This window comes from Hypanus sabinus, chromosome 9, assembly GCF_030144855.1.
Source record: "Hypanus sabinus isolate sHypSab1 chromosome 9, sHypSab1.hap1, whole genome shotgun sequence".
Classification (NCBI taxonomy): domain Eukaryota; kingdom Metazoa; phylum Chordata; class Chondrichthyes; order Myliobatiformes; family Dasyatidae; genus Hypanus; species Hypanus sabinus.
The window spans coordinates 39948978-40093156 of record NC_082714.1 but is presented as its reverse complement, the minus strand read 5'-3'; the positions used below and the strand labels follow the sequence as shown (position 1 = coordinate 40093156).

General features: G+C 41.5%; 1 long non-coding RNA gene across 4 annotated transcripts; it reads right to left on the bottom strand.

The window, feature by feature from the left end:
- Nucleotides 1-88517: 88517 nt before the first annotated feature.
- LOC132399289 (uncharacterized) lies at nucleotides 88518-140833 on the bottom strand. 4 transcript variants are annotated; one of them, XR_009513942.1, is made up of 8 exons: nucleotides 140727-140833; nucleotides 122041-122148; nucleotides 120156-120254; nucleotides 94910-94997; nucleotides 92689-93999; nucleotides 90338-91751; nucleotides 89837-89937; nucleotides 88518-89311 (listed from the first exon to the last, which is right to left on the bottom strand). It is a non-coding gene; the product is annotated as an uncharacterized LOC132399289 (long non-coding RNA). The 4 variants fall into 4 exon arrangements; XR_009513940.1 differs by having other exon boundaries at nucleotides 89837-91751; XR_009513941.1 differs by having other exon boundaries at nucleotides 88518-89937.
- Between the last annotated feature and the right edge of the window lie 3346 nt (nucleotides 140834-144179).

Below are 144179 nucleotides of genomic sequence, written 5' to 3'. Positions count from 1 at the left end.
TAATAGTTACAGGAATGTACAGCATAAAAGTAAAATTACTGAAATCATGAAAACTAGATGTATGAAGAGAAAAAAACATTAGTGAGACAAATGCATGTTCTGTAAGTCAGAAACAGAAGTTTAATTGGGAACAAAGAAATGTAGATCAATGAAATACATACTTTAGTTTACTTTTCATAAAGCACTATACAAATAATGTTCAAGTCACAGAGCAGTACAGCATGGATATAGGTCCTTCGGACCAATGAGTCCATGCTGGCCTTGATATAAGGTCTTGTCCCGTAAAGTCAACTGTTTATTCCACTCCTTAGATGCTGCCTGCCTTAGTTTCTTAAAGTTGTCATAGCTGGGGTGTGGGGAGGGTGGTGGTTGGTGGGGGTAAGCTCCCACTATCTATTAAATACTCCCAATGACAAGTCTGAAATAGCCTCTGACAACCATCCATTTCCTGGCCTTCACATGTGGCTTAGTAAGCCCAGCAGAACCATTTCTACTGACAGGAGAATGGGCAAAGGCAGGTTACTGGCCTTAAAATCAGTTGCATTGGGCACGTGGGGCTCGTCAGTCATGGCTGGCAGGTCACCTAGGAGAAGGGAAAATCTGATCTGCCTTGCGGCTATACCCACTCATGAAGGAGGCTTCAAGAGTAAACCCCAAGGGGAAAAATCCTAAGCTGGAGTCCCTAATCCAGTTGTATGTTGAATTCAATGCTCACTGGCAACTCCTGTGATGCCACTGGTGCCAAACTGTATCGATTTCTGCTATTCATTGGGATTCCAACCCCTGCCCAAAGGGGTCTCAGAAGTTGCTGCCTGAACTTCTGAGTTCCTCTAGCATTTTATGTGTGTTAATCTGGATTTGCAACATCTGAAGAACTTGTGTTTGTGACCTTGATGCCCACCTGTCTGGTACCAATTTTTCATGTATAGCCTAAATCCCTCCAAGCCCAGCCCCTCTACCCAATCCAAGTGCTTCTTAAATATACTATTACACTTGCCTCAACCACTTCTTGTTTCATACATTCAATATCTTCTGCATGAAGAAGTTGCACCTTGGGTTCCTCCTAAACTTTTTGCTTCTCATGTTAAATCTATGGCCCTAGTTTTGATCTCCCTCACCCCAAGGGAAGAACTGATACCATCCACCTTACCTAGCTGACATACTAAACACCTTTTTCACTGGCCTTTCTATCTGTGACATTGCTTTCAATAAACGTTGTACTTTTACACCTCGGTCCTTTTGTTCCATTACACTCCTTAGTGTCCTGCCATTTGTAGTATATCCTAAGCGGGTTTGACTTTCCAAAATGCATCACTTCACACTTAATCTGTATTGAAATCCATTTGCTATTCCTCAGCCTATTTCCCTAACTGATCAACATTAATGTTGGGGAATACAGAGTCATGTGAGAAATAAACTAAGAGAAATCACAATTAGAAGGGGAATTATGCTAGAGATATTAAAGGGATTAAAGATCAATAAATCCCCTAAGTCTAATAGTCTACATCTGAGAGTATTTGAGAAAGTGTCTCTGTAAATAGTGGATGTTTTGTGGTCATTTTCCAAAATTCTTTCAGTCTGGAGTAGTTCCACTGATTGGGTGGTAGCTAGTGTAAGCCCAATAATAAAAAAAAAAGAAATTAAGAGAAAACAGTTAATTATAGTCATCAGTGGTGGGGAAAATGCTAGAGTCCTTTTATAATAAGATATAATAGTAGAGCACTTGGAGAAGAGTAGCAGGATTAGACAAATCCTGGAAGACGAATCTCAGGGTTGTATACTACGTACATAGTTTGATATTAAATGTACTTTGAACCTTTGAAAACTGACATGGATATGCAAAATTTGGGATTTTCTGAAGATGTAACCCGAATAGAAGAGGGAGAACTGGTAGATGTAGTGTATTTGAACACTCTGAAGGCTTTTGAAAAGAGTCCTTGTGCAGATTAGCATGCCAAATTAAAGCAAATGGGATTAGGCACTTTTGTAGAGAACTGGGTGGCTAACAGGAAGGACACAATAGGAATAAACATTTTTTATAAAATTTTGGAGTGGCAGGCAGTGGCTAATGGGGTATTACAGTGATTAGTACTGGGAGTCAAGCTACTTACAATATGCAGATGAGGGAATTAAATGTAATAACTCCAGGTTTGTGAAGGGCACAATGTTGGAGGGAGAGCGATCCTTGAGGTTGATGCAGAGAAGTTCCAGATTGATTTGGACAGATTAAGTGAATGGGCAGATATATGGCAGATGCAGAAGAACATGGATAAATGAGAGGTTAACCACTTCAGTGTCAATAATAGGGAGGCAGATTATCATATGCATGGTAATAGATTGGGAAAGGGTATATTGCAACAAGACCTCGGTGTCCCTGTGCACCAGTCACTGAAGTTAAATGTACAATGAAGAGGGCAAATAATATGTTGGTCTTCATAGCATTAGATTTCAAGTACAAGAATGGAGTTGTCTTACTGTAATTGTACAGGGCCTTAGTGAGATTGCACCTTAAGTTTTGTGTGTAGTTTTGGTCTTACATAAAGAAGGATATTCTTGCTATGAAGGAAGTTCAGTCAATGCACACGTGGCTATTTCTTGGGATAATATGATTGATGTATGCAGAAAGATGGGAGAATTAGGCTTATAGTCAATGGAGTTTTCAAGAATGAGAACAAATCACATAAATTCGTACAAAATTCTAACAGGACTGGATACAGGAAGGATGGTCCCAATATTGGGGAATTCCAGTAGCATTCTCTGCAGACTTAAGGATAGAGAGTACGTTATATAAGACTGAGATTAAGGGAAGTATCTTCTTCCAGAAAAAAAAAAGTTTTGGAATTCTCCATAGCATTTGAAATAATTAGGGGAAGTTTTACAGAAAGAACAAATGAGGCACCATTCTTTTAGATACCATAAATGCTTCAGTAAGAATGTAGGTTAGGATAAGAGACCAAAATACATCTGCAAGAGACATAAGATGGCTAAATTTACAATAAAAGTTAAGAGCTAAATTTTAGATTTTGAATAAAAAATACTGAGTTTCAGAGTTGAGGAGAGAGTGACTAAACCTAACTTCAAGACAGTATTTACCATGCAGCTTCAAGAAGCCCTAGCAAAACAGAATTTGAGAATCAAAAGTTTGCACTTGGTGACGTCCTTCTTTTGCATAAATTAAGATAGTTCGTGGTTTTTGGAGGTCATTAAAGAGATGGTGCAGTGTTCCACTCCACATGCCTTGTTAATAAAGTAGGAAGTAGCAATGTTTACTGATTTCAATTCCATTCACAACTTATCGTATAGTGAAGCAATCCATGCCTACAAGCAGCAAGAATTGGACGATATTTTCATCGTGGTCTGATAAGTGACAAAAAACTTTTACACCACACGTGTGCTATAATAATGATCACCTTCAATTGAATAAAAAAGAAACCCCTTAGTTTGATATTCAAGGGCCTCATCTTTGTCACATTTCCACTATCAATATCCTGGGGGTTGAGGGAAGGATGGGGGTTGCAGAATGGGAGGATGATGCAGGTACGGAGGGATTAGCATTGACAGAAACTGAAATGGAATACCCATAGCTGTAAAATAATATCACAGGCTGTCTAGTTAATTTATATCCTGATTCCCATGTCCTTCCTCCATCTACAAAGAGCAATTCTTTGTAGATGGAATATCCTGAATTCACCTGGTTGAATGTAACTCCAACAATTCCAAAGTAGTTGGACATCACCTAAGCCAAACAGTATCTTTAATTGGCACCCAATCCAGCAACATACAGCAAACATTTCCTCCACTATAGGCATCTAAGGTCTTGTAAAGTCAGTTGCCTAGTTTCCTGGCATTTTTGGGGTGGATGCACATAATTCTACAAGATGGTGATAAGTGGAACTTTGAATCAAAATATTTGGGCACCAACTATCCTCGATAAATGGAGAAAAAGTAGAACAGCATAATCTCAACAGCACTACAATTGTCTACAAGGACAGGAACAAGAAGTCTGCAAAAACGTTACTTGCACATTCTCCTTTCCAATTACTACCGCTGCTATTTGGCTGACATTGAAATATATTGACATTCTCTTGATGTTCCTTGATCTAATTCCTAAATCCTAGAATCCTTCCAACCAGAATAGTTGGAGTACATGTATCTTCAACAGATGAATTGCAAACATTCAGGAAGTTAACTCAGTACCACCTTCTCAAGGCCACGTGGATCAGTAATAAATATTGTCCTCAATATAAAAGCTCGTCATTCCAACCCAGTAATGTGCTAGCCCCACAAAGAGGACAGCAAAGATTACAAGGGGCTTTAATAATATTGAGATAATTTAAACACAAAGTTCACAATAAATGTTAAAATAAATACCTGCCCTGTTAATCGTACTAATTTTAGAGTTGCCATCTTACCCTGGGAATTCCAGGGCAGTTCCAGGTTTTTTTAAAGGAACAGCCCACAATGTCATCTGATATTTGTACACTGGTGTGCTGTGTCGCTGCTCTCGGAGAGACCTCTGGTTCAAGTCGTTACCCTTGGAGTGGCCGTAGGGTCCCAATGCTGTCAGGGATGTTATCGAAATACTAAGATTTATGGATTGGACTGTTGTTCATTTTGGCCTCTTTCAGTTCTATGTTTTTTTTCATGTTCTCACCCATTCTTTCTTGTTGCGGATCGGGTGGGAGGTTTGGGTGATCTGTTAGTTTTTGTACAAGGGAATGGTTGCGGGGGGGGGGGGCATTGAGGTTTGCGAGTTTTTGTTTCTTTTCATGCAGGAGTGGATTGAGGTTTTTCTTTCACTACTATGGTTTTCTGTATTTTATGGCTATCTGGAGAAGACAAATCTCAATAGTTGTATTCTGCATGCATATTTTGATAATAAAATGAACCTTTGAAATATTTGGGAACCAGTGCACTAAATGAATGGAAAAAAATGTCTTTGGGAACTGCATTAAAATAAAACATGGATTATTTAGATATATTTCCTTATGTAGAGCAGCAATTCTTGAAAATAATAGACCAATGGAATAGATACACTCTGTGCCTATTTTAGTAAGTACAAGAGGTAGCTAATAAAGTGGCCACTGAATGTATTTCTATATTTTCGTGGTCTCCTGCTGTTGCAGGCTACCCCCTTCAAGGCTTGACATGTGGTGCATTTCAGATGCTCTTCTGCACATCACTGTTATAGCACACAGTTATTTGAGATACTGCCGCCTTCCTGTCAGCTTGTACCCAGTCTAGCCATATGAACAAGGTGTTTTTGCCATAGAACTGCCATTTACTGGATGTTTTTTGATGTTCGCACTATTCTCTGTAGACTCTAGAGATTGTTGTGCATGAAAATCCCAGGAGATTAGCAGTTTCTGAGATACGAAACCACCTCATCTGGCCCCAACAATCATTCCATGGTCAAAGTCCCTTAGATCACACTTTCTCCCTGTTCTGGTCTGAAAAACAACTGTCCATTCCTGAGTTACTGCCACATTTTGAGCTAATTAGATATATGCAGTACTGAGCAGGTGTACAGATCTACTTAATAAAGTGGCCACTGAGTGTACGCCAAATTTTGGAAGATGTTCGGAAAGGAGACATTAAATTCCTGTGCACATCATGGTATATGAAGATAATGTAAAAAAATATAAAGTGTATCCGCAGACAATGTAAAGGGATTCAAACATAAACGGTTCAGGTGAACTAGAGGATTGGGGTGTGCATAAATTTTAGAAGAATTGCAGAAAAGTGCTTAATTAAAAATGGCTAGGGCACACTGTATTTGGGTATTATAAATGTAATAGAATTTTGGTGAGAATAGAAGACAGTAAGCATGATGTTGTTGTAGCTTGGTGCATTCCAGAGTTCCTAATTTAATTGTGGCACCACTTGTACATTCTCCCCCTGACCATGTGGATTTCCTACGGGTTCTCTAGTTTCCTCCCGCGGTCCAAAGACATATCGGTTAGTAGGTTAATCGGTCATTGTAAATTGTCCTGTGATTAGGCTAGTTAAATAGGTGGGTTGCTGGGCAGTGCAGCTTCTTAGGCCTGAAGAGCCTGTTCGCATTTTATCTCTAAGTTAATATAGAAAAGCATTGATATGGGTAAATTGCATTTAATATGAGAATTAGTTCAGGAAGGGTAAAGCATTACACAGGAGAAACTGAGGGCCTGAGATTTCTGATGTTTGGAAAGAGCTATTAGTACTCAGCAGTCGGAACATTGGGGTTCAGGACTTGGCAGATCAAAAGTTTTGACTTAGACCCGGCTAAGTCAGCAGGGTCTGTGCTTGGGCTGATCAACGACTGACTTCTGAGGGGATGGGAGGATGGGAAAGCTAAAAGGACAATCAGTGAGTATGACACTAAGAACTAGACCTGTGCTGCACCAGTAAAACACAGTTGTCTCAAAAGTAACTGATGATGGCCACTCCCAAGATAATGTGAAATAATAATACGCTTCAAATAGAATTTTGCATGATGATATACTGTCTATCAGACTTTAAAATCACCTAAATTCACTGTAAAAGTAATCAGTCCAATAATCCAGATTGCTGGGAAATTAGTCAGATATTGTTATCATGTTTCTCATTTCATTCAATCATTTCCATTCACATTGCATTTAATTAAGCAGTATTGCTCAAATCCAAAGATTGTATTTCTCTAGGTTCCAGGTACAAGAAGTCAGTTATTTTGTGCTGGTTGGAGGGCTACAGAACATTGGCAAGAAAAATAAAATAATTCTTGATTTAAAAACTTTTATTACATGAGGCATGTACATATGGAAAATTACAATGGACTCCTATTTGTTTTTATTCAAGATGGTGTTTTATTTGTGATGTCAAGGGACTGTCATTATTTCCACAGATCTACACCTTCAGAACTGTCATAAGTATTTGTTCAGTCCCTTGGCTCCTGTTGTGGTGATGACGCTGCAATAACAAAGTGAACAGACAAATGACATTTTGCTCTTTAGTTTCCTTGTTAAACACTTCCCATTACATTTAGAGAGCAGGAAAATCTAATCCCACTAAACAAGAGATTAATTAGATCAATGTTATTGTGTTTCTAGGAGGTAGAAGGGCACCATTTAGTGCATAGCACTGTGTCTTCATGAATCTGAATGTATGACAAATAATATATCTTATACTGTACTCCAAAATAGTTGATTTGGCAATCCAGTGGCTGACAAATGTGGGAACTTAATTACTGTGTCTGAGGGTTTTCATATCAATGCACACAAGCAGATCTGAGGTCAATCATAATTTTTTGTTGCTTGAATGTACAGAGATCACGTAATTGGGCACTAGGCAGCAATTGAGCCATACTCTCATGGACCAAAGCATGCTGCATAAAATATTTAATAAATAATTCCCCTTTGGACAATCCATCATCTGACAATCATGGAAATAACAAGATGCATGAAAATTTACATTCCAAACTGGTGAGCAGTTAGCACAGAGGGATTAACAAAACAAATAATTGGACTGCAATTTAAGCAAATGGCAATTTAAAGTATGAGATGAAAGTTTTTAAAAAATCTGCAGATGCTGCAAATCTGAAAATTAAAAAAGAAAATAAAATGCTGAAATCACTCTGCTGGTCAAATCGAATTTGTGGAAGGAGGAACAGAGTTAATAACATTGAAGGGTTTTGACCTGAAAAGACTGTTTACTCTTTTCCATAGATGCTGCCTGGCCTGCTGAGTTCCTCCAGCATTGTGTATGTGTTGGTTGAACAGAGTTAATGTTTCAGGTCGATAACCCTTCATTAGACTGCACTGACAAAGGATCATTTACTTGAAACATTAATGGTTTCTCTTTCAACAGATGTTGTCTATCCTAAATGTTTCCCGATTTTCCTGACTTTAAGTATGAAGTGTCCTGGCTTCATAAATTCATTTTATTTTAATGGCTTGGTGTGTGAAGAAGAAAATAAGTAGCTGCTACAGTCCTGAAAGATAACTTAAGGTGTAATGTTGTCGAAAGCATTAGCCAAAATGCCTTCAATATCTGATTTAAGATTAGGGAATCATTCTCTTGAGTCTTGACTGTCCAGATCAGTAATTGGAGAGGAACCAAGTGTGGGGTCTTAGGCTCTCTGGATAGATAACTTTCAAAATGTGTGTTTTGTTCATAGCAGCCCAGAAAAGTGCAGAGGTAGTTGGAACCCTCTTTCCTGCCTCAGTATTCAATTCACCTTGCCCTTTGTGGAGTCTCCAGAAATTACAGGGCATTGAAAAGGATTGGATCCTTGACTTTCTGTTCCTCGCAAGATACATTCCCTATGCCTGAATGGAATAGTCAGATAGGAGTTGCCCATGAATGAGACTCATTAGCATCAAACTGGTAGGCCATGTGAAGAACCTGTCAGTAAAGAACAAACAGAAATCACGCTGATGATGTGGTTAAGAACAATAAAGAAGCCAAAGGTGGGGAGGAGGTGCAGTGGAGGACAGATGATTTCTGACAGTGGGAAGAGATAAGACATAAACATGGGATATAGTGGACGTTGAGGGTTGGGGTAATCAAAAATCCAGTCAGGAAGGTCCAGGGACCTACTTTCTTCAAATACGGTGTCAGGAAGATTGCTGCTGCTTCTCCCGGTTCCACATACAGATATGCATATTTTGAAACATATTATTATATCGATGAGGTTCTAAAAACATCTTTAAGATAATCCACCTCAAGTAAGTGCTAATGCTCTTTGTTACATATTTGAAAAACGGACATTGTATATTGATTGATTTTCCCTTTTCTGACATAGTGTGTAGCACACTTCTGACCATCATGGCTTGCAAACATTCCCTGCAATGCAAGCTGTGGACTTAAATCTACCTGATTGTTGCAATGGAGCCTTAACTGCTCATGGTGCCTGATACTAAACTCTGCTTCTTCCTATGATGGGAAAATATATACTGAGAAGGAGTCCATATGTTAATAGGAATGAACTGACAACAAACTCTTGACTATGCATCTAGTTCAGGGATTGTTTGTGCCTTGTTTTATGGCATCATAGCTGTATCTAACCTTTCGGAAAATGTTCTTTTTTACCAAACTGTCATTAACTTGAGTCTTCACAGGCCTGTAAAAGATGAGGTTGAGAGAGTCTTAAAGTCATTACTCTGTCAAGATCCAAGATGATAACCATAAAAGGAAGAAAAGTACAGGTAAGCTCCTGAAGCTTGGTGATCAAAGGGTCTACCCTTAACTACTTCCTCAGCTGAGAATTCTGAAATAGCTAAACTGAACTGACTTATCAGCATTCCACAAAATGGAGTGGGTTTGCAATTCAACAAAGCTGGCATTTTTTTTTCTATTTTCTCCCATTTCCTGTTTTTTTTTGCTAAGTATTGTTTCTAAACTGAACTTATTTACATTGTTCAACTGGTCAGGCTTCATGCTTGGGCCTTAAAGAGTAAAGGATTATTACAAGAACATACTATAGTACTAAATGGGATGTAATATTTCTAATTGAAACATGGCCTCTTCAGCCTTGTCAGACAGAGGGAGAAGATCCTGCTGCATTACCTCAATGAAGAGTTAGGCAGCTATTCCCATTGTCATTCCCACTGTTTAGCTATCCATAAATCATTGTCACTTTTCATTTTATATGATCACAATCTGAAATTTCTGACATTAGAAGAATGACTTAATGTTTGAAGTATTTAATTGGCTGAAAAGTGCTTTGGGATGTTCTGAGATTGTAAAATGCGTTCTGGAAAGGACAGTCTATTTTCATTTATCATGGCCAACATGTTTTAGACTAATTGTAGCACTCACTGCCTCTTCTCAGTTACGATCAATATCAGTGGAGCCTAATGTTTGAGAGTGCTAGCTTGGAAAAAGCTTAAAAATTTGCAGCAGTGTGAGGGAGATTAGAATTCCCACTGTTGCCTACTTGGTGATAAAATAACCTCTCTAAAATAAGCCTGATACTTAACTTTGATCTATTAGTTTCCCTCAGTCACTCATCACAAGCAGCACTCTTTTTAGTCCCACAAGGGCCAAACCACAATTCTTAGAGCTTCTAACACAACAATGGTGCTGTCCCATCAACTACGCTAGTAATAATTCCATTAAGGCTCAAACTCTTACTCCTTATGTTAAGACTCCCCTCCTTCATCCCTTCCCAGCTATGTACCTTCTTGCTGACCAAACCCACAGATCATAATCCTTGGACTGTAGCTAGCAGCCCTTACCCACATCAACCGCTTTATTCTCCCTTGTAGGCCACTAAATCTGGCCTCAGTCCTGGATACCTCATTTTCCACTAATACAAAATGCAACAGCTGTAGGCTGTGGGGCCATCATTAGGGTATATTAGAAGTTCTGGGCATAGGGCTCAATTTCAAACCATATTCCCTTAACATTTGCTTGAAGTTCTGCCTTGGGTAAGTGCCCCCTTTTAGCAAAATGAATTCAGGCTCCATGTAGATCAGAGGGAAAAAAAGAAGTCATATTTGTTACTCATATCTCAAACATTCACAGTGATTCATTAAACATGAAGTTGCAATTTTTATAGCTTGTTTCCAGTTGCTGCAGTGCATAATGACTATCCCTCTGTGTGAACTTCTGCTTTGTGTGTATCGATTATGTTCTACTCATTCTGAACCAGCAACAGACCATGAATATCTGAAGTTAGGATACTGTGTGTCTCAGAAGAAACTTGTTCCCATGATTTTGTTCTCAGTGGTAATTGTAGTTGAAATGGGAAGTGTATTGAAACCAACTTTCAGTGCATTTTGCAGCTACAGCAAGCTGATAGAGAGTAGAGTATCAAATCCACTGACAAGTATCATACTTTAGGTAGAGACCAATCGTTGCCTGGGACCTCTGCCTCAGTACAATGGCGGCATGCTCGATCACAGTGGCTTCTACAGGTCAACCAATGGTGTTATTGTCCTTTTTAAATGTATTTTTTTACAATTGCAAGACCCTGCTGGCCATTAAGACTTAAAGCACTGCAGGTCTACCCCATCAGTGAATTGCTTGTTGGCAGAGAAAGCCAAGAAGCTGGACTTGGTGCAGATCATGATGCTGCCTGCGTCAGAAAGACGCAGGAGAATTGGTGCGCAAAGGTGGCGTGCCATCTAGCAGCAAGTGATTGTCTTGGTTGCTTTTCTTGTGATCACAACACCCTGTTCAACATTGTTAATATGGAATGCTACAAGTCCAATTCACTGATTTATTTGTGGACATAGGAGCAGACAGCGGGGGAGCTGTGTGGCCCCGATTGTAGCGAGAACTGGACCTCATGTCTCAGTGTCGCCTCTTTACAGCCAATCGAGAGAGAGGCATCTAAGTCGGTGCGTTACTCCAAAGGAGATGTGGCACAACATCCAGCCTGGAGTCAGTGCTGCCCCCAGTGTTCACTGGGCAGAATACAAGCTATAATGTGTTCCACTGCAGACTGCTGCAACATTCATGGACTCAGGGTCTTAGGCTATATATTAGTTTTTGTGTGACTGTATTTTACTCCATTCTTATATGTGCTTGCTACTTTATATGTGCTATATGTGCCTTGTGCTGTGTATGACTGCTAGTAAAATGTTTCATACCTTGGCCCCAGAGTATTGCTGTTTGGTTTAACTGTATTCATGGGTATTCATGCATGGTTGAACTTCAATTTAAGTTACCTCTTAAATGTTAAAATAACTATAATTTCATTGAAATTATGCATATTTCATTGAAGTTTTAATGCACCGCAGAATGATAAGCAGACTGAGGGAGTCAGAAAGTGAGCTTCTTATTAGTCTTACATTAATGGAGAAACCGGCCCTTTAAGCCACTAAGTCCACTTTAACCATCAGCACGTATTTATTGTGCATCCCACTTTGTTTTCCCCACATTCCCATCAACTTCTCTTAGATTTGACTACTCATTCACACACTAGGGGCAACTGACAATGATCAATTAACCTATCAACCTTCACTTTTTTGAGATGTAGGAGGGAACTAGAGCACCCAGGGAAGCCCGTCTAATCACAAAGGGAAGAGCAAACTCCACGTGGATAGCATTAGACTCAAGCTTGAATTGGAATTGCTGGAGGTATCCTGTTATGTAGCAATGCATATTGATAATATTGGCTAACATAAACTTCATCGTGGTAATTCCCCAAAATTCCTACATTGAGAATTTGGTGATAGTGTTTTAAGGAGATAGCATGTTATTTTCTTTTTGGAGATAATCATTCCAGATACTTGTGCATTCTGACCTTTCCTGATACATGCTAACTTTATTTTGATGGTTCCATTACGTATTGCAAAGTTTATGAATTGTCTGGAGCATAGAACAGAATTGTCAACCAACCTCACAATATTAATCTTTTAGTGACTGATGTGTTTCAACTGCTTCAAACAACCAACACATTGTTTCAGTTCTATTTTGAGCCACCAGAGGCTTTTACCCTTTGAAACCCAGAGAGCTTGGTATTTCTAAGGTTCTTTGATGGCTACCATGCTGATGTTGAAGACAAGAAATTTCAATTCTGATGATTAGCCCTTGTGCTTATGTCTAAATAATTGCACTATAAGATTTGAAGCTGAGTGGTTTTGTGGAATCTGAACAGTGCCTTCATAAGAAGTAGGAAATAAGTGCTGTTCCATTATTGATGATCTTAATCATTGCTTTTCTGATGATGGGAAAAAGGTTAATGGGGAAAGTTATGTAGTCCTATTGCATTACAGGAGATTATTTTCAATTTAAGTCAAGGCCCTTCCTGTCTACACAAATGGACGTTATTCGAAGGAAAGCACTTATCTCTCCCAGTGTTTTGAGTCAATGTTCATATCTCTATTAATCGTAAAAGAATCTCAATTGATTGTCACAGACCTTTTATAGCATATGGTATTATGGGAACAACAACACACACAAAATGCTGGTGGAACACAGCAGCTCAGGCAGCATCAATAGGAGAAGCACTGTCGAAGTTTCGGGCCGAGACCCTTCGTTAGGACTGACGAAGGGTCTCAGCCCGAAACTTCGACAGTGCTTCTCCTATTGATGCTGCCTGGGCTGCTGTGTTCCACCAGCATTTTGTGTGTGTTGTTGTTTGAATTTCCAGCATCTGCAGATTTCCTCGTGTTTGGTATTATGGGATATTGCTGTGCAATAATGTGTCACATTTTGCTTGAAAGCATTGGTGTGACATAAATAGTGGACTTGCTTTAGAAGCCATTGAGATCCTCAATAGTTATAAAATGATACTAAAAAATACACTTTTGTTTTGGTAACACTAATGGTATAATCATCTGAGCCACTGGAGGATTAGTACACCACGGGTGCAACATGGGATGAATTTCCAATAATTTCTACTGCTCCTTTTCCATACTACTGATTCCGTGGCAACTCAGTTTGCATGTTTACACCACATTTCCACCGAAGTGACATGGAATGGAACTGCTTTAAGGTGCAATAAACATGCAAGTTCTTCCTGAATTTTATAGGAAAGCTTCCAGGAAACTTGTGAAAGCATACACCTTGACAACATTTTAACAGCATCCTTTGTGTACCTGACTTTAAGCCAGTGCCTATTGATTCAGAATCTATTCAGAAACTAAATGCATTCACTCCGTATGTTTGAATTTCTGCCATGTCTCTAATTCAAATAATCATTAATGAATTTTGATTTTTTTCTCCTTTCTCTCACTATTTGAACTTCAGTTAGAAGGTCTCTCCACAAGGACCACAAACTTGTTGTGGTTTGAAGGCCTGCATGCCTTAATGACTTAGAGGGCTATGTTGGCTGGAGTCAGGACTTTAAGCCTTGGTTCTTGGTAGGGTCACCATACCAAACAGGTCAAAGGGCAGAGGCTAGACTAAGAGTGGTCCATGATTCTCCAAGTTCAGGGGTTCAGCTCAGGGCTAACAATTCTAATTGGTCAAACAAAACTGTTACAGAAACAGCAATTAAGAACCCTTCTCCATCTCTGTGCGATAGTATTCCTGAGTCTCCACCTGGGACTTGCATAACTGACAGTAAATCAAGAGGAACCTACTGTCATGATGAAAGAAGCCGTGAAATCCGCCGGAGATGGACGATTTGTTGCCCTAAATTCCAGCGGTGTAACAGGCAAAAGAAATGAAAGTTTGAAGATCAGATCATGATACAAATGAATACCCACAATGAAGCCTGTACTCTGATATCTTTTCCATGCTTCATTCATTGATTATGTTTATTCAATATTGTGCCACACTGTCAAAACACACACAATTTATGACAGCAGTTGAGGAAGAGCCTTACAAACTCTAGAGGGATTTTGTATCAAATTCTGATAGCCATCAAATATGTAACAGATAGATTTAAGTTAATTGTTCTTCCTGGATTCTGGAAATAGCATCTAGAACAAGGAATCAGAGCAGTTATTGCCTTTGAGTGGTTCCATTATAACTTTGTGCTTTATCAATAACCATAGTATGAAAGAAGGACACTGCTATTGGTGGAAATAGGCACATGGCAAATTTTATATTGCTGAGGATCCTACAGATAATTCCACTCATTGGAACCATTTACATGAGAGCAGAATTCTAATTTGTCAATTTGGTTCAATCTGGTCAGCATTACAGGTGTAGCAGTTTAAGTCATTTGTAATCAATTTCAAGATTTATTGGAATATATGATTTCTAGAATCAGCCAGCATTTGGTGTGCAGGTAAAGTTTTTTTTAAAAACTTGCTAGTGTTCCAATAGAAACAGAATTGCCACAATTCTAGAGTTCATGCACACTGAAAATCTACAAAGTTGGTTTCTCAGTTATTGTCAAAGGATTTTGATATATTCTTCAGTGAGTTGTGATAACAACCTTCCAAGGCTTGTTTTGCATCACTTCAGAAATATATGGTACATAACTGGAGAAGTTAGACAACATCATTCTGAGAAGTGACCATTGCTGATCACCTGAATAACAACGAGCTTTCACTAACATGGCATTTCATTGAGTCCACTTATGATAACACTTCACTCTTCTACCCCATCCGTCCCCACCACCCTACCCCTCTGTATCAGGAATTGGTAATGCTGGTGATAAGATTGAGAGCATTGGTGATAGAGGAGAGGTCTACTGTTACAGATTGGTGGTGGAGGGCAGCAACCTCTGCACAGGAGTGAAAAATGTAACGTTAGAACTGGTATAATTATATCAATAATCTATCACGGTGGGAAAGCAATGTGTTAGTTGGCAATAGCTGGAGGTCAATTGATGTGATGGTAGATCTGATCTAGTTAGGATATCGGTGGATTGGTGGGGGGAGGGGATATTGTCAGGAGATCAAGTATGGTGGTACTGAAAACCCTGTAGTGTACAGTGATGTTCAATATGTGTTCTATATTAATGGTGACCACAGTTCATAACCAGAGCCATTATCCCTATTCATTACTTACCAAACACATGCAATTAAAAAAAACTGGGACTTTGAGCTTCATGCGGTAAGTCCCCAATTCTTTTGTTTTCCTTTATTACTTGACACACAAAACACTTTGGTGGCCTTGTGGAGTTTGAAGTACAGATGCCTCATCAGCCCACTCTGATACCATCCTCACAATAATATGATTAACTGAAAGAGTTTGATTATGTGTATCAGAGCAGGTGCTGAGAGAACCTTTAATTTTCCTACTATCTTTTTGTGTGTCCACTGGAATTGTTTTCACTGTAGTCTTGATATTAATAGTTGGGAATACAGTTGGTATTCTGCTCAAATACTAGTGCAGTAGCAGATTGGCTGAAGGTAATAGTAGAAATCAGATCTGCTGAAAGGTGCCTTTATCACAGCTGCTTTGGTTCAGAATAAGCACAATGCCACTGCTTTATAATTGCTATAGCACCACTAGGTGGCAGAATGATTTCTCTTCTTCTTTTGACCACACCGTGGCTTTCAAACCAAGAGAGACTTCCTTCGAAATGAAAACAAAATTCATCTTAGATGTGAAGATTCATAAGCAACACACAAAAGTACATTTGGAATCAAATCCTCAAGAAGATCACAGGGACAGGCCAGGTTCTGGAAGAGTGACCTGTAGCTAATGTTGTTTCAAATATTTAAGAAAGGAAATGGGGTTAATCCTGGAAATTATTGACCGGTGAATCTCATGTTGGTGGTAGAGAAGTTACTGGAGAGGATTCTGATGGATAGGTTTCATGAACAATTGGAAAACTATGGCCTAATTAAGACATTCAGCATAGCTTGGTGGAGGTGGAGGGGAAACAAGTTGTGTCTTACAGACTGCTGGCTACAGGAAGAAGAAGTCAATGGGTGAATGAAGGTGAGAAGTTCAGTAACTTTAAATTTCTTGGCATTAACATATCAGGATCTGTCCTGGGACAAGCATGTTAAGTGTCACTACAAAGAAGGGAGGACAGTGCCTCTTAGAAGTTGCAGTCAGCAAAAACTTTGACCACCTTCTATAAATGCACATTGGAGTGTATACTAACTAGTTGATTCATAGATTATGGCCTGGAATGGAAACACCAATATCCAGGAATGGAAAAGGCCCAGTCCACCACAGTAAAACCCCCCCCACCATTGAGTACATTTACATGGAGCGCTGCCACAAGAAAGCAACATCAATCATCAAAGTCATCATCACTATTACCATCAGGCAAGAGGCAGCCTTAGGTCCCACACCACCAGGTTCAGGGACATTTATCACCCTACAACCATCAGGCTCCTGAACTGTTGTGGATAACTTCAATTACTACTACTCTGAGCTGATTTTACAACCTACAGACTTTCAAAGACTCTTTGCAACTCACCTTCTCAGTATTTTATATTATTTACACTGTCTTCTTTTGCACAATGTCAGTCTTTGATTATATAGTTTTTCATAAATTCTATGGCATTTTTTTCCTTAAATATGTGCAAGAAAATGAATTGCAAAATAGTATATAGTGATGATGACTTTGATGATTGATGTTGCTTTCTTGTGGCAGCGCTCCATGTAAGTGTACTCAATGGTGGGAGGGTTTTAACAGTACATATAACTACTATAATAAATTTATTTTGTGATTTTGGTTGAGTTTTTTGAAGAGATGACAAAGCTGATTAATGAAAATAGAGATGTAGATAGTATCTACATGGATTTTAGTAAGATATTTGAAAAGGCCCACATGGAAGTCTCATCCAGAAGATTGAGATGTATGGGAATCATGGAGAATTCACAGTTTTGGTTGAGAATTGACTTGCCATCGAACAGAGGGCAGTGGTAAATGGGATTTATTCTGGCTGGAGTTTTTTAACTAGTGGCATGCCACAGGAATCCATATTGGGAGTTGATGCTGTTTGTGATATACAGTATATAAATGACCTGAATGAAAATGTACATGGGCGGGTTAGTAAATTTGCAGACAATATGAAGATTGGTGGTATTGTGGATAGCACAGTATACTGGCAAAGGGTGCAGCAGGATGTAGATCAATGATGTTTGAGTTTGAGAGCTTCAAATCCCTATGAGCAAACATCGTCAATAACCTCTCCTGGTCCAATTACTTAGAAGCCACCACCAAGAAAGCTCACCATCACCTTTACTTCCTACGGAGGCTAAAGCAATTTGGCATGTCCTTGTTGACCTTTACCAAATTTTATCACAGCACCAAGTCTGGATGCATAACAGCTTGGTATGGCAACTACTCTGCACAGGGCTGCAAGAAACTGCAGAAAGTTGTGGACGCAGCTCAGAACATCACAGAAACCAGCTTTCCCTCTGTGTTCTCTGTCTACAATTCTTACTGCCTCAGTAAAGCAGCCAACATAATTAAAAACCCCACCTACACTGAACATTTTCTCCTCTCCCCTATGCCATCAGGAAAAAGACACAAAAGCTTAAAAGCACGTACCACCAGGCCCCAAGGACATTTTTTCCCTGCTGTTATGAAGCAGTTCCTTACGATAAGATAAGATTCTTGACCTCACAAAAACTTATTTATGATCTTGCCCCTTGTTGTTTACCTGCACTACACTCTTTCCCTGTTGTGGCTACATTTCATTCTGTATTCTGTTACTGCTTTTACCTTGTTCTAGCTCAATGCACTGTACAATGTTTTGATCTGTATGCACAACATGGAACCCATTATACCTTGGTACATATGACAATAATGAACCAATTCCAGCCATCTCCAATTCAGATTGCAGATCTGGGTGGTGAAGTGGCAGATGGAGTTTAGCACAGAGATAGAGGTTCACAAAATCACAAGAGGCATAGATAGACAGCTGGTATATTTTCTCCAAGGTTGTAATACCTTATAGCAGAGGGCATATATTTCCGGTGTGAGGGAATAAGTTTAAAGGAGATATGCAGAGCATTTATTTTAAACAGAGGTGTGTGCTTGATAAGTGCCATGTGGGGACGTGGTGGAAGATCCACCTTGCCCTCAAATTTAATTGAACGTAAACCATAGAACAGTACAGTACAGGCCCTTGGGCATATAATGTGCCAACATTTTAAGCTACTCTAAGATCATAATCTAACCATTCCATTTTCTTTCATCCAGGTGCCTCTCTCTATGTCACTGATGTATTTACCTCGACTACCACCTCTGGCAGTGCATTCCACAAGCCAGCCACTCTCTATGTAAAAAAAAACCTACTCTGACTTCCCCTCTCTAATTCTTTAAATCACCTTAACATTATGCCTTCTCATGTTAGCCACTTCCATCCTGTGAAAATGCCCACTCTATTGATCTACACTATCTACAACTCTTAACAATTTTCATGTAATCTGCAAACTTATTAACCTGCCCTTCCATTTCCTTATCCAAGTCATTTATAAAAATCATAGAGCAGCGGTCCCAGAACAGACACCTGCGAAACACCACTGGTCACAGACCTCTAGGCGGTATACACTCCAACTACTGCCTTCTCTGTATCCCCACAGCCAAGTTTCTCTGAATCTCATGCATCCTGACTTCCTGAATGAGTCTACCACGGGGGAACCTTGTCTAATGCCTTCCTAAAATCCGTATGCACTACATTCACTGCTCTACCTTTGTCAATGTGCTTTTTCACAACCTTGAAGAAGCATGACCTACCCCTCCCAAAGCCATGCCGACTATCCCTAATCAGACTATGCTTCTCCTAGTGTTGTAAATCCTGTGTCTAAGAATCTTCTCAAATAATTTGCTCATCTCTGAAGTAGGACTCACCTATATAATTCCCAGGGTTATCCCTATTCCCCATCTTCAAAGGTTCAAAGGTCCAATTTAATGTCAGAGAGATGTATACAATTTACATCCTGAAATGCTTTTTCTTTGCAAACGTCCACAAAAACAGAAAAGTACCCCAAAGAATGAATGGCAGATTAACATAAGAACCTCAAAGTCCCCCCCCCCAGCTCCCCTCCCTCCCGCGCGTAAGTGGCAGCGAACAACAATCCCTTGAACAAAGGAATAACATCTACGACCCTTCAATCATCTGGTACTACCCCTGTCGTTAATGAGGACACAAAAGTGATTGCCAAAGGCACAACAATCTCTTCCCTCATTTCCTGTAGTAACCTGGAGTATATCATATCTAGCCTCAGAGATTTATCTGGTCTAATGTTTTTCAAAAGTTCCAGTACATTCTCTTTCTTTACGTCAACATGTTCTAGAATATCAGTCTATTTTATGCTGTCCTCACAACTGTCAAGGACCCTCTTGCTGGTGAATACTGAAGGAAAAGATTCATTAAGGACCTCCCTTACCTCCTCCAACTCCAACTACATGCTTTCGTCTCTATCCCTGATTGGTCCTATCCTCACTCTAGTCATTCTCCTGTTCTTCACATATTGTAGAACACATGTGGGGTTTTCCTTAAACCTACTTGCCAAGATGCTCCTTATGGCTCCCCTAAGTCTATTCTTCAGCTCTTTCCTGGCTACCTTGAAACTCTTCAGAACTCTGTCTGATCCTTGCTTTCTAAACCTTATGTAAGCTTTTTTCTTTAGACTGGATGCTCTGCATCTCTTGTCAACCATGGTTCCTATACCTTACCATCCTTTCTCTGCCTCTGTGGGACAAACCTATCCAATACTCCATACAAGTGCTCCCTAAACAATGTCCGCATTTTCATTGTGCAGTTCCCTGAGTATATCCATTCCCAATTTATGCTTCCAAGTTCCTGCCTAACAGTATCATAATTCCCTCTCCCCCATTTAAGTACTTTACTGTCTGCTTCTATTCCTGCCCAAGGCTATGGGGAAGGTCAGGAAGTAATGGTAACTTCTCAGAAATGCCCACCCACTGAGAGATCTGCCAGTTGACTTGGTTCATTGCTTGGCACCAGATTCGTGATGGCTTCTCAAGTTGGTCTGTCTACATACTGTGCCAGGAATCCTTCCTGGACACACCTAACAAATTCCACCCTGCTTAAACCTTTTGCACTAAGAAGGTGCCAATCCGTATTATGAAAGTTGAAGTCCCCCATGACAACAACCCTGTAAGTTTTGCAGCTTTCTGAAATCTTCCTCTCATTTGTTTCTCGACACCTCTGTTGCTATTGGGGGACTGATAGAATACTCCTAATAAAGTGTTTGTATCTGTATCTGACTCAGTAGAGAATCCCTTCATGAAGTCCTCCTTTTCTGCTGCTATGATACTAACCCTGACATGCAATGCCATTCCATACCACTTTTACCTCCCTCCCTGTCAGATTTGAAACATCTAAACCCCTGAACATTCAGTAATCATTCCTGCTCTTGGAACAGACAAGTTTCCATAATGGCCACAACATAGTAGTTCATTGTACTGACCCATGCTCAAAATTCATCACCTTTGTTCCTGATACTTGTTGTATTAAAATAAACATATTTCAACCCATCCCACTGACTGAAATTTTGTCCTGTCAAATGCCTATTCTTAGTCTCTCTACATGCTGCAAATATCTGCATAGCCCCATCCTCTGACCTATCACTCTGGTTGCCATGCCCCTGCCAAACTAGTTTAAGCCCTCCCCAATAGTTCTAGCAAATCTACTCACAAGGACATGGGTACCCCTCAAGTTCAGGTGTAACCCATTCTTTTTGTACAGGTGATACTTTCCCTAGAAAAGATCACAATGATCCACCCTGTCCCCTGTACCAAATCCTCAGCCACACATTCATCTGCCAAATCATCCTATTCTTACTCTCACTAGTGCGTGGCACAGTCAGAAGTCCAGAGATTACTATCCTTGAGGTCCTGCTATTCAGCTTCTTATCTACCTCCCTATGTTCGCTCTTCAAGACTTAGTCCATTTTCCTATCTGTGTCATTGGTGCCGATATGTATTTCTGGTTGCTCAGCCCCCCCACCTTCCCTTTTAGAATACCTTGGACCCAATCTGAAATGTCCCTGACCCTAGCACTTCAGAGACAACATACCATCTTGGTCTCCCTTAACTATTGATTCCCCTATCACAACTGCAGTTCTCTTCTCCCACCTTTTCTTCTGAGCGACAGAGCCAGATTCAGTGACCTAATCGCTGAGACTTTTCCCTGGTAGGTCATTCACCCTCTCCCCAACAGTATCCAAAATGGTATACCTGTTATTGAGAGGAACGGCCATGGGATACTGCACTGTCTGCCTATTCCCTTTCTCTCTCCTGACAATCACCCACTACCTGCTCCTGAAATTTATGGGTGACCACCTTCTTATAGCTCTTATTTACCATCTCCTCATGCTTCTGAATAAACCATAGGTCAACTAACATGGTCTGTAAGGGGCTGTGGCTAAATGCTCTTCATGCAGATTTAGTTATCAGGGAAATTGGTGGTGTTCCAGATCTCCCACATCTGGGAAGAAGAACACACCACTGACCTTGGAGCTGTTCTTACTACTCTATCTAGGTATGAATACACAAAGAAAAAAAACTTACCAGAAACTTCTCTTAGTCACTGCCTCTCCTTGCCAACACCTTGTCATCTACAGTTTTATTATTTTTTTACTTATATAGTTCAGTTGCACTAGATCAAATGTTGATCTTAAATCTAAGACTAATAGATCTTCCTTAACCAAAGACTACGAGGCAAAGGTAGGTATATTGGAATCATGTCGCATATTAACCATGATCTTGATGCTGGAAGAATTGTGAAGGGCTACCTGGCAACCTCTTTTCTTTATGTGGTGTCCACCATAAAAACTGAACAATTCACAACTGATTAAGTACATTTACCAGTTAGCAAAACATTGTAGAAAATTGCTCATCTTTGCAACCAGAGGTACGCTTGGATGGCATAGGATGTTAGTCAATTTTCTCAATCTGTAAGCAAGCTGACAAAATTCATCCTGGAAAAGCTGCCACTAAATCAGACATCTGTGCTGAAAATTATTCTTGACCTGGTATATATGTACAGTTATTCCTACTCCACTACTAGTGTATTGGAGTCTCTGTTATATAAGTAAAGCAGGATCCTACTGCTTCTCAGGAGATAAGACCTACTCCAAGCAGTTTCCTAGTTGCTTTGTATTGTTCCACTATAGGTCAGTCAAACAGATGAGTAAATAGGCCGCCAAGGTAGGTCTTGGTGCTGGTTAGGAAGAGCAAACTATGATTGCTGCTGTCAATCTCAACTGTTATTTAATGATTCCTGTTGGAGAATGACCTCCAAGAGGACCACAGCCTTGAGGCTTGCGTGCCTCAGTGACCCAGAGAGCTACAGTATGTTGGCTGGAGTCGGGGGTTTACACTTTGGCTCTTGGTAGGGTTACTCATGCCAAACAGGTCAAAGGGTTGAGGCCAGACTAAGAGTGGTCCGCTAGTTCTCCAGGTTCGAAGCTTCAACTCACGGCTAACAACTCTGACTGGCAAGACAAAATTGTTAAGAAAACAGCAATAAAGAATCTTTCTACTTCTGAATGCAGTGGTATTCCTGAGTCTCCACCCGGGACTAGCATGACTGACAGTAGTGAAAACTAAGAGGAGACATGATGAAGAAAGCCCTGAACGCCACTAGAGATGGAGGACCTTCATTACTGCCCGAAATGCAACGGCATAAAGGGCAGTAACACACACTGGAGAATAAACTTTACCAGAAAAAGGTGAGAAGAGAATCAAACACGAGGATATCTGCAGACGCTGGAAATTCAAACAACAACACACACAAAATGCTGGTGGAACACAGCAGGCCAGGCATCATCTATAGGGAGAAGCGCTCTCAACGTTTCGGGCTGAGACCCTTCGTCAGGACGAAGAGAATCATCAGAAGAGAATCAAGCTGTGTCAAGCTAATAACTTGGTATGCTTCAGTTGTCTGTCACAAATGACATTGATCACTTTGTTAATATCCAGAGAACTAGCTACAACTTTGCTATTTTTATATTAATTATTGTTATGGCCTTGGCTGGAATATTATGTTCAAATCTGAATCATACACTTAAGGAAAGTTGCTTGGGCAGAATGCCATAGTTACTTATCAGAATGGTGCATTCTTCTTAAGCTATCCCTTGGGATCAAAGATGATCTGCAATAATGGTACCAACAGTGAAGGGCTTCAGGGTTGTTCTCTGTAGAACGGAGAGGTAAAGTTAATAGTAATATTCTAAATTAAGATAGTGTCTTTACAAAGTGAACGTTTCTTTGATTTTCATTTTCCAAGTGAGAGACAAAGAGTTGATTGGTTTAGGTGCAGGCTTCCTGATCTCAGTTGACTTGGTGTAGGAAAAATGAAAAAATAAAAACACTGATACAGGAAATTTGAAATAAAATCAATAAATACTGCAAATGCTCTGCAGGCCAATCAGCATCTGCAAAACAGGAAATATATTTCACAATCAGAGTCAGGTTTATTATCACTGACATGTCATAAAATTTATTGTTTTGCAGTAGCAGTACAGTGTAAGACATAAAACTTGCTATATGTTACAAAAATAAATAAACTGTGCAAAAGAGGAATATCAAGGTAGTATTCAAGGGTTCTTGAACCATTCAGAAATCTGAATGCAGAAGGAAAGAAGCTATCCTAAAACACTGAGTGTGGGTTTTCGAGCTCATGTACCTCCTCAGTTGTAGTAATGAGAAAGAACATGCCCTAGATCGTGAGGGTCCTTAATAGTGGATGCTGCCTTCTTGAGGCAATGCTTTTTTAAGTTACAGAGCAACACACACAAAATGCTGAAGCAACTCAGCAGGCTAGGCACATATACGGAGGATAATAAACAATCGATGGTTCAGGCTGAGACCCTGCATCAGTGCTACTTGATGCACCATCAATAACTCTGAGACGTGAGTTGAGTTAAAGTAGGCTTTTATCGGCTGGAAGAAAGCACAAGCAGCAAGTGACCATCACACAACATCCTGGAGACTGAGGAAGGGTCTGTGGCTCCAATCGCCTTTATACCGGGGTCTGTGGGAGGAGCCACAGGAGCAGTCAGTGGGGTGGGGGGGGGGAAGGCGTGTCCAGACATGTGTATGTAGTTCACCACACTACTTTAAGATGTCTTTGATGGTGGGGAGGGTTATGACAGTGGTACAACCCTCTGCGGTCTCTGATGATCCTGTTTGGAGCCTCCATACTAGGCTGCCCTTCACTGTCCAACTATGAAATTATATGTCTTCATCCAAAAACAAAGTAACAGTGATTTTGAAAATCTGAAATAAAAACAATAATATTGGAAATAGTTCACAGGTCATGGTCTTTTATGCAAGGTCATTAGCCTAAAACATTAAGTTCATTCTTTCCAGATGCTACTTGGCTTTGTTTCAGATTTTGTGGACAGCTGGATTTTGCAGAATGGACAGTTAGCTTGTTCCTTGCTTTCTTTGTGGCTGGTGTAAAGAAAAACACTCAGCTTGCTGGAAAAAAAAGTCTTTGAAATTAAGCCAAAATGACAAGAGGGTATTTATTATAAGGCATTTGTTTTGGGAGGAAAATGATACACTTCCCAAGTCTAACTTTAGTTTTTGATCAATGGTCTGAAGTAACTAAGGAAAATTTTCACATCTGTCCTGTCAAGCTACTCAGAAAGAATGCTGAATATTTATCTGATTTTAAAAGACGCATATTTATTCAGATCATACAGTTGGGTTGAATTTTATTTTTGTGCGTTTTGATGTAATAGCAGCTTATTGCCTGTAGATGCCACAGTAGAGTTATTTCAGGAATGTAACCACTTCAATCAGTATCAGCAGTTTCATTTCATGCATGTTGCACTAGGTTATTACAATGCACAGAGATTTAAAATAAAAAATAGTGAGGTATAGTGTTCATTGTCCATTCAGAAATCTGGTGGCGGAGAGGAAGAACTGTTCCTAAACTGTTAACTGTGTATCTTCAGGCTCTTGTACCATCTACTTCATTGTAGCAATGCGAAGAGGGCATGTCCTGGGTGAAGGTGGTGCTTAAAGATGGATGCCGCCTTTTTGAACCATCGTCTTTTGAAGATGTTCCCAATGCATGGACTAGTGTCCATGATAGAGATGGCTAATCTGGCAGCTTTTTCTGATTCTCTGCAGTTGCCCCTCCATACCAGACAGTGACACAACCAGTCTGAATGCTCTCCACAATGCTCCTGTAGAGATTTGCTGGAGTCTTTGGTGACATACCAAGTCTGCTCAAACTCTGAATGAAATACAGCTGCGGTTGTGCCTTCTTTGTAATTGTGTCAATATGTTAGGCCCAGCATAGATCTTCAGATATGGTAACACCGAAGAACTGAAACTGTCCACTGTTTCCATTGCTAATCCCTCAGTGAGGATTGGTGTGTGTTCCTTCAACTTCAACTTCCCCTTCCTGAAGTCCACAATCAATTTCTTAGTTTTACTGACACTGAGAAAAGGTTGTTGTTGCCTCAACCAGTTAATCTATCTCACTCTTGTATGGCTCCTCATCACCATCTGAAATACTTGTGGCAGATTTGTAGATGGCGTTGAGCTGTGCCCAGCTACACAGTCATCGGTGTAGGGAGAATAGAATAGTGGGAAAAACACGCATCCTTCAGCTGCGTCTTTGTTGTTTGTCAGGTAGACTTTTTATTTCTGTTTTGCTTTAATTATGGTCTCCCAATGAGGAAGTCAAAAATCCAGTTGCAGAGGGAAGTACAGAGGCCCAGGTTTTGAAGCTTATTGAATAGTACTGAGGGTTTGATGGTGTTGAATGCTGATCTGAAATCAATAAACAGCAGCCTGATGTAGGTATTACTATTGTCCAGGTGATCCAAGACTGAATGGAGAGCCAGTGAGATTGCATCCACTGTAGGACTATTGTGACGACAGGCAAAATGCTGTCAGATACTTCTTACATTTGGAGTCTCAGTACCACTTTTGAAGTGATTGAACAGGGGATGAAACTGTCAATATTTCCTTCTGGACTGTTCATTTGCCAGGAATATCCAGAAAGAAAAGCTGTGATCTTTACAGAGGTCCAGACATACAGCTATGTAACTGATGCACCATCAATAACTCTCGGAGACGTGAGTCGAGATAGGCTTTTATTAGCTGGAAGAAAGCACGGTCAGCAGCATCAGCCCATCACACAACATCCTGGAGACTGAGGGAGGAGCCATGCCTCCAATCGCCTTTATACAGGGGTCTGTGGGAGGAGCCACAGGAGCAGTCAGCGGGGGGGCATGGCCAGACAGGTAAATGTAGTTCACCACAGTAACACATAACTTTATGTTCAATGCTATTCCTGGTGATGAATAGTAAGCACTGACAGCTGCTGTAAGGTCACCAAGTGGGCAGAAGGTGCCCTTCTATCTGACTGAAATTTGCTCGTCTTGTAATGTAAGGAGCTGTTCACGAATGAATGTTACATTCTGGCACTTTCCAAGAAATGAGGCCATATTGATGCCTGAGGCAGCTATTGCAGAAATGGGGAAAGGTCCTCCAGCTGTAGCATGCTGAAAAGATGGAACCAGAATAAACACCTCTTCTACTGTTTGGTCCTAGAACATATATAAAGGAAAAATCGATGTCATGCTGATTATGAGTGCAGTAATAGAAATTATACTATGAATTGTGGCTTATGAATGTACTATATGTTTGCAAACTCTAATAATGAAGCATAGATTTAGAAAAAACAGTCCTGCCAATGAAGTGAATGATTAGAACCTGAATGAAAAGGGGGATGGAAGCTAATTCTATAGAATTTTTGGAATGGGATTTAGAATTTAAAAGGTGTGATTAACAGAACTGTAGGGAAAGTAGGGAAGTGTGTGTGTGGTGAACTATGTGCCTGTCTGGACACGCCCCTGCTGACTGCTCCTGTGGCTCCTCCCACAGGCCCCTGTATAAAGGCGATCTGAGGCCTGACGCTCGGCCTCAGTCTCCAGGACATTGTATGATAGACACTCACTGCTTGTTCCTTCTTCCAGTCAATAAAAGCCGATATCTCGCCTTACGTCTCAGTGTGAGTTATTGATGGTGCATCAGTGTGTAAACATGAGATTCGGTGGGTGCTGGAAATCTAGGGCATACACGCAGGATACTGGAGGAACTCGGCAGCATCTGTGGAGAAGAGTAAGTAGGTGATGTTTTGGGCTGAGACCCCTCATCAGAAGTAGAAAGGATGAGGAAAGAAGCCAGAATAAGAAGATGGAGGGAGGTGAAGGAGTATAAATGGGCAGGTGATAGGTGAAACCAGATGAGGGGGAAATGGGTGGGGAGGGGAGATGAAGTGAGAAATTGGGAGGCATTAAATGAGATTTGATCTCTTTTTGTGCTGTATAATTTTGTACTGAATGAAGAAAAGATAGCCAAGTTGTTCTGTTATACCTTTCCCCTGAAGTTCCTACAACCAATTAAGTATATTTGCACTGCAATCCCGTTTCTAGTTTAGGAATTATAGCAGCTAATATGCATGCAGCACAAACCCATGAACAGCAAAATAATAATGACTAGAAAATCTGCTTTTTAAGGATGTCGTCTGAAGAACAAATAGGGTCAGGTTACTAGGGAGAGTACCCTGTTCTCTTTCAAAAGAGGGCCATGGGATTTTCCTTTACATCCATCTGAAAGAATAGATGCAATTTCTGTTTAACATCACATTCAAAAGAAAGATATGACCTATACCCAGTAGTGCTTAATGGTGGACAGACACAGGGTAGGTGTGAAGTGAAGTGGGAAGGTTCAGTTAAGATAACACTGGACAGCAGTTTTTTTTGGGAAAGTGTTACTTACTCAGATTTTTAAAAATTATAGACCGCTTGAAGCTGAACACAGATATTATTTCAGCCTACTTGTATCATGTAGGAATTTGGAGAAACAAGAAAATTACTTTTTATTAAATATAATGTGTTTAATTGCATAACAATACTGACGCTTTGCAATAGTTCAACAAAACTAAAATGTTTTGTTCATGACTTTTGTTTGTACTTGGTGTCTGATTCTCGGTTAAATATCCAACAATAATCAATCAGCATTGATGGATTCCAGTTGTCCTGATATTGTTTCTCTATGATCACAATGCCTGGGTGAAACCTTTCACCATGCTCGTCACTGACAGTGCCAAGATTTATAGGGAAGATGTCTAAATGGGAATGCAGAAAATGTATCTTTAGTGACATGTTGCACTTCATGGTTTTGTATGCTTGAAACATGTTGTCAACCAGCTGCACATAATCTGGTGCTCTGAGATTGCCAAGAAATTTTCTAGCAACATCCTTGAAGACGTCTATGTGATTTTCTTTGGTCCCTCTAGAAGTTCTTTGACTTGCCTGTCATTGATGACCTGTTTGATTTGTGGACCAACTAAAATGCCTTCCTTAATCTTGGCATCAGTTATTCTGGGAAACATCTGTCTCAAATATTGAAATCATTTACAGAAAAATGTTCTGCCTGGTGACAGCAGATTCCATCGTTGCAGTCTTGAACCCTGTAATTCTTCTTTTGCCTTTGACAAACCCAATTCTCTGAGCAGGTAACTTAACTCAGATTGAGCTATTAGATGAGGCTTATAGGACGTAAAGGGTTGAAAACCTGTACAGTGTTGTTTTCCATTCCTGACTTGTGCATCATGGTATCTTTGTCTCTTGTAAACTTCATGTCTCCAGTGGCATTGATACTGGAAGATGATCATCATGTGGCACAGGTTTCATGGCTGAAGAGAGACTGGGGTATTCAATGGATTTCTTGTTTTTAGCAGACAACCTAGACACACTGGTCAGACAGAAGTAGCAGTCTGACACGTCATCCTTCTGCTCTCATCATATCACTAGGACAGCAATGGCATTGACTTTTGAGTACCTCTGAGCCAAGCTGTAAGACTGACAGCGCATGTTGCACAACAAAAGTGAGAAGCCCAGGCTATGTCTTGGTCACCAATTTTACACCAAAAGTAGAGCTGATTGGCTTCTTAATAAGAGAAGTCGTGCTCTATCTTTGAGATTTAAGTGTATACTCACCACAAGTACAACAGAAAACATCATGGCTGTTGCAACACTGGTGAGGTGTTTTGCTATTACAAATACTCCTGAAAATACAATTGCTTTATTATAATGAGTACACACAGTATGCTGTGCAGGTGGAGCGTGCACATCAATGTGATCGCAAACCAATATATATGTAAATGCAATGCATAGAAGGGTGTGTGAGTGATGCTTTTATAGCCTTTCTAAAACCTTTCCTATCATGCAGCATCCACCCCACTTAAGCATGCCGAGGCATGCCTGAACAAGACAGAAGACTTTCCAGTTTACATTGTAGGCAATATTTTAATTGACTTGAATTATGAATAGAAATAACAAATAATAATTTAAATTAAAAACAAATATTTAATTAGATTTTTAAAAATGGTGTGTGATAGGGAAATTTCATGGTGATTTTCATAATCAGCAGTCCAAAATCCATAAGGTACACCCAAGAGTGAAATCTTTGTTGTCCAATGTAATTGAAGGAGGTGGATTATAGCTCAACTACGGCAGATGTTTCCCCTCCCCCTTGCATTGATTGTCACCGTTGCCAAAAAGTGTATTTGTATCAATTCCAGTGGGGAAGTAATGAGATGTTGAAATTTCCATTGATGAAGACCAGCTGCATCAACTGAGTGCCGGAGTAAACTACAGAAACCATTCTGCTGATTTACTTTTTGGCACAATGATTGCAATTCATTGTATTTTGGCACAACTTGCATGTAAAGGTTTTATCTATTATTTCTTAAATAATTTCTGAAAAGAATCCAGTGACTAGGGTGCATTGCAAAGAGGAAGCGTTGTGAATAACATACTAGGAAAGCTGTTCAACTTGCAAACCATTTTGACTCATTCAAGATCTACTTCCTCAGGATAGCATTTCTCCAGTTCGTATTTGCGTTTCTGCCAATATGTAGTTTGGTTGAAAATGAATCAGTTGTGCTCAGTTTGTATACAGTGCAATATCAGGCTGTGGAGAGCAGGATGTTCCTAGCTAGGATAGAGTAAATGGATTTAGCCACTGCTAATGCGCAAGGCGCAATTGATCCCAGCCATCCAAACATTTCTTCTGCAAAGACTAAGTGTTTGTTGACATCATGGTGGAGGGGGAAGGAGGAGAAATGAAGCTGCTGTGAGATGAAATACGAGGATACTACACTTTAAAAATCTAAATTTTTAAAGAATATAATAGGAAATTAACCTTGAAAGGTTTTACTGTGTTTTGATATTTTAAGTGAGAATTTATTTTGCTTTTCTGTTAATGTCATGAAGGCACCAGAATCAGCAGGAATAAAGGATACTGTTAGACATGCCTACTGAGAAATTGGCAAATTGGATCATTAAATTTTTGACAAGATAATAGTTCAGTGTGTTTTTGCGATACTGGGATGAAGGTTTAAAGTAACTCTCAAAAGGGAATTGATAGGAAAGTATTTACTATTATGGGATTTAATCAATAGTAAGTACCTTCAAAGAGTCACCACAAGCAAACTAAGCTGAATGGACGGTTGTACCAATCTGCAACTCTATGATTCAATTTTCTACTTGCAAGCATTGCTATTCTGGTCTGTAAGGGAGCATGGATCAGTGAATTAATGCCATGATGTTCTCTCCCTACTCGGATGGTCTCTCTTATAGCACTTCAATATGCTGGGAATACAAAATCAGTAAACTTCCTCCTGTACACAGCTCAAAACACAGAGTTCAGCAGCTGCCACTACTGCTGATTGGAAAGATGAATATTTAAATTTGAGCAATCAACATTTATTCAGATTTGGAAAAAAGTTAATTGCTTCATCCTCAGTCAATAGTAGGATTGGAAATAATTATTAGCATAAGCTACCACATCATTTCCATGTATCGATGAAAATTTCATCCAGTAGCAATTTTACGATTAATTACTTTGAAAGCATATAATAAGAGAGACCACAGTGATTAATTGAAGAGAATTATTTAGTACTTGTCATAGCTACAGAATGTTGAAAGGTTGGAGATGAAGTGGCAAATTACGCTCAGCAAGATCCTACAAAAAGAAATGTTGAATGAGGTAAGTATTGGCCATGACCCAGGGAGAATACTCGGCACTTTTAAAAATGCTTACTGTTTACCTAAGAGGTTGGACTCTTGGTTTAAAAAGGAGCGCCTTTGGAAATACATCACATACTTGGTTCTGGATTGTCTACCTGCCCATTAGCTGAATGATCTAAGAAACCCCAAGATACTGGTGGACACATATTCTTTATTATTTAAACATATTCATATACAAACATTCTTCTCTTCCTCCATTTTTAGCCTCATCTCTCATCAGCTCCTCTTTGTCAGCTTTTGTCAAAACAACCATGGGAAAGCTGAGACACCTAGGGTGCAGCTTCCTACAGAAATTGCTTCTCACCATGTTTGCAATCAATGAACAGGAATAGGAACCACGGCTAAGTTTTCCACTCCCTCGTCAAGGGCACTATGATCATTTGATCATCTTTCTGCAACCCATTTTAAATCAAGGAATATTAGGTTAGCCTAGTTTGTATGACTAAGTTGTTCCATGCTTTCATCACTGGGGCAACTTGACAACATTAGGTTTTGTCTTGCAAGGGCAAAACAAGTGAGTGCAAGACTGCGTTGGAGTATTCACATTCAACTAGAAGTATGAAGTGTCAAGTAGATGATCCATCATGTCCTCCTCTGACTTCTGTGCCATCAAAAATGCCTGACAGCTCAAGATACAGCAAAGGAAAGGAAAGGAAACAAGAAAACATCAAGATGCAGTACTGAACACCAGTGCTTGGAACCAGCAGCAACTTTATCCATGCTGTAGAATTACGACACTGGCATCTATCAGCGTTAAGGGAAATTGCTAAGGGTGCCCTGTTGGCAAAATGCAAGATAAATCCAGTCCAGCTAATTTGTCTCCCATCAATCTACTTCAAAGACAAAGTTGAGTTTATTGTAATATGCACAGGTGCAATTGAAAACTTGTTTGCAGCAGCATCGCAGGCAAATAGCATATAAGCAGCATAAGAAAAACTTAAATCATTCATAAATTACACAAAAATGTTTACAAGATTACACTATTAGAACCCAAAAAAAGTATTTCAGTGCAAGGTGGTCAAAGTGTTGCTAAACTGTAGTGATTAGGGCTTTGGCAGTTAGTTTGAGAACCAAATGGTCGCAGGAAAGTGGTAGCTGTGAAAAAGTAATTGATAACAGCATTTCTCACCAATAACCATAAGATATAGGAGCAGAGGCCGGCCATTCGGCCAACTGAGTCTGCTCCGCCATTCCAACATGGGCTGATCCAATTCTTCCAGTCATCCCCATTCCCCTGCCTTCTCCCCATACCCTTTGATGCCCAGGCTAATCAAGAATCTATCTATCTCTGCCTTAAATGCACCCAATGACTTGGCCCCCAAAGCCACTCGTGGAACTAAGTTCCACAAATTTACCACCCTCGGGCTAAAGTAATTTCTCTACATCTCTGTTCTAAATGGACGTCCTTCAATCTTGAAGTCGTGCCCTCTTGTCCTAGACTCCCTTACCATAGGAAATAACTTTGGCATATTTAATTTGTTCAGGCCTTTTGATATTCGGAATGTTTCTATGAGATTCCCCTTCATTCTCCTGAACTCCAGGGAATACAGCTCAAGAGCTGCCAGTGGTTCCTCATACAGTAACCCTTTCTTTCCTGGAATCATCCTTGTGAATCTTCTCTGAACCCTCTCCAATGTCAGTATATCGTTTCTAAAATAAGGAGCCTAAAACTGCACATAATACTCCAAGTGTGGTCTCACAAGTGCCTTGTAGAGCCTCAACATCACATCCCTGCTTATATTCAATACCTCTAGAAATGAGTGCCAACATTACATTCACCTCCTTCACCACCGATTCAAGCTGGAGGTTAACCTTTATGACTCCCAAGTCCCTTTGCATCTCTACATTTTGAATTCTCTCCCAATCTAAATAATTGTCTGCCTGTTTATTTCTTCCACCAAAATGCACGACCATACACTTTCCAACATTGTATTTCATTTGCCACTTCTTTGCCCATTCCCCTAAACTATCTAAGTCTCCCTACAGGCTCTCTGTTTCCTCAACACTACCCGCTCCTCCGCCTATCTTTGTATCATTAGCAAATTTAGCCACAAATCCATTAATCCCACAGTCCAAATCATTGAAATACATTGTAAAATGCAGCGGTCCCAACATCGACTCCTGTGGAACTCCACTGGTAATCGGCAGCCAGCCAGAATAGGATCCCTTTATTCCCACTCTCTGTTTTCTGCTGATCAGTCAATGCTCCACCCATGTTAGTAACTCACCTGTAATTCCATGGGCTCTTATCTTGCTAAGCAGCCTCACGTGCAGCACCTTGTCAAAGGCCTTCTGAAAATCCAAGTACACCACATCTACTACATCTCCTTTGTCTAACCTGCTTGGAATTTCCTCAAAAAATTGCAGAAGGTTAGCCAAGCAGGATTTTCCTTTCAAGAAACCATGTTGGCGTTGGCCATTCTTGTCATGTGCCTCCAGGTACTCCGTAATCTCATCCCTAACAATCGATTCCAACAACTTCCCAACCACTGATGTCAGGCTAACAGGTCTATAGTTCCCTTTTTGCTGCCTCCCACCCTTCTTAAATAGCGAAGTTACATTTGCAATTTTCCAGTCATCCAGTACAATGCCAGACTCTATCAATTTTTGAAAGATCATCGTTAATCCCTCTGCTATCTCTCCAGCTACTTCCTTCAGAACCTGTGGGTGCATTCCATCAGGTCCAGGAGAATTATCCACCCTCAGACCATTAAGTTTCCTGAGCACCTTCTCAGTCGTAATTTTCACTGCACATGCTTCACTTCCCTGACACTCTTGAATGTCTGCTATACTGCAAATGTCTTCCACTTGAAGACTGATGCAAAATACGCATTCAGTTCCTCTGCCATCTCTGTGTCTCTCATTACAATATCTCCAGCATCATTTTCTATTGGTCCTATATCTACGCTCAACTGTCTTTTACTCTTTATATACTTAAAAAAGCTTTTAGTATCTACTTTCATATCAGTCACCAGCTTCTTTCATAATTCATCTTTTCCTTCCTAATGACCTTCTTAATTTCCTTCTGAAAATTTTTAAAAAGCTTCCCAATCCTCTATCTTCCCATTAGTGTTGGCTTCTTTGTATGCCCTCTCTTTTGCTTTTACTTTGGCTCCGACTTCACTTGTCAGCCATGGTAGTGTCCTTTCATTTGAAAATTTCTTCTTATTTTGGAATATATCTGTCTTGCACTTCCCTCATTTCTCACAGGAACTCCAGCATTGCTGCTCTGCTGTCCCTCCTGCTAGTATCCCTTTCCAGTCAACCCTGGCCAGTTCCCCTAATGCCATTGTAATTTCCTTTATTCTACTGAAATACTGACACATTGTAATCTAGTTTCTCCTTCTCAAATTTCAAAGTGAACTCAGTCATATTGTGATCACTGTTCCTCGAGGGTTCCTTAACCTTAAGCTTTCTTATCAACTCCGGATTACTGCACAACACCCAATCTGGCACAGCCGATCTCCTAGTGGGCTCAACAACAAGCTGTTCTAAAATGCCATTCCTTAGATATTCTACAAATTCTCTCTCTTGAGGTCCAGTACTGGCCTGGTTTCCTCAATCCACTTTCATGTTAAAATCCCCAACAACTATCATGATATTGCCCTTCTGACGCACCTTTTCTATCTCCTACTCTTGAAATCTCCTGGATTTGTAATCCACATCCTGGCTGTTGTTTGGAGACCTCTATACAACTGCCATTAGGGTCCTTCTACCCTTGCCATTTCTTAACTCAATGCATAGAGACTCCACATCTTCCAATCCTATGTCATCGCTTTCTAATGATTTACTATTATTTCTTATACACTGCAATACACCACCACTTCTGCCTACTAACCTATCTTTCCGATACACCATATATCCTTGGATGTTCAGCTCCCAATGGCCATCCTTTAGCCAAGTTTCAGAGATGGTCACAATGTCATCCTTGCCAATCTTGCTGAATTTCAAGATCATCCATTTTATTTATTATGCTGCATGCATTCAAATATAATGCTTTCAGTCCAATATTTGTTGCTTTCTGTTATAAAATCATCCCACTGGCTGTGATTATGCCTCATCTCCTGCCTCTCCTTCCTATCATCTTTGCTTCATGCTATCTTTGATTTATTTCTGCTTTCCCCTTCCTCAGCCCTATCACTCCGGTTCCCATCCCCCTGCCAAATTAGTTTAAGCCCTCCCTAACAGCTCTATTAAATTTGCCTTCTAGGATATTGGACCCTTTTGTGTTCAGGTGTAGCCTGTCCTTTTTGTACAGGTTGTACCTCGCACAGAAAAGTCCTCAATGATCCAGGAACCCGAAGCCCTGCCCCTTACACCATTCTCTCAGCCACGCATTAATATGCCTGATCATGCTATTCTTGCACTCACTGGCACGTGGCACAGGCAGCAGTCCTGAGATTACTACCCTGGAGGTCCTGCTTTCCAGCATTCTACCCAACTCCCTCAATTCTCTCTTCAGGACCTCCTCTCTTTTTCTACCTGTGTCATTGGTACCAACATGTACCAAGACTTCTGGCTGTTCACCCTCTCCCTTCAGAATACTCTGCACCTGATCCGAGACATCCTGTACCCTGGTACCTGGGAGGCAACACTCCACGCGGGTATCTCTATCAGGCTGACAGAATCTCCTGTCTGTTCCGCTCACTATGGAATCCACTATGACTACCACATTCCTCATCTTCTTCTCTCCCTTCTGCACGACGGAACCAGGCTCAGTGCCAGAGACCCGATTGCCATGGTTGTCCTCTGCCAGGTCATCCCCCTCAGCAGCATCCAAAATGAGATAACGATACTGAGTGGGATGGCCACAGGGTGCTCTCTACTCTCTGAGCTCTTCCCGTCCCTTCCCTGACAGTCACCCACTTATCTAACTCCTGCAGCCTCGGGGTGACTAACTCCTCATAGCTCCTATCTATCCCCTGCTCACTTTCCCTAATAAGCTTTAAGTCATCAAGCCGCAGCTCCAGATCTCTAACACGGTCTCTCAGAAGCTGCATCTCAGTGCACCTGGTGCAGATGTGGCCATTTGGAAGACTGGGGGGTTCCCACACCTGACACCCAGAACAAAGTACTAACCCTACAGACATGCTCTCTATTCCTCCAAAAAAACTGCAAGCAAAAAAACAAAGTCCACTTACCTCGCCAAAGTCCTAGCAAGAAGGTCAACGCGTTGGTGTTTCTGGGGGGATTGATTCGAACACTGTGTTCGAATCAACAGGCAGGGAAAGTAGAGGAAGTACTGTAATTTATTAGATAGGAATGTGTAAATATTGGAAGTTTGCCCTGAGAGTTGTTCAATAATACTTGGAAATTGACTTGTCATGACCTACAAGTAATTTAACAAAAATAGACTGTTGTTAAGGGTTTAAAGAGGTTTACAGTACACCTCCCTGGCCACATTCAACAGTATCAGGCCATAATACTGGTTGCCTCCTTTAACCTTCTGACTGAATCTAAATAGTGGTTGCAGATAATGACTACTGAGTGTTCAGAAAGGGGTCTCCAGGAGCACCTGAATCATAAACATCCCAGATGGTTTGCATTTGCTGAAAGAGTATTGACGTGTTCAAAACCCACCAGACAGGGGCATTGAGAAGATTCTAGATAGCCAGCGTGTGAAAGAATTGTGTAAGAGAATAGTAAAGCAAGATTAAGTTCTGAAGTTATGCAAGAGCATTTCAGAGGAGTAACAAAAAAAAACCCAGATACATTTGTTAGAAGACAATCTGTTTAGGGCATAGTCTGAACAGGCCTGCTAAAAAAGGAAGAGCTGTCAGGCAGGAACTGTAAGGCTGTGATTAAAGAAGTCATTAACAAGTGTGCTAACTTACATCCGATAGTAAAAGTCCTCCATAAGTTGGATAAGGGAGATAAAAATAAAATCACTGATCACACGAAGTATCAACATGAGATTCATAAATTAAAGGCACAGCTTTTACTCTGGATGGGTATAAAGTGAGCATTCAGAACTATGGATGGGCAAATGATGATGTATAGCTAAGGGGAGAACATCACCAGTTTCTTGATACATTCTTGGTTCTTCTTGCTTCTTTAGGATGCAAAGTCATCTTTGGGAATGGGAGATTTGGGTTGGTTGCTTAAACATGCTGGCTGCTAATTTCAGGTCAGCAAGGCTTTTCCGTCTTCAAACAACACATTCCAGCAGTTTTTAGGTAGTAAAACACTGCGTGCATAATTAGCCTGATCCCTGAATGGTCCTTACCGAACATAAACCTGAGCAGTATTGCCTGGCCGACAGATGAAGCACAGTGCACATTGCAGGTAGCTGAAATCACATAGCCCGGTAGATTCTGATAGTGCAGGGTCAAGATAAAGTATTTGGGCAAATCACGATCCTCATCTTTCTTGCTCATAATTTCAGCTATTGCGGTGAGGTGCATAAATGCCTTTTATCACTGTGAATAATCCAAGGGGCCATTCATACCAAGACAAAAATAAGAGGCAGCTGGATACGGGGATCAAATCACCAATCAGACCCCTAAAAATTTTGTTGATGTAGCGATCCTTTGTGGAGAAGGATGGAATCATAAAGTAGCTTGTGAAATAGAAAGCCACAAGATACAGTACAGGAAGAAATAACTTTAAAACTGCCAGGTAAAATGATGGCTCAGTCAATTTATAGTAGATGGGATTGCAGTTAGTCACCCTGACATTTCCCCACGAATAGTTATGCAGTTGGACAGGGGTATGTATGTAATTGATTTCTTGCTTCAATGGGAAGCAAGAGGCTTTGTATCTGTTGCTGATTATCAAAACAGTCTGAGGGCAAGAATACAATATAGTTAAAGTAAAAGCACATCATAAATCATTCCCTGTGGGGAACATTCAAGAAAATGAATTTGCAAAGTTAGTTGCCCCAAGAAGGAGATCAATTGGCGTCTGCATAGAAGCAACACCTGCACTATACAAAGCTTCCTGATTTGGAAGTATGCTGACTGGCTTCATCATCATGACATCGAAATCTGAATGTGCTCGCAAAAATGGGCATTGGGGAAGGAATCAGGAATTGGATCCAACTGCTGTACACATATAGACTGCATGTAGTGTTGTCCAGATCATTGGGTGGAAAATAAATAATAATAATAATAATAATAACTTAATTTATACAGCACTTTTCATACAGATGTATGGAGTTCAATGTGCTTTACAGTGAGATAAAAGTACAAATATGAAATGAAATTTAAAAATTAGAATAAACATGAAAATAAAAGTCAAAAAGATGTTAGTTAAAAGCAAGGTTAACTAAATAGGTTTTGAGATGGCAAATAAAAGTGTCATCTGAGTCTGCGTCCCTTATAGTTCTAGGTACGGAATTCCACAGTTTGGGAGTGGCGTTCATAAAAGCTGACCTGCCAGTTATCTTTTGAGGGAGATATTTTTATATTTAAGAGACTGCGAAAAAAAGACCTGAGAGTTCGAGCAAGTTTATAAAACTAAAAATGATTTTGTGATGTACTCCAGTCCCAAACCATTAAGAGCTTCAAAGACAGGACTAAAATTAATTCCAAGAGATATCGGAAGCTAGTATGAGAATGATATGTTCTCTCATCCTGGTTTTTGGTGGAAGTCCAGCAATGGTGTCCTGAATGAGTTGAAGTTTGTCAATAGATTGATTTGGAAGGCCAGTAAGAAGTGCAATGCAGTGATACAGTTTATTCAATATAAAGGCATGAATTAGTTCCTCAGCATCATTACATGACAGAAACAAATGTACCTTTGCACTATTTCTTTAGTGCAAAAATGCTGCTCTGGTCACTGTGTGGGATTTAAAATTGAAATCTGAATTAAGGATAACACCATGGCTTGTTACTTCTGATTTTACAGGGAGAGCCAATTTCCCAAATTTATCAATATGTTTATCTCTTTTGACCTGGGGACCAACCAATCTTTCTGCTATAGCCAAGTATGGTTTGAATGACAATTAAACTTGATTTGATTTGAAGTTTATCTCTTTTGGCTTTGGGAACAACCAAAAGTACTTTAGTTTTATCTTCATTTAGTTTGAGGAAATTCTTGCTCATCCATTTGTTTATTGCAGCCATACCAGAAGTCAGAGAAGATAGGGTGTTATCATCAGCCTCAAAGGACATTTTGTGTGTCATCTGCATAACTGTGAAAATGAAGTTTATGTTCTCTAATGATGTTTCTAAGGGGAGCATGTATAAGAAGAAGGGGTGGGGGACCAAGACAGCTTCCCTGAGCAACACTAAAGGAAACTGGTGTCCAATATCAACAAAAAATTTCTCTGTAAGATATATGAATGAGACCAATTAAATGCACTACCAGAAAGGCCAACCTAGTCTCAAGGTGATGGAAGAAAATAGTGTGTTCAGTTGTGCTGAAGGCAGCACTAAGGTCTGGAAGAATTAGAACTGAGACTATTGGCATCAGCGCAGAGCCTAAGGTCATTGACAAATTTCTAAGGGCTATCTCTGTGCTTTGGTTTGCTCTATAATTTGATTGAAACTTTTCTAGAATATTGTTTTCATTCAGAAAGTTGTTGAGTTGGTTGAAAATGACTTTCTCAAGAATCTCACTTAGCTCACTCTTGTGCTAGGTAGTGGGTGTGCTTTTTGTTTTGCTGGTGGGGGGGTGGATTGTTGCTTGCTGCCACTTATGCGTGAGGGGGAACGGGGGGGTACTTTGGGTTCACACGTTTAACTGTCATTTATATTCTTTGGGGCACTTCTCTTTTTTCATGGATGTAAAAGCATTTCAGGGTGTTTTGGCTTTTCAAGTAGGGGTTTGACACCTGCAGTTTTGAAGGCATCTGGAAAAACTCTAGTTTCAACAGAGATGTTAATAACTTTTGTAACAGAATTGAAACCACTATTAAAAGAGTCAGTAAAAAGTGTGGTAGGGACAGGCTCGAGACAGCAAGTAGACAGTTTACTCTTTATTACAATCTTATACAGTTCTCAATCAGAAATACTTGTATATATTAACATGGTTGCTGTCTTTTTATGAGGTTGGCTGTAGAGGTTACCAGTATCTGCAGCTTTACTCCCAAAGTAAAGTCAAAGTAAAGTTTATTATCAAGGTACATATATGCACCACATGCAATCCTGAGATTAATTTTCCTGCAGGCATACTCAGCAAATCTATAGAAAATTAACTATAACAGGATCAATGAAAGGTCAAGTACAGTGCAGGTGACAACAAACTATGTAAACACAAATATAAATAAATAGCAATAATGAGAACATGAAATAACAAGATAAAGAGTTCTTAATATGAGATCATTAGTTGTGGGAACAATTCAATGGATGGGCATGAGTGTAGTATTCCCTTTTGTTCAGGAGCCTGATGGTTGAGGGGTAGTAACTGTTCTTGAACCTGGTGGTATGAATCCTGAGGCTCTTGTATCTTCTACCTGAAGGCAGCAGTGAGAAAAGAGCATGGCCTGGGTGGTGAGGTTCTCTGATGGTGGATGCTGCTTTCCTATTGTCAGCGTTTCATGTAGGTGCACTCTATGGTTGGGAGGGCTTTACCCATGATGTACTAAGCTGAATCCACTACCTTTTGTAGGATTTTCCATTCCAAGGCATTGGCGTTTACATACCAGGCTGTGATGCAGCTGGTCAATATACTCTCCACGACACGTCTATAGAAATCTGTCAGTTTTAGATGTCATGCCAGATCTCCACAGACTCCTAAGGAAGTTGAGGTACTGCCATGCTTTCTTCACAATTGCACTTGTGTGTTGGATCCAGGACAGATCCTCTTCCTTAATGCATAGTCGAGAATAATATTCTTGAATCACAGTTATTTTCTATAATAATCTTGGAAAAATTGACTTTTCTTGCAGTGCATATAGCAGCAAGAAAAGAGCCTTGTTTTTCCTTGAAAACACTATGGTGGACTTCTAAGAAGCACGCACAAAATGCTAGAGGAACTCAGCAGGCCAGGCAGCGACTATGGAATAAAGTACAGACAACATTTTGGGCCAAGACCCTTCGGCATGACTCAGTACATCAACAGTATTTTATTCCATAGATGCTGCCTGGCCTTCTGAGCTCCTCCAGCATTTTGTGTGTGTTGCTTGGATTTCCAGCATCTGCAGATTTTCTCTTCTTGATGGTGGACTTCTAGTCAGCTGCCCCCCATTTTCTCTCAGCTGTTCTGCATGATCTTTTGAGTTCAAGGACGGAGTTGTTTAACCATGGCGACCTTTTTTGTAAGTGATCCCTTTTTAACCCGTAGATAGGTACTGCATCAATTCTGGAGTCAGGCACAGTTATCCACTCTCCTGTCTTGTTTGTGTGTTGTATAAAACCCAAAGGTCACTCAAAGTGCACCCGAAGAGAATAACAAATAAAGTTCAAAATACTGTAGTTCCTGATAGGCTTGTCAATAAAGATGCATTTCTCAGGATAGAATCAAGTTCCATAATGTCTTTCCAATTAACAATTTGTTTAGGATGTTGGAAAGTTTCATACTTTAATTATTTTTGATGACACCAATAAAAAGAAGAAAGAACAAGAAGCTGTGCTGTCTGAGGGATATCTTGATTAGTCCCTGCTTTACATGTGATTATTAATCAGATTTGTCAGAACTTAAAATTTTAATAACTTCTACAGTTGTTGGCTCATAGGTCTGTAATTGCCAGATTTTTTCCTGCTGCCTTTCTTGAAAATGGAAACCATTCTCCAGTCATCTTCATCTTCCACTTTGCTGAGCTCTACAATAACAAAGTCCTTTTCCTTCATGAATACTGGTGAAAAGTATTCAATTGGATTGTCACCAATATCCTATGTATGAAAACGTGAGGTGCAAGTTCAATGCATTGAATCTATAGAGGAAAAGAAGGTGGAAGATGAAATATAATCCAGTCCAACACACTCCACTCTAAATACATACTGAGTGAGTAGAGAAATGGGATTTGAAGATAACCATTGATGTGATATATGGAGTAGAGTTTGACTCTGGAATAAATACCAAGGGAAGAAATTAGAAATGAGAAAGAACTTAGTATACTGACATATCAGATTTATAAACAATCCATGAACACTAGTTCACTATTCCCCTTTGTTACTACCCACCTACTTACCGTAATGTAATGATGTGTGTCTTGCACTGTATTGCTGCCATAGAACCATAGAACAGTAAACTTCACCACATATGTCAGTGATAATAAACCTGATTCTCATTCTGACCACAACAGGGGCAATGTTGTGGATTAACTGGTAACAATTATGACTCCAAGGCAGTAGTTTGTGATTTAAGGCCCTTCATGGAAAATGGTGGCATGTTGATGAAATTATTGGCCTAGCACCCAGAATTCCAGACCATTGATGCACTAATGTGAGCATAAACACATCATGGTGACAGGGAACTTTAATTAAATATATCTGGCCACTTTGAAAAAAAAGATTAGTCTCAGGACTAATGAGCGATCATGAAAATCTGTTCAGACACTGAATTCTTCCACCCTAACCTGGTCAGATTCTATATCCACCAATGTAGTTGACTCTTAATTCCTCCTTGCTTCAGGGCAATAAGGGGTGAACAATATAACATTTCCAACGGGGCTAAGAATTAAAAATTGCCTTCTGCACTAAGTGGACCAAGTTATAAGCTCTAAATCAAGTGCAATACTGGAAGAGTGCTGCACTACAGATGGAGCTCTTTCGTACATACAGTACATTGTAAACTGCACACCTCTTCAGGTGAATGAATTTCAAAATAAAATATGGGTACCACAACGTCCAGCCAACATTTATCTTCCAAACGGTTCCTACAATGCATCACCTGGTTATTATCACATCGCGGTCCACAGGAGCTTGTCCTGTGAAAGATGGCTGGTAAATATTCTGCATTGTTACAGTGCTGAAAGTTCAGTACAAGCTCAGTTCCCTGTGCCTTCACGAACTGGGACTTTAGAGTGACACTGGGACAGAATAGAGGGAGCATTCAGGCTAATGTTGTGATAGCATTGAGGGAACAGCCGGGCTGAAACTGGGACAATTCTGGGGAGGAAGCTGGGTTGATTCTTCGACAGGGGTCAGATGTCATTGGGACAGTGATGAGGGAGTGAACAGTATCTGTCAAGTCAAAGGTTCAAAGGTTCACTTTATTGTCAAAATATGCATGTATAAATCAGCTCTGATACATGTCTACTCCAGATTGCCATTAAATACAGAAAGACCATGGGTGATGAAAGTAACGACATCAACTCCTCCCTAACCGGCAAGAAAAAAAATAAGGGCCTTCAGCACCCGGGTCATGCCCTTTTCTCACTGTTACCATCAGGTAGGAGATACAAAAGCCTGAAGCTACACACTCAGCAATTCAGGAACAGCTTCTTCCCCTCTGCCATCGGATTCCTAAAAGGACGTTGAAGCTTTGGACACTACCTCACTTTTTTACTATGCAGTATATCTGTTTTTGCACTTTTAAAAAATCTATTCAATATATGTAATTGATTTACTTGTTTATTATTGTATTTTATTTTATTTATTATTATTTTTCTCTCTCTGCTAAATTATGTATTGCATTGAAATGCTACTGCTAAGTTAACAAATTTTGCATCACGTGCTGGTGATAATAAACCTGATAACTGATAAACAAAATCTGCCCACCCCCAACTCACAGCAAAAATACCAGCCACAATAACAATCAATGACCCCTACACACAACAATCCCCATCCCTCTCACTTGCAGAAGAGAACAGCGACAATAGCATCAAACCCCCAACACCCACTTTTACTCAAAAAAATTAACAGATCATCCACCCGCCAATCATCCACAAGAATGCACCAAAAAAGCAAAGGAAATCAATATAAAGTACAATCACGTAATCACATAAATCTCAGAATATGGGAACGTATTTTTGTCTGCATTTGAGGAGAGCGGCCGCACGAACTCAGTCATTTTGTAAAGAGTGACCGCCAGCACAGGGCCAAATGCGCCAAACTGGCTGCTGACCATCTTTGTTGGGAGCCATTGCTGACCCACTCTGCATTCACTCAATGCTTCAGTTTTCCTCGCCACTTCGAGATGAATTCGTTCATGTCTCTGGCCTTTTCCACGAGTCAGTTTGTGTTCTTGGTCCTTTTCAGCCTCGCTCCCCCGCGCCCCCCCCCCTTCTCTGGTCTCCACACGGCAGCTCTCTGGACACGTGACGCTGGATTCTTCTATCGAGATTCAAACTGTATGTCAAGGGCTCCAAAAGTTTCCGTAGCACATACAAGACAAAAATAACAAGCAAGATGTGTAAAAAAAAGTGAAATAAGTGGAAATATTTGCTATCTAAAAGATGTCACCCAAGGAATCGTTGTTTGCTGGCGCCATCTTAACCAGAATTAAACCCAGCATAAGCTGGATATTGGAGCTTTCTCTGACTATCTGACAGCCTGAGGGGTTGATATCTGCTCTGACCTGTGCCTTGTTGTGATTGAATTTGAATAGAAACACACCCAGAGGATGTGTCTCAACTTCTTGTGAAAGACAGAAAAAAGTCACAATTTTTGAGCATGTACAAACACAACCTCTGGAGTTACACAACCTGTCTGCAGGAAATGAGACATTCATGACTTGATTGTGGCGTGAATCAACTCCTGTCTTAGAGTTGTCCCGGATCAATTCCAATTTGCTTTCTGCTACAACAGGTCACCAGCTGATGCGATTTCTCTGGCTGCCGCTCTTATGATCTGGACAACAGGAACTCATTCAGGCTGTTGTTGAATGACTGCTGTTCAGCATTCAGCACCATCATCACATCTGAACTCACTGACGAGCTTTAAGACCTGAGCTTCTGGATGTCCCTCTGCAAATCAATACTCAATTTCCTCATCAGCAGACCTCATACAATGAGGAATGGTAACATCTCCTCCTTGCTGGCCTTCAACACAGGTGCACTTCGAGGCTGTGTGCTTAACCCTCTGCTGGATTCTCTATGTACATAATTGTGTGACTAAACACAGCTCCAATGCCATCTTCAAATTTGCTGATGGTACTACTTTTGTTGAATGAATCAATGGAGGCAATGAGTTAACTTACCAGAGCGAGATAGGATACCTAGATGAGTGGTGCTGCAAGAACAACCTCTCACCCCATATTAGCAAAACTGAAGAGCTGATTGTTGACTTCAGGAAAGGGAAGGAAGGTGACCGTCTATGTTGGGGGTCAGTCCTGGTGTCAGCAGCTTCAAGTTCCTGGGCATTAACATATCAGATGCCCTGTCCTGAGTCCAGCCCATAGATGCAATCATAAGGAAAACACATTAGCATCTTTCTTAGAAGGTTAAGGAAATTCATCTTGTCACCAAGCACTCTAACAAGCTTATACAGATTAACCATTCAAAGTAAGCTGACTGGTTACATCATGGTCTGTTACAGCAATTAGAATGCAGAAGAACATAAGAAATTTGCAGAGAGCAAGCAAGCACAGCATTCCTCCCCACATTTGGTAATATCTACAGAAGATGATGCCGCAAGAAGGCATCATCTATCATCAAAGATATCCACCATCTGAGCCATGCTTTCTTTTCACAGCTACCTTTGAGTGGGAAGCCTGAAATCCCGCACCTTCAAGTTCAAGCACAGCTATTTCCCTTAAACCATTCAGTTCTTGAACCAACTGGCAAAACCCTAATCATTACATCAATACAGCAACACAATGATCTTTTACAACTTTTACCACTTTTCACCAAAATGAGCTTTGTTGTTTTAAAATTGTGTTTGTTATGTTTATGTTTGCTTGTGAACGCTGCTTTTATCCTGTCATGTGTCTATGATGCTGTTGCAAGTAAGATTTTCATTATACCTGTGCATTCAATCGCTTGAGCACATGCCAATAAGCTTGACGCGTCCCCAACGACCGTGGTGTGTGCACAAAGACGCACAATCATATAACAGCATAATATTTCACCTGCTAATTTGACAGTAATCACGCTTTACATCCTGGTGAAGTTTCTCAATAAGGCATGAACATATGAATTAGGAGCTGAAGTAGGCCATTTTGGTCCCCAGAGTCTGGCTGCCATTCAAGCAAATCAAAGTTGATCTGATGATAATCTCAATTCCACATTAACCTTTTTTACTCCATGCCCACACTTACCAAGAAGGTTATCAAGTCAAGTCAAGTTTATTGTCATTTGACTACATACGTGTATATATTCAAATAAGACAAAAGTTTCTCCAAACCAGAGTGTAAAGCACTGTAGTATACATAACACACAATACACGTAATTACTTATGAAATTAAGGATGAAATCTACAGATGAATTACATATAAATAAATGAACTAAAGTGCATAAATTAAATATTGTAAGGTACAGTACAGATTAACAAGTGACACTTCAAATACGATGTGGCAGGGAGTTCAGAAGCCTAGTGGCCTGAGGGAAGAAAATGTTTCCCATCCTGACTGCTTCCATGCATTGGAGTCTTCTGCTGATGGTAGAAAGTCAAAGAAGAAGCTGGATGGATGGGTGTGATCCTTAATAATATTAAGGCCTTGCATATGAAGCACTCCTGATAGATGTCCCTGAATGGTAGTGAGGGTGGAGGTTTAGAGGCTGGTGTGGCACTTGTTCCGATGGCAAGGATAAGTAACTGGAGAGAGATCAGTGGGGAGGGATGAAAAGACAAGGGAATCCATGTGGAAAGTGGAGGTGGGAGGGAAGATGTGCTTGGTGGTGGGATTCCGTTGGAGATGGCAGAAGCTATGGAGAATTATGTGCCGGGCGCACAGACTGGTGTGTTTTTATCATAAACAGATATACTGGGAACAATTCCAGCAATGAATCCTGTTATTTTTACCCCCAATTCATGTAACGTCTATCCTCACCCTCTCCTTTACTTCATCGATATACCAACCCCTGCTAGTGCTTTCCAGAGATTGAGTTCATGTTCCATACATGCACTGATGATATTCTGCCTCAACTCTCCATCTTATTTCATCATCCCTGTAAATCTCTCTGCTGTCAGATTGCTGATCTGGCACTCAGTTTTGAAAACACAAGATTTCCTCTGGGTCAATCATGGGGAACACTGAAACTTATTCCTGCATCTAAACCTAATTTAAAGCCCAGCTCTATGATCAGGCATTTAGGCTCTTAAGCAAATTTTTCCTGTTTTGGCTAATAACCTTTCACCATTGGTAAAATCTTGGGATGTTTTTGTTTCAAATATTCATATTCCAGCTTAGATCACCACAACAATGTTTTCATTTTGATTAGATGACAGTAGCTTCAGAGTTGTGAGCCAGCATTCTGAGAGTCCATCATTAACCCTCTCCCTGGGAATTTTAGACTTCCACAGGTTTGGACTGGAAATATGCAGTAAGCTTCTTGACTTGTATGACAGATCCTGCGTAATTAGGCTTTGGCAACTCTGCTGAAGCTACTTATTTACCTCATTCCTGGCTTAGGGTGTTTTTCTGGAAAGGGAAGGAACATCCAAGGTTACAACAGCTCGCCAAAAAAGGATGTCCTGGCATTTTGGACTGTATGTGAATCAACCAACAAAATTAACGTTGAAGAGACAGAGTTATGCCACCTCACAATCAACAAATCAGGTATAAACTCTGTAGTCATGCAACATCGAATTAGAAATGTCAATATTATAAAGAGGTGGAGGCTCCAAGAACATCCCTATCCCCAGTAATGGCAGGGCCCAGCATGTGAATGCTAAAGAGAACGCTAAAACATTTGCAGCTGTGTTCAGCCAGGAGAGCTAAGCATATGATCCATCTCAGCTTTCTCCTGAAATCTTCTCTGTCACTGAAGTCAAACTTAAGCCGAGTTTGACTTGCTCCATGTGATAACAAGAATGGCTTACAGTAAAGGCTACATAATGAGATAATATCTAACTTGCACTCCTGACCCAGCATCTCTAACAAGGCTGTTCCAGTACAGCTACAATGAGGTATCCACCTGACAAAGTGATACCTGACAGGTATGACCTGTCCTCAAAAGATGGAATATATGCAATTCAGCTAATTAGTGCACAATATCAATTAATAGTAAAATGATCAAAGGTGTTGTTCGAGTGCATTCTGGGGTTATGAAATATAGCAGATACTATTTTTAAGAGCAACCAATCTTCAGATGTGAATGTGGACTGTAGATTGACTTTAAAATGCAGCTCAGAACGATAGTCTTCTAGGAGCTGTAGAATGGGGTTGATTGTAAACCAGGAAACACCCCATTGACCTGAGATGTCTGCATATGCATGAATGCAGCTGAGATAGCAGGAATTAATGTTCAATTTAGGATGTCTGGAGTGTTGATATGAAGATCTAGGTATTTAAAAATTTTATGTAACTCAAAGGATGCATTGTGGATGTATTATAACTATAGAATTGTCCTGCCATTACCTATAAAAATATGATGTAATGTTGGGTCAGAGAGCCTCTAACAAGTGTGTCTCCATGAGAATGCCTCCTTGTAGTGCTAAATAAATACTTCTATATCACCAGCTTTACTATTTCTCCACTGACTTTGATCACAGTCACAACAGTGTCATTAACATTCACCTTTTCACCAATGCCTGTTTTGGGTTTGGCCAAAAGCACTTGGCTTCAGAACACACAAAAACTTTGGTCCAAGCATGGATCTAAGAGCTGAATTCTGGAGGTAACTCACACAAAATGCTGGTGGAACACAGCAGGTCAGGCAGCATCTATAGGGAGAGGCGCTGTCGACGTTTCAGGCCAAGACCCTTTGTCAGGACCTGGAGTTGATGTGAGCATGATTTGCCCCAGACTTCAAGGCAGCATTTGACAAAATGTGGCCTTAAGGAGTCATGGTAAAACTGAGTTAATGGAAATCAGAAAAAAAATGCTCCAATGATTGGATTCATACCTGACAAATATTTAGATGGTTGTGATTGCTGGAGCCCTAGGACACCATAGGTAATGTCTGAAGCCTGGCCGCCTTCACTTTCTTCATCAATGAACTTCTTATGCTTGGGCAGAAATATCTATGTTAGCTAATGAATGTTGATGATGTCCAGAATTAACTGAAAGTCAGTGTTTAGAAAATAGGACAAAAATGCACTTGTTGCTGATGTTGGGCTTTAAATTTGTTTGTTTGACTGTTAGCCAAATGAGGTCATTTTTACTCTTTTCATTATATTCCACTCCAGGTGAATGGTTAATAGGTTTTTCATTCCAATGTGTTATATTTGATGTACTTGGACAGGGGCAAATTAATTTTCACTAAATGTTATCAGAAACAACTTCCACATTTGGTACTATTTGTGAAAAGAAGGGAAAGAAAGTAGGTGTCAGTTATGACTTTCCTTTATGTGTATTTGAGATTTCCATAAGGAGCTTATTCAGCACAAAGAAACCATTTGGTTTCACTTACTGTTAAAGATTTAAGACTTCCTGTGGAAGTGGATGATTCAGATCACAACTATGTTTAGACTGCACAAAAATTATTTCTCTGTGTATTTTCTAAAGGCACTTTTACGTTTTACATAGTCTCCACTATATTTATAACATGGAGGTACATGTTTATAAAAGTTATTTATATCTCATAATACATCAAGGAAGGAATGTAGAAATGTAGCTGTAATTACATTTTAGTTGAGACTAGGCACTTAACTTACACTTTGTTTTTCTTTTGTCTGATTTTGGCTTGTGCTCAGGTACTTAACATGGATGTGGTTCTAAAGGATACAAGGAGCCCTCCACTGTCTATCCAAAGCAGCGTTCCAAACTCCCTGCTGGGTGAACATTTCTAAAGATGGGGAATCCAATACAGCCTGGCACCACAGCACTGCTAATGAAGCTACAGCTGCCTCGTAATTTTTGCAACCCGAGTACAACCCTGGCCGTTGGTGCTGTGTGTTTCTGGAGTTGCCGTTTCCCCTCTGACTGCATGGGTTTCCTTTGGGTGACCTGTGTGGGTAGTTTAATTAACCTTCGGATGAATGATAGAATCTAGGGGATATTAATAAGAATGTAAGGAGAATAAACTTGAATCAGTGTAAAACTGGTGCTTGATGTTCAGCATGGGCTTGATGGGTCAAAGGCCGTGTTTACCTCCTATAAGGTTCTATGATTTATAGGATTAAACAATTTGTAGATGCTGTTTTATGTAGCTAAATGAAAAGATTCTGTAGTTAGAAAATGCTAACAAAGAAATCTGCAAAGTGATTTGAGAGTCACTATAGTTACTTCCACAAGAGATCATTTTAATGCCTATGGTTCAGATTGGATTTTTAAAAATTGCATTGACTGAAGGATTTTTTCAGAGCACTGTTCCGAGTCTGTGAGATGCAGTGGTTGCATTCTTGCCCCTAAATGCTCATTTATAAAATTAAGGGTAATGGACAGAAGAAATACATTTTCATCTCTTGACCAGTCTAACTTGAAAACAAATTATTTTGTTGTTTGTGGAGGTTTGCTGTGCCTCAGCGATCATGCTTCAAAAACGGTTTGCTTCCAAATGTCTTGGAACATCCAAAGATTTTAAAAGCATTTTACACATTCAAGTCTTCTTTTCTGCGTCCACACAAACGATACTGCATTAGGTGCAGTTCTGAAAAAATCCTACCTCAGGAAGGATATAGCTATACATAAAAGATGCACAAAGGGGCTATAATAATGAGCCAAGTAAAGAACAATGCATACTGCATTAGGATATGACTCAAACATGAGTGTGATTCAGAGATTTGGATGATCACTTGGTGCCTTCAGATTAAATGTAAAAGAGGAAGGGTGAAACTCAAGCTGATTTGCATGAGGAATAATATCAGTTATTCTGTTCAAATTCCCATTAATATCAATGACTGACATGTCACAATTGTCAAGTGGGCCTGCTGGAGTATTCTGGTTGCAGGTAATAGGCCTGTTTCTAGAATTAATATGTACTTTGAAGTCCAATTTCAAAACAAAAGGTGGTCCAAATGAAAGGTCTTGACCCAAAAAGATCAACTGTCCATTTCCCTCCATTAATGTTGTCTAACTCAGTGAGTTCCTCCAGCACCTCTGGCATTGTTCAAGAGATCTGCAATCTCTTGTTGCTTCTTCTTCTTAGAAGTTCAGTTGTTGGTTTAGGATAGAGCTGGTTTGTGCATGCAATAACTCTCTGAACAATTTTAGCTATGAAAGACCAAAGGGATGTTTTAAGATTGCATTGAATCATATTTTTGTTTAGTTATGAATTATAGTGACTGGACAATATTACTATACACTTTGTTTGCAATGGGTCTGCACATGGTGCCCAGAGCCATATCTAGTGTCCACCTACAGTTTGTCATCCTTTCTTGAAGACTCCTTCCATCTCATAGTGCAGCAATGTAGACTGCATGACAACTAGATATAAACTGCCAAGTATGGAGGACCTGCCCCAGAAATATCCTAGTAGAATTAGGGCGGGCCTTGTCTGCTTTGATATCTGTAAGTGATGTTAATGGTTTTCCAAATGTCTCTGACCTTCAGGGATATTATAAAAACTATTAAAGTTGAAGTAAATAATAAAAAATAGGATGTACTCCTGAAACAGTTTTAAAATGATTTAAACACTGAAGCACATAAAATTACTCAAAAATAATTGTAGTTATTAACAAAAGCAAAACAATGTTTTAACAGTGAGGATAGGAATAGAATGAGGTGGCAGATAAATGTGTGGCTGAAGAATTGGAGCAGGGGGCAGGGATTCATATTTCTGAATCATTGGGACCATTTCTGGGGCAGATGTAACCTATACAAAAAGGATGGGTTGCACTTGAATCCGAGGAGGACCAATATCCTTGTGGACAGGTTTACTAAAGCTTTTAGGCGTGGTTTAAACTAATATGGCAGGGGGATGGGAACCAGTCTGATAGAGCTGAGGTTTACAAGTAGATGATGGATGTAATATGAATGTTAGGAAGGCCAAGCCAATGATTGAGTACAATTGCAGACTGTGCAAAGAGTTAAGTTGTACCACAGAGGCAAAATTCAAAAGGGTGAAGAACGTAGGACTGCAAGTGCTATATTTAAATACACGTAGTATTCAGTATAAGATGGATGAACTAGTGGCGCGATTGAAAATTGGTATAATGTGGGCATCACCGAATCATTGCAGAAAGAAGCTCATTGGTGGTAGCTTAATATCAAAGGATATACTTTGTATCAGAAGGACAAGCAGGAAGGCATAAGTGGTGGTGTGGCTCTTTTGGTAAGAGATGGAATTACATCGTTAGAAAGAGGTGACGTGTGGTCAGAGGATGTTGAATTTTTGTGGGTGGAGTTAAGAAAATACGAGGGTAAAAAAAAAAACCATTATGAGAATCATATATAGGCCTCCAAACAGTAGCCAAGATGTGGGGTTGAGATTGCAAAGGGAACTGGTAAAGGCATATATTCCGTTTGGGTGTCCTCCAACCTGATAACACGAACATCGACTTCTCAAACTTCTGGTAATGCCCCCCACCCTCCCCCACTTCACCATTCCCTTTTCCCTCTCTCACCTTATCTCCTTGCCTGCTCATCACTTCCCTCTGGTGCTCCTCCCTCCTTTCTTCCATGGCCTTCTGTCTCTTTCACCAATCATCTTCCCAGCTCTTTACTTCATCCCTTCCCCTCCAGATTTCACCTCTCACCTTGTGTTTCTCTCTCCCCTCCCTCCACCTGTTAAGTCTACTGTTTAGCTTTTTCTTTCCAGTCTCTCCAAAGGGTTTCAGTCTGAAACATCAACACTCTTCCACAGTTAGACAATAGACAATAGGTGCAGGAATAGGCCATTCGGCCCTTCAAGCCAGCAGCGCCATTCACTGTGATCATGGCTGATCATCCACGATCAGTACCCCGTTCCTGCCTTCTCCCCATATCCCTTAACTCCGCATCTTTAAGAGCTCTATCTAACTCTTTCTTGAAAGCATCCAGAGATTTGGCCTCCGCTGCCTTCTGAGGCAGAGCATTCCACAGATCCACAACTCTCTGGATGAAAAAGTTTTTTCTCAACTCTGTTCTAAATGGCCTACCCCTTATTCTTAAACTGTGGGCTCTGGTTCTGGACTCTCCCAACACTGGGAACAGGTGTGGTCTCACCAGGGCCCTGTACAACTGCAGAAGGACCTCTTTGCTCCTATACTCAACTCCCCTTGTTATGAAGGCCAACATGCCATTAGCTTTCTTTACTGCCTGTTGTACCTGCATGCTTACTTTCAGTGACTGATGAACAAGTACACCTAGATTTCGTTGTACTTCCCCTTTTCCTAACTTGACACCATTCAGATAGTAATCTGCCTTCCTGTTCTTGCCACCAAAGTGGATAACCTCACATTTATCCACATTAAACTGCACCGGCCATGCAACTGCCCACTCACCCAACCTGTCCAAGTCACCCTGCAGTCCCATAACATCATCTTCACATTTCACACTACCACCCAGCTTCGTGTCATTTGCAAAATTGCTAATGTTACTTTTAATTCCTTCATCTAAATCATTAATGTATATTGTAAATAGCTGCAGTCCCAGCACTGAGCCTTGTGGTACCCGACTAGTCACTGCCTGCCATTCTGAAAGGGACCCGTTAATCCCTACTCTTTGTTTCCTGTCTGCCAACCAATTTTCTATCCATGTCAGTACCCAACCCCCAATACCATGTGCTCTAATTTTGCCTACTAATCTCCTATGTGGGACCTTATCAAAGGCTTTCTGAAAGTCCAGGTACACTACATCCACTGGCTCTCCCTTGTCCATTTTCACAAAATCCTCAAAACCATCCTCAAAAAATTCCAGAAGATTAGTCAAGCATGATTTCCCCTTCGTAAATCCATGCTGACTCGGACCAATCCTGTTACTGCTATCCAAATGTGCCACTATTTCATCTTTTATAATTGACTCCAGCATCTTCCCCACCACTGATGTCAAGCTAACTGGTCTATAATTCCCTGTTTTCTCTCTCCCTCCTTTCTTAAAAAGTGGGACAACATTAGCTACTCTCCAATCCACAGGAACTGATCCTGAATCTATAGAGCATAGGAAAATGATTACCAATGCATCCATGATTTCTAGAGCCACCTCGTTAAGTACCCTGGGATGCAGACCATCGGGCCCTGGGGATTTATAAGCCTTCAGTCCCATCGGTCTACCCAATACCATTTTCTGCCTAATGTGAATTTCCTTCAGATTCTCTGTTACCGTAGGTCCTCTGGACACTATTACATCTGGAAGATTGCTTGTGTCTTCCCTAGTGAAGACAGATCCAAAGTACCTGAACAACTCATCTGCCATTTCCTTGTTCCCCATAATAATTACACCTGTTTCTGTCTTCAAGGGCCCAAGTTTGGTCTTAACTAATGTTTTCCTCTTCACGTACCTAAAGAAGCTTTTACTATCCTCCTTTATATTCTTGGCTAGCTTACCTTCTTACCTCATCTTTTCTCCCCATATTGCCTTTTTAGTTATCTTCTGTCGCTCTTTAAAAGTTTCCCAATCCTCTGACTTCCCCCTCATCTTTGCTTTGTTAAACTTCTTCTCTTTTACTTTTTATACTGTCCATGACTTCCCCTGTCAGCCACGGTCGCCCCTTACTCCCCTTCGAATCTTTCTTCCTCTTTGGAATGAACTGATCCTGCACGTTCTGTATTATTCCCAGAAATATCTGCCAATGTTGTTCCACTGTCATCCCTGCCAGGGTATCCTTTCAGTCAACTTTGGCTAGTTCCTCCCTCATGGCTCCATAGACCCCCTTGTTCAACTGTAATACTGACACTTCCGATTTTCCCTTCTCCCTCTCAAATTGTAGATTAAAACTTATCATATTATGGCCACTACCTCTTAATGGCTCCTTTACCTCGAGTTCCCTTATCAAATCTGGTTCATTACACAGCACTAGATCCAGAATTGCCTTCTTCCTGGTAGGCTCCAGTACAAGCCGCTCTAAGAATCCATCTTGAAGGCACTCCACAAACTCCCGTTCTTGGGGTCCAGTACCAACCTGATTCTCCCAGTCTACCTGCCTGTTGAAATCCCCCATAACAATTGTAGCATTACCTTTGCGACATGCCAATTCTAACTCTTGATTCAACTTGCACCCTATATCCAGGCCACTGTTTGGGGGCCTGTAGATAACTCCCATTAGGCTCTTTTTGCCCTTACAATTTCTTAGTTCTATCCATACTGACTTTACATCTCCTGATTCTATGTCACCCCTCGCAAGGGACTGAATTTCATTCCTCACCAGCAGAGCCACCCCACCCCCTCTGCCCACCTGTCTGTCCTTTCGATAGGATGTAAGCCCTCGAACATTCATTTGCCAGCCCTGTTCCTCTTGTAGCTATGTCTCTGTTATTCCTACAACATCATACTTGCCAATTTCCAACTGAGCCTCAAGCTCATCCACTTTATTTCTTATATCTCATGCATTCATATATAATACTTCTAATCCATTACTCCCCTCACCTTTCACGTCGATTCCTATTGCACTTGGCCATACACTCCGATCCCTTCCTGAGCTTTCTGCCCCTTTAATTCTGTTGTCTTTCTTAACATTTCTTATTCTCTCTTTCCCTTTAACTGCATCCCTATATTTCCACTTAGCTACTAAGCTACTTAGTTTAAACACACCCATGTAGCAGTGGCAAACTTGCCTGCCAAAATGCTGGTCCCCCGCCTGTTAAAGGTGCAACCCATCCCTTTTGTACAATTCACCCTTATCCCAAAACAGATCCCAGTGGTCTAAGAATCTAAAACCCTGCTTACTGCACCAGCTCCTCAGCCATACATTGAGATCCCACATCTCCCTGTTTCTGCCCTCACCAGCACGAGGAACTGGAAGCAAACGAGATAACCACCCTGGAGGTCCTGCTTTTCAACCTTCTTCCGAGTTCTCTGAAGTCATGCTGCAGAATTTCTTTCTTCTTCTTCCCGATGTCATTTGTGCTGATATGCACTACCACTTCCGGCTGTTCACCTTCACCCTTGCGGATTCCCTGCAATCAGTCCATGACGTCCTGAATCCTGGCACCAGGGAGGCAACACACCATTCTTAAATCCTGCCTGTTGCCACAGAGACCCCTTTCTGTACCTCTCATTATGGAGTCCCCTACGACCACAGCTCTGCCTGACTTCTGTCTCCTCGGCTTTGCTTCAGTGCCAATTTTTAACTCGCAGACCTGTCCGCCTCTCAGACTGGCAGTGTCTTCTGTCCTGAGAGCTTCCAAGAGGGTGAACCTGTTTTCAAGAGGTCCATCCCCCCGATGTACCTCTTTAGTTGCTGTCTGGCTTGCTATTCCTCCAGTATTTTGTGTGTGTTGCCGGATTTCCAGCATCTGCAGATTTTCTCTTGTTTGTGTTAGCAGATACATTGGTTATGATCTTACAAGAATCATTTGATTCTTGCATTCTTTGAAGAACGCTCCACTCCGCCCTTTAAGAAGGGAGGAAGGCAAAAGAAAAGAAACTATAGGCCAGTTAGCCTAACCTGAGTGGTTGGGAAAGTGTTGAAGTCCATTATTAAGGATGAAGTTTCGAGGTACTTGGAAACTAATAATAAAGTAAGTCAACGTCAGCATGGTTTCTGTAAAGGAAAATCTTGCCTGACAAATGTGTTAGAGTTCTTTGAGGAAGTAACAAGCAGGGTGGACAAAGAAGACACAGTGGATATTATTTACTTGGATTTTCAGAAGGCAATTGATAAGGTGCCACACATGATGCTGTTTTACAAGATAAAATCCCATGGCATTACAGAAAAAATACTGGCATAGATAGAGGAATGGCTGACAGCCAGGAGGCAGTGAGTGGGAATAAACTTTTCTGGTTGGCTGCCAGTGACTAGTGGTGTTCCTCAGGGATCAGTATTGGGACCACAACTTCTCACATTCTTTGTCAGTGATTTAGATCATGGAAAAGTCTGTATGGCAAAGTTTGCAGATGATACGAAGATGGAGGGATAGGTAGCGCTGAGAAAATAATGTGATTGCAGAAGGACAACTTGTAAGAATGAGCAAAAAAAGTGGCAGATAGAATACAGTGTTGGAAAATGTATGATAATGCATTTTGGTAAAAGGATCAAAAGTGCAGATTATTATCTAAATGGAGAGAAAATACAAACATCAGAGGTGCAGAGGGACTTAGGAGTCCTTGTGCAGGACTCCCAGAAGGTTAATTTACATGTTGAGTCTGGTAAAGAAGAAAATGCAATGTTGGCATTCATTTCAAAGGGAATAGAATATAAAAACATGGAGATAATGCTGAGGCTTTATAAGACACTAATCAGGCCACACAGAGTATTGTCAACATTTTTCAGCCCTTTATCTCAGAAAGGATGTGTTATCATTGGAGAGAGTTCAGAGGATGTTCATAAGGATGATTCCAGGAATGAAGGGGTTAACATATGAGGAGCACTTGGTGGCTCTGGACCTGTGTGCATTGGAATTTAGAAGAATGCATGGGGATCTCATTTAAACCTACCAAATGTTGAAAGGACTAGACAAGGTGGATGTGGAGGGGATGTTTCCTACAGTGGAGGTGTCTAGAATTTGAGGGCACAACCTCAGAATTGAGAGGGTGACCCTTTCGATGATGGATGATGGAATAAATGGCTGTTGATGGGATGATTTAGATGATGGAATAGACAGCTTTGTTGCCAAGTTTGCAGATGATACAAAGATTGGTGGAGGGGCAGATAGTATTGAGGAAACAGGTAGGCTGCAGAAGGACTTGGACAGATTAGGAGAATGGACAAGAAAGTGACAAATGAAATACAATGTTGGAAAATGCACGGTCATGCACTTTGGTAGTAGAAATAAATGTGCAGACTATTACCTAAATGGGGAAAAATCCAAAAATCTGTGATGGATTAACATGTGATAAAGGTTAACTTGCAGATTGAGTTTGTGGTGAGGAAAGCAAATACAACATTTAGCACTCATCTCAAAAGGTCCTGAATACAAGAACAGAGATGTGATGCTGAGGCTTTATAAGGCACTAGTGAGTCCTCACCTTGAGTATTGTGAACAGTTTTGGGCTCCTCACCTAAGAAAAGATGTCCTGGCATTGGAGAGGGTCCAGAGGTGGTTCACAAGGATGATTCCAGGAATTATATCATTGTTATTATACAAGGAATGTTTGATAGGTCTGTACTCGCTGGAATTTAGAAGAATGAGGGGGGAATTTCATTGAAACCTTTTGAATGTTAAAAGGCCTAAACAGTGTAGATGTTGGAAGGATGTTTCCCATGGTGGGGGAGCCTAGGACAAGAGGGCACAGCCTCAGGATAGATGGGCATCCATTTAAAATAGATGAGGAGAAATTTCTTCAGCCAGAAGACAGCAAATTTGTAGAATTTGTTACCACAGGCAGCTGTGGAGGCCAGGTCGTTAGGTGTACTTAAGGCACAAATTGATTTGCTCTTGATTGGACATGGCATCAAAGGTTATGGGGAGAAGGCCATAGAATGGGGTTGAGGAGGGGTAAAAAGGATCAGCCATGATTAGATGCACAGCAGACTTGATGGGCCAAATGGTCTAATTCTGCTCCTGTGTTTATGGTCTTATTATGATCTTTGTAACAGAAATAAGGAGGAATTGTTTTACACAGAGAGTGGTAAATCTGTGAAATGCTTTGCCACAGACAGCTGTGGAGGCTGAGACCAGGGGTATATTTAAAGCAAAACTTGATAGTTTCCTGGTTGGTCAGGGCATCAAAGATTATGGTGAGAAGGTAGGTTTATGGAGTTGAGTGAGACCTGGGATCAGCCATGATGGAATGGTGGAGCAGACTCAATGGGCTGAATGGCCTAATTCTGCTCCTATGTCTTACGGTTTTTTTGGTCTAATGTTAAAATTACCCAGGTATTGCCTCTTCAGTAAAGCAGGGCAAATCTAATTAGTCTACTCCAAATCAGCAGCGAAGTGTTCGAAACTCTCATCCAATGTGTATCAAGTAATACTGACTCACCAGTGTCCAAACTGGGGTTCACCAGAACCTCTCCATTCCAGCCATCAGCACAACCTTGATCCAAACATGGATGAGACAGCTGGATTTCAGACAGGCACTTCACCCAATGCCCAAAATATTTATTTTGTCCATTTCTGGGACATAGTGGTTGTAATGAAAACCATCTGCAAAATGCACTACAGTTACTTGCACAGGTTTTTTCAGCAGCATCTGCCATACCATAACCTGCACCACCATAGGGACAAGAGCATCAGGTGTACTGCAGCAGTTCCAGAAGGTGGTTCATACCTTCAGCACTGAAGACTATATGCATTCAACTAGTCAATAGCAAATGTCCTCTACCTCTTGCCAATATATTCTTACAAGGACTTATACCAAGTGACTGTACCAAGTGTCATTACTGTTCATTTTTTTATTTGGTATACAAGCAGATAATACGGTAGAGAGCAGACATGTTCAAACAGGGAAATAAAAGAGTTAACATTTTGGATGTGGACCCTTGGTCAGAACAAATTACTAAAAGACTTTAATTTAAATAAAACTATGTGTTATCTTAGAATGTTCCAAACTAGCATTAATGAAATGCTGTGACTATTGTAAGATCAACCTGGATTTTCCCTTTTGGTCTTCAAGCCTTCTGTGGACTATTTTGAAAACTATTTTCATTTGATTTTGGATTTTTTTTATCATTTTCCAAAACTCAGTTCATATAATTCAATTATACAGTGAGACTTGTATTTATCCCTTGGTCAAGGATGTCACAGCCTATGATTCATGGTGTATAATTTATCTGTGTAGATATAGTCTTTTTTTTAAAAAACTTTTTTATTGCGTTTTTAAGTGATTACAGAGTAAAGTATAGAAAAAAAATGTATATAACCCTTCCCCCCTCCCCTTAACCCCTCCCCCCTAACTTCCCTATATAAAAAAAAGAGAAAGAAAGAAAAAAAAGAAAGAAAGAGTGCCTGGATATTGGAAGATCCCCACATGCTCCATGGAGTTCGTAATAACTTTAGTATATATATTTATTTCTTTCTCCAAGTAACCAATTGTTTCATCTTCAGAGCACCTATATATTTAGTCCTGTCTATTGTAAATAAGGGCACCAAATTTTCAGAAATGTTTCATATTTATCTCTTAAATTATAAGTAATTTTTTCTAGTGGAATACAGCCATAAATTTCTTTCTTCCAACAATCTATACTTAAATATGTATCCGATTTCCAAGTAACTGCAATAGCCTTTTTGGCTACTGCCAGTGCAATTTTTATGAATTCTTTCTGATATTTATTTAGTTTGGGTTTTGGTTTTATCCCTTCAATATCACCTAGTAAGAGTAATATTGGATTATGAGGAAGTTGTGTTCCTGTAATTTGTTCCAGTAAAAGTCTTAAATTTGTCCAAAAAGGTTGAATTTTAGAACAAGGCCAAGTAGAATGTAAAAAAGTACCGATTTCTTGGTTACATCGGAAACACTGATCAGATAAATTTGGATTTAATTTATTTATTTTTTGTGGTGTAATATATAATTGATGTAGAAAATTATATTGCACTAATCTTAACCGAACATTTATTGTATTTGTCATACTATCAAGACATAGTCTTGACCAATTTGTTTCTTCAATTTTAATATTCAAATCACTTTCCCATTTTTGTCTTGACTTATGGACTCCTTGTTTAATTGCCTGTTTTTGAATCAAATTATACATACACGATATAAATTTTTTAATCTTTCCTTTTTGAACTAAAATTTCTATTTCATTAGATTTCGGCAATAACATTGTTTGACCTAATTTTTCTCTTAAATAAGCCCTTAGTTGAAAGTAACAAAAAAAAAGTGTTATTTGATACTTTATATTTATTCTTTAATTAATCAAATGACATTAATATACCTCCTTCAAAACAATCTCCTATATATCTAATCCCTTTTTGAAACCAATTATATAAAAGTTGATTGTCCTTTGTAAAAGGAATAAGTCTATTTCGAATTAAAGATCTCTTTGCTAATAAAGATTTTTTTGTCTCATCATCAACATAGATATAGTCTTAAAAACATTAAGGCACTCATTTTACTATAACAGTAACAACACTGTACATGTTGTTAGTATTCAAGGCACTTCACAGGGGAATTATCAAAAGAAATTTGACCCTGAATAACTTGAGATAATGGGAAAGATGATGGAAAGCTGAAGCAATATTCTAAAGAATTATAGAAAGTTGGAACACTTTAATGGAGAAATTGCCAATCTTGGAGCCAATACATTTAAAATTATGATGAGAAAAAAATTACTGGGAAAGCCCAGTAGATCAGATTTGGAAAGAACTTGAGGAGCTCACAAGATAAACAGATGTCTAGAACAGTCATAAAACAGAAGGATATGAAAACAAAGAGAATCTTGAAGCATTACAGGAGAGCTAGTCCATACAGGTTAGACTCGGTGCAAGTTGGAACATGGAGCAGTAGAGATTTGGCTGAGTTCGGATTTATGGGTGGTCTGAGGTTAGAGCTGACTTAGCGAACACTGTGAAATCCAAGTCTAGAAGTAACTCGGGTACAAATGATGGTTCCAGCAACAGAAAACCTGGAGTATGCAGTAGATGAAAACTAGAGGAGGGCCAAGGATTGTACCTTGAAGGACACCGAGGTACTTGCGAGGGAATGAGAAAACAAACCATTACAAAAGAATCTCTGTCTAAGACTGGAGAATTACTGGAGAATGAAAGTCAAGAATGGCTATATATTCACACATATTTAAGTCCTGCAGACCAGCACAGAAATGCAAACTGATTATCACATTCTCAGTCACTTTGACCTTAAGTAAGTCTCATTGAGTTTTGATTCATATTTCAGTTACTAAAATGATACATAGAAGTTAAGACAAATTTCTTTAATACTTAGCATACCACATAATCTTCAACAGTAAATACTTCTAGACCAATCCTGCAAGAAATCACAGCAACAGCCAAAAATGTTCAAAAAGCAATTAAGCCAGATGTAGTTGGTGATCGCTTTAAATATCTTTTATATGAATGAGTGTACTGTAGTGCAGAGAAAGGGCTTTAATTAGAGCTTTGAGCTCTGCTTGGGTATGGCAGGCAGTAAGTCAACATCGCATGTTGAAAGCTTGTATAAAGTATCATGTGCTACAAATGTGTTCAGCTATATTGTCACTATATTGGAGACAATTCAGCCACCAGCAGGCCAAAGTAATAGACACCACAAAACTAACATTTGCTGCCATATTCTTTATAAGAAAGCATTAATTTAAAAGATTCATTGTACTAGTACAGTGAATAGAATTAGGATTTATGATCACTTCCTATGCAACTTTATTCTTTAGCATTCCTCAATCCTGATTGAAGAATCCTATATAAAAATGGTGCATAAGAAGTGAAGGCAAATCTGAAATTCAATATATAATTTTATACTCTTTTTGGTCAACAGATGGCAACTGAACTATTAGAATCTATTACTAAACAAGCCAGAAGTCTGATGTTCTGCCTCAAAAATACATGTGACCAGATTATCTTTTTTTCAAAAAAATGCTGAAAATAGAAGATTTGCCTTTCTATAAATCCTTCCACATGTTTGTTAGGATCTTCCAAAGTATTTTACAGCTAATAAAATATCTTTGAAGAATGATATGGAAAATGTGGCAGCCAATGTAAGATCATAATAAGATCTTATAAGCCAATATAGGATATAGGAATAAAATTAGGCTATTTGGCCCTTCGAGGCTACTCTGCCATTACATCGTGGCTGATCCATTTTTCCTCTCAGCTTTAATCTCCTGTCTTCTCCCCATATCCTTTCGTGCCCCGACAAATTAAGAATCTGCCAACCTCTGCCTTAAATATATATAAGGCCTCCACAGCTGACTGTGGCAAAAAAATTCTACAGATTCACCACTCTCTGGCTAAAGAAATTCCTCCTCATCTCTGTTCTAAAAGGATGCCCCTCTATTCTGAGGCTGTATCCTCTGGTCCTAGATTCTTCCACCACGGAAAATGTCCTCCTCCTCCACTCCATCAAGGCCTTTCACCATTTGATAGGTTTCAATTAGGTCAACTCTCATTCTTCTAAATTCAACTGAATACAGGGCTTTATGTGACAAGCCAACCAATCCTGGAATCATTTTCATGAACCTCCGAGAATCATTTTCAGTTTCAGCACATCCTTTATGACATAAAGGGTCCAAAACTACTCACAATACTCCAACTAAGACCTCACCAGAACTTTATAAAGTCTCAACATTACATCCTTACTTTATACTCTAGTCCTCTTGCAATGAATACTAACATCACATTTGCCTTCCTCTGCACAGACTCAATCTGCAAATTAACTTTAGAGAATCCTGCACAAGGACTCCCAAATTCCTTTGCTCCTCTTTTTCATATTTTCTCTTCATTTAGAAAATATTCAACCCTTTAATTTCTTCTACCAAAGTGCACTACCATACACTTTCTGACACTGCATTTTCTCTGCCACTTCTTTACCCATTCTCCTAATCTAAGTCCTTCTATAGCTTCTCTACGTCCTCAAAAACTACCTGCTCTTCCATCTATTTGCAAACTTTGCAACAATTCCATCAATTCCATCATCCAAATCACTAGCCATCTTCAGGAGCAGCTCTATTTCTATGTTTAATATCTCTTTTTTTTAACCTAATTAGGGTTCTTTGAAGTCCCTGACCTGAAGTTACACTCTGACTTCAGTTCTTTGCAGGAAAGGTACCCGCTCTCGGGGTCTCACGACTGGCTGCTATTCGATATGCTTAGGACAGGGCCCAGAAGACTAGTGTGCCTTCAGGGTGTCGGATTTTCACAACTCTGGAGGCAAATGAACTCGAGGATGGTGCCACCGCCTGGTGCGTTGTGGGAGACAGAAGATAAAACAACGAGCTGGCTGTTGGCTGTGTGCCCAGGGACCCGAGTTCTTTGGGCACAGAGCTCAGAAGAAGCGACGCAACAGACTTTTAACACCATAAATCACCGAGTTGTTTTTTATGTCTCCCTTCTCGCAATGAAACGGGGACCTCTCATTTTCCTTTGTTACGGTGAGAGAGAGAGAGCCTGTGGTATGTTGAATTACCACGTGAACGAGTAGTCTTTCGGGAACTGCAAGTCTGTGCCTTTATTGATGCTTTGCTCCTGCTTATGCGTGGGTGGGGGGAGCTAGGGGGCATTGGGGTTCTAACATTTAACTGTCATTCATTCTTTGGGGCACTCCTCTGTTTTTGTGTATATTTGCAAAGAAAAAGAATTTTAGCATGTATATTGTATACATTTCTCTGACATAAATGTACCTATTGCAACCTATTGAATTGAAAAGCCAAGTACACAACATCAACTGATTCTCCTTGTCTATCCTGCTCGTTATTCAAAGAATTCCAACAGATTTGTCAGGCAAGATTTTCTCTTGAGGAAACCATGCAAACAATGGCCTATTTTAATCATGTGCCTCCAAGTACCCTGAGACCTCTTCATTAATTATCAACCCCAACATCTTCCAAACCAATGAGGTCATACTAACTGGACTATAGTTTCTTTCCTGGTGCCTCTCCCATCTTGAAGAACGGAGTGACATTTACAATTTTCCAGTCTTTTGGAACCACTCCAGAATCTAGTGATTCTTGAAAGATCATTATTAATGCCTCCATAATCTCTTCAGCCTCCTCTTCCAGAACCCAGGAGTGTACACCATCTTGTCCAGGTGACTTAATTACCTTTAGACCTTCATGTTAACATTCTCCCTTGTACTTAATGGCACCTGGAACTTCCACCATACAGCTAGTGTCTTCCACAGTGAAGGCTGATGCAAAATAATTATTCAGTTCGTCTGCCATTTCATAGACCCCATTACTACCTCTCCAGCATCGTTTAATATCCGATATCAACTCTTGCCTCTCTTTTTCTTTTCATGTACCTGAATAAACTTTTGGTATTCTCTTTAATACTATTGGCTAGCTTACTTTTGTATTCCATCCTTACCTTCTTAATGACATTTTTAGCTACCTTATGTTGGTTTTTAAAAGCTTCCCAATCCTCTAACTTACATTTATTTTTACTCTATTATATGCCCTCTCTTTGGCTTATATATTGGCTTTTACTTCCCTTGTTAGCCATGGCTGTATCATCTTGCCTTTAAAATACTTCTTCCTCTTTGTGATGTATATATCCTGTGCCTTCCAAATTGCTTCCAGAAATTCAAGCCATTGCTGCTCTGCCATCATCCTTGCCAGTGTTCTTTTCCAATCAATTCTGGACAACTCCTCTCTCATGCCTCTGCATCCCTTTAATCCACTGCAATACTGATACATCTGACTTTAGCTTCTCCTTCTCAAATTTCAGGGTGAATTTGATCATATTATGTTCACTTGCCAATAAGCATTTTTTACCTAAAGCTCTCTAATCAATTCTGGTTCATTGCACAACACCCAACTGGTGATAGCTGATCCCCTAGTAGGCTCAACCATGATCTGCTCTAAAAGCCATCTCATAGGCATTTTAGAAATTCACCCTCTTGGAATCCAGCACCAACCTGATTTTCCCAATCTACCTGCATATTGAAATCCTGCATGACTATTGTAACATTGTCCTTACAGCATGCATTTTCTATCTCCCATTGTTATTTATAGACCACAGCCTTACTACTGTTTGGGGATCTGTTTTACAACTCCCATTAGGGTATTTTTACCCTTGCAATTCCTTAGCTCTATCCACAATGATTCAGCACCTTCTGACCCTATGTCACCTCTTTTTAATATATGTGCATAGCAAGTTCTGTGTTAAAGTCGAGTTTATTTTTATATATACAAGTACAGAAGTGAAGTGAGAAATGTAATTGCAGCAGTATCACAGACACAAAGGATCTTGGTGATTGTAGTGCTGACTTGCAGCAGACTGAAAAGCTTGAGCATGTAGATATCAAGGAAGAGGATGTGCTGGAGCTTTTGGAAAGTATCAAGTTGGATAAGTCGCCGGGACCTGAAGAGATGTACCCCAGGCTACTGTGGGAGGCAACGGAGGAGATTGCTGAGACTCTGGGAATGATCTTTGAATCGTCAATGGGGGCGGGAGAGGATTGGAGGGTTGCGAATGTTGTTCCTTTATTCAAGAAAGGGAGAAGAGATAGCCCAGGAAATTATAGACCAGAGACTCTTACTTCAGTGGTTGGTAGGTTGATGGAGAAGATCCTGAGAGGCAGGATTTATGAACATTTGGAGAGGTATAATACGATTAGGAATAGTTAGCATGGCTTTGTCAAGGGCAGGTCATGCCTTATGAGTCTGATTGAACTTTTTGAGGATGTGGCTAAACACATTGGTGAAGGATGAGCAGTAGATGTAGTGTATATGGATTTCAGCAAGGCATTTGATAAGGTACCCATGCAAGGCTTATTGAGAAAGTAAGGAGGCATGGGATCCAAGGGGACATTGCTTTGTGGATCCAGAACTGGCTTGCCCACAGAAGGCAAAGAGTGGTTGTTGACAGGTCATAGTCTGCATGGAGGTCGGTGACCAGTGGTGTGCCTCAGGAATCTGTTCTGGGACCCTTACTCTTTGTGATTTTTATAAATGACCTGGATGAGAAAGTGGAGGGACAGGTCAGTAAGATGACACAAAGGTTAGGGGTGTTGTGGGTAGTGTGGAGGGCTGTCAGAGGTTACAGCTGGACATTGATAGTATGCAAAACTGGGCTGAGAAGTGGCAGATGGAGTTCAACCCAGATAAGTGTGAAGCAATTCATTTTGGTATGTCAAATATGATAGCAGAATATAATACTAATGGTAAGACTCTTGGCAGTGTGGAGGATCAGTGGGATCTTGAGGTCCGAATCCGTAGGATGCTCAAAGCAGCTATGCAGATTGACTCTGTGGTTAAGAAGGCATACGGTGTATTGGCCTTCATCAATCGTGGAATTGAATTTAGGAGCCGAGAGGTAATGTTGCAGCTATGTAGGACCCTGGTCAGACCCCACTTGAAGTACTGTGCTCAGTTCTGGTCGCCTCACTACAGGAAGGATGTGAAAGCCATAGAAAGGGTGCAGAGGAGATTTACAAAGACATTGCCTAATGAAAACAGGTTGAGTGAACTCGGCCTTTTCTCCTTGGAGCAACAGAGGATGAGAGGTGACCTGATAGAGGTGTATAAGATGATGAGAGTCATTGATTGTGTGGATAGTCAGAGGCATTTTCCCAGGGCTGAAATGGTTGCCACAAGAGGACACAGGCTTAAGGTGCTGGGGAATAGATACCGAGGAGTTTCTATAGCATCATATAAGCAGCATTCTCAACCTTATATTTCATGCAACTGTCTGCTATCTCTACAAATTTGCAAACTCTACTGAACCTGATTCTGATATTACATTACTATTTGCAGGAGTTATTGAGAATGCCTAATGCTCCATTCCTCAGCTGCACTTTGGTAAATCTGACCACCTCGCTGTGCTTCTACCAGCATACTGACAGAGACTGAAGAACGTGGCACCTGTGTAAAAGGCTAAGATGGGCTGTACGGCAGAAGTGAGGATTGCTTTGAGTCAGTGGGCTAGAACAGTGGTCCCCAACCACCGGGCCGTGGACCTGTACCGGGCCGCGAGGATCAGCTGACTCATATCGCTTCATACCACCAAATCATATCATTTCCTCGCGGCCTGGTGTTTGGGGAGCACTGGGCTAGAACTTGTTCAAGGATTCAAATCAGCAGGCGTAAAGAAATACGCAGCAATCATCATGACTTCATAAGGACATGTGTAGATGAGTGCCATCAGACCATCTTGAATCTTCCACAACCAAGAGATTCATTTGTTAATCCAGCTGAGGGCTAGATCTGTGGCATTTAGGGCTGGCGACCCAAATTTATATCAGAAACCGGATACGACCTCCAGAAGGTCATTGTGAACGCAAAGGGACGATTTCAGACTAAACTGGAATTATAAATGGACATTCTTCAGCTACGCCAGGGCTTGCATAATATAAATTCATACAAGGCAAAATTGGATAGCACAAGTAACACTGAACCATCCTTTTGAATGAGCTCAATGCTTCTTATGCATGTTTTGATAGAGAAAACTATGACACACGCAAATAAATCCTCAACATTCCAGATGACCCTGTAATTTCAGTCTCTGATGCTCATATCCGGGCAACCTTTAGGAGGGTAAATTCACGAAAGGCATCTGGTTCGGATGGCTTCTTACTTCATTCCCCCCCCCCTACCCATACGATCTCACCTATCACTGCCAGCTTGTATTCCTTCCCCTCCCCCACTTCTTTCTATTCTGGCTTCTGCCCCCTTCCTTTCTAGTCCTGAAGAAAAGTCTTGGCCTGAAATGTTGACTTTTATTCTCTCCATAGATGCTGCCTGACCTGCTGTGTTCCTCCAGCATTTTATATGTGTTGCTCAGGATTTCACGCATCTGCAGAATCCCTTATGTTTATGCGATGACCGTGTTTGTAATTTTGACTGAGAACTAAACATTGGAGGGAACGCCAAGATGAACTCACATACAGATTATTGCCCTGGGTTTTCTTCCGACCACCTAAGGCCCTGAGTTTAATATTTATCCAATTGATGGTAACTTCACCAGTGCAGTTCTACACCCTGTACTCTCATGACTATGTGTCCAGATTTTACTCTAACTTCATCAAAGGCCCCACCCACTCTGGACATTTTCTCTTCTCCCCTTCTCTTCGAGCTTGAAAGCATACACCATCAGGCTTCAGGGCAGTTTCTACCCTGCTGTTTTAAGACTATTAAATGGTTCCCTAGTACTATAAAATGGGGTCCTGGCCACACAATCCACCTCATGAAGAGTTTGTGAGCCATATTTCAAATAATAATGAGTCAGAGTACAGGAAGGAGTTAGAGAGCTTAGTAACATGGTGTCATGGCAACAATGTCAGCTAAACAGTAATTGGTCATTGCCTTCCAGAAAGGGACCTGTGCACAAGTTCCTGTCCAAATCAGTAATCCCGGGGTTGTGAGGGCTGAGAACTTCAGGTTCCAATGAGTGAATAGCCTTTCCTGGTCAAACCATGTAGACACACTGGTCACGAAAGTTCACATCCCTTCTACTTCCTCAGGAAGCTAAAAAAAATTTGGCATGTCCCTACGGACCATTACCAATTTTAATTGATGCACCATAGAAAGCCTTCTAACGGACTGCATAACAACTCGGTATGGTAACTGCTCTGCATGTGAGTGCAAGAAATTGCAGAGGGTTGTGGACACAGTTCAACACAGCATGGAAACCAGCATCCCCTCCACAGATTTTGCCTAGACTTCTTGCTGCCTGCATAATCAAGCCAGCCACTTCAGCTATATTCTCTTCTCCCCATTCCAAGTCAAGTAACTTTTACTGTCATTTCGACCATAACTGCTGGTACAGTACACAGTAAAAAATGAGACAATGTTTTTCAGGACCATGGTGTTACATGAAACGGTACAAAAACTACATTGAACTACGTAAAAACAACACAGAAAAAAAAACTACACTAGACTACAGACCTACCATAAAGTGCACAAAACAGTGCAGGCATTACAATAAATAATAAACAAGACAATAGGCACAGTAGAGGGCAGTAAGTTGGCGTCAGTCCAGACTCTGGGTATTGAGGAGTCTGATAGCTTGGAGGAAGAAACTGTTACATAGTCTGGCTGTGAGAGCCTGAATGCTTCGGTGCCTTTTCCCAGTTGGCAGAAGAGAGAGGAGTTTGTATGAGGGGTCATGAGGTCCTTCATAATGCTGTTTGCTTTGCAGATACAGTGTGTAGTGTAAATTTCCATGATGGCGGGAAGAGAGACCCCGATGATCTTCTCAACTGACCTCACTATCCGCTGCAGGGTCTTGCGATCCGAGATGGTGCAATTTCCAAACCATTGAGTAAAAGATACAACCACCTGAAAACATATACCGTCAAGCTCAAGGACAACTTCTACTCTGTTGTTATGAGGTTATTAAATAGTTCTGTAGTACGATAAGAAGGATTCTTGACTTCATGCCATTAAGAGCTTGCACTTTACTGTATAGCTGCATTGCATTTTCTCTGTAGCTGTTACGCTTTATTCTGCATTGTTTTAGCCTGTTCTATCTGATGATTTGTTCTGTATGAACAGTATGCAAGTGAAGCTTTCACTGTATTTCAGTACATGTGACAATAATCCAGTTCCAATTCCAGCTCCCTCATTACTGTATTAGAGTATCAGCCTGAAATATTTGAAGAGAAAGTTAGTTCCACATCCTAATTATTATGATGCTCAGACTCCACCCACCTGGGTCACTACAGATACTACACCAATTTACAGTTGTACAGTATCTCCATGCGAAGAAAATTAGTTAATTTTGCAAAGGGGTTAAAATACTGAACAGGAAATGGAGAAACTTGAAGGAGAGGGAACTAAAGGTTTGGCCATTTTCTCTGTTGTTCTTCGCTCATTCACCATTACAGAATTAATTTCCAAGCCTCGTTAAACTCTGCTGCAGAAAACAAGCTACCTAGGTAGTTTGAGGCTAGCCTCAGTTCCAGAAAACAATGGAATATTTATCAGTCACAAGGGCAACAAATTTAAAAATATCAGTCTGATTGTCCTTAACATTTTGTAGCTAATCATTATCCATTGATACCTGATGGAAGATACACCTATTTTCTATGAGATCAGTATCAAACCCAGACCAAAGTCTTCCAGCCAGTACCTGGTGTCAATATTCCGACCCAAAGCTTGTGTGGTTAAAAAAGAAAGTCAAAGTTATAAGTCAAACACAACATATTCATCAGACATTAGGCTCTCACAACTTGGCATGTGTTCCTCTATCACAAAATATGTAACACTCAGAAGAACTTTCTGATGTTGTTGTTAATTTAATGCAGCACCCATGTAACTAAAGATAATTGTGTTCCTTATTTATCATTTTAACTGAACACTGCAACCTAAACAGGAACTTCTTAGGATTTTCCTTCTTCAGTTAACCAATACATAATAAAGAACCTCAAATATAGATGGTGGAAAATAGCTGCTTAATCAAGCACTCATTGTTTTAAAGAGGAAACTAAGTAAAAAATTTCTGGTGGAAAAAGTCAGCTTTTCCAAAATATGGGAAATTGAAATCAATGTAAGGTGGCAGATAGTTTAAGAAGAATGTTTAAGCAATTGACCTTAGCACATTTTGCAAATAGTAATGCTATTTGGAACTGAGTAAGCCTGCTTGACAAACACTGGGCTTCAATAACATATTTCCTGCGCATTTTGATTTGTGGCTACCAAATGTTATTCGCATGAAAGCTAAAAGCCTTCAATTTTAAGTCATATCATTTTGTACTCGTCTGCACTGTTCTGATTTCTAAGCCATCTTCCTCTTAAATGAAACTTTAAGATAAGTATTAAATGGAAGTGAAGGAATAGGTTATAAACAATTTAGTAACATTATCTCTCTCCCTCTCCAGAAGATTTTAACTCTTTAGTCCTGGTTGTTTATGACTAGGAATGGCACATGGTAGCCAATTTATTTTCAGTCCTTGTAAAATGGTCCACATATTTCCCCTCCGCTTTCATGCTGGGGCTTAAAGGCTTAAGTTATGAGGCAGGTTGCTTCCTGAAGCTGAGAGACAATTTAATGCAAGTGGTTAAAATGACAAAAGTAATTGATGAAGCAGATCTATGGATGTCATTTCTGCTAGTACAACATACAGTAAATTTAGAATGACAGCCAGGCAGCCCAGGAGTGAGATCAAGGAACAGTTCTTGCCACAAAAGGTGGTGGAAAGCACTGGAACCCTGTCTACCATGAGGATGTGGGACAATTAAACCTTTCAAAACTAATGTTGACAGTTTTATGTTTGGAAACTATATTAAGGTAACAGAAACAAAATAAATGGATATGGTTTATGCTTCAGTCAAAATTGAACAGACTGTGTTTTATTCATCCTTCAAGATCTTGGTTTCACTGCCCCATCCAACACTTCTCACCCATCCCTAACTGCTTTTGAATTGAGTGACTCCTTAGGCTATTCCAGAGGTAATTTAAGAGTCAAACACACTGCTGGTCCTGGAGACATATATATGACAGACCAGTTAATAAATTTCTTTGCTTAGAGAATATTATTGAACCACATGGATTTTTCCAACAATTTGGTAGCATTGTGGTCATTATTACGAATGGTTAGCTTTTCAATTGTAGGATCTTAACTGAATTTAAATTCCGTTATTGCCACAGTAAGATGTAAACTCAGATCTCTGGAATGTTAGTCCAAGTCTCTGGATTAACTGTCTGGTAATTTAACTGCTGCATCATTGCAGTACCCAGCTGAGGTACCAAGTGCCTGCTCGCGCTTCTGCATTGCTTGTCAAAGAAGCAACAGTTGGAACCTTGAGTGCGTGCAAAAAGAGTGCACAGAATGCACCACCTCAAAAACTATCCACTATCAAAATCTGCAGATCGCACTTTGGCTTCATTAGACCACAGAAGCAACATCTCTGGGGTGAAAGAAGGTTATCCTGAACCCTTAGGGACCAACTAAGGAAAGCAGTAGAATAAAGCCCACAGAATTAGAACAAAGAGTTTGGATAGTCTTGGACAAATTGCAGAATTACATCACAGTTAAATGAACCTCAGTAGTAGGAGAGACATTTTTATGATGGCGTAGCAAATGCGGAGGCAATTTCTGTTAACAGGAGAAATTAAGATCTCCCAATTAAATCCTGAAATTGGTTGGTGGGACAATTGAAAGAGTGCTGCTTTTGTTCCCATAGCAAAAAAAGTAAGCCCAGAGATATGTGTTCACAATGGGAGCTGGCCAGAACCGCCATACCAGCACCATCCTTGTCATACTGTGTGCAGAGAAGGTCTACTGAATGTGGGGGCCGTCTTGCCAACAGAATAAAAACGTATAATTGAGATGAAGAACAAGTGCGGAGGAGGAATGTGTGGGGATGGAGTGGTGTAATGGAGAATGTGAACTTCGGTGTGTGTGGCTACACATGAGCTGAGCAGAAAATGGCCTCCATGCCAGTGTGTGCAGGATATCCAACTAGGTGAGATTCACAGGAAAACTACTGAACAAATGTTTTAACCATTGATATATCTATCAATCAAATTTTGACATTAAGTAAATGTGAAAATCAAAATGAGTCTGGAGACCCTCTAATACATTTCTCATACATTGATTCTGATTTTTTTTTTGAGTGCCTGTCAGCAGTCACTCTCCAGAATTTCAGATACAGTTGGCCGTTGGAAGCACATCATGCAGTGACAGGGTAGTAGGAGGTGGGAGGTTATTTAATGAAATCAATTAGCAGTTTTGATGTACGGAACTGAGGCTGCAATTACTTTTTTGAACTTGCACCGTTGTTGGCAGGCACCAGCACTTCCATTATGCTTTGAGCATTCGGAATGCTTGTAGTGTTCCCAGGAAGGGCCGAAGAGCTGCCTAAGTACATTTTAGGGGAGTAATCAAGATTTGACATCAAATACTGAAAACGAAATTTCAAAGCAAAAAGAATTTTGATGTATTGGCATTCAACAAAACTAAAACAATCCTTGAACAGAACTAGAGACCAACATTTTTAGACTCTAAAGGAATCGTGGTATATCAAAATGAGGCAGGAAAGTGGATTCAGTGTAAATTAGCCAGTATTTTCTGACTAGTCAAAATTGGGTGCTGCAGGCTCATTAGGCCATAAGAATCTGTAAACCGTGCATTATCCCCAAATAAATAAACCTAAGGACAATTGTGGAACATAACTTCTATCATATCTGAGATCAAGTCCTGCAATCATTCCACGTTAGCAATCCAGATATCATCATTTGCAACCAACAAATGCCTTTTTAGAATGTCTCATGCCATGTTGCCAAGACAGCATTTTGTTACTAGACCCAGATATTCTTGATCAATGCATGAATAATAAAGAACTACCCCATAAAAGCTTACTTTACTGAAGAAGGTAATGTACTTAAAGAGGAGAAAATTAACAAAATGCAGTTTAAGCAAAATAAATTCCCTCAAAGCTTCGCTTACACATGATATAGGGAAAATCTAATGCACAGCTAACTCTCACCAGTGTTGCTACAGAGTCTCTAAAAATTTAAGATTAATCTTCTAGATATTGCTACAAGCAATGAAAGACAAAAATCATCAGGATATTTGAAATATACATTTTTCTTTTTAATTTTCTTCAATGCATTTGTATGTTAGTCATAAAGCTGTGACATACGGACAAGGACATAGGCTGGAGATTATGTGATTATATCTCTAAAAATACAAATATCCGCTGATAGCAATCTCTTTCACTCTTGTTACCTGTACATTCAACATGAATATAAAACCCTTGCATCCAAATACTTTGAAATCCAAAAGTAAGACAAAGTTATTCCGCAACGGGCCAACAATGTGAAACATGAAGTTTAGACCACAATCACAACCACAAATATGTTGAAATATTACATTAAGTACTTGGAATTTCTGCAATGAGATGAATGAGATCACAATGAACCTCAAAAACACACTATATATGTAGCTGAATCTGTGTAAGTCCCTCCTGTAATGACGGTGATAGGTAGTATTGGTCATTAGATTCCTCTGATGTCTGGATAGGTGAGGTCCATAAGAAACCTTTTATTTATAGAAATGTGTAGTAACTCATAAAGGGATACTAATCGTTTTGCTGTTAAAGAAATAAATTCTCAGGTATACTCACATCAAGGAAATTGGTTGAGGAAATTTTCGAAGTTCCTTATTCAGCAGGCACTGATTTGTTCCACTCTTCTATTTGTGTTAGAGGTTTAACTGATTTATATTAGGCACCTCAAAGCACTCGAGAAGTACCAACCCTACAAAATCCGCCATGTCCTTTGGCAACATAAACCAATGGCAGCATGGTCTTCTAGGCTAAAAAAGCTTGAAGAATGCTTCTAAACTTCCTTAAAAAGCACCCTCACTGGCTCATTAGAGTGTTTGATCCAAGACAACTCAAATTGACAGAGCAACACCCACTGAATCATAAAGCCATACTGCACAGATAACAACACACACAAAATGCTGGTGGAACGCAGCAGGCCAGGCAGCATCTATAGGGAGAAGCGCTGTCTATGTTTCGGGCCGAGACCCTTCGTCAGGACTCTACACACATGTATCTGCATAGATACATGCTTTTCAGCTCATCAGCTCTGAGCTCTGATTACAAAAATACCAATTTTGTTCTCCTCTTATTCCCTTCCACTCACATACTAGAAAGGATAGTGGCTAACTAACCTGGATACTGTTGCTATGTGGGAGAAACTGAAGCACCAGAGGGAAATCCACATGGAGAATGAGCAAACTCCACACAGACAATACTGAAGTCAAGATTGAACCTGTGTGTGAGTGGGCAACTCCACCAGCTGTACCACTGTGCCACCTAAAACGAAACTCCAAGCACTTTGAGTTTCTTCACTCAGAGCTTGTGGAGGCCAAGAACAAATAGAGAAGGTATGTATACCCAGCTGTCCCAGCAGACCCACATCTTACACACCCACAGAAAGCTCGTTGGCAGCCTCAGAATCCCAGAACGCTCAAGGAAAATCCTAAGAAAATGATTACAATGAAGTGTCTTAAATGTATGCACAAGAAACTGCAGATGCTGGAATCTGGAAGATCTCAGCAGGTTGAGCAGTATTGGTGGAAAAAATAAAATTTTGACATTTCAGGCCAAACCCCTGCATCAGGACTGACAGAGGAGAGCCAAGATGGCCAGCAGAGAGGAAAAAGGGAGTGGCAAGGACGCCAAAGTGATTGGTAGACTGTGGAAGGGTGTAAGATGACAAGCAGTGAGTGCCAGACAGGGGGAGATGAGAGAGGTAAAATTGGAAGTCTTCAATGAACTTGGATTTGGACATCGACTATTTCCTTCTACCAGTGCTGCTCGAACTCCTGAGTTCATCTGGCAGAGCATGTCCTTAATGGAGGTTAGTTTTAATTCTTTGGAAATTGGTGCCTTTGTTAAAATTGACAATCTTCAATTTAAAACCCTCCACTTATAAAACATAGAACATGCTGTAGTATACAGTACAGGCTTTTCAGCAGACCATATTGTGCCAGCCTTTTTACCTACAACCTTTTAACCTGGGTAGTGGTAGCGGCAGGTTCGGTATTGTCATTTAAAGTAAAATTGGATAGGTATATGGACAGGAAAGGAATTAGGGTTATGGGCTGAGTGCAGGTCAGTGGGACAAGGTGAGAGTAAGCATTCAGCACGGACTAGAAAGGCTGAGATGGCCTGTTTCCGTGCTGTAATTGTTATATGGTTATATGGTTCCAAGTTCAATTTAACCCTTCCCTCCCACATAGCTCTCCATTTTTCTTTCATGCAATACTGTGCAAAAGTCTTAGGCACATGTGTATACAGTCCTGTATTTGTTAACATGGAGCGAAGAGCGAGTTAGTAAATCCAGCGGGAGCACTGGGAATGGTGAGGGTGGAGCAATGCAGGAAGGGTGTGGGACTGCTGGCAGACAAGGAGTGCAGGGGCCGGGGGAGGGTGCAGGAGCAGACACACCCAGCCCTGAGACGCCAGGATCGGTCATTTGATTCCAAACAACTGTTTTACAGAATGTCTCTCTGGTGCTTCCCGCTCACTCCCCTCCCCATCTATGATTCCCATCTCCCTGCCCCCTTCCCACTCCCAATCCTCAATAGAGACCCAAATCAGAATCAGGTTTATCAGCACTCACATTTGTCATTAAATTTGATTTTTTTTTTCAGCTGCAGTTTAGTCCAATACATAAAATTACTACAGTACTGTGCACAAGTCTTGAGCACCCTAGCTATACATATATATATTTACACACATGCCTAAGGCTTTTGCACAGTACTGTACATGTGCCTATATAAGAGACTTGTATGGTAACTTTCATGATGCTGGGTGCCCAACTTCTTTGAACATGTTCTGTACTGTCATTATAATACAAAAACTATGACAGTCAGAGTGGGCACAGTAAATTCCATAGACAGCAGGGAGATAATGAGCAAATAATTTCTTATTGCTATATTGATTTAGGGATAGCATTGTGCATGGAACAGGGAATTACTCCCTCATTCAACTTTAAAGTCCCTAGAGATCTTTTACATTCAGCCCAAGTCTTAAAATCTCTTGCAAGTGATGCCAACTCTAATGTCATAGAATTCATTCCTGGGAATCCTTCAGCTTTGACCTGCAATCTGGTCCTGCTGGAGCTCCAGGTCCTCATCAAGAATACGCCTCACAGAGCCAGGTGTAGAACACCCAGTTTTACAGCTCTGTCTGTGTCCATTTGGAAGAAACTTATTAAAGATCGTCCTACGGATGCACAGTAGAGAGCATCCTAAGAAGCTGCGTCATTGCTTAGTACGGAAACTGCGCTGTAGCAGATAGGAAGGTTCTGCAACAGGTAGCCAAAACTGCCCAACACATCACTGGTACCAGCCTACCCTCCATCAAGGACGTACATACAGAAAGATGCCAGGAAAGGGCCAGTAATATCATGAGGGATCTCACACACCCACCCTGCTCACGGACTGTTCGTCCCACTCCCATCAAGCAGGAGGCTACGTAGCATCCACGCCAGGGATGCCAGACTGAAAAGCAGATACTTTCCCCAAACAATAAGGCTAATCAACACCTCCAGTTGATCAGCCTCTAGTTCATCACATCAAGTCAAATTTATTGTCATTTAACTATACACATCTATATAATGGATATCACCATAAAATATATATAGAAATGAGATAACGTATCTTTCCTCCACTCTCACCCTGAACACCGGCGTGCCTCAAGGCTGTGTGCTGAGCCCTCCTCTGTATTCCCTTTTCACCTATGACTACGTTCCTGTACATGGTTCTAACTCCATAATCAAGTTCACAAACGACACCACGGTGGTTGGCCTGATCAGAGGGGATGATGAGACGGCCTACAGGGACGAGGTCCAGCACCTGGTCGCGTGGTGTGCTGACAACAACCTGGCCCTTAACACCCAGAAGATCAAGATCAAGATCAATTGTGGACTTCAGGCATGCTAGGAGCCACACTCACGTCCCCATCTACATCAATGGAGCTGTAGTGGAGTGTGTATCAAGCTTCAAATTCCTTGGTGTCCACATTTCCGATTATCTCACCTGGTCCCTGAACTCCTCCATCCTGATCAAAAAGGCACAACAGCGCCTTTATTTCCTGCTAAGCATCAAGAAAGCTCACCTCTGTCCCAGGATTTTGACAGACTTTTACCGCTGTACCATTGAGAGCCTACTCACCAACTGCATCTCAGTGTGGTATGGCAACTGTCCCATATTGGACTCCAACGTGTGGTGAAAACTGCCCAGCAGATTATCGGCACCCAATTGCCCACCATTGAGAACATCTACCATAAACGCTGCCTGAGCAGGGCGAAAAGCATTATCAAGGATGCTTCTCACCCTAACCATGGACTTTTTACTCTCCTCCCATCCGGTAGGCGCTACAGGAGCCTCCGCTCCCGCACCAGCGGGCACAGGAAGAGCTTCTTCCCTGAGGCTGTGACCCTGCTGAACCTCATATCACAGCGCTAAGCAGTATTGCACCCATATTGTACTGTCTCAGTACTTTTATATTTGTGTGCTGTAGCACTTGCTTTTAATTTGTAGTTATTTTGTAAATAAGACTATCCCTTACATTTCTGGTTAGATGCTAACTGCATTTCATTGGCTTTGTATCTGTACTTGGCACAATGACAATAAAGTTGAATCTAATCTAAACCTAAAGCACAGTCACACACATAACACACGGTATCTAATGAAGGTGCAGATAAAATCCACAGATGAATCGCACATAAATAAAGTGCATTAATATTAAATATTGTAAGATGCGGATCAGATTAACCAGTGACACATGAAAACAATGTGGCAGGGAACTCAGAAGCTTAATTGCCTGGAGATGCAGGGGGGAGCGGTTTGGAATCTGTTTCTCATCCTGACCGTTCTTGTTTCTGTGCGTTGCTGATGGTAGAAAGTCAAAGAAGATGCTGGATGGATGGGTGGGATCCTTAATTATACTGAGGACCCTGTGTGTGCAGCACTCCTGGCAAACGTCTCCGATGGATGGGATTCTCACTGCCTTCGTAAGCACTTCAGGTCCGGTGCTCGCCTGCTCCCGTACCAGATGGAGATGCTCTCGATGGTGCTCCTGTAAAACATAGTTAAGATGGGGGTGGGGAGCCTTGTTTGCCTCAATCTTATTTGGAATTGGAGGTGCTGCTGTTCCTTTTTGTTCAGGGAAATGATATTAAGGGACCATGAGGTCATCAGTGATGTAAGCGCCCAGGAACTTGGTGCACTTAACTCTCTCTACAGAGGAGCCATGTGTTTGCAGAGGGGAATGGCTGGTCTGCACCATCCTGAAGTCCACAAGGATTTCCTTTGTCTTCTCCACGCTGATGACATGGTTTCAGTTGGATGCTGCGACACGGTCATACATCAGCAGTGTGAACAGCAGCAGGCTGAGCCCACAGCCCTGGGGAGCACCAGTGCTCACCGCAATGGGACAAGAGACATTGCTACCCACGTGCACTGACTGTAGCCTTACTGTTAAGAAGTCCCATGTCCAATTGCAGAGGGAGGTGTTGAGACCCATCACTGACCTCCCTCCCAAACCCATAACCAGCACTACTTCATTATTCCTGGCGCTGTTCATTTCTAGTGAGTGGCATTAAAAATAAAACAGCATCAAGTGTATTACAAGATAGCTCTCACTCTCTCCTCTTTCTCACATACACAGCTGCAGTCTGGAACCTATTCTGGGCAAGGTTTATGAATGCATCAGGGCCACTGGGGACACAAGATTCTACAGATGCTGGAATCTGGACAAACTGCTGGAGGAACTCAGCGGTCACTGGGCCTCCCTTCCTCCTATTCAGTCATCTGACTGCCACTATTGTGAGGGGTAATCATTATTTCTTACATTGAACTGCCTTGTTACCATGGGAAACTGACAGTGCCCCTCCCCCAGTGCATCAGATTGCTAGCCACCCCTGCCAGGGGATTTCTCTAAAGAGCTTTGAAATATGTATTTAGTTGCATCAAAGCTTTTCATGTTTTTTTATGGAAAATATTCCTTCTAAAAGCTCTTACTTTATAAGTTTTGATAATATTTATCAGGACTGCCTATTCAGTAATTTTCCTCTGTCACAGGGGATGGCCGTAATTCAGTGCTGCTTTCATTTTGCTACATTAACTGGAGCTGTGCAGCTTCAGGACAAATCCCTGTGAGATAGTACTTAGTTCATGTCATCCTGATTCATGCTGAATGTGATCCCTTCAGGGGCCATACAATAAATGGATTGGCTGCTAACAATTGAATGGCTTTGTTATGGCATAGAATCATGTTAATGAGATTTGACCGTGCCAGAATTATAATTTAAGGGCTGAAATTTTTAGTTTCCTAGAAGTGACAATTAGTTCTGTTATTGTCGAAATATAAGTGTCTTCCACCCCCCCCCCACTTCTTCAATGTGAATGAAAATGTGCTTTTTACAGCTGCCAAGATAATTTGTCCTCTGATTCTTTGTTTTAATTTCTCAACAATTATTTTTCAATGGCAATTACTTGTATTTATATGGCATTTTCAGCAAAGTACACCACTTAGCACGAACATCATTGAAACACAATTGGTACAAGAAGCGATTTGAGAACAAAAGTGAAAGAGTGCATTTTGTATAGAATTTTAACAAGAGAAAAAAGAAGTCGAGGTAATGAAAATCAGGCCTACCATTACTGGAGTGACAAAACAGAGGATGAACAGGAGGCTGCAATTGGAAGAGTGCAGGCTGTCTCAGGTTTCAAGTGTACTAATTACCAATTGCTGGCAGATAACTCAGCCAATATATGAAATGCTGGCGAAAAATGGCCAAAATTTGTCAATTTCACCTCAATGCCCTAGCATGATACTGTCACATGAACTAAGTCACTGGAGAGAAGTACTGGCGGATTTCAAGCAGTCTCTTTATTCAACAAAATGCAAAACAGCCGCATCACATTGATACCCTTTTCAGAGAAGGCACCTCCCTGACCCAATTCTACACATTTTATGTGCTACAGATCAAAGGACAATTCCATATTTAATAATCTAATCACAATGCTCTCTTTGAGCGACGCACAACCTTCGTAGCTTCTGCTTTGCTCCCACACCACAGAAGCCCATGAATTAAAATCACATTCACAAAATGCTGGTGCAGGCCAGGAAGCATGTATAGGGAGAAGCACTGTCGACGTTTTGGGCCAAGACCCTTCGTCAGGACTAACTGAAAGGAGAGATACTAAGAGATTTGAAAGTAGTGGGGGGAGGGGGAAATGCGAAATGATAGGAGAAGACCGGAGGGGGTGGGATGAAGCTAAGAGCTGGAAAGGTGATTGGCAAAAGTGATACAGAGCTGGAGAAGGGAAAGGATCATGGGACGGGAGGCCGAGGGAAAAAGAAAGGGGGAGGAGGGAGCACCAGAGGGAGATGGAGAACAGGTAGAGTGATGGGCAGAGAGAGAGAGAAAAAAAACAAACAACTAAATATGTCAGGAATGGGGAAAGAAGGGGAGGAGGGGCATTAACGGAAGTTAGAGAAGTCAATGTTCATGCCATCAGGTTGGAGGCTTCCCAGCCTGTATATAAGTGTTGTTCTTCCAACCTGAGTGTGGATTCATCTTGACAGTAGAGGAGGCCATGGATAGACGTATCAGAATGAGAATGGGACACGGAATTAAAATGTGTGGCCACTGGGAGATCCTGCTTTCTCTTGTGGACCGAGCGTAGGTGTTCAACGAAACGGTCTCCCAGTCTGCATTCGGTCCCACCAATATATAAAAGGCCACACTGGGAGCACCGGACGCAGTATACCACACCAGCCGACTCAGGAAGGGTTGTCTGGGGCCCTGAATGGTGGTGAGGGAGGACGTGTAAGGGCAGGTGTAGCACTTGTTCCGCTTACAAGGATAAGTGCCAGGAGGGAGATCGGTGGGAAGGGATGGGGGGGGGACGAGTGGACAAGGGAGTCGTGTAGGGAGCGATCCCTGCGGAAAGCAGAAAGAGTGGGGGAGGGAAAGCTGTGCTTGGTAGTGGGATCCCGTTGGAGGTGGCGGAAGTTACGGAGAATTATACGTTGGACCTGGAGGCTGGTGGGGTGGTAGGTGAGGATGAGGGGAACCCTATCCCGAGTGGGGTGGCGGGCGGATGGGGTGAGGGTAGGTGTGTGGGAAATGGGAGAGATGCGCTTGAGAGCAGAGTTGATGGTGGAAGAAGGGAAGCCCCTTTGTTTAAAAAAGGAAGACATCTCCTTCGTCCTGGAATGAAAAGCCTCATCCTGAGAGCAGATGCGGCAGAGATGCAGGAATTGTGAGAAGGGGATAGCCTTTTTGCAAGAGACAGGGTGGGAAGAGGAATAGTCCAGGTAGCTCTGAGAGTCTGTAGGCTTATAGTAGATATTAGTAAATAAGCCATCTCCAGAGATGGAGACAGAAAGATCAACAAAGGGGAGGGAGGTGTCGGAAATGGACCAGGTAAACTTGAGGGCAGGTGAAAGTTGGAGTCAAAGTTAATGAAGTCAACGAGCTCAGCATGCGTGCAGGAGGCAGCACCAATGCAGTCATCGATGTAGCGAAGGAAAAGAGGGGGACAAAGGAAAAGAGTTGGAACACGGTCTGTTCCACAAAGCCAACAAAAAGGCAGGCATAACTGGGACCCATATGGGTGCCCATGGCTACACCGTTGGTTTGGAGGAAATGGGAGGAGCCAAAGGAGAAATTAATGAGGGTAGAGGGGAATTGGTTAGGTCTGGAATCCAAAAAGAAGCAAAGAGCTTTGAGACCATCCTGGTGGGGGATGGAGGTATATAGGAACTGGACGTCCATGGTGAAAATAAGGCGGTGGGGGCTAGGAAATCATTGAAAAAATTAAATCATTGATATCAGCATTGTCTTGTCTTCCCATTAACTGCGATTCACGGCTCTTGTGACCCCGTTGTTCAGAGCTGCATTTTAAATTTAACCTACAGTCTATATTCATATTTGAAGACTGGTGGGAGACGTTAGTTGCTGAAGTTATTTGCAATATATACCGAATACATTATGAAACAAAGCTTTTCCTTATCAGAACACCTGAAATTTCTTGGCTTGGACAATAGGAAAGTTTTAGAATGTTCCTTTTTCATAGATGCATTAGTATCACATATTCCTTTATTTCATAGAAACAAAGAACATAGCAAACCTACAGCACAATTCAGGCCCTTCGGCCCAAAAAGCTGTGCCAAACATGTCCTTACCTTAGAAATTACCTAGTTACCCATTGCTCTCTATTTTTCTGAGCTCCATGTACCTGTCCAGGAGTCTCTTAAAAGACCCTATCGTATCCACCTCCACCACCATTGCCGGCAGCCCATTCCACGCACTCACCACTCGCTACGTAAAAAGCTACCCCTGGCATCTCCTCTGTACCTACTTCCAAGCACCTTAAAACTTCTGCTTTTTTTTCTCCATCATTTCACTTTCTCATGAACACAGCAGCTTCTGCAGATGCTGGAAATCCAGTGGAAACACACAAAATGGTTTAGGAACTCAGAAGCCGGGCAGCATCTATGGAAATGAATAAACTGTCGACGTTTCAGGCTGAGGAAAGGAAAGGGGAGGAGGCCAGAATGAGAAGGTGAGGGTGCGGATGCAGGATAAGGTAGAGAGTGACAGGTGAAGCCAGGTGGGTGAGGGAGGGGTGATGAAGTAAGAAGCTGCGAGATGATTGGTGGAATCAGAATCAGGCTTCATCTCATTGACATATTGTAGTGAAGTTTGTTGTTTTGTGGCACCAGAACATTGCAATTTATAATGATAAAAACTACATGTCATTACAGTAATAAATCAATATATAAATATTTTGAAAGAATTAAGAGAGGGAAGAGTACTGAGGTCGTCTCCATGGGTTCGTGGTCCATTCAAAAATCTGAGAGCAGGGGGAAGAAGCTGTTCTCCAAATGTTGAGTGCGTCAGTTCAGGTTTCTGTTCCTCGTCACTGATGGTAGCTATGAGAAAATGGCTTGTCCTGGATGTTGGGGTCCTTAATGATTGATGCCACATTTTGAGGCATTGCCTTTTGAAGGTGTCCTCGATGCTGACGAGGCTATTGTTCATGATGGAGTTGGCCAGGTTTACAACTTACTGCACCTGTTTCTAATCCTGTGAGGTGGCCCCTCTATACCAGATCGAGATACAACCAGTTAGACAGCTCTGCAAGGGACATCTGTAGAAATTTGCAAGCGCCTTTGGCAAGGTACAAATTCTCCTCAAACTCCAAATGGAATATAGTTGCTGTTGTGCATTCTTTGCAATTGCATCAATATGTTGGGCCCAGAATAGAATCCCAGAAATGTTGACACCCAGGAACTTGAAACTGCTCAAGCTTCCAACTTCTGCTCCCTTGGTGAGGACTGGCGTGTGTTCCCACGATTTCCCCCTCCGTAAGGCCACACTCAATTCTTTGGTCTTACTGACACCGAATACAAGAGTGTTGCTGTGATACCACAAAACCAGCTGATCGATCTCGCTCACGTGCACATCCTCATCTGACCTTAGATGTGTCGACGACAAATTCACAGTTGACATTTGAGCTGTGCCTAGCCATACAATTGTGGGTGTGGAGAGAGCAGAGCAACGGCTAATTATGCACAGTCGAGGTGCACCAGTGATGATTGTCAGTGGGGAGAGGATATTACTTCCAACCCACACAGTCTCTGGTCTTGCAGTGAGGAAGTCAAGGAACCAGTTGCAAAGGGAGACACAGAGGTCTAGGTTTTGGAGCTTGCTGATTAGAAGAAGGAATCTGCTAGATAGAACCCCTCACCTCCATTCAAGGACCCAAGTAGCCCTTCCAGGTGAGGCAATACTTCCCCTTTGATTCTTATGGGCTCGTCTACTGTATCCAGTGCTCTCAATGTGGCCTCCTCTATATTAGCTAAACCCATTGTAGATTGGGGAACCGCTTTGCCGAGCACCATTGCTCCATCTGCAAAAAGCAGTATTTCCCGGGGGCCTGCCGCATTAATTCCAATCCCAGATCCTGTTCCAACATGTTGGTCCATGTCTTCCTCGACTACCACAACAGGGGCAATCTCAGGTTGGACTGGCATCTCCTACTCCATTAAGGAGTTCCCCCGTCTGATGGTATACGCATCAATTTCTACTGCTTTTTGTCATTTTACCCCCTTTGCCCACCTACCTTCAATTCCCCACTCAGGTCCCTCTCCTACCTCTTGTCTACTTTTCACTTGCCTAGCACCTCACCCTGGTGCTTCTCCTTCTTCCCTTTCTGTGCAGTTTTGGGCTCCTTATTCAAGAAAGGATGTGCTGACATTGGAGAGGGTTCAGAGAAGGTTCACTAGAATGATTCTGGGAATGAGAGGGTTAACATATGAGGAACGTTTGACCGCCCTTGGACTGTACTCCTTGGAGTTTAGAAGAATGAGGGTGGACCACATAGAAACATTTCAAATGTTGGAAGGCATGGACAGAGTGGATGTGGCAAAGTTGTTTCCCATGGTGGGGGAGCCTAGTACGAGAGGGCATGACTTAAGGATTGAAGGGCGCCCATTCAGAACAGAGATGTGAAAAAAAATTTTTAGCCGGAGGGTGGTGAATCTGTGGAATTTGTTGCCACGGGTGGCAGTGGAGGCCAAGTCATTGGGTGTATTTAAGGCAGAGATTGATAGGTATCTGAGTAGCCAGGGCATCAAAGGTTATGGTGAGAAGGCGGGAGTGTGGGATAAAATGGGAGAATGGATCAGCTCATGATAAAATGGCGGAGCAGACTCGATGGGCCGAACGGCCGACTTCTGCTCCTTTGTCTTATGGTCTTAAGGTCTTTGGCCCCTGTTAAACTCTCCTCCTCTATCAGGTACTGGCTAGCAACCAAATCAGAGAGAGACAGCACTGTTGTGGATTCTGCCTGCTTTGGTAAATGTTTTTCATACCTGCCACATAATCCTTGGGCATTTTGCTTTTAACAACATATGGATAACTTTAGGGTGCATTTAGTGAATTTCAAACATTTCCTCAAGCTTGCGGCAGCATTCTGAATTCCCACATGCAACTTTCAGTGAGGACAACTCTGACAAAATGCTGTGCTTCTCCCCAGGGTGAAGGGCCCATGAATGGTTATAAACAGGGTCAAGTGCTGGCTTAGTTCTTCAGGGATCGCGACCTAACATTGACTGGCCTCAAAAGGCGCCACCCTGACAGATATATCTGGGTAAAACCTCTCTCTGAAATATCTCCACACTAATTCCCACGCTACGCAAGATATAAATGACAGATACCAGTTAAACAGTACATACTTAAAACTGCAGAGTACGTACGCCACGACCTGCCACTCAGGTGTGTCTAAATTCATGATGTCTGCTGCATTTCTTTGCATCCTTTAAGAGGCAAGAAATTTAAGAGACCACTAGACAGGTATATGGAGGAATTTAAGGTAAGGGGTTATATGGGAGGCAGGGTTTAAGGCTCAGAACAACATTGTGGGCCGAAGGGCCTGTACTGTGCTGTATTGTTCTATGTTCTATCTAACTGTTATACCTAGGCATACACACTCACTAATGCATATGCTAAAGTACAGTTCCTGGAACAAATTTACAGGCCCCCACTGGGGTCTCAAATCTTCAATAACCGTCCTTCACGACTGGTGGCCCTGTCTCACCAAATTACCACACAAAGTTTACTCTCTTACATAAACACCAATGCACACACTCTTGTATTTGGTGTCAGTAAGACCAAAGAATTGAGTGTGGCCTTACGGAGGGGGAAATCGTGGGAACACACGCCAGTCCTCACCAAGGGAGCAGAAGTTGGAAGCTTGAGCAGTTTTAAGTTCCTGGGTGTCAACATTTCTGGGATTCTATTCTGGGCCCAACATATTGATGCAATTGCAAAGAATGCACAACAGCAGCTATATTTCATTTGGAGTTTGAGGAGAATTTGTACCTTGCCAAAGGCGCTTGCAAATTTCTACAGATGTCCCTTGCAGAGCTGTCTAACTGGTTGTATCTCGATCTAGAATAGAGGGGCCACCTCACAGGATTAGAAACAGGTGCAGAAAGTTGCACCTCTGGTGCTCCCGATGTGGCCTCCTCTACATTGTTGAGGTCCAACATAGATTGGGGAACTGCTTTGCTGAGCACCATTGTTCCATCTGCAAAAAGCAGTATTTCCCTGGGGCCAGCCACATTAATTCCAATCCTATTCCGACATGTCAGTCCATGTCTTCCTCGACTGCCACGACGGGGGCAATCTCAGGTTGGTGGAGCGGCATCTCATAGTCCATGTAGGAGGCCTCCAGTCTGATGATGTACAAATCAATTTCTACAGCTTCTTGACATTTTACCCCCTTTCCCCTCCTACCTTCTTCAATTCCCCACTCTGGCCTCTCTCCTGCCTCTTCTCTTCTTCTCACTTGCCTATCTCCTCCTCCTCCTTCTTTTTCTCCCATGGTTCACTGTTCTCTACTATCAGATTCCTCCTTCTCCAGCTCTTTACCTTGCCCACCTGTCACCTCCTAGTTTTACTAGTTCTCCATCCGCTTGGCGTCGCCTATCCCTTCTCTCTTACACTCATTTCCCACCCCACTTTCTTATTCTGGCTTCTTCCCCCCTTTCTTTCCAGTCCTGATGAAACATCTCAGCCCAAAACATCGACTGTTTGTTCCTCTCCATAGATGCTGCCTGGCCCGCTGAATTCCTATGCCATTTTGTGAGTGTTACTCAATTTCTTATCCTGTGTACAGTCTGGTGGACACACTGTCCGTGAATAATCACACTAGTCTACATTGACCAGTCAATGACCAGAAAAAAGCAGAAATGCAGTTTCATTATCAACCAATCATTAAATCAGCTGGGAAATCACAACCTAACCTGATCATGTCTTCACTTGAAGTTAGCACAGCTAGTTCTTGAAAGAGAACAGGAACAGGATTCCTGTAGATCGGTGAGACCCAATGTAGATTGGGACACTGCTTCACCAAGCACCTGTGCTCCATCTGCCACAAAAAGCCAGATCTTCCGATAGTCAACCATTTCAATTTCACTTCCCATTCCCACTCCAACATGCCGTGATGAGGCCATACTCGGGTTGCTGGAACAATACCTTATATTCCATCTGGGTAGCCTCCAAATTGATGGCATCAGAATCAGGTTTATTATCACCGGCATGTGACATGAAATTTGTTAACTTAGCAGCAGCAGTTCAATGCAATACATAATCTAGCTGAGAGAGAGAGAAAAAATAGTAATAGTAACTAAATTTCCTTCAGATCAATTAAGTATGTCTGTCCGTCTGTCTGTCAAATAAAACATATTAATAAATGAACAAGTAAATCAATTACGTATATTGAATAGATTTTTTAAAATGTGCAAAAACAGAAAAACTGCATATTTAAAAGAAGTGTTCAAAGCTTCAATGTCCATTCAGGAATCGGATGGCAGAGGTGAAAAAGCTGTTTCTGAATCGCTGAGTGTGTGTCTTCATGCTTCTGTATCTCCTATCTGATGGTAACAGTGAGAAAAGGGCATGCCCTGGGTGCTGGAGGTCCTTAATAATGGATGCTGCCTTTCTGAGTCACCGCTCCTGGAAGGTGTCCTGGGTACTTTGTAGGCTAGTACCAAGATGGAGCTGACTAGATTTACAACCTTCTGCAGCTTCTCTCGGTTCTGTGCAGTAGCTCCTCCATGCAGCCTGTCAGAATGCTCTCCATGGTACAACTATAGAAGTTTTTGAGTGTATTTGTTGAGATGTCAAATCTCTTCAAACTCCTGATAAAGTATAGCTGTTGTCTTGCCTTCTTTATGACTATATCGATATATTGGGACCAGGTTAGATCCTCAGAGATATTGACACTGAGGAACTTCAAGCTCTTCACTCTCTCCACTTCTGATCCCACTATGAGGATTGGTATGTGCTCCTTCATCTTACCCTTCCTGAAGTCCACAATCAACTATTTTGCTTTATTGACGTTGAGTGCCAGGTTGTTGCTGCAGCACCATTCCATTCGTTGGCATATCTCATTCCTGTACATCACTTATGAACATCAATTTCTTGAACTTCCAGTAATTGCCCCCCTCCCCTTCACTGTTCCTTACTTCTGTTTTCCTCTCTCACCTTATCTCCTTGCCTGCCATCACCTCCCTCTGGTGCTCCTCCTCCTTCTATTTCTACCATGGTCTTCTATCCTCTCCTATCAGATTCTCCCTTCTCCAGGCTTTATCTCTTTCACCAATCAACTTCCCAGCTCTTTACTTTGCCCCCCTCTCTCTTTCCCAGTTTTGCCTATCACCTACCACCTTGAAATTCTTCCTCCCCTCCCCACATCTTCTTACTCTTCCTTTCCAGTCCTAATGAAGGATCTTTACCCAAAACCGTTGACTGTTTACTCCTTTCCATAGCTACTGCCTGGCCTGCTGAGGAAGAATTTAACATGACTTCCAATTAAAAGTTTAATTTAAACCAACTTTTAATGGATGTCATGATGATTTTTTTCCAGCTGGGTCCTACTTATCACCAAGTCATAAGACAATCCCATGGGGCTGACTCACCTGCAACACATAAGTTGAGTTGCTGAAGTCTGGGTAACTAGGATCTGCCCGACTCACGACACTCTTGCGCAGGTTGCTTGACCAGAAGGGGCAATGGACACCTGAGGTCATGAGGTCAGATTTGATTTGGAGTACAGTAATAATAATTCAGAAGTAAAATACATTAAACAATGAGAACCTGAAATAAAATTGAAAATGCAGAGAGGATAGTTAACATTTCAGATCAACAATCTATCTGAAATGGGAAAATTTAGAGTCAAAATTTATGTTCCAGAGGAAGGAGTAAAGTGAATAAAATGGGAAGTCCATGATAGGTAGAGAGCAAAGAGAGATTGAATGACAGTAATAATGATGACACCAGTTGAATGAGTGGTAGATTAAGGGTGGTGATAAACAAATCTAAAAGAACCAGGAGAGAAAATCATAATTTTCTACAGATTTTGTTTGGCCTGTTGCATGCTCAGAGGATGTGCAGACCAGCTAGCAGATGTTCTCACTGACATCTTCAACATCTCCCTGAGCAGCGCCACCGTTCCAACGTGCTTCAAGGCCGCCACCATTGTCCCTGTGCCGAAGAAGTCTTCAGTGTCCTGCCAAAATGACTACCGTCCCGTTGCACTCACATCCATCATCATGAAGTGCTTCGAGAGGCTCGTCATGAGGCATATCAAGACCCTGCTGCCCCCCTCACTGGACCCCTGCAGTTTGCGTACTGTCCCAACCGCTCAACAGATGACGCCATTCCCATCACCTTCCACCTGGCCCTAACTCACCTGGACAAAAAAGACACAAACGTTCGGATGCTGTTCATAGACTTCAGTTCAGCATTCAACACAATCATCTCTCAGAAACTGATTGGAAAGCTGAGCCTACTGGGCCTGAACACCTCCCTCTGCAACTGGATCCTAGTCTTCCTGACTGGGAGACCTCAATCTTCGGTAGGTCGCAGTCTAGTATGTTTTTTTTTTCTCAGTGTTGTTTTTTTTACGGAATTCAGCCTAGTTTTTATAATGTGTCATGTAGCACCATGGTCCTGAAAAACTTTGTCTCATTTTTACTATGTACTGTACCAGCAGTTATGATCGAAATGACAATAAAAGTGACTTGACTTGACATGACTTTAACTATTCTGTGGTTAAAAAATCATAACTTTGGTGAGATACAGGAGAGGGATCAGCAGGTAGTGTCCTTGGAAACTGGTTCCTTGATGAGATTTCCTTTGAGAGTTTGGTAGTGAAATGGGAGGGGTATGTTGGAAATGACCATGGAACGCCTCAGGAGTTGGGGTTAGTGTGTGATGGATTTATTCAAAGAACAGAAACAAAAGAAAAGCTCGCTATCGTATTTAATGTCTCTGTGACTATTTTTCGCTGGATCCAATCCATTTGTAGTGATATTTTTAAGCAGTCAGCGACCTTGAGAATACTTCAGTACTAAATGAATCAGTTCCTGACTTTGCTTCAGGGAACTTGTGCTGCATTATATATTTGGTGCAGCCTAGGCAATTTGAGCAGCTCTTTTTGGTGACAAGTATCATTTTAAAATAACATATTGCTGCCTATGCAAAAGACATCTTGTGATGTAGTGATTAAGTTAAAAGCCAATGAATGTAGAATTGATCTACGTAGTCAGAGGACTCGTTACACATACCAGCACATAATGGAGGACATTCAGTGTCACTTGCATAAGAATCTATTACATTAGTCCATATTATACTGTAAAGTATATTTTTCAGTTGCTTCCAAAGGCCAGAAGTATTGAAGGGCTTCAAAATGCAAAAGGTAGAAAAGATTTGTCTCACCAATCACCAAATTTGCAAAATAGCTTGGATGTTGCCATATTTTATTACAGGACATAGAGATCCATCACCTTCAACTGAGATATCATCCTTGTCATTGAGTGAACCTCAGAGAGCCTAGGTTATGGTAGAAAACAGAACTGAATAGGGACATCAGAAATAAAATATATAAAAATAACAGCAACATAATATGTTGAAGTTGAAACATTGCATTTCATTTTTGCACTCTTCACAATACATTTCTGGTTTGATGGGGGTGTGGCTGTCAGTTAGTTTAATCAGGTATGTAGGCTATTTTGCATGCAGTACAAGCAAACTTGGTCTTGCACCATTTTCGGTTGGAGAGGTTGTGGTTCCCTGGTTCCTTTGGAGAGTTCTGGGATCTGGGAATACCATCTCTTGCTGAGACATTAGAAGGATTGTAAATAAGAATATCAGAAGGTAGTAGGAGTCAAGACGTTGAAACTGTAATGGGGTGGAAGAGGACATTTAACACATTGAACTGTGTTTGAGGCTAGATGGTCATGATTTAGGCCTTAGACCGCCTTAGATCACAAAAGCATAGATCACAAAGCATTGCTGAAAAAATGCTTTGCTGCTCTTTCTTTGGGCAAATGACTTACCCAGTTTGGATTGGCTGCAGTAAGCTCTCTGATACCATGCTTTAACTTTCTCACTGCTCAGCTGAAGTCTCATCGACAGTGATGTGGCAGTGTTGAATACCTTCTGTCTGATTTTTCTTTGTTATATCTTAAATGGTCCAGAAGAAGATGGTGCCAGCGACCAAGGGCAACATCCTCCAGACCGTTCATGAAACTACTTATTTAACAGCATTTCATTCAATATGTTTTGTATTCACTCATGCTGATGGTAATACTTGCCTCTATAACTTTTTTAAAGATTGATCTGTTTCCAGTATTCAGAATTAGAATCACTGTCAGGTTTATTAGCACACTATTATGTTATGAAATGTGTTGTTTTTTGACAACAGTACCGTGCAATAGGTACAATTAGTTAGTAAGAAAGAAAGAGATAAATAGATAGTGCAACGTACTGAGGTCGTGTTCATGAGTTCAGACTGTTCCGAAATCTGATGGCAGAGGGGAAGAAGCCGTTCCTGAAACACTGAGTGTGCATCTTCAGGCTCCTGTACCTCTGACCTGATACTCTCCATGATACATCTGTAGAAATTTGCTCGAGTCTTTGATGACATACCAACTCTCCTCGCATGAAATATAGACACTGACATGCCGTTTTTGTGTTGGGCTCAGGATAAATCTTCCAAGATGTTCTGAAATCTGAAGCTCTTAATCCTGTGACCACTCAACAGAACAAAAAGGGGAAAATCAAAGAAGATTACTACACTAAACATATTGATAAGACATTGAAAACACTTAAAATATTAACCATGGGAAAGATTTTCCTAGTCACTTTAGCAGAGCAACAACTAGTTATGGAACCATTAAATTGCAATAGTCAAATAAATCTAATTTCATAGCTACAATGCGAGGAGAACCTAGAGTCTCTTCTGCACACACTTATCTAATAGAGCTTCTGATCTGTGCCTGTTTAGGCTGTACGTCCATGCGGTGCCTGTGATGGAAGAATGAGTAGGATTCCATTCACATTTTGTTTAAAAGCTTACCACAAAGTACAAATCTCTGTATTTGATTCCTGCATACACAGTCAATGAAGGGATCAACAACTGAGTAATCAAAATTAAATGATTCTTAAGTTTAGACATAGAACATAGAACATAGAAATCTACAGCACAGTACCACAATATTGTGCCGACCATGCGACTTATTCTAGAAACCGCCTAGAAGTTCCCTAGTGCACAGCCCTCTGATTTTCTAAGCTCCATGTACCTATCTAAGGGTCTCTTAAAAGACCCTTTTGTATCCGCCTCCATCACCACCGCCGGCAGTGCCTTCCATGCACTGATTTAGATTAGGATCAATAATAACTCAATAATCTAGACCAGGGGTCAGCAACCTTTACCACTGAAAGAGCCACTTGGACCCGTTTCCCACAGAAATGAAAACACTGGGAGCCGCAAAACCCATTTGACATTTAAAATGAAATAACACTGCATACAACGTTTTTTTTTTTGCCTTTATGCTATGTATAAACAAACTATAATGTGTTGCATTTATGAAATTGATGAACTCCTGCAGAGAAAACGAAATTACATTTCTGCATGCAACAAAAACATTTTGAACTCCGAAAAAAAGACGTTGGGTTGAAGGTTATTTTTAAGTAAAATACTCAATGTCTATTTGAGTCCTTCTTGTATTTATGAAAAACGCCAAACTTAAATTTGCCGCCAGCAGCAAACCAAAAATAACGTCAGCCAGCTGTCAACCTGAAAAATAAAAGGACTATTTCACTGAACAATGAAAAAATATGAATATACGTAAAATAATAGGCAATTAAAATATTTATCATACTTGGTCAGGTTGACTCACACCTGACAATGCAGTCGTACTCAGTAGGGATGGATCGATGCTTAGGGGAGTGACCGGGAAGGATAATGTGTTTTTTTCCTCTCTGAACTCACAGAAGCGTTTCCCAAACGATGTTTGCATTGCGATGATTGCAGAATGTAAATACTCTGAATTTATCATGTCGTGACCTTGTTTGAACTCTCTCAAATTGGGGAAGTGAGACAATGTGCCTTTCTGTAAATCTCTGGCAAGCACTGTCAACTTGCGCTCGAATGCCAAAACATCCTCCAACATGTGCAGGGCTGTACGTCCTTACCCCTGAAGAGCTGTGTTCAGCGTGTTCAGGTGCGCTGTCATGTCTACCATGAAGTGTAGCTTTTCCAGCCACTCTGGCTGTTCCAGCTCAGGAAAGGTGAGCCCTTTGCTGCCCAGGAAAGTTTTCACTTCTTCCAGACACGCGACAAAGCATTTCAGCACCTTCCCTCTGGAAAGCCAGCGATAAAAACACGTTGTAGCGGTGTGCTACACGCAGTCAGTAAACTGCAGTCAAAGATAGCTTTATTCGAACTAAACAGACTTGTTTTTAAGCCTCCCTCAACCCGCCCCCCATGGGCGCAGATGCTGCAAAAGACACGTACTCACAAACCCCCGTAGGCTATCTCCCTTAGCCTGAACGCTGGCTAATTGTGAGCCGGTTCCAATGTGCCAGGAAATGGGTCACCACAACATCTTATTTAGATTGTACAAGATCACCATAATCTTCAAATTTAGAATTACATTTCAAAAACTAACAAACTAACATAAAATACATTTTAATTAAATACTGACCAATTATTTCCCAAAGCAACAGGGAGCCGCAGCACAGACGTAAAAGAGCCGCATGTGGCTCCGGAGCCACGGGTTGCCAACCCCCGATCTGGACAGAAATTTAGAAAAAAGAAAACATATGGAAAATATGGTTCATATACTCATATAGCAGGGTAAGTTCAGGTCAGACATTTTCAGAAGCTGCAGAATCCAATCCAGTTTTATTGTGGCAGTGAAAAGAACAGATATGGAATAGAATAGAACTTTATTGTTATTGATAAGCCAACGAGATTGTGGTGCTATTCCAGTCCATGCAAAACAGATATTTACAATGCATGCGGTACAACTTAAAATAAAAATTCCCATATTTACATCCAACAAGTGAGATTGATAGTCCTTAACTCTCAAAGACCATTGACAAGTTGGGGGTGGTGTAGCATTATTGAGCTGCTCTACAGCCCTCAGGAAGAAACTATTTTTCAGTTTAACTGTTTCGGCTAAGATGTTTCTGTATCTCCTACCAGATGTCAGGAATTCCCAAATTTGATTGTGGAGGGGAAGAAGCTGCTCCTAAATCATTGAGTATGGGTCTTCAAGCTCCTGTACCTCTTCTGCAAAGGTAGTAACGAGAAGAGGGCATGCCCCAGATGGTGAGGGTCCTGAATGATGAATGTTGCCTTATTGAGGCACTGCCTCTTGAAGATTTCCTGGATGGAGGAGGAAGATTGTGCCCGTGGTGGAGCTGGCTGGGTTTATAACCATCTGTGATTTTGTGCATTGGAGGTTTCAGACCAGGCTGTGATGCAACCTGTAACTTTATATTGGAAAAGCCACATATGAAGTGCTGTGTACAGTTCTGGTTGCCCTGCTGTTGGAAGGATGTCATTAAACTGGAAAGGATGCACAAAAGATTTACAAATACAGTATGTTACTGGGATTGGAGGCTCTGAGTTATAAGAAGAGGTTGGATAGCCTTGGATATTTTTTCCCCGGAGCATAGTAGACTAAGGGATGACCATGTAGAGGCTTATAAAATCAGGAGGGGCAGAGATAAGGAGAATAGCCACAGCCTTTACCCCAGGGTAGGGGAGTACAAAACTAGAGGACATAGGTTTATAGTGAGAGGGGAAAGACTTAAAAGGAAGCTGAGGAGAAACTTTTTAGCACAGACGGAACATCACCCTGAGCCTGGTGGTCCACGATTGCTAGATTTTGTATCTTCTGCCCGATGAGAAAGGGGAGGAGAGAAAATATTGATTATTTTGGCTTTTTACCAAGACAGTGAGAAACTGTAGGCAGAGTCCATTGAGAAAATTATGTTAACTTCTAGCCAGCAGTTACATGGCAATCTGCCAGCTGCCTGCAATATAAACATTAGCATGTCCTGGACAATTGCAATGGTATGTTCGCCTACGCTTTGCAATGCAGAAGAATGGAATATGTTGGAGGTCAGATGCCTTTCACCATTAACTCCAGGGACATTTCAGAACCTCATGATCCTAGGGGATACACACCCTTTATTTCTAGCCTCAATTTTATACCATGGTTGGTGCATCTAATGTGGTCCATTCATCTAAATGTTGTTGCTGACTTCCAGTAAAAAGCCTGGTTTCATTACTATTTTTTCTGTTTCACCACGGAGTTATGTTCCAATTAATTAGCAGTAGTTGACTATGTTTCTAAATGGTTAATTTTTTTAAATTACTTAATTCAACTGCAAATGTCTACAGGTCTCTAATATTTAAATCATATGTAACAAGCCTTTGTCAGTAACAAATACTGAAATCAGAACTGAAGGAACCTCCAGCAAAGACTGCCATGAATTCTGTACTGCTTGAACTTGTTTGACTTTCATCTATCCAGAATGTGAAAGTTATGTTCAATCTGTTCAAGAAGTGAGATGAGATGAGGCTTAACAAGAGGACTGGAATGAGGGGAGAAATTGTCCCCTTATATTTACAGTGGACAAATTGGATGAATGCCATTGAATCTATTTTAAGAAGTGCAACTGATTGACAGTGTTTTTTTAAAACTCTCATTGAGGTTATCTTGCTTGTCAACCTCTGGGCTTTCACACAAGGAATGACAGCTCAGACAGTACGCAGAATTGTTAGTATCTTTGGAAACGTGCTAAATGGAATGAGTCAGGTATAGGACATGAGACCGTTTTAAAAAAGATCATTAATTAAGCTTAGAGAATTCATTAGGTAGCAAATGAAACCATTTATAGGAACAGAAATATAACCTCCAGGGCCATGAGCCTGCTGATAATGCTGAGACCTTAGATTATGTGCATCGTGGCTCCATCCATCCTATTTTGTTCCCTATTCCTTCACGTTCTCCACCAGCAAAAACTTATTGGACTTGGCTTTCTAGTTTTCATTTGATACTACCATCAGCTTTTTTTCTGAATATGAGAATTAGGACTCCTGAAACCACAGTGCAGAAACAACTGAAGACCACTAGAAAATGGGAGTAAGAAAAGGCCATCGGGTCCTTAGAGTCTGCCCTATACTTTCATATGATCTATGCTGGCCTCAACCCCTCTGCTCTGGCATTTCTCCTTCCTAGTCTATCCCTCAGTCTATCAAAGATTCATCCCGCTCCACTTTAAATACTTCTAATGAACCAGCTTCCACCACCCACTAGGGTAGGGAATTTGCAGATTCATAGTCTCTCTGAAAATGAATATGCCTCAGTCTTAAATAACTAGCCCTTAATCTTTGTTTCAGATTCTACCATAAGTGAATACATCCCAAAATCTGCCCTATCAAATTCTCTTAGGATTGTGTATGTTTGTATAAGGTCACCCATCATTCTTTTAAATTCCAAGGAATAGCCAGGCAGCCTGATTACAATGCCACAGCCCTTGATGGGAATGCGTTGTGAAGAAATTGGATGAGACCAGACTTCGTCTTCTGTGATCTCTTTCATTGATGAAAATTGCAGTATTCGGCTAACAAGGCCACATGAATGGTGGTTCTTTGATTGAAGTATCAGTAGAACCATTCACAACTAAGGGCAGTTTTCATGAAAAGCCGGGGATCTGTGAGGCAATAGTAGGGTCAGCAGTAATTTTAAGCATCTTATCTACTATACTTCATCAGAAATCTGAGGGAAGTTTGTACATTACCGAAGGCTAACAAATTTCTACAGATGTGAGGTGGAGAGCATTGTGGCTGGTTGCATCACTGTCTAGTATAGAGGCTCCAAAGTGCAGGATCGAAGGGGGCTGCAGAGGGCTGCAGACTTAGCCAACTCCAACACAGTACAACCTTCCTACTAAGTGAGAATATTTTCAAATGGTGATGCCTCACTGACACATGCCTTCCTTTCATTTCTGCCATTGGGGAGGAAGTACAGAAATCTGAAGACTCACACTCAACATTTTAGGAATAGCATCTTGCTTTCCACCATCAGATTTCTGAATAGTTCATGAACCCTTGAACACTATTCGCTATTTCTCTTTCACACTTTATTTATTGTAACCTACAGTAATTTTGTGTACTGCTGCTGCAAAGCAACAAATTTCACAACATACTTTAGTGGTGATAAACCTAATTCTGATTCTATATACTGTATGCATACTGTATGTATCTACTGTATGTATATATTGATATATGTGTGAATGGCATGTCCTCCAAAGATGGCCAAAGTTAAGCAGCACGGTAGCATAATGGAAAGCACAATGCTTTACAGTACAGACAACCCAGGTTCAATTCCCACCGCTGCCTGAAAAGAGTTTGTACATTGTCCCCGTAACTGTATGGGTTTCTTCTGGGTGCTCCAGTTTTGTCCCACAATCCAAAGACATTTTAGGATAGGATAAGGCTAGGATTAAATGGGAGGATGGCTGGGTGACATTGCTCAAAGGGCTGGGAGGATCTATTTCAAGCTTTATCTCAATAAATAAATAAATAAAAATTAAATCTCCTGTCCAAAAGGTGGGAGAGTGAGGCGGAGAACATTACGAAAGATAAATTACTGCCAAGTGTATTATGTATTACTTCAATGTCTCCCCCACTTTCCTGTTGAAACTGAAATTATATTCTACAAACATACCTTGAAAGAAACATTGGCTGCCACAGGAACAAATAATACTGGATATTTAGATGGGATGAGCACTATCCCATATACTAAATCAATAAGTTTTCAAATGTTTACAAACCTGCAATAAATAAAAGATAACAGGTCACAGCTTGTTAGTGAAAAACCACTAACTAAAATTAAACTATGGTTCAAACCGGTTAAGAAAAGGAAGTACAAAATCCAGTTCCGGTACACCACTGCTTTCCAGCAGACAACACTGGTACTATCTATCATAATTTGCCATAGATTCAACAATTAAAGCCATTTGCTGTCTTTGCACAAAAACTCAATAAATCATAAATATCTATGGATCAGTCCTCTGAGACCCCCTGAGGTTTGAAAATTAAATTCCATGTTCCAGTATTCAGTAATAACGTATTCAGACAGGTACCCAGTTAGAAGCACTGATGGACGACAGTGCCTAGGTGTATTATGATTGCCTGCTGACTGCCATGGACAGCATGACAACATGCACATTCTCTCGCCCAGCTGGCTCTGAGTAAGGATAGGAAAGAAGGCTTGATGTTCTCATTACACTATAAGCCTTGGCCATTGTTTTCTTTAATGTAGAAAACGAGCCAAATCTTAACAGTTATTTAATGAGATATGAGTGAATTACTCTGCTAACACTTCAGTGCTGTACTGAGGCTGATGTTCTCTGTTGAAGATGGCATTTTCTGAATGAGGTATTAAATTGGGCCTCCGCTGTTGTGTAGACCCCTTCCCTATTCACAGAACAATGGAGTAATTCCAGTTCGCAGTCTTTAACCTGCCAACCATCACAATAAAACAAGTTATCTGTAGATTATATCACTCTTGTTTCTCAAATCTTGCTGTGGGAGAAAAACATAGCTTTCCCCATTACAACAGCAATAAGCCTTCAAGTGCACTCAGTTGCCTGAGAAGTCCTCTGGCAGGTCTAAGAAGTAAGCAAATCTGGTGAATCTCAGTCTTTCTTTAGTTAAGTAAACATAAATTTAACAGGTTTCAGCTGGAGTGAGGCAGCTATAGCTGGCCGGAGCCCAGAGGAAATTTGGCCAGCGAACCCTGTTCCTGACCACCTCACAGGATGTGTATGTGTGCAGTTGCTAATTGAGGGCAGGATTGGGTTTGACTTTGATTTCCTCTGCAGCCATCTAGTTAGCTGACATTCAGCAACCAGCCTCACACATGAAGACCAGGGAGCTGGGTGGGGAACCTAATGGTGCTCACTGCCTTTCCAACTTCAGCCCTATGTTTTCAAGGTGAACTTGAAATTTTAAAAAGTCAAAGAATCTTCATTCATACAATTGCTCAAATGAGGCTGTATGACAGTTATTTAATGAACCTAATACCCTGTCCTGCTTTTGTTATGTATTCACCAAGCCAGTCAATGGCACTTAAGTTCCCCCAGAACATCAAGGAAGCCTGAAGTTTCAGTTTCCCAGCCCACCTTCGCAATATAAGTGGTTAGATTGAGTCTTCCTGTGGGTTTATTTAATGAAACTTGCGTCTTGTTCTACTCTCACAGATCAGATCAAGGTACTGTCTTACATCTCCTGCAACAAGAGCTTGCACGACATCCAGCAAAGGGAATGCAGAAATTACTTTCATTTAAAATTCAGACCTTACCACAAATGCCACCCCCAAACCATTGACTCCATCTTTCTCTTTCCTCAGTGCATCAAAATTTGGCATTTGACCTTGACTTAAGGTTCCATCCACCTATATTCTCCTTATACAGATTACTCTGCTGTTTATTTACCCTTGATAACATTGCCTGGCCTATCCTGCAAGAGCAAGATTTTTTACATAAGAGCATAAGAAATAGAAGCAGGAGTGGGCCATCTGGCCTGTCAAGCCTGCTCCACCATTTAATAAGATCATGGCTGATCTGGCCATAGACTAGTCTCCACCTACCTGCCTCTACCCATAACATTTAATTCCCCTACAATGCAAAAATCTATCCAACCTTGTCTTAAGCTGCTGAGGTAGCCTCCACTGCTTCATTGGGCATAGAATTCCACAGATTCGCCACTCTCTCAGAAAAGCAGTTCCTCCTCATCTCTGTCCTAAATCTACTCCCCTGAATCTTGAGGCTATGTCCCTAAGATTTTTCTATTTTACATGATTACGGTAAAATTTCTTCTGAAAATCCTATTTTGTGTGTCTGATGTACACTTTTGGGTTTTTAGTCTGAATCCTCTGTGTAAATAAATAATAAACCCACTTGAATTAGGAGCAGGAGCAGGCCATTCAGCTCCTCAAATTTGTTCTGCCATTTAGTGAGGTCAAGGCTGATCTGATTAGAAACTCAACTCCACATTTCAGCTTAACCATGGTAATCTTTCACCCCACCAAATCCCAAACTCACCATGTATCTACCCAACACTACCTTAACAATATTCAAAGGCCCTGCTTCTCTTGGTTTTTGAGGAAATGAGGTGATGACAAATCAGCATAAAGGAGGGAGATTGAAAATCTGATAGCACAACAACAATCTCTCACTCAATGGCAGTAAAGCCAAAGAGCTGGTTATTGACTCCAGGAGGAGGTCCATGAGCCAGTCCTCATCAGGGGATCAGAAGTGGCGAGGGTCAGCAACTTCAATTTCCTTGGTGTTATCATTGCAGAGAATCTGTCCTGGGTCCAGCACATAACTGCCATTACAAAGAAAGCATGCCTGCGCATCTACTTTCTTAGAAGTTTGCAAACATTCAGCATGTGATCTAAAACTTCGACACACTTCTATTGATGCATGGTAGAGAATATACTGACTGGTTACATCATGGCTTGGTACGAAAAGACCAATGCCCTTGAATGGAAAAGCCTACAAAAAGTCATGGATGCAGGCCAGTCCATCATGGGTAAAGCCCTCCTTACCACTGAGCACATCTACAAGAACAGGACTGTCGCAGGAGAGCAGCATCCATCAGCAAGGATCCTCACCATCCAGGCCATGCTCCCTTCTTGCTGTTACTGTTAGGAAGGAGATAAAGGAGCCTCATCCCCCACACCACCAGGTTCACTGGCTCATGGACCTCCTCCTGGAGTCAATAACTAGCTCTTAGCTTTACTGACATTGAATGAGAGATTGTTGTTGTGCTATCACTCAGCCAGATTTTCAATCTCCCTCCTTTATGCTGATTTGTCATCACCTCATTTCCTCAAAAACCAATGGAATTATTTCCCCTCAACCATCAGGCTCTTGAACCAGAGGGGATAGCTTCACTAAACTTCACTCACCCCAACACCGAACTGGTTTCATAGCAACATAGAAACATAGAAAATAGGTGCAGGAGTAGGCCATTCGGCCCTTCGAGCCTGCACCGCCATTCAGTATGATCATGGCTGATCATCCAACTCAGAACCCTGTACCTGCTTTCTCTCCATACCCCCTGATCCCTTTAGCCACAAGGGCCATATCTAACTTCCTCTTAAGTATAGCCAATGAACCGGCCTCAACTGTTTCCTGTGGCAGAGAATTCCACAGATTTACCACTCTCTGTGTGAAGAAGTTTTTCCTCATCTCGGTCCTAAAAGGCTTCCCCTTTATCCTTAAACTGTGACCCCTCATTCTGGACTTCCCCAACATCGGAAACAATCTTCCTGCATCTAGCCTGTCCAATCTCTTTAGAATTTTATATGTTTCAATAAGATCCCCCCTCAGTCTTCTAAATTCCAGTTCACAATCTGTGGACTCACTTTCATGGACTCTACAACACATGTTCTTGATATTTATTAATAATTTTTTCTCTTTTCTATATTTGCACAACCTGTTGCGTTTGATTGTTTATCCGTCTTTGCTGTGTGCAGTTTTCATTGATTCTATGGTATTTCTTACTGTGGATGTTCACAAGAATATGAATTTGGGTAGAATATGGTGATATACATGCACTTTGATTAAAAGTTTGGTTTGAACCATTAACTTTGAAATGAGCTCAAAGACTGAAACCATCTAAAGAAAAAAAAGCCATATTTTTGTCTTTAATGAGCAAACTTTTATTTTATACAATGAACAATAGTTAATGATTCCTCCACAAAGGAGGCATCCTTTCCACATCCACCCTGTCTTTCTTATGTTATTTTATTTTGTTTCAACCAGGTCCCTTGTCATTCTTGTAAATCTAGTGGATACAAGCCGAGCTTGCGCAATCCATCCTCATAAAATAACCTGCCCATTCCAGGTGTTAGTCCAGTAAACCTTCCTTAACTTTCCTTTGAGAATCGCAGCCCCTCCTCGCCACCACGTCCTCAGGCCTTCTCTGGCAGTCTCCCTGATGACCCTTTGACCAATCGAATGCCCATCGCTACAGTCAACTCCACAGCTCTCATCAGATCACTTCTCTTGTGAGCATCTTACCTGCTGCCCCCAGCCACCACCACCAGATGTTTTTCATGATCACTTTCCTCCCTCACCTTCCCCACACATAGTCCACTGCCCAATACATTTATCACCTGTTACTTGCAACGATGCACTGAAGGAAATGAGTGTATTTTTTTTTTAAAACCCTTGAAAGCCTGTAAGTCCCAAGAACCTAATGAAGTGAAGTTACTTCACACAAAGAAAGGCAAGTCTTTGAAATGCTGTACCCCAGAGGGTTGTAGAGCTTCAGTTGTTGAGTTTATTCAGATCAGGGATTGATAAATTTCCGGATACTTAGGGAACCAAAATATGGGGCACTACAAAAAGTGGTACTGAGGTAGAAGATTTGCTCTGATCCTGATGAATGGTGGAAAGTATCAAAAGGCTGGTCTACTCCTGTTCCTATTTCTTAAATATTCTTATCAGCTAATTAATTTGAATTATGATTTCCGTTTGCCACACACATGCTTCCATTACTGTTAAACTGATAATTTAATATTTTTGCATACCATATTTAGGCAAAATTCATAACAGCTCAACAGCCAACTTTGACAGTTATGTTTTATAAATTATGATGCAGAGTAACTGCTTCCTTCCTTCATGATATTTTTGGCATCCCTATCCTGGCCTGTTTTCCTGTCCAAGGTTGACTGTGGAATCGGAAAGAGGCTGGGATGAAAATTATTTGACAACAACAGGTCCTGGCTTCCTACACTGAAATTTTAAATAATTTATCCAGTGCTGAACTCACTCAGTCCTCATGATCAACATGGGCTAGGGTCTGATAGGTGTGATCCGTGTTGAAAGAATAGGGACCACTCCAGCTGTCCAAAACAAAAGTAAGAACAACCTGCAAAGCCGTCAATATGTTTAAGCTAACTCTGCAGCATTTGGTGGATTGAAAACAATTATCCATTTAATTATTAAATAGTAGTATTGTTTTATGCATACTATGCAATTGGATTGTTCAATGCCATTTTCTTCATAAGAGTGCACCCTAGTTCATTGCTAGTACCCGATCTGAAAAGACACAAACCTCTTGAAAGAGGTGACTGGCAAGGGACCAATAGAAAATGTTGACTTAAGACCAGAATCAGGCCATTCAGCCCATCAATTCTGCCCTGCCATTCGATCATGGCTGATTTATTTTCCCTCTCAATCGCATTCTCCTTTCTTCTCCCCGTAACCTTCAATGTCCTTAATAATCAAGAACCTTTCAATCTCTGCTTTAAATATACTCAACGACCTGCATAGCTGGCTGTGGCAATGAATTCCATAGATTTACCACCCTCTGGCTAAAGAAGTTCTCATCTCTGCTCTAAAGAGATGTCCTTCTATTCTGATGTTCTGCCCTCTAGTCCTAGACCCTCCCACTATTGGAATCATTCTCTCCAAGTCCACTCTAAATAGACTTTTCGATATTTGGACGGTTTCACTGAGATCTCCCCTCATTTTTTGAAACTCTGGCAAGTACAGGCCCAGTGCCATCAAATGCTCCTCATACATTTACCCTTTTATTCCCTGGATGGAGGATTCCCTTCCATAGAATCCTCCTCCTCTTGACAAAATTCTTGGGATATACACTTGTAATTAACATCCTGTGTTTTCAGAAAGACAAACAGAAGGCATCTGCTAAGTATGTTGCTGCCTGAGTAAGCCACTGGAAGGATGTATTTGTCATCAGTGCCATGACAGGTGTTAATGACTGCCTGATCATTACCTAATCTGTTCTGCCTAATTTCCATCAACTTTGCCTCAAAACAACAGAAATAGTGCTACATGCAGAAAAAAAATCAATGTCAAGGGCCCCATTATAACTCACCTCAGTTCAGCATCTCACAGACAGCCTGGTAGATACCAAGCAACGGGGTCCACGTTGTCCCCATGGTGCCTAACCGGCTCTGAAGTCCACCAGAACTATCAGCCCCGAGGAGACTCTTGGTGTCTCCGCCAGAGAACACCAGGAGAGCCAGAAGCTAATCAACACACCTATACACACGGACATCGAACGCTGCCGGCTGATCGCCAACGAAGACGCCTTTGGTCTGCCAACACATTGTGATGTCCGCAGAGAAAGGGTGCCGCCTCGCGCATTACGGGCTGTTGGAGTATGTGTCGAGGGATGCACTGGAGCTCGATGTGTGATGCTGTTGGGTTTACCGTCCCTAAAGCTGTCCTTAAATTCAACAGGTGAATTTAAGCCCAATCCAATATAGATATCTACGGGAACCCTCACTACAGGGAGGTTGTCCTGTATCCACCTTCTCTTCAAAGACTACCTTACTTCCCTGTGTAGTCTCAGTAGTGACTACACAGCTTCCAGTGCTCACTTCCTAAGTGGTGAAGTGGTGGCTTCCCCTTCAAAGTTCAAAGTACAATTATTATCAAAGTATGTATTCTATATACAACCTTGAGTTTAGTGTCCTTACAGGCTGCCACAAAACAGAGAAACCCAATAGAACACATTAAAAAAAAGACCATCCAACACCCAAAGTGCGGGGGGGGGGGGGGAAACAAATTATACAAACAATAAAAGTAAGCAAATAACATTCAGAACTGAAATTCATGAAAGTGAGCCCACAGCCATGAAGCTGGTCATCATCACTGGTCCAAGAACCAGTTAGATGCAGGCCACAGCCTCAGTTCAGTGCAGAGATGGGAAAACGTCGCGGCGCTGAGAGGTAAGCACCCCTGTCCCTCACCTCCAGCCCTGACACCCTGACCTTTTCAAACTGCCCTGGCGCTTGAATCGGCCAGACAGTGGGTCATTCCTCACTTTTGCACTACCAGTTGGATATGCTCTCGGGCCCAGGGCTCACTGGCTCAATTCAGCCCAGCACTTAAATTGCTTAAACCTCAGACTTCCCTACCAAAGAGGAAATACTTCCAGCTAACAGAGTAGTTTATGCATTGTTTATTTTATTTTTAATGATACACATTTAAATTCAGATAATAGTTCCTTACATACTGTAAATTTAAATCCCTCTGAATTATAGAAGATTTCTGAATTCCATAAGATTTATAAACTACAAAGAATTTTAAAACATAGTTACAATTCTTGTTCACTAAAAGAACAGACCAATGATTTGTAGACGCACAAGTTGTCTGTTGCAGAAACCAAAGGTTGAGGAATGAATTGTAGTTTTTCTCTCTGTCACCCCATCTTTCTGTCATTCTCCTTGTCATTCTTAACAATCCCCAAAGCTTTCTAACATTTATACAGTTTTGCTGCTATTGTTTGCTATCATATGACACTATGTTTTTCAGATAACGTTGCTGAGAGAAAGTAATTCACACAGATGATCTAAAAGTTTCTGGGGACAGAGATTACAGAATCCTAAAATTAATGCTGTGATTTTAGCGCTCTGTGTATACAAATGGTCCACTATTATTGATCATACCTGTGACCATGTTTGATGTGCTAGGTCTGGATCCTTGCTTGATTCCTATAAAATAACTTTGCTGTGGTTGCTTCCATTGATACATGCCCCATTGTCTCACATTTAGCTGATGCAGACCAAAACGTCTCATGATCATTTCACTTTATAAACCACATCTCTTCTGCAGCCAATTGCCTGCTGTGGGCCAGCAGTCTGGGCGCTGTAGACAGTGCTGTTCTTTGCAAAGCTCCCCTTATCACTTCAGACTGATTATTACTTGCGATTTACTTTAACAGCTGATGACTGGTTCCTGTTTGCATCAAGAAGCTGAGCAAGGAATATTGGTTAAAAATTTAACTTTGTCACAAATAACTCTAACCCTTTGGGAAGGTCATGCTACTGTGTTAGAAAGCTGTGGTTAGCAACAAGCTTCTCTGGCCCTGGAAAATGAATATCCATCACGTGTAGCTACCATAAAGGCTTAGTGGGAAAGGAGCACAGTATAGGCCTCTTCTACTACTTACTAGACAGGGAGGGTGTAGGGTGAGTGGGGAAGTCCTCAATTATTGTAGTAGTATATCACTCAGCAGACCACACGAGTGACAACAAACCTATTGATCTGAAGGAATTAATAAAGCTCTACTTAAAGCATTGACGATGAATGTAAGAAAGAAAGGCATTGCATGGCTATTCTTGTAAATATATATATATTTTTTTTTTGATTAAAGTTTGTTTTGATACATAAAAAAACAATAAACACAAGGTCTCATTGGTTTGAAAGTTCCATCTTTCCTCAAAGGGAGCAAAGACATATCAACAGGGACCCATAGGGTAAGGGTCAACAAACCCCCATTGCAAAGAAGAGGTATGGTGTGGGCAAAGTGCAAGAGATTCAGTAATGCACTGATTATCAACAGATACCTGGATTCTTCATGGACAGCCCACTGCACTATCAGCAAACCTATCAAGCTCAAGGAGTTCCCGTGGGAAGGAGCACTTCAAAGAACTCCTGAACCAATACTGTTCCCTTGACCCAGTCTCACAACATTCCATCTTGTTCAGCCTTCTGCTCACACAAGAGTTTGTAAAGACCATATATCAACTGAAAATTAACAAGGTTTCTAGGGCAGACAGCATCTCTGCTGAGCCTTTAAATCCTGGCAATGGAGTTATTCAGAGACTAATTAGCAATCTTCTCTCATCTGAGATGTGGAAAACATGCCAGCAAATGGGCAGAATACAGTTATCATTATTAGCATCTTCAACTGAGGACACAAAGTGACCATTGAATGGAGTCTCTGTTGCCTGCATCATTTTAAGTTATTGCGGAGTCCTCCGCACCTCCTCCCAGTAGCCATTGTGCTACTCTGAGCTGTACAGTGATCCGGCTGAGAAAAAGCATAATAAGGGGTAGGCCAGTTAGAACAGAGATGCAGAAAAACCTTTTCACCCAGAGAGTGGTGGATATGTGGAATGCTCTGCCCCAGAAGGCAGTGGAGGACAAGTCTCCAGATGCATTCAAGAGAGAGTTAGATAGAGCTCTTATAGATAGCGGGGTCAAGGGATATGGAGAGAGGGCAGGAACGGGATACTGATTGTTTATGATCAGCCATGATCACAGTGAATGGCGGTGCTGGCTAGAAGGGCCGAATGGCCTGCTCCTGCACCTACTGTCTATTGTCTATAAGACATCATCTTCACTGTGCAACAAATCAAAGAAAAATTCAGGAAGCATTAAAAACTATTGTACTTTCCTCAGCTCCATAAAATCCTTCAACTCAATCAATTAAGAGATACTGTGAAGAATCCGTCCCATCCAAGCAAAGCAGTTTGATTTCTCCAGCCCCCTCTTCAATCTCCTTCACTCGGGTTTTGCTCTCATCCCCAATGGGAGTGGAGTTAATCTGCAGGACAAACAGAACATTCAACCAATCTCTGTCACCTCTACTCCAGAACCACAGCTACTCAGACCTCAACCATTGAGGTACAATGTGTAGCTGGTATGAGCACACTTGGAGATCGAGGTCCAAGTCATCATTGACTTGTGTGTATGCGTGTAAATGGAAACACTGGTAAAACAAAGGTGTCCAGTGAGGGCTTCACTTCACTGGCAGCTGCCTCCGCCTTCTTCCATTCCCCTAGCTTCTCTTCAGCACCAGGCTGAGTCAATGTTTTCCTCAAAGCCAGATGGTGAAAGAGGCAGCAGAAGATGATAAAGAGGGAAGCTGATACCCTCTCTGATGAGTCCTGCAAGTGGTCCAAAATTCGCATCTTGAAGATTCTGACAGCACTTTCAATTACTTTGCTGCAGCTATGGTTGTAGATCCATTCTCCAACACACCTGAGCCACACTGTTGTGAGATGCTAAAGATAGAGAACAGCTATTGGCCCCAAGGGCCATCCACCTTATGATAGACCATCGCTCCTCCAGAGGCTGGTTTTGATGGAGTTTTAGCAGGAGAATGATTTTAAAAAGTTTAAAAAATAAAGTTTACATTGAAACTGATCTTACACATCCTGTGGACTACAGTTCCAAAATTCCAGTGAGCTCAGTAATTGACTGACTTCTCAACAAACCATACAGCAACTGATGACTCCTTTAAAAAGTGTGAACGCAGGACTTATTCCTGCTTTTCCGTGTAATTAGTTTCAGGGGAGAGTTTCACAGGGAGTACCCGACAGGAGGCAGAAATACCTCTGAGGCATGTGCACATGACTCACAGGAAAAGTGGAACCAGAAGATTTATTATGTGTGAACTGTACTGTAAAGTAATGAATTTGCTTTGCACTTGAGTTACACTACAACTCGATCCTCTTATGCCTTAGAGTCAGGGCAGTCACTCACCTCCAGCAGTCTGGGTTCAATCCTAGCCTCTAGTGCTCCTATCCTAAAGACACCCAAGTTGGTAGGTTAATTAACTACAGTGTACTGTAAATTGCCCCTTATGTGTAGAGACTGGTAGAATCTGGGGGGGGGGGGGGGCGGGGTTGGGATAGTTAATGGGATTGTGAGGAGAATAAAGCAGGTTTACTGTAAAAGGACCTGTTGGAAGACTTTTATGCTTTTAAAATACATTTACAATACGTAATCATAAACATGAGAAAGTCTGCAGATGCTGAACAGCCAAAGCCACACACACAGAATGCTGGAGAAACTCAGCAGGTCAGGCAGCATCTATGCAAACGAATATCCTCCAGCATTTTATGTGTGTGACACACACAATGCAATTCAAAATCTAGGACATGAAGCCTATTTGATGACTGAATTGTTGAGCATCATTCCTCTTTCAAAATTGCCAATCCAACTATAAAAAAATAAAAACAGAAAACGCTGGAAATACACAGCAGACCAAACTGCATTGTAGAAATAGGGACAGACTGAGTGATTCAAGTAAATGATCCTTCATCAGAACCATTAACTCTGTTTCTCTTTCCACGGATGTATTTTCTGCTTTTAATTTCAGAGTTCCCACATCTGCAGCTTTCTGACTTTTTCACACTAAGAGACACTAAAAAACAATAGTGTCTGGTCATCACAAGAATTTTTTAAAGTCACAGTATATTATCAAGGAATCGAAGATTATCTAATAAAAAAAAATTGAATAGGGCCTTCTGGCTTTGCCATACCAGACCATAATGCAACAGGCCAGGATACTTTCAGCAAGACATAGAGTCAAAGAGCAGTACAGCACAGAGACAGGCCCTTTGGCCCATCTAAACAAGGTTTATGAGAAGCTGAACTCGTTAATCTCCTAAGAAAGGAAAGATGCTCGGTCCAGGACAGGACATCTGATAAGTTAATGCCCAGGAATTTAAAGCTGCTGACTCTCCCCATCACTGATCCCGCAATCTAGACTGGCACATCTTCTCCCTCCTTCTTCTTCCTGAAATCAACAATCGGCACTTTAGCTTTCCTAACACTGAGCTTTTACACCACCACCCAACCAAGTGACCCATCTCCCTCCGGTAAGCTGACTCATTGCCACCTGTGATTCATCCAACAATAGTAGCGTTGTCAATGAATTTGAGGATCGCATTGGGGCTGTGCTTAGTCACACAGTCATATGTGTGTAGAGAACAGGGCGGGGCTAAGCTTGCAGCCTTGAGGTGAACCTGTGTTGATGGTCAGCAAGGAGGAAGTCAAACATGATTGAGGTCTGCTGATGAAGAAGCTGAAAGGGAGGACAGAGACTTGATGAGTTTGGAAGGGATGATTAAGTTGAACACCAAGCTGTAATTAAAAGCAGCCTCACGTATCAGTCCCTGTTATTCAGATAGTCTGAAGCAGAGTCACATTTGCTGCTGACCTGTTGTAGTGGCAGGCAGATTGAAGCGGGTCCAGGCAATCTCTGAGGAAAGCATTGATTCATGTCATAACCAGCCTCTTGCAACACTTTGTTACAGTTGATGTAAACACTACTGGATAGTAGTCATTGACGCAAGTCACCACATTCTCCTTGGCACCAGTACAAAAGCTGCCTTTTGGAAACAGATAAGAACCTCCAAACCACACAAGCAAGAGGTTGAGTATGTCTGTAAAAATTCCAGCCAGTTCGTCCATCAGATCTTCAATTACTCAGCCAGGTACACTGTCAAGTTCAAATGCAAAGCGAATTTATTATCAAAGTACATACAGTGGATTCCAGTTAATTGAGCCAACGGTTAATTAGGGCAGCTGCTTACTTGGGACAAATCTTAAAAAGCAAAAACTAATTGAGAAAATAGCCGGAATTCCCTTTGTTTATTTGGGACACTATGCCACTTAATTGGGGCAAGAGACTGTTGCCGAATAGCTTCTAACTAGCATCAGTCGTGTACACTACACAGTGCTTAGAGTGAAGAGTTTTTAAATAGCCTCAGTTATGTGTATTAGTGTTCAAAAAGCAGTGATTGTTGACAATGATAGTTGGCGAGAAATAACCAGTGAGACAATTCAGAACTGTTTTACTCCCTGCCTTTTCAGGCTCTCAGGTTTGGAGATGCCAGAAACAGACAGGAGTGCAATGAAACGATTTCACTAATTCAACAAGTTAGGAATTACGAAAAATGTTAAGGTATCAACAATTATCTTGAATGTTACAATGAAAATGAATATTTAGAGGATGCAGTTGTGGAAAAGGTTGAATGAAGGCTGTCCATCACCTGGTGTCTGCACTGATTTTGTTCATTTACAGTCAATCAAAAGAACACGGCAGCGTACACTGGATTAATTCCTCTCTCAACAACTATCAATGTTCAGTTTTATAGTGGTGTAGTAGTATTGATAGTGTTCTAACTTGTTCTGTATTTCATTTAAATGGGGCATGATTTGTTACTCGGTTAAATGGTAGTTTGTCTTTTTATACCTTCTTAACTATTTCCCAAAGCTAATAGAGCAAAACTGTACTGGTCCCAATGTGTCCCAATTAACTGGAATCCACTCTATCTGTTGTCATATACTACTTTGAGATTCATTTTCTTGCAGGCATTTACCAAAAAAAGATATACAATAGAATTTTACTTAAAAAACTATATAGAAACAAAGACTGACAAACACCAATGGTAAAAAGTACAGTATTTGTCAACGTGGAACGGACAGCAAGTCTGTAAATCTGGCAAGAGCAAAGGGTGTTGGGAATGGTGAGGGTGGACTGTCATGGGAGGGGTATGGGACGGGTGGCAGAGAAGGAGTGCCAGGGACAGGGTGGGGGGGGTTGAGTGGGTATATACACATCCAGCTCTGAGACACCAAGCAAGGTTGTTTGATCCCCAACAATTGGTTTACTGATGAGAATGTCACTCTGGTACTTCCTGCTCCCTCCCCTCTGCTTTCCCTTTTCCCATCTCCCTGCCCCCTTCCCACTTTCAGTCCACAGCAGAGACCCAAATCAGAATCAGGTTTATCATCACTCACATATGTCATAAAATTAGTTGTTACTTCGCAGCAGTACAGTGCAATACATAAAATCACTTGAGTATTCCGCCAAAAAAAAAGGTTTTAGGCACACTAGCTAAAACTTTTGCACAGTACAGTACAGGTAGGATGCATGAACATCTATAACCAGGAAGCAGCAATGAGTACTGAAACAACAGTGTAACATGGGGAACTGATGGGTCTGAAATGGTTCAATCCCAGACTCTCAGGTTTGCGCTGACCTTCGCTGGTGTATTCAGCTAGGCTCCATTCGCTTGAACTGCCAACTTAAATAGAAAAATTAAAGGCAAGTGTTTTACTTTATTATTCTCTTATGTTCATTCTGCTTGTAAATTATTTTTAAAGTTTTAAGCGTCATTTAAACATATTCAATTATTGCTAAATGTCTCAATATCACTTGCAAGCTGCGAGTGGTTACATTTCATGGGAAAGCTGTGGCAGCAAGGACACTGGGACTCGGGTAGTGTCCGAAAATAGGTGGGACTACAATGTTCCTGTGGGATGGACAGGTGAAATGAGCTGAACTGAGCACCATCGGCACAATTACTCCCGCTATATCTCACACCAATATCCCGCTGTATATCTCCCACTAATGTTCTAAAATGCTTAACATGCAATAAAGTATTTTGAGGCATGGCAATAAGAGAATTTTTGAAGCACCATTATAGACAATAGATAATAGGTGCAGAAGTAGACTATTTGGCCCTTCGAGCCTGCACCGCCATTTTGAGATCATGGCTGATCAACTACTATCAATACCCGGTTCCAGCCTTGTCCCCATATCCCTTGATTCCCCTATCCATAAGATACCTATCTAGCTCCTTCTTGAAAGCATCCAGAGAATTGGCCTCCACTACCTTCTGAGGCAGAGCATTCCAGACCCCCACAACTCTCTGGGAGAAGAAGTTTTTCCTTAACTCTGTCCTAAATGACCTACCCCTTATTCTCAAACCATGCCCTCTGGTACTGGACTGTCCCAGCATCTGGAACATATTTCCTGCCTCTATCTTGTCCAATCCCTTAATAATCTTAAATGTTTCAATCAGATCCCTTCTCAATCTCCTTAATTCCAGCGTGTACAAGCCCAGTCTCTCTAACCTCTCTGCGTAAGACAGTCCAGACATCCCAGGAATTAACCTCGTGAATCTACGCTGCACTTCCTCTACAGCCAGGACGTCCTTCCTTAACCCTGGAGACCAAAACTGTACACAATACTCCAGGTGTGGGCTCTGTACAAATGCAAGAGGATTTCCTTGCTCTTGTACTCAATTCCCTTTGTAATAAAGGCCAACATTCCATTAGCTTTCTTCACTGCCTGCTGCACTTGCTCATTCACCTTCAGTGACTGATGAACAAGGACTCCTAGATCTCTTTTGTTTTTCTCCCTTACCTAACTCTACACCGTTCAGATAATAATCTGCCTTCCTGTTCTTACTCCCAAAGTGGATAACCTCACACTTATTCACATTAAACGTCATCTGCCAAGTATCTGCCCACTCACTCAGCCTATCCAAGTCACCCTGAATTCTCCTAACATCCTCATCACATGTCACACTGACACCCAGCTTAGTATCATCAGCAAATTTGCTGATGTTATTTTCATTGCCAAATCGTTAACGTAAGTGGTAAACAGCTGTGGTCCCAATACCAAGCCCTGTGGCACCCCACTAGTCACCACCTGCCATTCTGAGAAACACCCATTCACTGCTACCCTTTGCTTTCTATCTGCCAACCAGTTTTCTATCCATGTCAATGTCTTCCCCTCGATGCCCTGAGCTTTGATTTTACCCACCAATCTCCTATGTGGGACCTTATCAAATGCCTTCTGAAAACCGAGGTACACTACACCCACTGGATCTCCCCTGTCTAACTTCCTGGTTACATCCTCGAAAAACTCCAATAGATTAGTCAAACATGATTTACCCTTGGTAAATCCATGCTGGCTCGGCCCAATCCTATCACTGCTATCTAGATATGCCACTATTTCATCCTTAATAATGGACTCTAGCATCTTCCCCACCACCAATGTCAGGCTGACAGGTCGATAGTTCTCTGTTTTCTTCCTCCCTCCTTTCTTAAAAAATGGGATAACATTAGCCATTCTCCAATCCTCAGGAACTGATCCTGAATCTAAGGAACATTGGAAAATGATTACCAATGCATCCGCAATTTCCAGGGCCACCTCTTTTAGGGTGCAGGCCTAAAGGATGCAGACCATCTGAACCTGGGGATTTGTCAGCCTTCAGTCCCATCAGTCTTCTCATCACCGTTTCCTTCCAAATGTCAATCTGTTTCATTTCCTCTGTTACCCTATGTCCTTGGCCCATCCATACATCTGGGAGATTGCTTGTGTCTTCCTTAGTGAAAACAGATCTAAAGTACTCATTAAATTCTTCTGCCATTTCTCTGTTTCCCATAACAATTTCACCCAATTCATTCTTCAAGGGCCCAACATTGTTCTTAACTATCTTCTTTCTCTTCACATACCTAAAAAAGCTTTTACTATCTTCCTTTATATTCCTGGCTAGCTTGCGTTCGTACCTCATTTTTTCTGCCCGTATTGTCTTTTTAGTTAAGTTCTGTTGTTCCTTAAAAACTTCCCAATCATCTGTCCTCCCACTCACCTTAGCTCTGTCATACTTCCTTTTTTTTAATACTATGCAATCTCTGACTTCCTTTGTCACCACTGTGGCCCCTTTCCCCTCTTTGAATCCTTCCTTCTCTGGGGGGATGAGCTGATTTTGCACCTTGTGCATTATTCCCAAGAACACCTGCCATTGCTGTTCCACTGTCTTTTCTGCTAGGCTATCTGTCCAGTCAACTTTGGCCAGCTCCTCCCTCATGGCTCCATAGTTTCCCCTGTTCATCTGCAACACTGACACCTCCGAGCTGCCCTTATCCTTCTCAAATTGCAGATAAAAGCTTATCATATTGTGATCACTACCTCCTAATGGCTCTTTTACTGCAAGATCACTTATCAAATCCTGTTCATTACATAACACTAAATCCAGAATAGTCTTGTCCCTGGTCGGCTCTCATACAAGCTGTTCCAAGAATGCATCCCGTAGGCACTCTACAAACTCCCTATCCTATGGTCCAGCACCAACCTGATTCTCCCAGTTCACCTACATGTTGAAATCCCCCATAACTACTGCGACATTACCTTTGCCACATGCCAATGTTAACTCCCTATTCAACTTGCACCCAATATCCATGCTACTGTTTGGTGGCCTGTAGACAACACTCATTAGGGTCCTTTTGCCTTTCCTGTTCCTCAGTTCTATCCACACAGACTCTACTTCTCCTGACCCTATGTCCCCCCTTGCAAAGGACTGAATCTCATTCCTCACCAACAGGGCCACCCCACCCCCTCTGCCCACATTTCTGTCCCTATGATAGCACGTATACCCTTGTTCATTCATTTCCCAGGTCTGATCTCCCTGCAGCCATGTCTCCATTATCCCAACAACATCATAATTATCCATTGACATAGAGTATCACAAGGAGTTATAAACAAACAAGAAATACACCGGCCTATAAGCGTCCTCTTTTTTTCACTTGCAAAGGGTTCAGGGTTATGTTACGGATGCAAGAGCAGTGACAGACTGAAAGTTATGAAAAAATTAATGTTGCCTAGAAATTCAATTGCAGAATGATTTTTTTTGTATCCTTATGCGATTGAAAATTAACTCCTCTCCTGAGTGAAACATGGGTCAAATATTTCACCAGATCTGCTTGGTGTTTTTCAAATACACCCCAATTTTGAAACCCTAAGGCGCCCTGGAATGACCTTTGCAAAAAAATGCTTGGACCATGTATGAGGTGGGAGGCTTATGGGCACCTATCAAGGACCAACTTACCCACACATTACCTGATGGGATGCCTGTAGGCAAACAAATTATGTACATTTATTCTTCGGCACTGCCACCCATCGGCTTGAACAACCCGCACACCCCCACTGCATTTGTCCAACCATCTCTTAATCTCTAAACACTGATTCCAGAACCTCAATCTGTGATTTCCCCCAGGATGAGAGGCCAGGGTTGATTTTGCCCCACTATTCCTGAGCTGCTGTTCCTGATCCCATAACACACGTGCATGTCACTTTCTGGCTGGCTCCACTAACCCCACCTCTTCCCCCCTCCATCCACCTCAAAGTTAATGTTTAAGGCTCAAAGTACACTTATCAAAATATGTATACATTATTCAACCTTGAGATTCATCTCTCCTCACAAGCAGCCACAAAACAAGAAAACCCAAAAGAACCCATTAAAAAAAGATAAACACCGAATGTGCAGAGAGAGAAAAAGAATCAAATCATGCAAACATTAAAAGTAAGCAAATAGCACTTAGAATGAAAGTGAGTCCACAGACACGAAGCCTGGAGTGGCCAGAGCAGGCCCACAGCCTCAGCCTCAGTTTCAGTTCTTCACGCAGTGGGGCAAAACATCACAGAGCCCACAGACACAAAGCCTGGAGCAGCCAGAGCAGGCCCACAGCCTCAGCCTCAGTTTCAGTTCTTCACGCAGTGGGGTAAAACGTCGCAAAGCCCACAGACATGAAGCCTGGAGCAGCCAGAGCAGACCCACAGCCTCAGCCTCAGTGCAGTGAAGAGCAGATTAAACGTCACGGAGCAGCAAGCAGAACCAGCCCAACCCTTGCCTCTAGTCCTGACACCCTGGTAGTTGTCCTCAATTCACCACTGTCAACACCAACTGCTATTCTCACATTCCTGATTTCTAGATCCCGAGCTCCACCACCTAACACAGCTCATGTTGACGCCACGTTCTGGAATATGTCTAACCTGGAAGGAAGTACTTAGCTGCAATTTTGCCATGGAAATGTGCAATGTCCAATCTGCTGCCTGGAACTAAAATTCCAAACAGAGGGTCAATAATCCAAGTGGGATTCTATTGCATCCTAATGAGTGCATGAGAATTCTTCCGCACAAACTGGTTAAGTGCAAAACCTGAACAACTTTCCAGAATCTGGGAACAGGTGTTGCAATTCAGACTCTCGATCTAGCTCCACAATTTAGTTTGATCAGTTTGATTATTCATTATCACTCTATCGAAATACTTGCATACACTGGCCAATGGAAACACGAATCTGCTTCACACGTCACAGGGAGGAAGCTCTCCCTTTCTGTCTCTCACACATACATGCAGACTCTATGATCTAACATACTTCCTAACTTTAAAAAAATACCAATATAATATCTCAACAGATCAAAAAGAGCACTATCTGGGTACTCACAAGGATGATTATAGTTTCTTTTTCCCTTTCTATTCAACAGCTAAATTCAACCTTCTAGTTGATGGCTAGATCAGCCACAATCTCAGTCCTGATCGTTGTACGTTGACAGCACATGATATATTGGGATGATGGATTAGGTGAAAACTCAATTTAGTTAGATCATTATCATTGATGCCCTCAACTTGCAATAGATGTCTGCCAGTAACCTAATGTGCCAGTCTGGATAAAATTAAGTGTTTATGGAGTGAAATTGAGAGAAAACAGCTTGTTATGGGGAATCATTTCCACAAATGAGCTCATGGCAAAGCATTCCTATTTATAAATAACATGTGATAAGATAAATGTGAAGAAAGACCTGCTTTGCATCTGATAACATTGTTATATATTAAAAGAATCTGCCTTTTCTGTGCTTTCGCCATGCATTGATGGTAAAGAAAAGCCTATGAAGGCAATAGCTCAAGTGTACACTGTAACACAAATCCACACCAGGGACATTTTTGGGTATTTTTCCTGGGTATTTCCCCAGAAAGTTGATATGACCTGCCAAGGGAGGAAGACTTAACAGTGTGTCTGAGCTTCCAGGACATTCCTGCAACAGACCAAGCACGTAACATGCCTGTCAAAATGAAATGTCAGTGAGCTTCTGGTGTCTGGTATAGTTCTGGGCCATGGATTGAATTACATGGGTGGCAGAGGTTATCTTTGCCTAGTGTTTTGGGCTTCAACTTATTTATGCTTTACAAATATTTTCTACTGTTTAGCCAGCTATCCGGTTTCCCTCACAGCTGAGACAGAGCCTATAGCACGGCTGGAAAACAAGCAGTATCAACATTTCAGGAATGGTTTAACCACCTGGGTGCTACTGCAAGCAATATGGAAAGAAAATAATAGAGGCAAACCACTTTAAGACTCTAGTTTGGTATTTTCATCTACCGGTTAAGGACCAGGGCTGCTCAAACTATAAAAAGCCTGTTCAATTTTCACTTGGTTTGGGAAAGCATCACCTTGCAAAAATGGATGTTAGGTTGGAAGTGACATATTCTCCAAAAGTAAACTCAGCCAAATTAGCTAGTTGATCTGAAACCGATTCCCGGTAAGGGCAAGGGGCAGAGGGCTGGCTTGGTATCCTAATCTCAACCGTGACAAATGGAAAAATTAAGCTTCAAACTGGAGGTGCTTCAGAGAGACAGCACTCATCATTCAACCAGAGATTTGAAATGTTGGGATTTGCCTGAAACTAGAGGAATACCCCATGGGACATAGCTAGATAAACATACAGACGCGTTTAGGGAACTCTTTCACAAAACACAAATGAAGCTCCCTTGTGCTGTGTCCAGGCGTTCTCGAGCCTTTTCCACTTTAACACTGTTACAGATGGGTTCCATTCTACTTCAGCTACTAAACTAACAGTGCTTAGCAAGGTTATGCTTAAAGCCAGATGACACTTTCTGACTGGTGCACTCACGGAAGAAGCAGGGCTGCCCAGCTGATGGACTATGCAAATTTTCATTGCCTGACGTGGCAGCAAAGCACATCTGCTACAAACAACTGGCTGAATCCAGCTGGTATCCTCTTGCTCCTGAGCTAAGGTAAGAAGCTGCTGAAACATCTGCAGGCACTCACTTTGGGAGACAGGATGGAAAAATATCTGCTTGTTTTGTCCTTATACTATCTTGGACTACATGGGAGGAATACCCACTTAGTTTCAATAGGACCTTGTATGAGATTATCCACAAACTTTTAATGAAATTAATGAAAAATGCCTAGACACTGTTTGATATCCAGCATAAAGATAATCTACTTACTATCTAGAACTGCTCATGAGTAGATGTCTTTTTAGTCGGGTGATATAATTGTAAAGTGGCAACTCATTGTCTGGAAGTGCATGTGAAAAATATCCGAGTTCTGAATGTGTATATTAAAAAGAGTCCTTTCATTGTAGGAACTGTGTCTAAAGCCCATCAAATCATTGCCTGACATTCCATAGGCTGTATATCCACTTACCATCGGCAAATAAAATACAGAGCGCCAACACACTTTTAATTCACATATAAAGAACATCCATATACTTCTCAAGATAATTTATAAAATAGATTCTGTCATTGATCCTACAGATAGAGAATACCTGGTTAATTTCTGGGATCACACGAAAAGAACATCCATACATTGAATTGTGTATGATCAGCATTTGCAGGTTACCTAGAACTGTAGGATGGCAATGTGCATGAAGAATCTGCAATTAATCTAATAATATGTGTGTGCATATAAAGAATATCCACTCACAATCCGGTATGGTGCAGGAAGAATGTTCATTCACCATCTGATGGTGGTTTGAACCTCTGGGATTCTCTATCCAGAGGGTTGTGCAGATCAATGGAAACACTGAAAAAGGAAGTCAAAGTTGAGTTTTATTGTCAAATGCACAAGGAAAGTAACATGTATGCACAGGTGCAATGAAAAGCTTACTTGCAGCAGCAACGTAGGCACATAGCATTACATAAGCTGCAATAACAAGAAATAAGGATAAATTAAATATAAATTGTGCACAATTTTATCACAATTAGAACAAAAATAAACAAATCCATTTTAGTGCAAAGTGGTCAAAGTGCCAAAGTGTTGCAAAATTGCAGTGATCAAGGAATTTTGCCAGTTGGTTCAAAAACCGAATAGATGAAGAGAACTTGATGGAACTTCATTCATCAAAATAACTTGTTGTTATGCTGTTCTTGAACCTGATGGTTAACACTCCCTCTAACTTGTAACTTGAGAGTACAATTTTTTTTGCCCAGTGACAACAACGTGTGTGCACGGAATTTTATGTATAGAGGTGTTCGTTTTAACAGCTAGCAAAGCACTCTCAATAAGAACTTTGATCTCCCCTGGGTTTGACCATTTTCACCCCCATTCATCTGCACGCCTGTAACAGGTAATGAAGGACTTTCTCACCAGAGTTTTTGCACACCATCCATATGGGATTTGCATGCTAAATGACACTTTTAAAAAGTCGATTTTCCAAATATCACTCCACCTCTTCCCATTTGTAAATTCTCCAGCAGCAACTTTTGCAGTGTGACAATACACGCAAGTAACACCAGTTTCAGTATTGTGTATAAATATTTCTCTCAGCTGCACATTCCTGACCTCATGAGTTTTCAATGTATCAGCTTTATTAAGCCATTCTGCTTTAAATGAACTAGCAGTTCTTTTGTGCTTCACACCTTTGCTTCTTTGGAATTCGACATTGTGAATCAATAATTTCTGCAATAAAAACAGCTTGGCGTCATGTGGAGACTTGTGTGCTTTAAGGACTCCATCAGGTGATGTTGCTCAGGGCCTCCCATGTTGAACATTGTGGACGAGATTCCAGATGAAGGTCGATCCAATTCCAGCTCCCAAATAGACAGACTCGTGTCTGCCCTTCCCAGGCCACACTTCAATTAGAAATGTGAATGCCTTACGAAACGAACAAAATAAAAACAGTACCAATAAGGCAGTCCTAAAAATCAGCAAACAAACCATTGCAAACTCCACATTGTCAAGACCGTCCACATCAGAAACCAGAAAAGGAAATTTAATTGTGTGTGATCGTGGAATATACTTAACATGGCAACGAGGTAAAGGGTGACAACCTTTTGTGTGCAGTTTAAATTCCTTTGTGTGCGAGAATCTCACCTTATAGGGAACATTGCTGATGGTGTAGGACTTTATGCTTCTGTACCTTCTGTCAAATGATAGATATGTAAAGATGGCATGGCTGCTTGAGGCACTACCTCCTATAGGTACTACCAATGGCTGGGAGGGATATGCCCATGATAAATTTCTCAGAGTCCATTACTCCCTACACATCCTTAGTTCCTGTGTCTTCAAATTTCCGTAACAGATGATGCAACCAGTCAAGGTACTTTCAACAGTACGAAAGTTTGACAGAGTGATGAAAAGCTAACCCTCCTTAACCTGGAGTACTGGCACAGAGAGGACTTGAGACTTGGGATAGATTAGCCAGTGAATAACTGGCAGGTCAGAAGGGCCAGATGACCATTTTCTACTCCTATTTTCCTACAAAATCTATCTGGGACCTTATGTGAAGAACGGGTATTCATTGGCTGGAGCTGTGGTTAACTTATATCCACTCCACATCCGTGACCATATATGAAGAAGACTGACTCACCTTTTAAGACCATGAATGAAAATTATCCACTCACTGTTTGAGTCCGTCCATGAGAAAGAAATTAAGTGTATCTGAAGCCCATGAAGTCGTCTCCCAGCATAAGTCATCCTGGACAGGAACAAAAATTGAAACATGAAGATAGCAGGGGGAGGGTGGGGAGAGTTCGCAGCAAGGAGAACAGTCCGCTCATGCTTTGATGGAAGTTTTCAGCTGCTGATCATTTTTAATGGTGTCTCATGTTTCAGACCAAGTGTGAGGCACATAAAGGCTAAGTTAACTTAAACTGCACAGGACAAATATGGGGCAGTGGCAATGCTCATGATGAGGCAACAATAATGATGTCCCTTCATTTAATGCCATTAATATTGCAAAACAATTCATAGGAATATCATCAATGAAAACAATCATACAAAGCAGCAAAAAGAGATTTGAAAATGGTTAATCAAAAGATTTGTCAAAGTTGTAGGTGTCTGGGAATATTTTGGAGTTTCATGAATATAGCAGGTAATGATTCAAGCAAGAACAAGTGTTCAGTTCTTGATGTAGACTATACATTGCTAGCAGTAAATTTAAGTTAAAAGCACAACTTTGCAAAATGGTGATTATGAATCATATTTGCATATGCATTAGCCAAATGTTAAGACAATGGGGTTGTGTTAATTGCCCTGCATCAACTATGGATTTAAGGAATTTGCGCCATTGTAACATTTTGAACATTGAGCAAATTCAGGAGTTTGAAAGTGTCTCAGGCAAGGTACTTGAACATTCAGAGGTGTCACACACCGTGATATACAATTCAAAAGAAGCATTGTCAACCCAAAGTATTTAAGTAGTGTTGACGTAAATGATGTAGTTGTAACTATTGAAACAGTATTGTTTTTTTGCACACTGGTTGAATGCTTAAATTGGTGTGGCCTTTCAATGATTTATTATGGATATTATTCTATTACAGATGTATTGAGTATGCCTGCAAGAAAATGAATCTTAGGGCTGTATATGCTGAGAAATATGTACTTTGATCATAAATTTTTGAATTTTTCATCATCCATAGAAGTACACAAGAGTTTTAATAGAGGGCAAACAATGTGATATGCTAGTGGAATCAGGAGCTTCGGTCCCCACTAGCCCACGAGTGGGGAGGTTACTTATCTTGGAGGTGTAACAGAAAAACAATGAGGGCAGAGAAAGTGTGAGCATCAGGTACTTCAGATAGAGGCAATACACTTTCCAGTGGATTTCTGGGTATGCCCAGACCATGAAGGTACAGTCTTGGGGATATATGCACTTAGTAAGACAGGTGCTATCATAGATTCAAGGACGGGATAGATCACATAGACAATTTAGGGTCATCAAACACTTGTGATTCACAGAACAGACAACATGACTAAAGCAGCCCTGACCAGCAGGGACTGGAGCCAAGATGGCATATCTGGATTATATCATGAGATCCCAGGGGCACGTTCTGAACAAAAACAAGATTGTGAACCAGTCAGAATAGTCCTGATTAGAGTAGAGTCATATAAACCCACACATATATATCCCAGATATAAGTGGAAGCAAGGGTCTGGACTACAGGATAGTCCTAGAGGGATGAAACATTCTGATGTAGGACATATCACCCAAGACTGTAAGGTAAACAGATCATATAATCAAAATTCTATAGATCAGAGATTTGAATTTGAGAAAGCTCAGAAGATGTTCAAATTTTGGTTGATGTGGGGATGGTTGAAGGTTTGGCTTGTCCATGACCAATAATTTCTAGCATTGTTTGTTTCAAAGCTTTAAAGTTGAAGATTGTGAAACTTGGCATGAATGCTTAACCTTTGAGAGAGAGTAACTCAAAGAGAAGACCAAAAGAACATATGTTCTAAGAGCAGAACTGGACCATTTGGGCCATTGGGTCAGCTCCACCATTCCATCATGGCGGATCTATTATCCCTCTCAACGCCATTTACCTCCCTTCTCCCCTTAACCTTTGATGCCCTGATTAATCAAGAACTTATCAAACTCTGCCCTAAATATACCCAATATCCAATGATATGGCCTGCACGGCCATCTGCAGCAATTAATTTCACAGATTCACCACTGCCTGGCTACAGAAAACTTTCCTCATCTCTTTTCTAAATGGACATTCCTCAATTCTAAGGCTGTGTACTCTGGCCCTAGATTCCACCGCCATCCCCACAGTAAATATCTTCTCCACATCCACTTTATCCAGACCTTTCAATTTTCGATGTTACAACGAGATCCCCCTCATTCTTCCAACTCCAGTGAGTACAGGCCCAGAGCTATTAAATATCCCTTGTATGTTAACCCTTTCATTCCTGGCATCATTCTTCTGAACCTCCTCTGGACCCTCTCTAATGCCAGCACATCTTTTCTTAGATAAGGGGCCCAAAACAGCTCACGGTACTCCGTGTGGTCTAAATAACAATGCCTTATAAAGCCTCAGCATTACATCTTCGCTTTTGAAATCTAGTCCTCTCAAAATTAATGCTAACATTACATTTGCCTTCCTTACCACAAACTCAACTTTTAAGTTAACCTTTAGGGAATCCTGCATGAGGACTGCTATGTCCCTTTGTATCTCTGACTTTTGGATTTTCTCACCATTTAGAAAATAGTCTACATCTTTGTTCCTTCTGCCAAAGTACATGACTATGCACTTCTGTACATTATATTCCATCTGCCACATCAGCGCCTATTCTCCCTTTCTGTCTAAGTCCTTCTGCAGACACCCTGCTTCCTCAACACTACCTGCCCCTTCATTTATCCATGCTAGAAAGGTACTTAAAGGCTCTTAGCTTGTTGTGCACATTGCCTCCTAAGGGTTCCATTACCTGAAGCTTCCTAATCAAATCCAGGGACAACACATAACACCCAATACAGAATTGCCATTCCCTTAGTGAGCTCAACCACAAACTGCTCTAAAAAGTCATCTCGTAGGCATTCTACAAACTCGGCCTCTTGAGATTCAGCACCAATCTGATTTTCCAAATCTACCTGCATATTGAAATCCCCATGATTATCGCAACATTGCCCTTTTTAGATGCTTTTTCTGTCTCCCATTGCAATCTGTAGCCCACATCCTGGCTACTGTACAGAGGCCTGTATATAATTCCCATTGGCGCCTTTTTACCCTTGAAATTTCTTAACTCTACCCACAAGGACTCTACATCATTGAATCCTATGTCACCTCTCTCCAACGATTTGATTTCATATTTTACCAACAGAGCCACCCCAACACCTCTGCCTACCTGTGTGTCCTTTTAATACAATGATGTTAAACTCCCAAGTATTATCTTCTTTCAGCCACAACTCAGAGATGCCCACAACATCATAACTGCCAATTTCTAACAGCACTCCAAGTCATCTACCTTATTCTAGATACTGCACTCAGATTTAACACCTTCAGTCCTGTATTCACCATCCGTTTTGATGTTAGCCCGTTACACTTTAAATCATCCCACTGACTGCAGTTCTTCCCTATCATCTGCATCTAGTTGTATGCTAACTACCACATCCCCAGCCCTAACACTCTGATTACCATCCCCATGCTAAATTTGTTTAAACCTTTCTCAACAGCTCTAGCAAACCTGCCCACAAGGATATTGGTCCCCCTTGGGTTCAGTTAGAACACATCCTCTTTGTACAAGTCACACATTCTCCTGAAGAGATCTCAACAACCCAGAAATCTGAAACTCTGCCCCTTGCACCAATTCCTCAGCCACACACTTATCTGCCAAATCATCCTGTTCTTACTCTCACGGGCACCTGGCCCAGACAACAATCCAAAGATTACTACTCTGAAAGTCCTGTCCTGCTTAATTCTTTATTCTATCTTCAGGACCTCCTCCCCTATCCTACCTATGTTATCAATACCAATATGTACTACGACTTCTGCCTGGTCAACCTCCCCCCTTCGAACGCCATGGACCCAATTAGAGACATCCCTGACCCTGGCACCTGGGAGGCAGCATACCATCCAGTGTCTCTTTCACATTCACAGAATCTGCTTTCTGCTCCTCTAATTATGGAATCCCCTATCACAACTAAACTTCTTTTCTCCCCACTTCCCTTCTAAGTCACAGAGCCAGACTTAGTGCCAGAGGCTTGGTCACTGTGGCTTCCCCCTGGTAGGTCAACAGTTTCTAGAGCCATATACTTATTATAGAGGGCAATGGCCACAGGGGTGCCCTCTACTGGGTACCTACTTGTTTTCTCTTTCCTGACCATCACCCAGGTACCAGCTTCCTGCAATATAGGGGTGATTACGTTCTGTAGCTCCTATCTATCACCTCCTTACTTTCCCATATGAGCTGAAGATCATCCAGCTGTAGCACAGTTCCTTTACAGTGTATCTAAGGAGCTGCAGCTCGATGCGTTTCATGCAGATGGAGACTGGAGATCTCCCAAATTTCCCACATCACTCACAAAGAACATACCACGACTTCTGGATCTATTCTCAGCACTGTAGCTATGTACTAACAGAAGGGAATAAAACTTACTAGAAACTTTCTTACTTACCTATAACCTCTGTCTACACTCGTCTAAGCCTGGTCTTGCTGAAGCCTGCTGAGCCAAAGCAGAACCACTCTAAAGGTGGCCCAGTCCAACAATGGTTGTTCGATTTAAATCTTCTTCCTTTTTATTGGCCCTGCACTGCTTTCAGTCCGACAAAAAAAGCTGAAACCTCCCAAGCTCTCTAGCATGTGAATAGCTGAATTTGAAAAATGTTGTGTGAGATGTGGCTACAAGGGGGGGGGGGGGGTGGAAGAGAGAGAGAGAGAATATGCATGAGTGAGTGAGTGATCATGGGTTTCTTAAATCTGTATCAGGAGGGTATTTGAACTAATCAAGAGGAAAATTTTGCTACTTGATGTAAAATAAATTTGCAGGCTGCTTTATCTAAGAAGTCTCTAAGAACTTTTGTGTCAGTACATGAGTGTGGGCCTCATCTATCCATCTTTTCTTTTTGTTTATTCTTTGGAATGTATTTATTGTGTGTTAACTGTTTGTTCTAAGTATTTTTCAGTTTATTTGTGAAGCTTCAGAAGGAAGAAAAGTGCAAGGGTTGATTTTTGTTTTGTCTTATCTGTGTTTTAAGTTTGTGTGTATTTCTTTCTTCCTTTTCGAATGGGTAGTGGACAGAAATAAACCCAAGTTCCACACTGGCCATGCTGAATCCTGGCTAAGGTGATGAAAATATGAGTGTCTCTTTTCTGGATATGAGATTCCCACATTCTATAAAATATTGACAATTGGGAAATTGGTGATTTGTGTACACTCAAGTTGGGAATTTGAAAGGCATGCTTTTGAAGGAAGATTGAAACATTTGGGGAGTGAACTGAAATATTGGTTTTCCTAAAAAGAATGCTCCATAAGGTTAAAATATATATTGGGCATTATCAATGCACTGATTGAGTTTTAGGTCTTTAGCAATAAACTTTGCAAGACTGAGACATAGTCATAGTGTGTGTCCTCTAAAATGCAAATGCAGACTGGGCTTGAAGTCCAGCACGTGTCTGGTGAAATGAAAATTGCTGCTGACCATAGAGAACCAGAGTGAGTCAACCCACCAGCAATCTCATTACAGGAAACTTAAATAATGACCATCAGCCTCCTGACTGAAGAAGACCCAAGTGTAAAGGAACAGGAACGCGAATGCAGAAGACATTCAAACTGAAAGATATTGGTAACAGTACTTTGTACTGAAGGCCGGTTCTGGAAGCTAGATGATTAGTTATATAAATCGGAATAGAAAGATATTGTGAAAATAGATGGAGGGATCCAAAGTATGGCAGAGACATCAGGTTCCACCCCTTGTTCATTCCACAACCTTGATGTCAGACAGAAGAAGAGAGGAGCATCAAGAAGGGCAGCCTGAACGGTGACTGAACAAACACAAGTAAAATGGGCCCTTTCAGCAGTTGGTCCACCAATCGAAAGGACATTGTGGGAGGGGGATGCCACCACAGCGAGGTCATTGTAGCGATCCATATAGCAACACCCCAAACTTTCCCGTAGATCGATCTAAGGGTCTAAAAGGCTTGACAGATTATTCTGAAAATCTTCTGTCATGGCATTGTTGCCTGTGAACCTGAAACGAAGTTACTTTGCTGGTGCCCTGTGCACTGAGTTACTTCTGATGGCCACTGCTGAGTTTTAGTTATCAGAGAATAAAGGAGCAAGGATAAGGATATGATTAAACTGCAATGGACCAGCAGGGAAGGAGGCACAAGCACATGAAAAACAATGCTATTTTAAAGGCTGTTGAAATTGAGAAGTTAAAAAGTATCCAAGCAGAGGATGTGATCAAATTTCTGGAACATTTTATTGCCATCTCTGCTTTGTCTTGTAGATAGCCAGGCTGTAGATATAGGTCCACAAAGAGGCATGATAGATTGGTAATAGGGAAGGCGATCTGAAGTGCAGGGCATTTTTGGTGCCCTACTCAATTAGATCATCCTTAAAGTTTGGCCTTTACCTCCTCCCCACCTACCTTCCGCAGGGATCACTCTCTCCGTGATTTGCTTGTTCATTTGTCTCTCCCCATTAATCTCCCACCTGGCATAACAACAGAAATCCTACACCTGCCCATTCACCTTCTCCATTACCTCCATTCAGGGCCCCAAACAGTCAGGGTCTTTTATTGTATATGGTGCTCCAAATTCAGCATCCTCTACATTGGTAAGTTGAGGGATCACTTTGTCAAGAATCCCTGTTCAAAAAGCAGAATTTGATGGTAGTCAACCATTTTAATTCCTACCTCTATTCCCGTTCTGAAATGTGAGTCCGTGGCCTTCTCTTTTTCAACAATGAGGCCTCCCCTAGGGTGGAGGAGCATCACCTCATAGTCCATCAAGGTAACCTCCAAGCTGATGGCATGAACATCAATTTCTCATTTTGGTAATTTTTCCACTCCTCCCTTCCCATCTCTTCTATTCCGCACTCTAGCCTCTTACCTGTTCTCCTCACCCGCCTACCATCTCCCCATGGTGGCCTTCCTTCTTCCCTTTCTCCCATGGTCCACTCTCCTATCCTATCAAATTCTTTCTTCACCAGCCTTTTAACCTTCTCCACCCATCTAGCTTCACCTATCACCTTCTAACTATCCTCTTTCCCCTCCCTTAACATTTTTATTCTGGCATCTTTCCTCCCCCCCCCCCCCACCCCCTTTCCAGCCCTGGTCTTGGCCTGAAACATAAATTGTTTACTCATTTCCATAGATGCTGCCTAAGCTGCTGAGTTCCTCCAGTACATTGTGTGTGTTGCTCTGGATTTCCAGCATCTGCAAAATCTCTTGTGTTCAAAGTTTTACCTTCCTGGGCCAGATTTCTGCCCAGGGGTAAAGAAGCTGATAGCTTAATCAAAGCAATTGAACATGGACACAAGGACTATCTGAGAAACCTGAGACCATTCTCAGATAAGAATCTGTTTATTATGTAAAATGACAGACATAAAGAAGGAACATCCTATGATCTGGTCATCTGGACCCAGTATTTGGCTAACCTGGTTAAAACTAGTTTGAACCATTCTGAGCTGGACAGAACAAGAGAAATCACCTAAGGCTCAAGGCTAGAGGAAAGAATTATAAAGGAACACCGCTTGTAGCCTTAGGCCGCATCCAGTGAGAAGCTGACACAGATCAGTCAAATGACCTTGAGCCAAGGAAATTGAAACATCATTGATTGATCTGATAAAGAAAAGAATAAGAAAGGAAGATTTTGGGAGCACAGACACTGACAACTCTGTGGAGACCAACAATCACAGAAGTGGACGATTCCACGTAAGAAATGTAGAGATCTCTGAAGATCTAACCTGGTCCCTACATATCAATGCAGTTGTAAAGAAGGCAAAACAGTGGCTATACTTCATTAGGAGTTTGAAGAGATTTTGTACGTCAACAAATAACTGAAAAACTTCTATAGACGTACCGTGGAGAGCATTCTGACAGGCTGCATCACGGTCTGGTATGGGGGGGGGGGGCGGGGGGGGCTACTGCAAAGAAGCTGCAGAGGGTTGAAAATTTAGTCAGCTCCATCTTGGGTACTAGCCTACAAAGTACCCAGGAAATTTTCAAGGAGCGGTGCCTCAGAAAGGCAGCGTCCATTATTAAGGACCTCCAGCACCCAGGGCATGCCCTTTTCTCACTGTTACCATCAGGTAGGAGGTGCAGAAGCCTGAAGGCACATGCTCAGCGATTCAGAAACAGCTTCTTCCCCTTTGCCTTCCGATTCCTAAATGGATTTATTTATTTATTTATTATTTTTTCTCTTCTATATTACGTATTGCATTGACCTGCTGCGGCTAAGTTAACAAATTTCATGTCACATGCCGGTGATAATAAACCTGATTCTGATTCTGTATTAATGCAGAACTGCTCCAATGTTTCAAATGAACTTTCATCTGTAATGTACATGACAAACACCATGACTGCGTCAAAAATATTTTCCAAGGAAACTCGCAGAGAAGTGCAAAACAATTCATATGATATTAATATGAATATGATATTCATATGAATATCAGAGAAAGCAATCACACCAAGTGGTGTAAAGGGATTTGACAATGGATAGTTAAAATATCTGTCAAATGGATAGGTTTTAAGGGGTGTATAAAGGAAAAGTGGAAAGTGATGATGTAGAAAAGTTTTAGAAGGGAACACTGGAGGTTTTGAGTTTGAAAGCTGAAATTGTGGAACAATTAAATTTGGGAATGTGCAAGAGTGGTAAAGATATCTTAGAAGGCTGTGGATGTGGAGGTGATGCGAGCAGGGAAAGATTTGAAAATAAAGCCAAAACTCAGCAATCAAGACATCGGTTAAGAGCCTCTGTTTGTCATCAAGTAGAGTGAAGTATTAACAGGGTGGTGTAAATTCAGACAAAGTCACAATTAACTATGGAGAACAGAACAAAGAAACACTGGGCAGGTGTGTACTGGGGAACAGTCAAGGATAATAATGATGTGAAACAATGGAAAGGTGAATCAAACCAAGGAGTCACATGAGTGGCAATGGTGCAATGTATCCAGAAAAGCTTCAAAAGGTGGTCTCCATCATTAAGGGACCTCACCCTCCAAAAAATGCCCTCTTCTCATTACTACCAGCAGGGAGGAGACCCAGGAGCCTGCAGATGCACCATCAATGTTTTAGGACAGCTTCTTCTCCTCTCCATCAGATTTCTGAAAGGTCTGTGAACTTACCAACACTACCTCACTCATCCTCTTTGGCACTTCCTTTATATAGTAATTATAACTATAGTAAAATAGTGATTTTTTGCGTCTAGGGATGTACTGAAGCCACAAAAGCAACAAGTTTCATGATGTGCATCAGCAATAATAAACCTGATCTGATGTAAAAATATGTGCTAACACTATTGAATGTAATAAACAAATGGCATTAAAATGTAAAGAGCTTTGCACTGTTTATATGTATGTATATTTATAAATATATAGATGTTCATTCTTGGAATAAAAGCAGTGGTGCGGACAAGCATTTCAGTAGCAGATGAGCTGTAATAAGGCTGGAATTGAAGTCCAACATTGGCTTGTTGATTGGAGGCAGAGTGCAATGGCCAAGGGTTGTTTCTCGAAGTGGAAGCATGTCACCAATTGTGTACTCCGTGTTGAGACACATTTTGGTATGACAAATAACAGGTGCGTTCATGGGTACTAGCCTCCGTAGTATCCAAAACTTCTTCAATAATCAGTATCTCAGAAAGGTAGCGTCCATAATTAAGGACCCCCACCATCCAGGACATGCCCTCTTCTCATTGTTACCATCAGGAAGGAGGTACAGAAGCCTGAAGAAACAGCTTCTTCCCCTCTACCATCTGGATCTGTGATTCAGGAACAGCTTCTTTCCCTCTGCGATCTGATTCCTAAATGGACATTGAACCCATGAACACTCTCACTACTTTTTTAAAAAAATTCTGTTTTTGCACTTATTAATTTAACTATTTTATATATATATACTCACTGAAATACAGTTTTTAAAATAATTTTTATCATGAATCGCATTGTACTGCTCAAAGTTAACAAATTTCATGACTTATGCCAGAGATAATAAACCTGATTCTGTTTCTAAAACTAGGAAATACACAATGGAGACTCGAAATTACTAAGAAACAGAGAGACCTTGGTGTACATTCCAAGGATCCTGCTAGGCAGCAGTATTGGTAATGTTACGCCTGTGCCCCAACTCTGAGGGGCCGAAGGGTACAAAGTAGCCCCCTCCTTTTTGAGAATCACAAGATTGCTATTAATTCAGGTCTGGGACCCAGGAAATGAGAGAGAGTCACGCAGATTCCTCAAGGTTTGGACTGTGTCCTGGGCCTCTGAAAGACAAAGCCATGGATAACGGCCATTATCTCTTGGAGACGGAATTGTGTATTGAGTACTGTACTATTCATCGAAGCCCGCAGGCAATGAACAGAGGGGGTTGGTGGAGGGATTGCATTATCCCAACCTGATTGACATCTGAGACCCCGTGAGTCAGGATAAAAGAGGGTCTGGGGAACAGCCCCTTTAGACGCACCAGGAGAAACGCTGGAAATCCCGTGACAGCGTTTAATAGCGACAACCGGTGGAGGGCCCACGTGTGTCCTTTCCTGTTGCCCGGGATTGAGGCCTTACCACGGAAGACAGCTTACCTAAAGAAGAGATCACCACTGACGACATTTCAAAGAATTGACCTCATAAAAAGGAAAACGAGCAATTTCTAAAAACATCGTCTCTCTCTCTCTTAAGCTGCAGCCTGAATGAACTAAAGTGACTTTTTTATTTCCATCGGACAATACATTATCCCCTAGACAACGACAGAGATATTTCTTATTGATTATTATTATACCCGCGCTTTTAGATTTAGTATTGACGACATATATTATCTGTATGTTTGCATTGATATTATTTTTGTGTATTTTTATCAATAAATACTGTTTAAAATAGTACCATCAGACTTCAACGGACCGCTCTATCTTTGCTGGTAAGTGACCCAGTTACGGGGTACATAACAGTAAAGAGAATGGCTAAGAAGGCATATGGGTCCCTGTTGCCAATGGATCGAAGACCTTACTCTGTCAAGCCTTTATGCAGCTCATTCTATTTCACCTTAACAGAAGTTACACAGCAGCAACTTTCTCCACTCGCTATAAAGTCCTCACTCTCCCAGTTCTAAAAAAATGTCTTTGGCCTGAAAGGTTAATTCAGTTTCTCTTTCCACAGATGCTGCCTGACCCACTTCCAGCGTCTTCTGGTTTTGAACAAGACATAGTTACAGGGTGTAGCTGGGAAATGGGACTGCTTTATTAAGCAGAACCAGATTTAAATACAGCTCTTTGTTTTTACAAGAGGCGCGTCTGGCATGCTTTGTGGTCTTTGGCTTTCATTCAGGCTGATCATCCTGAAAGCAGGTGTCAGTTTCCCAGCCCGAGCTGATTTCCCATCACAAGGCTTGTTACAGTGTCCTGTGTTATGATCCTGCCATTGTCTAACCCATTTATGTGTCTGCACGATTTTAGACAATTAGCAAAATAATCTGAAGAAGAAGTGATTCGTGCTGCAAGTTGTAATGCACTATATGAAAGTGAGCAGTTGTACTGAATACAACTAGGCTTGAAGATGATTCGTGCCGATTCTGGTTGAATTCACCCTCATTAACAATCCCACACAATTATACAAGAACGTCTTGTACAGTTTTCCATTACTTAATATTTATTTTTAAACCAATAGCATCAACAGAAAGTCACATTGGAAGATTGCTGCGTAAATGACCTGCCACACTTGCTAAATAAGCTACTTTGACTGAAGAGCATACTGGAGCATGCAGGTTACGTGAAAGGCACTGAGTTTCTTTCGAGGGATAAACCAAGGCGGAGCTTAGGAGGAGACAGTGGCATCTAACAGTAACTCCTTTGCTTGCATCTTTGGAAACAGCTCTATTTCCATCGTTAATATCTCTACTTTTCCCTTTCAGGATTCTTTTGGAAGCCCTGACCTGGAGTTACATGCTGACTATGGTTCTTTGTGGGAATGGGACCCCCTCTCGGGATTTCACAGCTGGCCGCTGTTCGGCACGCTGGGGGCTTGGCCTAAGAGCTCCGAGTTTTCATGGCTCTGGAGACGGGGTATCGGTGAAGTGTCGTGGGAGATGGAAGATCTAAGGCTGTGTGCCCAGAGACCCGAGACCTTTGGGCACAGAGCTCGGAAAAAGTGACGCAATGGACTTTTAACATCGTAAACCAGTGAGTTTTTACTACGTCTCCCCTCTCGCTGTGAAACGGAGACACCTCTTTCGCCATTAGGGATGGAGAGAGCCTGTGGTATGTCGAATGCCAAGTGAACAGTGTAGTCTTTGGGGTAACTGCAAGTCTGTGTCTTTCCCGTTGCCTTGCTCACGCTAGAGTGCTCGGTGGCGGTGCCGATGCTTTTTTTTGCCGGTTGGGGGATGGGGGGGGTTGTTGCTCGCTGCCACTTACGCATGGGAGGGAGGGCAGCTGGGGGTGACTTTGGGGATCTAACATCTAACTGTCATTCATTCTTTGGGGGCACACCTCTGTTTTGGTGGATGGTTGCGAAGAAAAGGAATTTCAGGATGTATATTGTATACATTTCTCTGACATTAAATGTACCTTTGAACCTTTGAAATGTGGGAAGAGGTAAACAGAGACTTAAGATTATTGGTTACACTTCAGCTCTATCCTCTGCCTGTTAATAATGCATTTAGAGATCAGCACCACACACACATTGTTTAATGACAGCTTATTTCTGTATGCAACCTTGCTCTAAATGTATATGAAGGCCCTTTCCAATTCTCCTTAGGAAAGATTGAAGATGATGTGCTTCCACTCAAGTTTCTGTGGCTTCTGAGGTACTGATAAGCAGCATTCTCCGTATCAGGGGCAGGAGGTGCTTGACGGTGTGCGGCTTCTGTCTTTTCCACTGAGCTCCTGTCTGCTTCTGATGAATGGTTCCAAGCTTCTCCGCGCATTCCTGAAGGTGTCTTCTCTGCTTTGAATGCTCCAGGGTCAGAGGTTTCCGGAAGCCAGTTTTTATAGAGACCGGTACATTTTACATCAACAGGAAGTACAGCGCTTAATTGCCTAGAAATGAGGTTTCATTCTCTTTTGGTGTGAAGTCTGGGCCAGCATCTGGAGTTTGGAGGCCTGATGACAGTAAGTCTGAGAGTCTGGTGGTGGAGGCTCAGAGGAGGCTTGTACTGGGGCTGGAGGCACATCTGTGTGTGTGAGTGGGAGGGAGGGAGGGAGGGAGGGAAAGCAGCTTGTCTTGCTGTCGTTATTTATTTTGCTGCCATTGCTGCTTGTATGGTTCTGCTGAATATTGTGGGAATACTATGTTGGTGTCAGAATGCGTTTCGGCACTTGGGGCACACCCTTAGGTACTGTTGGTTGTTAATGCAAATGATGCATTTTATGATGTACATTTCAATGTAGGTGCGATAAATAAATCAGGATCTGAATCTAAAGGTGAGTTGTATATAAAGCTACCATCCACTCAGATCACCTGTAAAGATTATGCAACTGCGCAAAGCTCCATTATAAGAGGGCTTTGGCACACAGGTTCATGTGCTAAATTAGCACTGTTAAGGCGTATTCTGGAGCTAGGGTATAGAGCAAATATTAATTTCACCCCCCAAGAAACCTCAGAAACCTGCATATGTATTAATGTACCCTAGAGTCAGTGGAGATTAACATTTGTTTTGGGTATCTGGAGTATGGGTGCAAAGAAGGAGGTGCGTGACAACTATATGTAATTCAAAGGAAGCATTGTAGATACATTATAACTATAGAATTGTCCTGCTGTTACCTTTCATCTTTAGCAGGTAAAAATGTCATGTGATAATGGTCCAGGAGGTCTCCTCTGCAAGAGTGTCTCAATATGATGCCTGTTTCTCGTTTTTTTTGTTGAATAAAACACTTCTAATCCACTAGTTTCATTGTATCTCCAGTGACTTTGCTCGCATGACTCCAAGCACCTGTGGGATGCCCAGCATCAGCTGCAAGAAAACATTGCAAATGGCCCGTAGAAAGAGGAGATCCAAGTCAACACCAGGTATTGAAAGATCACAGGGTCAGTGATAATCGCCCAGCTGATTTCTTGGGTGTCACTAGGCTGAGTGACATGAGTTGCAGTGTATCACCTTCCACCGAACACTGACCATTAATCACTGACACTGGAGGACTCTGCATGCAAGGCTTTCATGTTGCAGAATGGCTAATTTCACTTGTGTCTCATTTCCAGACCTGGCACAATGTACTCCAACTCTTATTGTCAGTGACCTGAGAAGGTCACAGGTTACCCCCCCTCCCCCCTCACCCAAATCTTCAGCCTCTGCCAGTTCCAAAAGAAGCATGCACCCTGTGACCCGTGACATAATCAGGCGCATGACGGACATCAGGCAAATGTCAACCTCATTAGGGTACATTGTGCTCAGAAATGCCCAGACCAATAACCCAATGGGTGTGTTGGAGTTTTGTTGCATCTTACAATTTTCTTACGTGATCAGAGTGAGTGGTAACTTTATTTGCTGCTCATTCAGTGCATCAAAAAGAGAGCAAAACCAATCTCCAGGCAGCTGTGCTCCACACTTCCATTTGCAGATGTGAAAGGATCCACTGGTACAATCGGCCTCCGATAAATGCCTTTATGTGCACTTTCAGCATTAAAAACTTGCATAAATTCATCCAATTTCTAAGCTAAACTAGGCTTGCTATGTTGTTAAATATGGGAACTAACATCAAGTAATGTATGAATGGGAGAGTGTAAGAATCCCTATTTCATTAAGAGAGTATGGTGGTGTCGGAGTTCGTGATGCTGCCTCACTTAGGATTCTGGTGCACGCTGTATGGAATTCACATCTGTTCTGCTTCTGTTTCTTCCCAATCCAAACAAAGGGAATCACATTATTTTCAATGCAGCCTAGCCTTCTGAGTGATCTCAGCATCTTCTGTTTTGATTTCATTATATTGTGTTGAAACTGGCTAACTTTTCTGTGACTTTCATAGTACAATAAAATTCAGCTGATCCACAATCTAACCATTCAAAGCTCATGACAGTTCAACATCTAGCTCCCCAGGAACTCAACAACATGCAAGCTCACACTCATGAATGTTAGAAGTTCAAGGTATACTTATTATCAAAGTATATAGTGTATGCTATATATATTGGTGAGATTTTTCTTGCATAAAGCAAAGAGACTCAAAAAACCCCCCCACCACAAAGACAGTTAAACACCCAAAGTGTGAAAAAGTGAACAAATTGTGCAAACAATGAAGAAGTAAACAAATAGCATGCAGAGCATGAACCGCACAGATCTCAGAAGTGACAGAGACAGATCAGCATTGCAGCTGATCCAGGAGCCCGACGGCTGCAGGTCACAGTTACAGAGCCAGTTCAGCGCTGAGCCGAATGCCGATGGTTGCAGGTCACATTTGCAGCTGGAAATAATAGTAATCTGCTTTACATCAGCAAATTTTTATAGTATAGAAAGGACGGCCTCCTGGGATCCAATTTCACACAGCAGCATGACTGGGATAAGCTTGGGAAACTCAAGACATTCGGCAGCGAATGACCTGACGCCCTCAAGAGAGCAATTGAATTTTATATAAAACTTTGTTGAGGCATGGGGAGAATTAGGGGACTGGTGAGTCTCGGGACAGTGTGCATTGTAGCGTTCCACCAAATATTATCTTAATTGGAGAAATACAGTTGTCACATACATATGTTGTGGCAGCTACTTGGACAAACAGACAAACTACAAGGGAGCATCTTCAGCCTTTCTGGAAAACTATCCCCCGGCTGCATTTTAGCATGATTGGAAATGTCACTGCCACTTGTTTTCATTTTCAGAATCAACACCAATACTGTCTTTCCAAGGTTCACTGTGCCTGATGACTCCATTCAGCTTGTTACTAAAATATGAAGTTTACAGAGATGAACGGGAGAAAATCTACAGAAATGCAAGCACCACACACAAAATGCCTACTCAGCAGGCAATCTATGGAAAAGGATATTGTCAACGTTTCAGTCTGAACCCTTCGACAGGTTACAGAGGTTGTCTCTTGTTAACTGATCCAAGATAATGACAAACAACACACAGAAAATGCTGGTGGAACACAACAGGTCAGGCAGCATCTATAAGGAGAAGCACTGTTGACGTTTTGGGCCGTGACCCTTCATCAGGACTAACTGAAAGGAAAGATAGTAAGAGATTTGAAAGTAGAGGGGGGAGGGGGAAATGCGAAATGATAGGAGAAGACCGGAGGGGGTGGGATGAAGCTAAGAGCTGGAAAGGTGATAGGCGAAAGTGATACAGAGCTGGAGAAGGGATAGGATCATATACCACACCAGCCGACTCATAGGTGAAGTGTCGCCTCACCTGGAAGGACTATCTGGGGCCCTGAATGGTGGTGAGAGAGGAAGTGTAAGGGCAGGTATAGCACTTGTTCTGCTCCCACTTCCTCCAAACCAGGGGTGTAGCCATGGGCACCCGCATGGGTCCCAGTTATGCCTGCCTTTTTGTTGGCTTTATGGAACAGTCCATGTTCCAAGTCTATACCGGTATCCATCCCCCTCTTTTAGACAATAGACAATAGGTGCAGAAGTAGACCATTCGGCCCTTTGAGCCTGCACCGCCATTCTGAGATCATGGCTGATCATCTACTACAATACCCAGTTCCTGCCTTGTCCCCATATCCCTTGATTCCCCTATCCATAAGATACCTATCTAGCTCCTTCTTGACAGCATTCACTACATCGACAACTGCATCGGCACTGCCTCCTGCACGCATGCTGAGCTCGTTGACTTCATTAACTTTGCCTCCAACTTTCACCCTGCCCTCAAATTTACCTGGTCCATTTCTGACACCTCCCTCCCTTTTCTTGATCTTTCTGTCTGGAGATGGCTTATCTACTGATATCTACTATAAGCCCTCTGACTCTCACAGCTCCCTGGACTATACGTCTTCCCACCCTGTCTCTTGCAAAAATGCTATCCCCTTCTCACAATTCCTCCGCCTTCACCGCATCTGCTCTCAGGATGAGGCTTTTCATTCCAGGACGAAGGAAATGTCTTCCTTTTTTAAACAAAGGGGCTTCCCTTCTTCCACCATCAACTCTGCTCTCAAACGCATCTGTCCCATTTCCCGCACATCTGCCCCCACCCCACGCGGGATAGAGTTCCCCTTGTCCTCACCTACCACCCTACCAGCCTCCAAGTCCAATGTATAATTCTCTGTAACTTCTGCCACCTCCAACGGGATCCCACTACCAAGCACAGCTTTCCCTCCCCCACTCTTTCTGCTTTCCGCAGGGATCGCTCCCTACACGACTCCCTTGTCCACTCGTCCCCCCCCCATCCCTTCCCACCGATCTCCCTCCTGGCACTTATCCTTGTAAGCGGAACAAGTGCTGCACCTGCCCTTACACTTCCTCCCTCACCACCATTCAGGGCCCCAGACACTTCACCTGTGAGTCAGCTAGAGTGGTATACTGTGTCTGGTGCCCCCAGTGTGGCCTTTTATATATTTGTGAGACCTGATGCAGACTGGGAGACCGTTTCGCTGAACACCTACGCTCTGTCTGCCAGAGGAAGCAGGATCTCCCAGTGGCCACACATTTTAATTCCATGTCCCATTCCCATTCTGATATGTCTATCCATGGCCTCCTCTACTGTCAAGATGAATCCAAACTCAGGTTGGAGGAACAACACCTTATATACCGGCTGGGTAACCTCCAACCTGATGGCATGAACATTGACTTCTCTAATTTCTGTTAATGCCCCTCCTCCTCTTCTTACCCCATCCCTGACATATTTAGTTGTTTGCCTGTTCTCCATCTCCCTCTGGTGCTTCCCCCCTCCCCCTTTCTTTTTCCTGAGGCCTCCCGTCCCATGATCCTTCCTGCTCACTTTCGCCAATCACCTTTCCAGCTCTCAGCTTCACCCCACCCCCTCCGGTCTCCTCCTATCATTTCAGATTTCCCCCTCCCCCCACTACTTTCAAATCTCTTACTATCTTTCCTTTCAGTTAGCCCTGACGAAGGATCTCGGCCCAAAACATCGACGGTGCTTCTCCTTATAGATGCTGCCTGGCCTGCTGTGTTCCGCCAGCATTTTGTGTGTGTTGTTTCAATTTCCAGCATCTGCAGATTTCCTCGTGTTTCCAAGATGATGACAATGGGTTTTTCCATGGAAACATGTTCTCTATATTACAGGGCAGCACAATTATTGAAAGACAACTAATAGTACATTGGTCTGATTTTAAACAACAAGAAAGAAATTGTATTGCTAAGGTTTGAGTTTTTGGCAACAGGATATATGGAAATGATGGAACTTAGTTCCAAATTTCTCCTGCACCTACTTCAATGATTTTTTTTCTCTCAGGAGCATAGTCATGTCTACCATAGCCCTTTCTTTTCACGTAGGCTTAGGTCACTTATTTGAATTCTAATGAGCCTGGTATGAGATTTACGTGCAATTTGCAGCAACCTCTCCATGCTATCCACAACTCCTTCACCCCCTGCTGTAGGCAACAAATGGCTGCAAATTTTCCCAGTTCTGAAACATGAATTCTGTCTAATTGCAGGCAGAAAGACATCCGTAATCTCTGTAAATTCTCCTTTGTAATAATCCGCAAACAAATTGAGAATGCATCAGAACCCTATCCACTTACTTCATGAAATCCTCGGCAACATCCTGCAGTAAAGGGGCTCCTCAAAGAGGCTGACACACTAAACAAAACGTACTTTGAGCAACAGGATGTGTGTCACTGAAAACGCCCTTGAAATGGAAGAGAGGGTTAGATGCGCAACTCCCACCCTCCTAGGGCGAGCAAAACCCCTGGGACTCTGCACACAAATGTAACAATGGTCTGTCAGGTTAACCGCTTTCTTCCCCCTTCCCCCACCCGCAGACTCCTCAAAGCAATGATTCATTGGGGAGTAGCTCACTAGGTGCTGATCCCAGCTCTCTGCAAAAGAGATGCAAATCTTTTTTAAAAAATAGTTTCCACTTTTGTGTCGGAGAAGTTTTAAGATCTGCTAAATCTGAATGATGAATTTGGTATTGCCATAAAGCCGAAGTGATTAGCAGGGGCGCATTTACGACAAATCTTCCTACATACATGACGAGAATAGAAGAATACCCTAACACAGTGAAATGAAATCACATGTGAAAAGCATGGAGTTGGGCTAAATTGTTGTGCTTATGAAACATCTTTATATGAAGCCACACTTGAATAATAGTTACTGCTGTAATGTGGTAGTGTGACAGTGAGCACAGTAATATCGGCACAATGAGATTACAATTTTTTAAATTATGAAAACGATGCTGGAATTTTACAACACACACAAGATACTGGAGGAACTCAGCAACTCAGACAATCACGGAGGGGAATAAAGAGTTGACATTTCAGTCTGAGATTCTTCAGGACTTTTAACGCTGGACTTTAAATACTCTATACAATACACACAAAAAACGGAGGAACTCAGTGTGTCAGACAGTATCTATGGGGAAGGGGGGGGTGGATGGTCATCTCATTTTGTTCAACATGATTCATTCACCCTGACGGCAGACTTAACTCAAAGTGATGACTCTCCATTTCCCTCCATTGATGCTGCGTTAAGATAGCATTTAGCTTGTTGCTCCCGATTTCCAGCATCTGCAGTACCTTGTGTCTCCACTTTAATGCTTTACACTCCTTTTACCATTCATAGCTAGCCAGATTTATTTTCATCTTTCATATAATGCAAGAACTGTAAAAGATTATGACATAATCAAAACTTTTTCAATTAATTCTGGAAGATAATTTCTCTTCAGCAAAATAGTTCACAACCCAGGAATTTAAAAATAAACACTGCAGCTATTGTTATTTTGTACCTATTACCACGTAACAATTTTCCATCAAATTTGACTCAAAACGATGCTCTGATATTTTATTCATCTTGTTGTGCTGATGACCAAATGCTGAACTCTGTGAAGGATGTGGAATCCTGTATTCCACAATCTCATCTACCCTCACTAATCTTTGCACTGGTGTCTGCCCTGCATTGCGGAAGCTTCACTGAGCCCCAACTACCCTCCCCCCTCTTGACCATTAATAAGGCGCAAGGAACTGTAGAAAATGCTGTGGCAGGAACTGCACCCTCTCCGAAACGCCACAGGAATACTGTTAATTCCTTTGCCCTGGAGATGTATTTTAGTGAAGGACATTCTGATGAGAGGCTATTCTACTGAAACTTTAATTATATGGCTCTTTTATCTCCTCCCACCAATTATCAGCCTTTCTTTACTGGAGGCAAAACCTAATGTGAGAGACGCCAGAAGCCTTTCAGTACTTTATCCAAATATCCTTTCTTTGTGCAAGGGCCTAAAACACCAGGACACAAGGCCACTGAAACACCATCTGTTCTCAGAGGATGTTTATTTACATTTTCTATTGTCATCAGCCTGGTAAATTTCTGCAAAGCAGTTTTGTGGCTAACTGCAATTTATTTGCTGCAATTTGTATTCTATTTATTTTGTGACTGGGGAGCAGTTTGAAAGTCTCAGACTCTCTCAGTCATTCTTTATGAGTGAACTGGGAGAGTATGGAGTATGCAGTTTTACTAACTCTCCATTTAACCCCACCAGGTTACAAGACTGGAATCCAAGGCCGGGATATTAATCTAGAGGCATAAATTTGAATTCCACCCTGACAGCTGGAGTATTTGATGTCAGTTCAATAAACCAATCTGGATCCTGGTAGAGTCATTGCAACACACACAAAATGCTGGAGGAACTCAGCTGGTCAGACAGCATCTATGGAAATGAACAAACAGTCGACATTTCAGGACGAAACCCTTCATTAGGACTGGAAAGGAAGGGGAAAGATGCCAGAACAAAGATGGTTGGGGGGGGGGTGGTGGTGAGGGAAGAGAGGACAAGCTAGAATGTAATAAGAGAGGCCAGGTAGGTGGGGGAGGGTAGGATGAAGTAATAAGCTGTGAGGTGATTGGCGGAAAAAGTAAAAGGCTGGAGAAGAAGGAATTTGATAGGATAGTGGATCATGGGAGAAAGAAAAGAAGGAGGGACACTAGGTGATAGGCAAGTGACCAGAAGAGCTAAGAGGTGAGGGTGGGGAATTAAACAAGAGGGAAGGGGAGGGGGAAATTTACCAGAAGTTGGAGAGAGCAATGTTTGTACCATCAGGATTGAGGCTACCTAGACAGAATATGAGGTGTTGCTTCTCCAAAGTGAGAGTGGCCTAATCACAGCAGTCGAAGTGTCCATGAACTGAACTGTTGAAATGGGAATGGGGATAGGAATTGAAATTCTTCTTTTTGCAGGTGGAATGTAGGTACTCGACAAAGTGGTTCCCCAGTCTACATCAGGTCCCATCAGTGCAGGGGAGGCTGCATTAGGAACATGGGATATAGTAGATGATCCCCAACAGATTCGTAGGTGAAGTGTTGCCTCTCCTGGAAGGAATAGCTTTAGCGTTGAATGGAGGTGAGGGAGGAGGTGAATGGACAGGGATAAGCACCAGGAGAGAGATAGTGAGGAGGGATGAATGGACACGGGAATCACGGAGGATAGGATCCCTGTGGAAAGCAGAGAGTGGCAGTGAGGTAAAGATGTGTTTGGTGAGAGGGTTGTGGAGAATGATCTGTTGGATGCAGAGGCTCATGGGGTGGTAGGTGAGGACAAGAGGAACTCTATCATTGTTAAGGTGGTGGGCAGGTGGCGGTGACCACAGATGTCTGGGAAATAAAGGAGATGTGGGTGAGGGCAGCATCGATGGTGGAGGAAGGGAAACCCCATTCTTTGAAGAAGGAGAATACCTCTAATGTCCTGGAAAAGAAAGTCTCACCCTATGAACAGATGCAGTGGAAATGAAATAAATGACAAAATGGAATTGCATTTTACAGGAGACAGGGTGGGAGGAGATACAGTCAAGATAGCTGTGAGAATTGGTAGGTTTATAAAAGATATCACTAGACAGCTTGTCTCTAGAGCTGGAGGCTGAGAGATCAAGAAAGAGCAGAAAGATATGAGAAATGGACCAAGTGAATTTAAGGGCAGGGTGGAAGTTGGAGGCAACGTTAATGAAATTGATGAACCTAGCACGAGAGCATGAAACAGCACC